Raw genomic sequence first — 121,896 nt, forward strand, 5'->3', positions numbered from 1 at the left:
TAATTTAAAAAGTGTGTATAGTGTATAGTATATAGAGTATAGTGTGAATTACTTTTTTTTATTTTTATTCTTCTTATTTATATGTGTGTGCATATAAGGTTGCAGGTACAAAATACATTTCACTGTGCATTGTACTGTGTATAACTGTGCATGTGACAAATAAACACTATCTTATCTTATCTTATCTAATTTGGCCATTTTGCTCGTGAATGCAAAAGATTCAGAGGAGTTAGAGGCCAACCAAGCGGATCCAGAGGCCCGGCAAACCCTTTCACGGGACCGGAACTAGGATTTTAGGGATGCCCAGAGAATCCGAGTGGGAGGTGTCAGCTGGTGGCATCAGGACCAGAGAAAGATCCAACAGTAAAGGTGGAAGTGAATAATCACCCATTGGAGATGATGACGGATGGTGGAGCAGCTTTCACCTGTGTGCGACCTGAAGATGCTACACATCTCCCCATGTCAGGACAATATGTAAGGACAATCGAATTTAAGGGAGTAAAGTAGTTGGTTCCTCCTACTAAACCAATCGAGCTCTGCTATAAAAACCTGAAGATCACGTTGCCCATATTGGTATCAGAACATACACCTGTGGCATTGCACGCTCAAGTATTTCAAAGATGCTGTTAAATCAAACTCAGAAGAATGGTTGAGTTGCCAACAGTCAGTTTCAACTCTCTTCAAGCTGAATAATCTTGGGACCACAAGGAGCAGCTATAAAGATAGAGGAAAGTGAATTTTTGCAGAAAGAATTCAACATTGAGAAAAGTGTGCCACATGTAACTTTGTTGGTGTCTTAGTATTATAAGCAGAAGGACCTAGGAGAAGTGATGAAAAAAGTGGAAGGAGCTATTTTTGCTCCACTCAAAGAGAATCATGCCATCTGGATGAGTGAGGATCAACGATTTATCAAAATCATGATTTCTACTCGAGGAAAAGGACAGCCACAGGCTGCATGAATGACTCATGAATCAACTTGTAGTGTCAAAGTGGACTCAAATTTCCTGAAAGAGGAGATGCTACGACAAGTTCCAGAATGTTTGTGGTTTCAACACAGTACTGATATTGGACTGGAGAAGTCAGCTCAACCAGTGAAGGTGGAACTCAGACCAGGGGTCAGACCCCCCTGGAAGGATCAATATTCATCGAAAGAAGAGGCAATCTGAAGAATCAAGCCACAAATTGAAGGACTCTTGGAAGCGGAGAATTGTTGGCTATTCGTCAGTATGGATTGAAGATTATGCCAGTTTAACAGGACCTTTGAGAGCCACGATCAAAGACACGGGAAATGCTCAACTTCATTGTAATCTTTCTTGGACGCAAGATGGCATTTTGGCCTTTGAAACAATTAAACAGAGGCTGCAAGAAGCCCCAGTGTTGGCACTTCCAGACTATTCTAAGAACCTTTTTTGTTGTATGTGTCTGCCTCTACTGGTGGTAAGTATGCGTGTGGAGTTCTTTGTCAGCCAACTGGAACAGGAACAAATTCCCAACCTATTTCTTACTATTCTATCGCTTATTCAGAAGTGGAAATGGGACGACCACTATGCTATAGAGTCCTAGTGGGGTTTCATGGATGTATGACAAAGCATCACTGGTCACGATGGGGTTATTGAGTGACAATTCTTACTCATCATAGTCTCAGAAACTTGCTGAATTATGGCAAATATACATTGACTATGTCCATACTTAGAGACTATCATAGGCTCTTGGAGCAGGAAGTTGTCACCTTAGTGAGGTGCGTCACAGCTAACCTAGCCAAAAAACTTGCCAAAACCAAAAGACGGTGAACCACATGACTGTGTGCGAGAGGCTGAGAGATACTCCAGACTTAGGTCAGATTTGCATGTCCTGCTGTTGCGTGAGGCAGATCTGGAGTGTTGTTAATCGTGTGAATGACAAACTGAGCTCTGGTTATGCATTAGTAAAAGTGCAGTTTCTTGCTAAATTTCTGTCCAGAGAAGTGATAAGCAGATGGGGATTTTAAGATTGGATATTTTCAGACAATGGAAAAGAGTTTGTGGATAAGACTGTGAGATTGGTCTTGGAAAAAACTGGGACTTAAATAGCGCCTTGGTGATGTTTATCATCTACAGAGCCAAGGAATTTGTGAAAAATGAATGGGGTTTTGAAAAATTGTGTTGTTCAGATTTGTCAGCATGCGGAGAACTGACTTGGATGTTGATAATGGATGTGGTGAGAGAAGGAGTGGTGGAGCAATACTCACCTTGATGTGTAATCCTATTAGATCTTTTACATTTAGTCTTATTATAATTTTCATATCTGTTTTTATTATTAGTTTTCACTTAATTGATCGTTACTAACCATTCTTAATTTTTCTTTGTTTGTTTGTTTGTTTGTTTATGTCTTATATAATGATGTGATGTTTCCAAGGGGGGAAATGAGAAAAGTAAGATAATTTGGAAATGCAAAAATAGGAAATTTCACATTTATCTAAAAAGGAAATAATTAACATTTGATCTTTTCAATTTTATTTGTTGCTTTTACAAAAGGTACTGTTCAGTGTTTCTTGTCTCTTTCAGAAAAGGTGTTTAGGAACCCGCTGAGATGAGGGGTTCAACACAGTATGGACACCACATGAAGGAGCCAACGTTGCTGGAGAACTACAGTTGATATTCTTATGTTTGGCTGAATTTACATGATAATAAAATATTGCTTCATTTTTGTGCACTACAGTAACACAATAGTTGGACTTAACCTGTGACAGCTTTTCATGTATGCATAACATTTTTGGTTAAATCAATTTAAGAATGATGTCTTTGTCATTTGGTAAGTACATTGGGACCTCAGATGTTTTTTCTTGTACTTGATTCTAGGGAAATTAAGGAATTAGGCAGGGAAAGGTCCATAGAGAAGTCCGATGGGTCGACCAGCTGATCTAATGGACACTTTTTTGATTTTGTTTATTGAGGCTTTCTTGTGTATTTGCTAAATGGTCACATGACAATCATTAATACTCCCTTTTTCTTTTTGAGTTCCTCTGGGGTGCCAAAGGTGATCACTGTGGGCAGCAGGATCGTGGGAGAATTTCTCCAGCCTTGATTAAGTAGGGGTTTTTGCTCCCACACCTGTTCTTTGTCTTTCGAGACTTAGTTTGAAGTCTCGAAGGGGGGAAATATGTGGTGTCTGTACTGCTATGTTAAACCCTATATATGCATATATGGTCTCTTTCCTTTAGGCCTTTATTGATTTGCGCAAAAGGGTAACTTGAGATGAACATAAAGGTTTGGCCTCAGTAGAAAGGAATGCAGAGAGGACCCCTTGTGGCCTCTCTGGCCTTCCATATAAGGAATTGACCATATGTCCAGCTATAGGTTAGGGGTTGAAGCTGTTCCTTGTAGCCATATATGGAAAGTTAGGAATGTGGGGGGTTTCACCAACCCTATATAATCTTTGTGTTCCCTTTGTTGAGGTGTGCAGAAGATCTTTGGCTTTCTTTCACCCAGATGTCTCGAGCGTCTGTTTTGATATTGTCTTTTTGTAATAAACTCTATGTTATTCATTGAGACTGTGTCGGCGAAGGATTTCTTCAAACACAACATTATGGCATCACGATCAAGAAACAACAAACTTAATCTGACAAACAGTTACAGTCAAGTTTATTTATATAGCACATTTAACACAACAACAGTTGACCAAAGTGCTGTACATAAATTTAGAATTTAGAATAAATTCAGGACAAAATCACTGAATATAAATTTAGAATCAAGAATCAATTAAGAACCAGAGCATCTGTTTACAAACATCCAGGAGATAAGTGGCAGTCCAAGGCCGCCAGGGAGCCAAATTCCTGATTCTATGACTTGTTTGGGTACAGACTGTACTGATTAATTTGTTGACAGCCTTCAGTCTTTCTGGTACCTCTCAGTGGCGAGAAAAAAAATCCAATCCAGTCATCCGGACCCCTGTTATTCAGTCCTCTGCCGTGCAGAAACAGGTAACTCTCCAAGATCTAATCCCTCCAATCAGCTCCAGGTATACTGAGTCTGAGTTTGAGTCTGTACCTTTCTGCATAACCCATCATAAGCAGCTTTACTAAGGCCAGACAGTTGCCCAGAATTGCTTCCTGAATTGTAACGACAAGCCAGGTATCTCCAGGTCCAATTCAGAGAAATCCCAGTGTCAATAAGCCGAATATGTGTGTGTCCTCCATCGACAGTACGGCCAGGCACGTCATCTTCCACACCACACAGGAATGACGTAGCCAGTGGGAAATGTCAATTGGATAAGAGGGAATAGGGTTCTCCTTTCCCCAAACTCCTCATGGTGAAAATTTGATCAAAATAATGGTGTTGAGAGACCAGCTGATCAGATCCATAATTATAAATTCTAGTTCAGAAGCTGTGTGAAGAGAGGCTCTAAAGCAGCAAAGCAGGATAAAAAAAGGACGGGCTGGGGAGAGAAGAAAAGTGCATTCGTCTCTGCTGAAAGCTGAAGAAAGAAACAAAAAAAGCATAAAACTTTTGCAGATTTCCAGGTTCTTCATGACTCCACCTACATGGGGAAGATGAGGAAGCCGCTGAAGGTGCTGAGGCCACTCTTGTCACTGATGCTTTGGTTTGGCCAGAGGACGACCCAGACTCGGTCGCCCTCATTCAGCACCAGCGTCATACCGTTGGCATTCGAACTGATGCGGCCCACTGTGTTGTAGATGGCAAACATATTCTCGCCGTTCTTCAGCACTGCTGCATTTAAGGATCCCGACTTTCCGATGCTCCCAGTAAAGCGAATATTGTAGAGTCCGTTTGTGGGTTTGGTGAAGACGCCTGCAGATGAAACACGGGGACAAACAGTCTGTTATTAAATGCAGGAAACTAGTTCAGAGCTCAGATCAGTCTTGATTCTTCCTGCCCCAAAATACCATAAAACTACAAGAAAATTCATCAAATAAATTCTAAGGTGAGAACTGTGAGAAGAACTTCAGGCATCATCTCAGGAGAAAGATAAAGACTTCCTTCATGTTCAGAGACCCCCCCTCCCTGGACCTGACCAGGTGAGTCTTACCTGTGTCTGGGTCGTATGCATTGCCAATGTTTGTCTTCACCTCCCTGAACACCAGTGGGCTCACATTTTTAAACGGTCCCTGATGGGTCCACTGTGAGGTGCTGGTGAGCGAAGCAGAGAAGGCCACCTGAGATCTACCTGCAGGAACACAGACAGGTGTTCAGGTAATGAGAATAATGCTAGTTCCTCTTAACTAAACTCTGACTGGCCCAGAGAAGCTGAGAGAAGACACTGGGTGGGTCTGAAGTGCTCCCTGTGTGATGTAATCAAGCACAAACAGAGGGGTGTCCGTTACCCTGGAAACTGTATGAATGGGCTTTACTCAGACTAAGATTTAAACCTGACTGAACCGTCCTCAGGTTACTTTGTGTTTGATCAGACGTTTTATGCTGGCACACTGAGATACGTTGTATCAGTGAAGGTGTTTAGAGCACAGTGACCTCTGTCCTCACTCAGGACTGTCAGGTCATCAGAGAGCGAGAACACCGATGACCGTCAGAAGCAGCTGGACTCTGAAGACCAGCTCCCTCTCAGACATCAGTCTGCCCAACCAGGATGAAGCTGCACTCCACACAGGAGATGAGCCGGGACCGCTAACCTCGCTGAAAGGACTGTGACCCAAGAGGACTCACAGCACCCTGAGGACCTTTGAGTTAGGAGGAGGAGGATCACACAGACGGTCTTGATTTAATCTTTAGTAGTGTAATATAAAATTGTTTAAAGCTAAAACCTCCTGAAGCCAACACAGAGTGCACCAAAGCCTGCAGTTCCTCGGCTGTCCAGCAGAGGCGCCACAGTGGGTCAGTCCCCACAAACATGTTTACAGCTGTGTGACGGGCAGGTTAAGGCAGGAACTGACTTAACAGCTTTTATTTGCTGGAAACAGGAGACGGAGCTGGACGGGGCCAGCAGAACAAGATACAAGACTTACTGGAGGAGTAACAGAGACGGGAGAGCACACAGCAGCAGGAACTGACAACAACAGCACAACGAGGACTGCAGGAAACTCAGCGCTTAAATACACCACAGGATAACAAGAGGAACAGGAACAGGTGGGGACACAGCTGGGAATAATTAATCAAGACAAGACAAAACTCAATGACACAGGAACAGGAAGTGAGTAACAGGTAAACAAACAGATGTATCACAAACACAGGAAACAAAGGACCAGGACACAGAGGGATAAACTGGACACAGGGATGCCACAATGACCAAAAGCACAAAGGGAAGCAGGAACTAAAACCAAGAACATAGGAAATCATGCATTCCTCCCTCTTATGAGCACTGGGTGAGGAGGTTCAAGCTGGAAAAACTAAGATTTTCACTTAAAGGCTGTACCAGCAAATTTATGAAGACTTTAGTAAGCACCATCATTCTGCTCCCTGATACAGAGGCAAGCTGGGCTTTTTTATTGGTTTTTGTTGTTGTTGTTATTTTGTTAGTTGTGTTGTGTTTTTTTGTAATGTGTGTGGATGTATGGATGTGCAAGTTCATATAGCGTTCCTATGTATAGTTACAGAGACTGGATCTCTGCTAGATGTCAATCCTGTGTTTGGACCTAGAGTGGGGAGTGTTCAGGGTGGGGGTGGGAGTGGGGGGGGTTAGGGAGAAACTAGCTTACATTTTCTTCTTGTTTTTCCTCTTTGTGACAACTGCTTTTTCAGTGTTCTACTGATTAATACCGTATGTAGCAGTGGTGCAGTGGGTAGGCGCTCGCCTTGCAGCCGGAGGGTTGCCAGTTCGAGCCCCTGTCCCTGTGTTGCGTTGTGTCCTTGGTTAAGACACTTAAACCACACTGCCTAACAGTAGCGCCGGTCTCTGGCTGCATGACCGCAGATGCTCGTCTCTGGATGAGTGATCTGGAACGATCATTTCGTTGTGTGCACAATGACAATGAGTTGAATCTAACATCTAATGTCAAGCTGTTAAAATTCAATAAAGAAAGTTGAAATAAAACCAAGAACATGCTTCATAAACTGAAACAAAGAATCAAACTGAAAGCACACTCAGAAACACAGAGCTCAAACCACTTTGGTCCCTGTGGATAATTTCCTCTTCAGAACAGCTATACGGGGAGGATGTTTCTATAACTCACCTGTTTCCATTATTAGGGGCGTGGCCTCTCTGACTGACAGGTGGATGGTAACACGGGCTGAGGTCATTGGATACATTAGGTGTGTAGACATGTTTTTACCCTGCACACACAATAACAGCTCGTGAAGATTTACTGTTGGATTCAAAACCACATCGAAGCTGATGTGGAGAAAAGAGTGCAGTGAGTGAAAAAACCTCCATAACTGAGGTATTACAGAGAGTAAGTGATGACATGAACAAGTCTTTGCGATGATTGCAGCACATAAACCTGAGCTATGATCACGTCTGCATATGAAACATCTCTAATTCCTTTGTTTTTTCATTCTGTGAGCCGGTATTAACTGTCATGGAAAATGAAACTGTGATCAAGATTAGGATTTAATGTGCCTGTTTTGAAGACAGCCTGACCATCTGTACCTTTGCTCTGAGGCAGAACCACGTTTGTTCTCAGAGGACATTCAGGTGAGAAGACACTGATGAGTCCTGGGTGTGTGTGAACGGTGTGTGTGTGAAAGGTGTGCACACAGATGTGTTTCTGAATGAGTTCAACATTTTTACATTAGCGCTAACACAGAAACAAACTGCTGCAGTGAGAAGCTGAACTCTGAAATTTTTTTTTTTTTTTTTTTTTGCCTGTCATGTCTGGCAGATCTTGCAAACAGAACTGTGATCTGAATGCATTGTTGTGCCAAACATATTTGCTATTTCAAGATGAGCTCTATAGGTTCTCTATAGGCTCCTCTTGTTACTGTGTAATCCTTTATTTTATTTGAATTATTTTTAACATGCTATTTATCAAATTGTGCCAGAAATGACAGGCTTAAGAAATAGAAAAGAGAAGAGAAAGAAAAGAGAAAGGGAAAGAGGAAGAAGAAGAAAGGGGAAAAAAAAGGAGAGAAAATAGAAAAAAGAAACAGGAAAGAGTGCAAGTAAGTAAACCAAATAGTTAGCCACTTGTTAAACTTAAGATATTGACAATATCTGCAAAATTAAAGATTGTGTGGGGAAAAAAAATAAATAAATAAATAAAAATAAAAGAAGAATAGTTATACAAACCAACCATTTTGTGTCATTATGTGGGTGTATGTGTTTGTGTCATGAAATGTACTTACCAATGAAGGCATAAAGCCGCAGCCCCGCCCATCAGAACCCAGAGGCAGGCAAAGAGAATCCCAGGAAGCCCAGGCCACCAGCAGCCCATCAAGACCTGCGAAGACCCGCGGCCACTCATTCCAAAGACAACCGTACACCCCTCCCAGCAGACGGAGGACGGAGGTCTCAGATGGAGTCCCAGCAGCCAAGGAGCAAGGGCACCAGAGCATCCGAGGCAACGAGAAGCCAGCCCCCCCCCAGCGGCCAGCCCCCCGCACGGTCGGCAGCAGGGCCCCAGGGCCCCCGGCACCCGAGGGCCGCCCGAGCCCCCACAGGGCCCCCCCCCCACGCCGAAGAAGCCAACGCAGCCCCGCGCCGCAGCCCCCAGGGGAGCAGGTCACCACCCACATCAGAACATCCGGCCCCACCCAGGAACCAGGAGGTACCCACACCCCAGGGGGGCAGGGGGGGAGAGGCAACCAGCAAGGAGCGGTCAGGAGGCAAGCCACCGGCCCAGACCCAGGTCCAGCCAAACATACAACCACACGCACACCGGCAAGCACACCCATGTACACATTTATGCACAAACACACTCTCACACACACATATAAACATAGATACACCATATTCACTCGCCCACCCATACTCACGAAGACTGTGACAAATACAAAGACACACATTCATCCATAGCTACCCACTCTCTGAAGATGGGAGCGGAAACCACCCCAGGGCCAACAGTGACCCCAAGATGCCGCCAGCCCGGTCCCCAAGGAAGATAAGATAAGATAAGATAGTGTTTATTTGTCACATGCACAGTTATACACAGTACAATGCACAGTGAAATGTATTTTGTACCTGCAACCAAATATACACACACATATAAATAAGAAGAATAAAAATAAAAAAAAGTAATTCACACTATACACTATATTCTATATACTATACACTATACACACTTTTATAAATTATAATATTTACATTGTGCAATAATGGTCCAGTTAGGGCTCAGAGTTGAGCAGACGGATGGCTTGTGGGTAAAAACCACCCGACCCCGACCCCGGGCGAGGCATAAGAAATCGGGGTGTGAGATGGCCCACCCCCCCTCCCCCCGCCCAACTTATAAGTGTATGTGTTTATGTTGTGAATGAATGAAGTGTATAGGGTGCAGTTAAAATTGAGGGGGCAGTTGTGCCACAAGCACCAACTGCTGGACGTCAGTGCTCGCCCACACTGCCCCCCCAAAAACCCTCCATGTCTAAAATGCAAATAAAATTTGGGGACAGACAGAAATGAGGATCTGAATGGGGCCACCTCAGCGGCCGCCCCTCATCAACCTCTGTGTAACATGCCTGCCCCAAAGGTCCTATATGTATCGTGTAGTATGTGTGCATGTGTTGTGAATTATAATGTCTATAGTGCAATAAAAAGGAGATGCAAGTGGCCGCGTGACTCTGCACGCAGCCTCTCAACCCTACACCCTACGTGTGTGTGTGTGTGGGGGGGTGGGGGGGGGTGGGGGTGGGGGGTGGGGGGTAAGACCAGGAAGGTGGAAAAAAAAAAAAAAAAAAAACCCCACCCAACCTGGAAGAAGAGAGCCAGCAGTCCACTGGCTCAGTAGGCACCCCGACCTCCCACACCCCAGCACAGGGCAGGGAGGGGTGAGCCCGGGGCCATGGTGACAGCATCCCAGAGCACTGCAGCACCTGAGACTGGTGCCACCGCCCCCATCATAGAGGGCAGCCCACTCTCACTAGACGCCCATTCACTCAACAATAGACACAAACAAGCGACAGGACATGCTGGCCTGAGTTGGAAATACGGTGCCCCGTCCCCACCAACCACCCCACCGCCGTCCCCACCCCCCACCCCACCCCCCGGCAGCGCAGGCACCCCAGGGCCCCAAAAGCGCAGACCGGACGTCCCAACGCAGGTTAGGTCAACCCACCCCACCCGGTGGCGCGCCTGGGACAGCAGAGACCCCCCAGCGCCAGGGGGGACCCACCGGGAGCCGGCACGGCCCCAGGCCCGGGGCCCCAGGGCCCAGCCCCCAAGCCACCCAGGGAAGACCAGCCAACCGACCGGGGGCCGGCACCCATCACCCCAAACACCCCGGACCACAAACCAGGACCGCAAGGCAGCACCATCCAAGCCCCCACCACCATCAACCAGAACAGGCACACAGACATCACCAGAAGGTCGCCCCAGGACTCCAGTCTCAGGAGGCTACCAGCTACACAGGCCCCCAGAGCTCCCACCCGACCGCCTACAAAGCACCTCAGGGGCAGAACCAACAGCCAACCACCCCCACTAAGTAATGGAGCTGATCAGTGGGAACCAAAGAGAGTCAAATTCCTCCAATTGATCGTTAGATGAAGCAGACATTCTCTCTAAACTAACATAATCTATTAATAAATTTCTGTACTGAGTAATACATAGTTTATTTTTTGACTTCCAATTCATAAGGATAGTTTTCTTAGCGATGCACAAGGCGGTGAGAACTATGTGTGACATATTTGACTCCATCACTAATTCACTGATGTCACCTAAGATGCATAGTCTGGGGGAAGTTGGGACGCGACAGCTAAACCATGTGGATAGGTCTTTACATATCCTTTGCCAAAATCTCTGAACAGGTACACAAGACCACAGAGCATGTAGATAATTCTCCTCTGAATTGCTTGTACAGTGGGTGCATATGTTTGAATGTGTAAGGCCCATTTGGAACATCCTTTGTCCAGTATAGTGTGTTCTATGGAGAATTTTATATTGTAAAAGTTGTACTTGGGGTCTTTAAGTCATTTTGAAGATATTTAAACATATTTCTGTCCATAAATTTTGATCTAGGTTAACAGAAAGATCACGCTCCCATTTTGCAATTGGGAGGGAAACTGAATCATCAGTTTTCAGTAATAATTTATACAATTTTGATAACAATTTTGGGGTATAGAGGTTAAGAAATTCTGTTACCCATGTAGGTATTTCTAGATTCAACTGATTAAGGTTAAATCTTCCCTGTAAAATGGACTTAAGTTGTTGATATTCCAGAAATCTACCATTGCCAATTCTATATTTTGACATAAGTTCTTGGAATGTAATAAGGTTTCCATCTTGGATAATATGTTCTAAAGTATTTACACTCTTATCACGCCATAACGGAAAATTCAGCATTTTCTTTTTCTGACAAATATCTGGATTGTTCCAAATCGGTGTTAGCTTACAGGGGATAAGTGAAGATTTAGTTATTTTCAAAAATTCCCACCAAGCTGTCAGAGAAGTATTTATACTAAGGCTTTTATAGCAGTTATGATGTTTAATACTAGGGCTAATGAAAGGTAGATTCGAGATTTTTATTTTTCCACAAAACTCCTGTTCTAGATCCAGCCATGGGTTGTCTAATGAATTGGATTTGATCCACTTTGAAATATACTGCAACCTATTGCTTAAGAAATAGTAATAAAAGTTTGGTAATTCCAGACCTCCACTGTGTTTTGGCTTTTGTAAAGTTTTTAAGCTTATTCTTGATGGTTTGTTTTTCCATAAAAATTTTGAGATGTTTGAATCTAGTGACTTGAACCAAGGAATAGAAGGTTTATTAGGGATCAGTGAAAATAGATAATTAATTTTTGGTAAGACCATCATTTTAATGGCAGCAACTCTCCCCATGAGTGATATAGGTAAACTATTCCAACGTGTGAGATCATCCTCTATTGTTTTTAATAAGGGGATATGATTTAATCTTACCAAGTCTGAGAGCCTGGCGGAAAAATTTATGCCTAAATATCTAATATTTCCTGACTTTAGTGGGGCCCTTGGGGTTCTATGGAAATTACAATTCAGAGGCAAAACTGTTGATTTACTCCAATTGATAGAGTAATCGGATATAGATGAGAACTTATCTATCAGTGTGATAGTCTTCAAGAGAGAAGCTTGTGAATTCCCCAGGAAAAGTAATACATCATCAGCATAAAGGCTAATTTTATGGTTCATATTTTCAGTTTGAATCCCTTTAATATTTGCATTTTGACGGATTGCTGCCGCTAGTGGCTCAATGAAAATTACAAAAAGAGAGGGAGAGAGTGGGCAGCCCTGCCTAGTGCCCCTCTGCAGACTGAAGCTTTGGGAAATGAGATCATTTGTCCTAACACGTGCATTTGGGGAGCTGTGTAGTGTTCTGATCCAGTTTATAAAGGATGAACCGAATCCAAATTTTTGTAGAACTGCTAGTAAGAATTTCCAATTTACCCGATCAAATGCCTTCTCTGCATCTAAAGACACGATTGTCGTCTCTAATTTGTTAATAGAACAATAGTCTATTATATTTATCAGTCGACGTGTATTATTGGCTGAGTGCCGACCCTTGATAAAACCTGTTTGATCTGGATGTACAATAAATGGAGTAATACTTTCTAATCTTTTGGCAAGGGCTTTGCAAATTATTTTAAGATCTACATTAATGAGAGAGATTGGCCTGTAGCTGGATGGGAGTGTGGGGTCTTTGCCTGGTTTAAGAAGCAGGCTAATGTTAGCAGAGTTTAGGGTTGGAGATAAGATGTGATCACTCTGAATCTGAGTTACCATTCTGAAAAAAATGGGAGCTAGCTCTGACCAAAATTCTTTATAAAACTCGGCTGGAAAACCGTCTGGACCTGGGGCTTTATTATTTGGGAGATGCTGTACTGCTTCACTAAGTTCAGATAATGAAAGAGGTAAATCCAGAGCTGCAGCTTGATCGTCATCTAGTTTTGGTAGAATTATATTGTTAAGAAATTCTTCCATTTCAGTATCAGATGGGTTAATCTGTGGTGAATATAAAGCTTCATAAAAGTCTTTAAAAGAGTTATTTATTTGTTGTGGGTCATGAGTAATGTTACCAGTTGAATCTTTAATAGAATAAATAGCTGTTTTTTCTTTATTTAGTTTTAATTGGTTGGCCAGGAATTTTCCAGATTTGTTTCCATGCTCAAAGTTTTCCAAACGCAGCCTCTGCAACATGAATTGTGTCCTTTTATCAGTTATTTCATTTAACTCCAGTTTCAGTTTCCTCAGGTTGTTAATTATATGTTCTTGTGGTGAAGCGGCATAGGCAGTTTCTAAAGATTTAATTTTCTGTTCTAATTCTAACACAAGTGTTTTTTCTTTATTTTTCATATGCGAGCAGTAAGATATTATTTTGCCCCGCATTACTGCCTTTCCTGCTTCCCAAAGAACACATGGTGACATTTCCGGAAGATCATTATTTTCTAAATATGCTGACCACTCCTTTTTGAAATAATTAATGAAATCTTGTTCTTTAAGTAATGATGTATTAAATCTCCAGTTCCTGGTTGGTGGTGTAACTTTTTTCTGTGTCAGAGAGAGAGACACCGGTGCATGATCGCTGATCGTGATAGGATGAATCTGTGTGTCTGTAATGTCCATCATCATGGAGCTGCTAACTAGAAAGTAGTCTATGCGGGAGTGGGAGTGATATACTGGTGAGAAAAAACTATAATCCCTCAGAGTGGGGTGATGTGAACGCCAAGCATCACAAAGACCAAAATCCTTCATGTACTGTTTAAGAATGTCTGCAGACTGCCAGTTCCTCTGACTCACTGCTGTACTGAGCCTGTCAATATCTGCATTAAGTACCAGGTTGAAGTCTCCTCCTATTACTAGTGTAGTGTCAGAGTGATCAGATAGTGAGGTGAAGAAAGTATGAAAGAAGGAGGGGTCATCAACATTTGGTCCATATATGCTAGCAATACATAAATCTGTATTCTGAATAGATAAATTAAGTATTATAAATCTACCTTCAGGGTCTATTGTAGTGTTGCTAATGTTAAAGTTTATCTTCCTGTTAATCAGTATAGCTACACCTCTTTGTTTGGAGTTGTAGCAGGCTGAGTAAGTGTGAGGGAACTGTGGAGAGGAGAGAGTGTGCACAGATGTTTTGGACATGTGTGTCTCCTGTAAAAGAACAACATCTGCTTTTAAGTCTTTTAACTGATTAAAAATTTTTAGTCTTTTTTCCCTCGAACCAGCTCCGTGTACATTCCATGAGACAAATCTGAGTGTGCTCATATTTAAACTAACTGATGGACTGTTGTGTGCTCACTAAAGATGTGTGTGTATATGCGCTGTATGTTGGTGGGTGTGGCGTGCTAATTGCAGAAATAAAAAAGACGTGAAAAAAGTGACCTGAGTGACATAAGACTGAAATAAGAAGAGGAGGAAAAAAGAGGAGGAGAAGAAGAAGAAACATCTTTTAAACAAAACAAACAAGTGATCACGGCACTATGCTCATTAATCGGCGTTATTGGTACTATTTAGACAGTTGAATATACATTTAGAGAACTGCAGAGAAAGTAGAAAAACAAAAACAAAAAAAACAAAAAAAAACTCAGAAAAGAGCGTTAATGTGGACACAGATCACCTGAACGATCAGTAGAGCCATGGCGTGGTGTTTTTGTCGCGGTAAAGCTGTCCGTTTACATACAGTTTGTCCACGGCGATGACAGCCCGGGAGCCTCCCTGCATGAACTTCTTCCGGATGGGGAACAGGACCTTGCGTCGCTCCAAAATCTCCTTTGGAAACTGGTCGTTGACGCTGAAGTCCGTCCCTCTCAGCTCCCGGCCGCGGCTCTTCACCAGCTCTTTTTGTTTAAAGTGTTCGAATTTGGCCACGATCGGTCTGGGTCTGCGTGCTCCGGGTCGCTTTCCTCCCAGGTGGTGGACTCTATGGAAGGCGATGGTCTTCACGGTGTCATCCGGGAGCTTCAGGTGAGTTTGGATAAACTCCTTCACTGTAGCCTCCGGGTCCTCCTCTGCCTTTTCCGGAATACCTGAAAACACAAGATTTTCTCTCATGCTGCGGGCATGAAGCTCGATAATCGATTCTTTAATTTTCTTATTTTCAGCTGAGAGCCGGGTCGTTTCCTCGGTGAGGGAATTCACCGACTCTCTGAGGACAGCGTTTTCAGCAGCCAGTGTTTCCACCTGATGCTGGCTGAACTCGACTGACTCCCGCGGGGCCTGAAACTCCTTGTGGAGGATTTCAACCAGGGCCAAGCGGGCGTCAAAGCTTGACAGCTTGTTGTCAATGGACTCCAGAATGCCCACAATATTAGTGGTGGGTGGCAATACCACCTCTAGGGAATCTTCGGGGCGGCTTCTTTTCGTGGACGGAGTTCCCTTGCTGGTGGAGGGAGTCGACGTCTTGTTGGGTTTCCCCATAACGACTCGCTCAAAACACCCGTCGATGTAACGCAACAGACTGTCCAGGTCCTCTTCACAGTCCTCCAGATTGCTGCAAAAAATTTAAGTTAGGCTGAAAAAACTATCTAGATTTGTTAGTTTTAAGCCTGTCTACTTTATAAATTGGCGGAAAAAAAGCTAATCACTCAAATGTTTGCAAATGGAATCACGCCGCCATTGGCGATTCTGCCGAGATTCACAAAGTCTCGCGTGACTACAGCATAGCCTCCCGTGACTCAACAGCAAGCTGAAATTTAAAATCTGACTCTTTTCTGCTGACCTGATCTAAGGTCATCAGTGAGGACACTGACCTCTGCACGCAGCGAGGCTTCTGTTTGAACAGCATGGAGGCTGCCAGACTCTGATCCTCACAAACATTACCCATGAGTCAAAGCTGATTCTCCCAACTACTTATATGTTCTTATGTGACCTTTGGCCCCTGCAGTGGACCAGGCTGATCATTTGTCCATAACAATATAGTTTTGGGTTGTAAGAGTGAACTATGAGCTCCTTCTGTCTCACTGCTCCTCACGAGGAACATCAGCTTCATTCTGAGGCTGTTTTTGTCTCTAAGAGCTGCCAGAGAACAGAAAGGACAAGAAAGGTCACAGTGGACCCAAAACCATGACCTCTGTCTTCTCAAGAGAATCTGCTAAGAGTTCATTACAAAAGCAACCTCCTCAAAGACCTGTGCACCCCCCCCCCCCTTCAAACTGACTGTGTTCCTGGCTGAGTGTAGTCAGTGAGGCCATCCCGTCTCCTCAGATGTTCAGCATGAAGCAAATGTGAGCAATCAGAAAGGTTTCTCTAACTAGTTAGAGTTCACAGAAAGACCTGTTTAAGTTTGCACATGGTAACAATGTCACATGTTAAACTCTTTTATTGGCAGTTTGTGAACAGATTGCACCGTAACTTAAAAAGTGAAACCTTCCCGGCTCGTTGCCTCTAACAGCCCGATGACTGATTTCTGTGCAATGACTGTTGTGTGTAATGTCAGTACTGATTTATTCAGCAGTAAATTGTGTAATTGCAACAAGCAGAGATGTGCAACTACACATCTTCTGTTTGAAACAGGCAGTTTTATAATATCAATTATGGAATAAATACGTATTAAATAAGTATTTCTTCTCTTTTTAACCCATTCTTTTCTCCCTTTAAGACAGCCTTCCTCTGATTTGCTGCCCCTTGCAAACAAAAGACTTGAACAGTAGGTGGGTGGGGCTTCGGTATGGCTGAGATGACCATATAAGGACTTCATCTCTCTAGGATATCATCCTGATCCAGAAGCAGACAAAGGTGGGGATCGATGGCTGACTGTTCCACTGAGGTGGGCTTGAACTAGGACGGTGTCTGGAAGATTATCACTGAACATCTGGGTCCCAACGATCCCCGTGCTCCATCTGCCGATGGAGTCACTCCAGTTTATTGGAGGTCTTCCAGTCCTGGGGTCGTCTTTCCTGACCTCACGTCCCTCTGTGAACCTCTGGTACCACTCAAAAACATGTGAGTGTGACATCATCTCATCTCCACACACTTGCTGCAGCATTCCCAGTGCTTCTGATGGAAACTTCAGGTTGGCTTGTTCCTCTGCTCATTGCTGAACTTAAACAGAGTGCATCCAGTCAATGACTACGGAGAGCTGAGTTGGTGGCACATCCCGCCAACCCCTCTCCCACTCACAGCTAACACAGCACACTCAGCCCTGGAGCTTTTCTGGCACCAGTTCAGAGTGGTGGAAGTGTAGCCTGGACTGGAGCTGATTCACAGTGGAGCATGAACATCTACCACAGGAGCAGGAGCTACACAACAGGCATGAAGGAGAAGAAGGTCCACTTTAAACAAACTCTGAACAATACAGAAATTTACATTTTTACTTGCATGTGACATTTTGTGATTTACAGTTTGTAATAATTTCAGATCACATGTACGTTCTCACTGAAAATGTTTATTCTCAGTGTTTTCTTCCACATGCATGTATTTCATGTTTCATTTACAACAAAAACTTGCAGCAGAGGTTAAAAGTGCTTCTTTTAAAAACCTTTGCACACAAGGTGGCAGCACCGTGACAGAAAGTGTTTACTCCAAGATTTCACCACATGCAGCTCGGTCTGCTGTACTTTTACCCTTTGTTTTATGTGGCTCACAATCCATGGAGGACGATGATGTGATCATAACAGATGTTCATTCTTACTGTTACCCTGATGTTCTGTACAAAGATGCAAGAAAACAACAGGTGCAAAACAGATCTGACTCTAAACAATGTGCAACATCACACCACACAGAGCCCCATGTCATGTCCCAGGTCATGTCCTCATTGGGAGGTGGGGAGGTGCCGAGCAGAGGCCCCGTCACTTGGTTACCCACAGAAGGCTAACTCTGCTGGTTATGTTTGCTAATCTCCCCTCTCTGGAAAATAAACCAGAGGAGCTGCACGCTCTGAAATCTGCAGCTCTACACTGGACCACTGCTACAGTAACGTCAGGAAGGCAGACACTGCTGAACCCAAACCCCATTTTGGTAAATCTGACCACATGACAATCCTGCTAAAACACACCCACACCAAACAGCTAAAGGCGAGCCCAGTCTCAGTTAGAACTGCTAACACCTGGACTGAAAGTACACTGGCAAACCTGCAGATCTGCTCACACATTACAGACATGGACTGTCAGCAACTACATCAACTGCTGCACTTCTAGTTGTATCCCCACCAGAACGGTTTGTGTCTTTCCAAACTAAAAGCACTGCTTTAATACAGATGCATGAAAATTAGACAAAGGTGTGAGACTTTCAAGTAAGGGGATGGAGCAGCATTCAAGTGGGCCCGATATAAGCTGCTCGGGTCCATCAGAGCAGCAAAAAAGGTCACATTCCCAAAAACTGGAAATCCTCCACCTGCAAAACAACACACACGGTATTTGAAAAGGAATCCAATCTGTCACAAACCACAAGAAGAGCACAGACAGCACTGAGATCAGAGATGCAGTCCTACCAGGCTGCCTAAACAGTTTCTATGCAAGATTCCTCTGGCGCGCCTGCTGTTAGGGGCAACAATGACACACCCCCAAACAGGAATGGTTTTAGAGGAGGACACTCATAGTTTTCCCTCCTCATCTTTTCTGACTGTTTCTCACTAGTTCTGCACTTGCCCAGGGTCAGTGTCACTACTCGCAGCATGAGGCATACCTGGACCCCACAGAGGCTACAAATGGACTAGCCTGCCACATCATTTTCTTTTTTTTTTAAAAGCCTGTCATGTCTGACACACTGTAAGACATTTCAAGTCAGTTAAACTTGCAAATGAAAGTCCACCTGCTGCCTTAAAAATTGCATGTTAACTGAACTAGCAGTTTATCATTGTTTCAACTCAGAAATGAAAGTTCAAAAAGTTGATTGTACTACACTGTTGTTGTTGTCTTAATGTAGTTCTTTAAGTTGTCAAAGGTAATTTAACTTTTTATCACTTGCTGTCTCAACTTGATACTTTGAGTTAAATCAAAAAATCATTACACATTATCGGTGCAAAAAAACTATTTATCAGTTGTTGTTTCAACTTAATATTCTAAGTCAAAACAATAAAATATCAAACATCATCAATATAATAACTTTCTTTAGCTAGTTGAACAAACACACATTTCTGCATGATTGTAACTCACTGTTTTGAGTTCAAATAACTTATATGAAATTCAACATTCCATTTCAAGTTAAAAGAATTTAAATTTCAAATTTGTTTCAACTTACATGATACATGACAGAACACACTGAATGCTTGCATTTATCCAAAATATCCAAATTTTATTAATAAAAACATCTTTATAAATTTTAACACCATGCTTTCACAACCAGATAGCAAACCACATGGGAGGGGGATGGAGAAAGTGGGGTTGTAGCAAGAGAAGATGGGGTCGTGGGGAGGAGAGACAGAGTGACTGAGTGGAGGAAGAAGGTTGCAGACACGGAGAAGGTGAGGTAGAGTTGTAGGCAGGTTCATAAAACTTTATGAACAAAGAACAAAAATGCTCAACATTGTAAACAATCAAAAAAACATTGGTGTTATTTAAACACAAGTTAAATTTTTACACACGATATCTAAGCATTTTATTTCTTAGTCCATGGACTCTTGCAGAGCATTGGTCTGGTTTAATGTTCATGATGACCTTCTGCAGGAGCTCAAAGGAGTACCTCATATTTTGTGGGTACTCAAGGTTAAGGCAGTAGATGGTGCCCAGTAACATGGTAAAGCCAGTGGGCACATCTCTGATGTCATCTAGGATGATCTTTTCCTCTGCTACCACAGCCACATTGAAGACCTATAAAGGGAATGCATCCTGCAGAGGGCTTTCATGTCCGATCAGCAGTCCGACTTCCATCCCGCTCATTATCACGTCGAGGGTTTCACCATGAGCCTAAAGACATAAAGACATATACATCTTTACTTCTCCAAGTTAAAAACATCACTGACATATTAATAAATAAAGGCTATATATGTCTTTCAAGTGAGTGAGTGTGTCAGTCAGTGAGTGTTGTAAATAATGGAACTGAAAGGCTATGTATCAACCACTAATAAATAAAATGATTCCTGCAAATATAATAAAACGTGTATTAAACTTGACTGAAAAAACTCAGGGACATGAAACTAATACTGTGTTGTAGAGTGGGGTGATGGCAAAACTACTTGGGAGACCACCATAATGATCCAGAATTCAAAGTCAGACAAGATTCCTCAGCAAGGATATTTAGACTCTTCTTGATGTAAATGCTTGCTGATGCTAACTTTTAATCACATTAGCTATTAAATAGATCACGATTTCATTACGACATTAGAAAAGAGTATGATAGCATGACTGACTAGTGGGCTACATTTTTTTTCTATTGATCACGTGTTACACAATAGCTATAAGTTATCTAAGTCAATTTGCATGTCCCCGAGTTTTAACCATGTGCGTATGGAAAAGTAGTACAGAATATGTAAATATAGGGTCTTACATTACACTTCCTGATTATGTTGGAGGAATCGTCTGAAAAGTAGCACAGGAGACCAAGAAGGGCAGCTGTTCTTTGGTTTTGGTTTACGTCCTGCCAAAACAGGTAAAGGTACATGAATGTAATACAAAAACAGGAACAATAATCTTAGTACATATTTGTAGAAAATGTTTTTTATACAGTTGTTAGGGATTATTTTTAACTCAGTGAATAAAGGACAAATGTTTAAAGGTAAACTTCAGTAAATTAAATAATTAACAGTGGATCAACCAAATAATAAGCAATTAAATAATACATTAGACAGAGATCAACAGATCAGAAAGTTCTAGACTAACTTCTCTCTTTCAATGCACCTTATCTCAAGGTCCGGCCACCGAACGTACAAATAAAACATCACCCATGTCACCATGTTCTGTCATTAATCTGGACAAGATTTCTCTGTACTGATTAAATTAGAACATCAGGAAGAAGATGTGCCCATGACTGAGAGGAATCTGGGTCATGAAAAACCAGCCAGAACAAGACTGAATGACGAAGGTCAACTCATAGCACCCAGAGATGGTTTATGCTTAGATAACAACATGTATAAAAATGTTTTGGTTAGACAGGAACACGGGCTCAGAGAGAGAGTGAGTGCACACTCTTACTCTGGGTTCCCGCATGGCCATGTGTATATGTGTATATTTTCTGATTCTTTAATACATTAAATGTTTTACTTTTTTAACTATAGTGTTTCAGGTGTCTTCCTTCACAAAAAAACTGTTTACCTGACACAGTACATACCTCCTTTTGAAGGCAATCCAAAATGCTGCTCAGGACCAACCTCCTGCCCGATGCAGCAGCTGTTTTGTAAAGTTGTAGAAGACTGGGCATGAAGGCATCACGTCCACCCAAAAAGGATTCCAGCAGGTCTTTGGTGACAATTCTCCAGAACTCTGCAATTAGCTGAAGTAGATGGGTAACAAAATAGCACAGAAAAGGGCATGAGTGAGGGAAAATATAAGCAGCATAGAACTGTGGGGACAGAAACTCAAAGAAATAAGTTATTGCAACAAAGAGTACATGTTTTCTGATTAATGAACACTAAAGTCACAAAATATAAGATTTTTATGCCATATTCAGTTGGCAAAGGATTACCTGTCACTCACTAAACAATGCAGGCCATCTGTCCTTGACAACAAAGATGAGAGGTTCATCACTGATTATTTCTTGTCTCTGCTGTACAAATGTTGCAGTCATCAATTCATCCAGGACCTGTAAATCTGGATCTTTCTTCTGCACTTTTAGAGCCATGGTCTTGTGATCCTTCTCTGCTTTGACTGCAGTTTGTCCCTCAGGTGGCTGTGGCAAATAGTGGATCTCTCCCTTTTTTGACTTCTTGAGTGGTTTGCCATTTCTTTTTCCTCTTTTTCTTTTATTTACCAGAACTTCTGGGCATCCAGCTGCCATCATCCTCTGATAATTGCTCATCTTGAATACAAGCTGAACTTCCAGAAATACCATCCTTGACCAGAACCTGGCTCCCTCACGCAAGGGTGCTTGACCACCAGCGCTTTCTATGTTGTCTCTAGTAGGATAGGGAGTGATTTTGGCGATGCAATCAGCCAGTCTGTCCAGTATTACACTCTTTGAGACAACCATCGCAGCTCCATCATTGGCACAGGCATCATTTGCTACCCTCAGCTGATACTCAACATCATGAGAGAAATGTGGAATAATAAATGGTTCAGACCCTTCTGTTGGATCTGCACTACTTGGGGGACCGGGGCTTGCAGTATCTAATGTTGAGTCAGAATGTGGTTCAGATAACATGAAGAGGACTTTCAGTGTTGTTCGTTCAGTTGGTAGATCCTTGATATCAGTCAAACTGCAGAGCTCATTCCCAAAGTCTGGATCTTCAAACTATAAAAGAAAGCTCCCTCGGAGTCCCAGAGTGTTACGCAGTACTGTACATATCTCATCAACTGATGAGGGAACATCTTATTTCCTGAGGTGAGACAATGACTTGGAGAAGCATCATTGATGAGGCAGCAGTAACTGAAACACAGAGAAAAAAACAAGAAAACACTTCACATAATAGTAAAAACTCAATCTAAAATACGTTATAGTCAAAACAGTACAGGCTAGATAAAATGACTTCTATTGCGCACACATTTCACTACCACCAACACATCACAACAGATCACTATCCCCTGAATTGCCCCCCCAACACACATCTTTCTTCTCCATTCCTCTCGAGCCCTTGACCACTCCTGCTCATTGTTGCTTCACCACATTTGATCTACCCCACCCCCGAGATTTCCAAGCTCCAAAGATTGAGTGTGTCTTTACATTTTAGACAACCTGCCCAATCAACAATTACCTTAATGTAACATGAACGTCCTTGGAGTGATGAGCAGCTTTCCTTCAACAGGGTATGCAGCAAGTGGGGTGTAGTCATTCAGATCATCAGGGTCAACAACCACAGTTGCTGCAGGGTCTCTTCTGGTGAGCTGGTAACACCTTAGATGCTCCAGGAAGGTCACTGCGAATAGTTCCAAAATGAATGATATGCAGCCATCCACTACACATATCTCCAATACTCTCCCAAAATCTGGCAGTCCACATGTCTGTCCAACTGAGAGCACCATTCCTTTAGAATACTTTGTCCCCTTTACATAAGCAGTGGAGGTGAGTGAAACAGAGTCCAGACCTTTAAACTTGTTCCATAGAGCCTCTCTGATGGCAGCATCTAAGATGCCGACAGACACATCTGATACTCGCCCAGTTTCAATGCTTGATTTGAAAATAGTTGGCATCTCCAAATAATATGACAACATAAGTTGATGTCTTGTGGCCAAAGTGTGCAGAATATTTTTGAAGTTGCCAGTGTTGTGAACCACTCTTTTAAAGAACGAATGTTTTGCCTCAAATCGTATTGTCCAGAATTCAATCAATGGTCCAAATTTTTTGATAAGAACAGGATAATGTTCAAGATAATGATGTTTGGGGCGTAATTTAGTATCAGGAAATACTTCTAAAAGTAACTGTCTGTGATCAGAGATTTTGGCTTGTAGGTAGCACAAGGTTTCTGTTGTGAATGAGGGGCTTGATAGCAGCTCCACAATGTCTTTCAGTTCAAGGACCACAGACCAAGTCTTTTCACTCTCTGGAACATGGTGGCCAATCAACAGTGGAAGAAATCTCAGAGGAGCCCAGTTTTCGTTCCTTTTTTTACAAAGTTTGTTTGTATTGTCTGAGGTCTGTTAGTTTTGTCAGAAAACTGAAAAGGAAATGATGCTAACTTGTCATTAAGTTCATTCAATGTGAAATACTTTTTTGCAATCAAATCTGAAAGACATATGCATAGTTCCACAGGTACAATTCCCTCTAATATATCGTGCAAAAAATCAGGTGGAAACCCTTTTGTAGGATGAAAGTGGGCAAGTCTCCTTAAAGGACAGTCTCTCTTCAAGCCATCAACACATGAGGTATCAGTTGTGTTTAGTACATTAACGGCTTCATCAAACTGTTCAGGAGTTCTTAAAGTAAATGCCCCACTTCTGACATCATGTTGCTGAATATCTTTAAGGCTAGCCAAACAAAATCTGCAAAATTTCTCAACATTGAAAGACTCTTGGTATCCTGCAAGGGAGTGTGCACCCAAGTTGTCTGCTGACACATACAAAACAGTACCTTTGATACGAGACCCAAATCTTTTCACAAATACACCTGTATTCTCTAAATGCTGAAGATCTCTAATCAGAGGCTCCAAAACTTTGCTGTAACCATATTGTTTTATATGTTCAGTTTTGCACAATGCAGCTAAATAAATTGATGACAATGTTGATCTAAGTCTTATGGGCAAGTTGACTATCACCCAATATATACCACAGACTTTATGGATTTTTTTAGAAGTCCCCAGAGGATTACAAATTTCAAAATCATCAATGTATAATCCGAGAGCTATGCCTAATTCTTCATTGAGAATTTTGTTTTCTTTAAAGTGTTCACCATCTTGAAATGAACTGTAACAACCTTCCTGTTCACTGGATCTCTGTAATCTTTCAAGAATCTCACTTCTTTCTAACAACTTACTTAACAAATCTAAAACAGGAACATACACAAATGAATGTTTTTTTTCTTGTGCATTTAGCACATACTCAACTGGTTCAACAACTGTAAAGTTCTTTCTGTAAAATGATTGCCTTTTTCACTCTGTGCCTAAAGACCCTGCCCTTGAAAGAAATTTCAGTGGGTTCAAAGACTGAATTTCATCAGACAATGATGTTACAACAGAGGCATCAGCAGCACAGTTATTTTCCTCCAAAACGTTCTCTATAATCTTCTTAATATTTTTATAAGCAAAGTCTCCAATGTCAAATAACTCATCAATTACTTCCTGTACTGCAGAATTAGAAACATGCAGAATTGCTTGCATACGGAGAAATAAAGATGCCAACTGATGTTTAATTGCCTCTCCACTGTCAAAATCAGATTCAACCTCAGGTACTGAACCATATGAAGGTGATGCCTCAGTATCAGAAATAAATTCATCTTCTAGCACTGCATTTGTATGTGTATGGTGTACAAAAAGCTCTGGTCTTAAACTATTTAGGGTGGAAAACCTGTGACAGCGACTTCTATGAGCAGTAAATGTTGACAGTACACTGGATTTGAAAAAGCAATCTGCAAATGGACATTTAACTGTTTCCTTGTTCCTCAAATGAGACTTGAGTTGCAGTATTCTTCCTTGCCCATTGGAGGAGAACGCACAAAACTTACATTTCCACTTCATGAACTGGAAATCCTTGTTCACTTCTGTAAACAAAAATAATTTGCATGTTAAAAAAAATGAAACCAAAATATATATATTTTTTATATTTAGTTCATAAATTCTTAAATTGTTTAATCCTTCAAAATATGACAATGGTTGCACTTTGTGATTTTGCAAAAAAAATATGCCAAATATTACCCTTTTCCAGTTTCTACATTCTGACCAGTTTTCATTTTATGTAACATGCTACAAAAAACAGTTTACTATTAGCAACAAAAAATAACTAGACATTTGACATCTAATTTCTAAAAACACTTATTGTGTTAAGATTACCTAAAACTTATGCAGTACATTGCAAAAACCCTGCAAGAATTATAAACTTTATGTTCAAATATTGACTTTTGATTTTGTTCTTAAATATTGCGCTTGACTACATTTTCATCCGATGTTAAAATAAAAAGCACTTAGGACTGAAGACAGTGTTAGATAATTAAATGTCAGATGTCCACTAAACATGTTAGCCACAAAACTATAATTCTCTTTAAAAATGACTTTCGTTTTAACATAATTCACTATGCAAAACATACCGAACAGGCATCGAGAGCTACCATCTCTTGAGGAATTTGGTTACATTTTACTCCTGTCATACATTAAACATATTATTTTAACATGACAAAGGCAACATTTGCTCTGCTATCTGCTGCAAGTGCCCCGCTTTCACACAAAAGTCCAGCAAACATTCCCCACACAGATGCACGGGCGCACACACGAGGGGCCAAAGGAGAAATTGCGAGGGAAGAAAATTTTACTCAGAATGGAGTTTTTAAGTCCTACTGCATGAGCTGTACTAAAACAAATTGTAACCAGCATAAAATCAGATATCAAACTACATTACCAAGTGTTCCTAGTTTATTGGTCAATACAAAATGTTAGCAAAGCATGAGCACCGTGCCCTATTTCTGATAAATAAAGTCGTTTGATATTGAACATTCACAGTAAGCTAATGCCTTGTATGCCCTTGACTGTTAGCTAATTAGCTAGCTCATGCTTCGGTGAAGGTACTGAGTAAGAAAACATGAAAACAACGTATATTGCGGTCACGTTAAAACACTACACCAGTTATCTAACATGTTGTTTTTTGTTTGTTTGTTTTTTTCTTTTTAAAAATCCTGATCGAATAAGATTAAATCTGTCCAGCAAAGCAGAGGGTGGGGGGTCAGCTGATAACCAAAGCTTCAAATGTATTTTTCCCGGGTACTAAAAAACACAGTCTATATAGTTACTCTTTGCACTGACGATTAATAGAAGAGTAGTTAATTTAAGTTTATTAAACTTACCTGGCACTGACACTGCATGGAAAAAAATCACAAAGACACTGGTCCCCTTTGCGGTACAAACAAGTGCTGTATTGCTCCGCCTACTGCAACAGGCCGTTGTCAGCGAAATAGTCTCCTTCCGCTGGTGGAAGTAGTCCTTTACAATGTACCTTAAAATGTGTATATTTTGGATGGAATTCGATATATGACTTATCTGTAGTGTATAAATTATTATTTCCATTCTTCCATATTGCCTTGGTTTGAAGAAGACAGTTTCATTCAAAAGTCACTGCAAATAAATTTTTTCTGTAGCTACAATCCCACATTCCCGCCTTTTACCCCTATCCTTGTTTCATATTGATGACTTACAAATCCAAGTTAAATCAAATCTGACAAATTCCCAAAGAGTCAACACAATGAATAACTTTAAGTTTTACTTTCCCGCCTTTTATCCTCTCCTTTTTTTTTTCAACTTCTGACTTACAGACTCAAGTTCAATCAACACATACAAATCGGACAAATTTCTCAAATAGTCAACACAATGGATAGCTGTAAGTTTTACTTTCTAAAACTCATAATGTAGAGTTCAAAATTTAAAAATTGTCAGAGCTCTTTGTGTTAAAGAAATGTAGTAAGTAGATTTAACTAAATGAGGCTGCTATGTTTTACAGTGCAGTGTTTGCAAGCAGAATTGTGATCTAAATGCACTGTTGTGCCAAACATATTTATTCTTTCAAGATAAGCTCTATAGAGTCTCTATAAGCTTTTCTTGTTAATGTTTGTGGGGGGTTTTTGTTTTGTTTTGTTTGTTTGTTTTTTATTTTATTTATTTATTTGTGTACACATACATTTAATTCCATTTGACAGGCTGAGGAAAAAAAAAAAAGGAGAAAGAAAGAAAGAAAGAAAAAAAAGGAGAGAGAAAAGGGAGAAGACAGAAAAAGAGGACAGAGCACGACTAAACTAACCAAAACAATTCAAATGCTGCAACTACAAAAAAACAGAAAAAAGACAACATACCAAAACAGAACAAGCAATACCTGGAAAAATAACTGTGAAAAAGGCACAACAAAATGAAGCATGTCGACACCCACGCCAGAACATCCAGCCCGGCTCAGGAACCCCAAGGCACCCACACCCCGGGGAAGCGGGGGACGCAGGAGCGACCAACGAGAAGCAGCCGGGAGGCAAGGCACAAGAAGGCCCAGATTCAGGTCCAGCCATGCACACATGTACGCACACACACTCACCCACATATGCTCATGCGCACACACACCCACCCTCATATGCTCATGCGCATACACACCCACACATCATTTTCAAGACTCAAGACTCAAGAAGAATTTATTGTCATTATACGTCAAGACATGGAATGAAATTACGTTCCAGAACACCCATCCAAGAAATACAACCAACAAAACAAAGAGGGAAGACAGGTGTCTGAGGTCATGCAGCCTTTAAGCCTTTATGCAGTGCTACCTTTACCTGGTATAGATTGACCTGGAGAAATATGATTACCAGCCTCAAGGCCGGCTAGGGAGCCGAATTCCTGATAATGCAGATGTTGTTTTGGAACAGTTTCACTGGGGAACCCATTCAGTAAATTCAATGGTCCAAACTGCAGTTACCGTCTTTGCTATGCAGAACCGAACTTTATCTCCAGATCTTATCCCTTTCGCCTGCGAGCACGTTCACAGCTGGACTACGCATCCAGTTTGCATCTCAGGTGCAACAGGCTCTGAGTCTGAGTCTGAACGGTTCTGCATAGCCCATCCATCTGGTTCTGCTGACTCGGCAGACGCCGAACTGCTGCCCAGATTTTCTTAATTTCCTGGTAAATCAGGTATTCTCCAAGCCCAGACAGAAGAGATCCTGTTACCAAGTAGCCGAATATGTATACGTCTTCCATGTCCTTGACCCACAGCGCTGAGAGACACAGAGGTCTACACATGCCCCACAAATCCAGGACGTGTCCAACCGGGTCTGGTCCACTAGGACATGCGGGCTCCCCTTTCCCCGATCTCATTGGAGAAAATACGATCCATGGTGTTTAGGGCCCAGTTTGCCAGATCCATGTTGTTTCTTATTCGATCGATGTGTAAGAGAGGCACTTTCAGCAAAGCAGGCTAGAAGGGGAGGGCAGGAGAGGGCAGGAGAGAGAAAGATATATATATATATATATATATATATATATATATATATATATATATATACACTCTACTATACTTTTTTTTTAACAGTCCTCTTTAGATAAAGTTTATTTTCCTGAAACAGGTTGACTGATTTTAGTTTTTGTTGGAGCTGAAGTGTCACGTGGGAGGATTTGGTATCCTGACAGTAACCTCTGAAACACCAACCAAAAATCTGCACTTTGATCACTCTGTAATCCACCAGCTGTCAGTCTGATTCTCAGAGAGCAGCAGGATTTAATCGGCTGCACACAGAAGCTTCAGGCACTCCCATCCTCTTTTGTGTCCCTCCAGCTGTTTCCTTGCTCATGTCAGCAAATAAATCATACAATGGAATTTTGGAAAATAGAAGTTTTTCCTGAAGTGCTCCGTGTTTCCCCTCATCTCCAGGTTCTGATTTGATCATTCCTGAAGCTGACTGATCAACTGGAGTGTTGCACAGGGACGTATCCGATCAGCAGGTCGGGCCATCAGCGTACTGAGGTTTCTGACTGATTCCAGCTCACCTCTTTGTAATCCCTTCAGAGGAGGATTGACACTGAAAAGCTCTCCCTTTGTTTTAAAGGCCTTCATGTTGCTGGATGAAACAAAAGTTATATAATGAGGGGCATATTCATGTGGGAAACCAAGATTAACATCAGCATTCATAATTATGTAGCTGAAAGCCTTCCTCACCTGAAAACGGAGAAGTGACCACACCTGTAAGCCCAAGAGAGAATTCATGATCAAAGGTCCTGTGTGTCTTCTTCCAAATATGATTCAGAACAAAAGGACATTTCTATCATTCCCTACAATTCTTTTGTTGTTGCTTTGGCGGTAAAGACGGTGTGAAGACCTTGATTTACAAAAGATGAAAATCTACAACATCTGGACTGATACATGGGGGGTTCGCAGCGACCCCTGTGCCGTGCTTCAGGGCATGAATGTTCTGACTTTTCTGGACTCGCCCCATGCTTGAAGCACTGCTGTATGCGGTGGAGCTGTCACTCTGCACGGAGCTGAGCTGCAGGTTTGAAGATGGACTGTCCCCAAAAGACCCAAAACATAAAGAAATAGCAGCTACTGGCCTCCCTGAAAGTGTAAACATACTGCTGGACCACTGAGTCAATAAACATGCAAAGAGTTTAAAATATTAACACGTGCTCTTATTAATCTGTGGACACAAAGATGAGCAGTATTAAAGTCATGAAAAACAATTCAAACTAGAGAGAAAAAAATAACAGCAGCAGTGTGAATCTGTTAAATAACAGCATACTAAACTCTCTTTAGGAAATCCAAATATTTGTCACCCAGCAAATTTTCTCATTTTTAGAGTGTATGAGCAGCACCCTGTAGACACAAACAGGACAAACTACAGGAAGAGAAGAAATTTGTTTTTGTGGCTGAAGCAACCCTCAGACCAGTGAATTCACCTATCAGAATAAAACTCTACATAAAACTGCAGAGCTTCCATTTTTTTGGTTTCTTCTTCGTGTGTTTTGTTTGAAATGATTTTTAAATCTATGCAGATTTTTAATGCTGCAGTTTGTTCGAATCACTGACACAGAGGTTTTCCAGCTGCTGAACCTCAACAGGTCCTTCAATGTCATTGCTACAAGAACAAGACAACACTGCATCTCCATAAATGAGCATGATAGATAGATAGATAGATAGATAGATAGATAGATAGATAGATAGATAGATAGATAGATAGATAGATAGATAGATAGATAGATAGATAGATAGATAGATAGATAGATAGATAGATAATTTATTGATCCCACAAGGGAAATTATATTACAGCAGCAAGAAAAATAGTACAGTCTACAATAATTAACAACTGAGAGTAAAAGTGCCACAGGCAGAGTGCAAACATATACATATACAACAGTGAATGGCTTCCTGTTCTGCCTTCGTGCAGCTGAAGAACCCGGCAGCACATGCTGCACCTCAGGTTAAATGACCAACACTCTCTCTGTGGCAGCTTTTCTCTCCTCAGTTTCCTGAGGTAACAGAGGCACTGCTTGGCTTTTCTGAAGGCCAGGGTTGTGTTGGAGTCCCAGGACAGTTGCTCTGTCACCATTTGCCCCAAGAATTTGAAGCTGGTAATGCTCCATTAATGTAGAGCGAGGGGTGGCTGCACCAACCCAACCTCTGGAAATGTCACAGACTGCTGTGGCAGGCAGAGTTGGACCCCAAAATGCAGACTCCGGAGACAGACTTTAAATATTTTCAGACGGTCAGCTTTAATAAGAAGCTTTACCTGGAGTATCCCTCCTCAGAGAAGCATTGGGATGCTGTGGAAAACGAAAATACAGACATGATTTTCTCATCTTGTAAAGATTTACATAAACTAGTTTAAAGAAAACATGTTGATCTGTAAATATTACAGACCATCACCCACTGAAACATCACATGCACTGCTGGAAAAAGATTTTTAAAAATTGTTCAAACACTTCTGAAAAAACAAAAACAATTTGAAACATTTTCTCAAGTTTATTTCCTGTGAACACACGTTAAATGATTACTAATAACTAGGGATGGCACGATACCACTTTTTTATGTCCGATACTGATACCGATATTTTACATTTGGAAATCGGCCGATACCGATATAAATCCGATACTTAAACTTGATCCAGGCATTTAAAAACATTAAAAAAAAATTTTTTTAAAAAGAAGTCAACAGTCTCTCACACAACAAAATCAAAGTCTTTTAGTTGTCCCACATACAAGACTAAGGACCAGGGCAGGCAGAGCTTTTTAGGCAGTGGCACCAAAGCTCTGGAACTGTTTACCACTCCAGCTCCATTTAGCTGACTCTGTGGCATCATTTAAAAAATAGTTGAAAACTTTTCTGTTCAACCAGGCTTTCTGGTTTCTGACTTTATTTTTATTCTTTTTCTTTTAATATGTAATGTTATTATGTTTTTAACATAGTGTTTTCTGGGGGTGGGGGGGTGATATTGTGTTTTAATTATTGTACAGCTTCTTTCTGTCTGTGAAAAACACTATATAAATAAACTTTACTTACTTACAACAATAACTATCACCTGAATCCTGTTGCTTCTGTGTGAGAAGGTGATGCTTATGGCATGTTGCAAATTTCATTAGGGCTGCAACTATCGGTTATTTTAGCAATTGTGTATTCTATTTATATTGATTACCCAAGTAACTGGATAAGAAATACTTTTTTCATATTAACAGTGCATCTGCATATTTTAACTTCCGTACTGCAGTTTTTCCCTGTGTGAAACAAACAGGGTGGATGGAGCAGCTACAAAGTTCTCTTTTCTTCACTTACTGATCAGGTGGTTGATGAAGGACCTCCAGCTGTTTCCCAGTAAAGGTTTAATGGAGGTTACAGGGATGAAAAGGCTTCTTTTGGACACTAGAAAAACATTTCCTTCTGCCCCATCTGAGCTCGCCGGCTCCGTCTCTTTGCTTGTGCAGACAGACTGCACGTAAATCAGCTGCAGGTCTATATTTAGTCACTAATCAGGGATTCAAGTATCAAAAATATTTTGACGGGGAAGGGGTTCTTCCGGTACCGGACGCTCACTAGTGCTAATAGAGTAGTTGTAAAACAGCTAACTGATCATCTGCAGAGGAACGGTTTATTTGAAGAGTTTCAGTCAGGTTTCAGAATTCATCACAGTACAGAAACAGCATTAGTGAAGGTTACAAATGATCTTCTTAGAGCCTCTGACAGTGGACTCATCTCTGTTCTTGTCCTGTTGGACCTCAGTGCAGCTTTGATACTGTTGACCATAACATTTTATTACAGAGATCAGAGCATACTATAGGTATTAAAGATACTGCACTGCAGTGGTTTGAATCATATTTATCTCATAGACTCCAATTTGTTCATGTAAATGGGGAGTCTTCTTCACACACTAAGGTTAATTATGGAGTTCCACAGGGTTCTGTGCTAGGACCAATTCTATTTACATTATACATGCTTCCCTTAGGCAGTATTATTAGAAAGCACTGCATCAATTTTCATTGTTATGCAGATGATACTCAGCTTTACCTATCAATGAAGCCAGATGACACACATCAATTAGTTAAACTGCAGGAATGTCTTAAAGACATTAAGGCCTGGATGACCTCTAATTTCCTGCTTCTAAATTCAGATAAAACTGAAATTCTTGTTCTCGGCCCCACAAATCTTAGAAACATGGTGTCTAACCAGATACTTACTCTGGATGGCATTACTTTGGCCTCCAGTAACACTGTGAGAAATCTTGGAGTCATTTTTGACCAGGATATGTCCTTCAATGCACATATTAAACAAATATGTAGGACTGATTTTTTTGCATGTGCGCAATATTTCTAAAATTAGAAACATCCTTTCTCAGAGTGATGCTGAAAAGCTCATTCATGCATTTATTACTTCTGGGCTGGACTATTGTAATTCATTATTATCAGGCTGTCCTAAAAGCTCCCTGAAAAGCCTTCAGCTGATCCAAAATGCTGCAGCTAGAGTACTGACAGGGACTAGAAAGAGAGAGCAGATTTCTCCCATTTTGGCTTCTCTTCATTGGCTCCCTGTTAAATCTAGAATAGAATTTAAAATCCTTCTCCTCACATACAAGGTCTTGAATAATCAGGCACCATCTTATCTCAAAGACCTCATAGTACCATATCACCCCAACAGAGCACTTCGCTCTCAGACTGCTGGCTTACTTGTGGTTCCTCGGCTACTTAAGAGTAGAATGGGAGGCAGAGCCTTCAGCTTTCAGGCGCCTCTTCTGTGGAACCAGCTCCCAGCTTGGATTCGAGAGACAGACACCCTCTCTATTTTTAAGATTAGGCTTAAAACTTTCCTTTATGATAAAGCTTATAGTTAGGGCTGGATCAGGTGACCCTGAACCATCCCTTAGTTATGCTGCTATAGGCCTAGTCTGCTGGGGGGTTCACATAATGCACTGTTTCTCATTCACCTTATTTACTTTGTTTATACTCCACTCTGCATTTAATCATTAATTGATATTAATCTCTGGCTCTCTTCCACAGCATGTCTTTCTCTCCCCTCAGCCCAACCGGTCGCGGCAGATGACCCCCCCTCCCTGAGCCTGGTTCTGCTGGAGGTTTCTTCCTGTTAAAGGGAGTTTTTCCTTCCCACTGTCACCAAGTGCTGCTCATAGGGGGTCGTTTTGACTGTTGGGTTTTCTCTGTATTACTGTAGGGTCTTTACCCACAATACAAAGCGCCTTGAGGCGACTGTGTGTTGTGATTTGGCACTATATAAATAGAATAGAATAGAATAGAATTGAATTGAATTGAATTGAATTGAATTGAATTGAATTGAATTGAATTGAATTGAAGCGCTCGCTAGCAGTATGTCCGGGAGCTGAAGTACAGAAAAAAATAACAGCTGATTCTCAGCACCGCGAGCACAACACACAAACAAGGCAGAGAGCGGTGGAGGCGGAAAAACATGTCAGCGATGATCGCTCAGTGTCAAAGGGAATCCGTTGCAGTGACAGAGGATCTGAGGGGGTTGTTTGCTGATCCACTCCATTCCAGTAGGTGGTGGTAATGTAGCTCTAAGCTGGTTTGGTCAACCGCAAACCCACAAGAAGAAGACGACGGAGCCCTGTAATGCAGCTAATGTGAGCGAAACGTTATTTAATGTATCGGATTACATTTTTTATTTCTTTCCGATATCTGATCCAGTAATTTAGGCCAGTATTGGACCGATACCGATACTGAATATCGGATCGGCGCATCCCTACTAATAACCTGGATAAACTGATGTGTGATTGAGCGTCCACACCATGCTCTGACCTGAAGTCAGGCTGTGGTATTTTGGTAAATGCAGATGTTTCCTGCAAACAGGAAGCAGTAAACAGGAATTTCAGGTCATTAACTGAGGCATGAAAACATGTGGCCTCTCCTCTGTCCTGTCAGACAGGAAGTGTTTCTCCACATCAGATCCCAGGAGCTCGGGGGAGATCTGACTGCATCATATATGAACAGCTGATCTTTAGGACCCTGTGATATACAATATACTACACAGCTACTGGTTGACAAGCATCATTTTATTCAGGTAATGTACAAAATGATATATTTGTGCCATGGCAGCGTGCCCACACTCGGAGTGCTCCACTTCTTTTATTGATTGTGTTTCACCTACAGTATGTTACACTCACAGTGATACAGCAGCACTGGACTCCTCAACATCAGTCAGGGAAAGCCATGGACCTCCAACGAGGAATTAAAGGTCAGAAATGAGGCCTACAGATCAGGTGATGCAGCGGCGTACGGTGTATCCAAGGCGGCTCTGCAGAGGCCTCACATCTGCAAAATAAAATGCAAACAGCAGGTTGAACATCACATTTGGAGGGGATTAAGAGCTCTCCCTTTGTGTTTCAACACATCCACCACCATCCCACAGCCAAAGAGGTCTGCAGTTATATTATTATAGGCTGGTGGTTCTCACCTCCATACCTGAGAGAAGAAGCTGGTCATGAAACACATCAGGAGCTTTATAGCAGCTTCTCTTCACTGCCTGCAGTTTGCTTGTAGGAGAACAGCACTGAAGCACCTGGATCATATACAGATGAAGCATAACATTATGACCACTGACTGGTGAGGAGAATAACATCATTATCTCTTCATCATGGCACCTGTTAGCAGGTGGGATACATTAGGGAGGAAAAGAGCTTTATGTGCTCAGGAAAAATGGGCGAGCGTGAGGATTTGAGCGAGGCCAAATCGTGATGGCTAGGAGACAGAGCATCTCCAAAACTGCAGCTCTTGTGGGGTGTGGTAGACAGGTGGCCTGGTCTGATGAATCACTTTTTCTTTTACATCACATGGATGGCCGGTCGCGTGTGCATCACTTACATGAGGAACACCCGGCACCGGGATGCACTCTGGGAAGAAGGCGAGCCGACAGAAGCAGTGTGATGCTTTGGACAAGGCTCTGCTGGGAAACCTTGGATCCTGCCATCCATGTGGATGTTACTTTGACACGTACCACCTAACTCAGCATTGTTGCAGACCATGTGCACCCTTTCATGGAAGCAGTATTCCCTGATGGCCGTGGCCTCTTTCAGCAGGATAATGCTCGCTGCCACAAAGCAAACATGGTTCAGGAACCATTGAGGAGCACAACAAGAAGTTTAAGGCGTTGACTTGGCCTCCAAAGTCCCCAGATCTCAGTCCAATCGAGCATCTGTGGGATGTACTGCACAAACCAGTCAGATCCATGGAGGCCCCACCTCACAGCTTCCAGGACTTTAAGGATCTGGTGGTAATGTCTTGGTGCAGATACCACAGCACAGGTTCAGGGGGGTCCATGCTCCGATGGGTCAGGTCATAATGTTATGCCTGATCAGTGGATCCACATACTTTTTATTGACTGTGTAACACCTTAGTCGTTACAGGGTTTGGACCAGATGACAGGTTCGGCTATGGAGAGTAGAGTTAGTGTCACCACAATTAAGGACCACAGACCAAGAGAATAAATTTAAATTAGCCGGCAAGATTTATTTACACACAACAAAAACCATAAAAGACTTTGACAACAGAAAACACAACAGCATACACCTTCCTGGTGTATAATCCCTCTTTTTGTTATCTTAACCAAAAGAAATAACTTCAACTTAGGGTTATTTGTTCAGTTCCCTTTGGTTTGTCTGTTTGAGTTAACTCAGTAGTCACTAAACCTAGTTTAGTTCTCTAGCTTCAAAATCTATTTATCTATTTTATTATTTTTTTTTCCAAAATTAATACAAAATTAGGCTCTGTATTCAGATTCGGCAGACTCAATGTTATGTTAGGTTTAACCAACAAAATAGTTTGCAATCTCAATAATATCACAGCAGTACCACACAGGGTCATTCAATATTAAAATAAAAATATTGAACCAAAAGACAACTCAAAATAATCCAGCAAAAGGCTGAACAAGGTGCGATGCACATGAGAGTCTCTTTTCTTTTGTCCTGCTGTTGATCCCTCTATTGTCTGTGTTCTGCGCTAGTCTTGAATCCACTGCTGTTAGCAGTCAAGGATAAATCCTACCAGTTCGGATGAAAACGGTCAACACTCCGCAGACAGCATGTTGCTCCACATGCACAGATCAGCAAATTCACAGTTCATCAGGTCCGGTGGCTCGCCATCTCGTTTCACCGCGTATGAAGTCCCACTTCAGTACTAGCTCAACTTTTCTCCACTCCAACTTAAATGGCCTAATGTAAGCAACATAAAATATCAATAAATAAACAAAATAAAGCGTTGGCTGCTTAAGACATTAGCCAAGAGTCAGCGTTTTGCTTAATAGATGCTGATTAAGCTGCACACCTGCCAAAATGGCGGAGCGGAGATAAGTGGAAACACAACACTTGCACTTCAATTTCACACATGGGCATCATAATATCAAGTTTTAAAACACAAAAAACATAAATCTGACATCTTAGCTTATACTGTTTCCCAAATAATACATTCAACGTAACAAAATTCTCAAAAGAAATAAAATACATTTTTACGAACTCACCAAGTCCCATTCAGCAATGTACACACGTCTGAAGGGCAGGATAAAGTGGAAAAACAAAACAATTTCTCAAAAAATTAAAGATATTCTTTTAGATAAGTTTCCTTTGTTTAATAACGGCAGCTCGACGTCTGTGTGTCTGCAGCGATCTTGGTCAGAACCGAAAAGAATCCGGTTGGCTACTACCAGTCACATGGGCCACGCTGGGACACTTTCAGAATAAAAGCTTGCCTATTTAAAATTTCAACCATACATATTTTTAACCAACCAATAATCATCCATGGATTGAATGTTTGTTTTTAATATTTTTAAACCAGTTTTTTTCCAGATGAAATAATAAACAAAAATAAATTTTAATCAGGTTTTTACCTCATGCACACTGTCACCTGGGTTACACCCTCCCCTCTAAAATCTATGCAAGTCCCTTTGCATAGTGCATATGTTCAGACTATTTAAGGTGCTTCAATGGAATTAGTTATCGCTTCACTTAAGCTTTGAAATAAAGACTCAACTATGCTAATAAGAGGGTTTCCCAACTCAGGGTAAGTTAAGAGTTTTGGCTTTGTTCTTTCTCGAGAAGACCTTCTGACAGTTGGTTGTGTATCAGGGTCATGCTCTTCTGTGTTATTATCCACGGGTTCGTTCTCCTTCATTTGGTTCTGAGTTGCTTCCTCTGCTTCAGGTGCAGTTTCCACTTCACCAGTGTCTGTTTCCATTTCTTTTTCCATTCCAGGTACAGGTAAGTTTTTGAGATTCAGTGGCATATCCGGTTCGGAATCAGATCCAATAATTTGCTCATTACATCCATCTGGAGCAATTTCAGGAACTGTCACAGGTTCTGAGACTGTTGCATTATCAAAGGTTGGTTGCTCAACAGTAGAATCTGAATGATTACTGGGAGAAAGGACCACTTCGTATTCCTTTATGGACTTTGAAACTTCCAGAGGAGCAACTGGAGGATAATACAATAGGTAGTTATCCTCGTCGTCCAGGTTGTAATCCAGGTCTTGTTCGTCAGGATCAGTTATAGGGTGCTGACGTGTACTTGGCCGGCTTGGCTTTTCTTGCTCTGAGGAGACATTCACAGGAACGGTGGGTAAAAACCCACATGGCAACAAAAGGTCTCTGTGAAGAGTTCTTGTGGGACCAGCCTGATGCTCAGGCTTGACAGTGTATACAGGTAAGTTGCCCTTTTGACTCAAGACAACATGTACCACAGGTTCCCACTTATCAGCCAACTTGTGTTTGCCTCTAAGCCGGACATTCCTCACAAGTACACGATCACCAATATCAAGGACAGATTCAGTGACATATTTGTCATAACGGGCCTTGTTCCTTTCAGCAACTTTCGCAGCATTTTTGGTAGCTATTTGGTAGCTCTCCTGAAGATGGGATCTGAGTGCTTTGACATACTGCGAGTGGGATTGTTGCTGACGACGATTTAAAGGAACATTGAAGACAAGGTCAATTGGCAGCCTAGGTTGTCTTCCAAACATTAACTCATAGGGTGTAAACCCAGTGCTTTCATGTTTGGTGCAGTTATAGGCGTGCACAAGTGGCTTAACAAAGTCACGCCAGTGTCTCTTGTCTTCGTCTTTGAGTGTTCCAAGCATGTTGAGTAATGTTCTATTAAACCGTTCAACCGGGTTTCCTCTAGGATGATAAGGTGTCGTTCTGACCTTTTGGATACCAGCAAGGTCACAAAGGTCTTGAATAAGCTTTGACTGAAAGTCTGCTCCTTGATCACTGTGCAACTTTTCGGGAAATCCATAGTGAACAATGAAGTTTTCCCACAAAGCTTTGGCTACAGTTTTAGCCTTCTGGTTGGGAGTAGGAGTTGCTACAGCGTATTTAGTGAAGAAATCAGTAATGACGAGAACATCTTTGGTGTTGCTCCGGTCTGGTTCAATAGTCAGAAAGTCAATACAGACTAGTTCAAGAGGTCTGGTGACTTGGATGTTTACCAGAGGCGCTGCCTTCTCTGGCAGTGCCTTTCTGAAAACACATCGACTACAGGTTTTGATCTTTTGCTCAACATCTGCGGCCATTCTTGGCCAGAAAAATCTGGATCGCACTAGGTCGAGAGTGCGGTCTATACCAAGATGACCCATGTCATCATGGAGACTTTTTAAAACCATGAGTCTGAGGCTCTCAGGTAAGACCAGTTGACACTGAGACTCTTCACCAACTTGCCTCTTTCTGTAGAGAATCCCAGTCTGCAACTTAAGCTTTTTTAGCTCTCGCAGAAGGATGGAAAGTTGTGGGATCTCCTTTCGCACAGCAGGGGGTGATGTTTCACCTGTTTCAAGCTGGCGAATGATTTCATTGATCGCAGGGTCATCCATTTGATGTTTTTTTAACTCTTCTACTGAAATGCATGGAATGACTGGATTACTGTCACACTGATCAAAACCATCAGGAATGGCATTAGCTGACATGGACAGGGAAGTTACAAGTGGACACGTAAATGCATGGTCATTTGTGTCCGAGGAATGGAGAATTAGGTGTTTTTCACAAATTGCATTGACAGCATTTTGAGAAACATGAGTGAACAGATCAGTACCAGGTAAGTGGTGCTGAAGGAACTGACTGATTCGCTCTTGTTCTTTCTGGGAAACAATGTCATTTACTGGTTCTGGGTGGGGACGGCGGGATAGCCCGTCCGCATCTATGTTTTGTTTCCCTGCTCTGTACTTGAGCTGGAAATCAAAAGAGGACAGAGCAGACAACCAACGATAACTGGTTGCATCCAGCTTAGCTGTGGTCAAGATATAAGTTAAAGGGTTGCTGTCAGTAACCACAGTGAAAGCATTTCCATACAGGTAGTCACAAAACTTTTCAGTTACAGCCCACTTTAGGGCTAAAAACTCGAGCTTGTGAGCTGGATAATGGCTTTCACTCTTTGACAGTCCCCGGCTTGCATATGCGATTACACGCACCTCTCCTCCCTGCTCTTGATAAAGAGCAGCCCCTAACCCTGTTGTGCTTGCATCTGTGTGTAGCAGATAAGGCAACTTGGGGTTGGCAAACCCTAACACAGGAGCTGTAGTGAGTTTGTCAATTATGGTCTCAAATGCCTGTTGGCAACTTTCTGTCCATCTTTCTCCAAAAGGGGCCTTTGGCTGAAAGTACTGGACATCTGGTGTTTTAGGACTATTACCCTTCCTCAGTGGTGGGTATCCGGCAGTGAGATTGGTCAGGGGTTTCACAATTTTGGAATAGTCTTTGATAAATCGTCTGTAATACCCAGCGAAACCTAAGAAGGAACGGAGCTCTTTGAGGTTTCTGGGACTTGGCCATGTTTTCAGGGCTGCGACTTTTTCAGGGTCTGTTTCAACACCCTGTTGGGAGACAATGTGTCCCAAGTACCGTACTGATGTCTGGAAGAACTTGCACTTTTCCAGAGACAGTTTCAGCCCATATTCTTTAAGGCGATTGAGGACATGAAGAAGGCGTGTTTCATGCTCCTCAAGGGTTTCGGAGAAAACTATAAGGTCGTCCAGAAATACTAGGACTTCCTTAAGGTTTATGTCCCCCATACATTTCTCCATCAGCCTTTGAAAAGTGCTGGGAGCGTTCGTTATGCCTTGGGGCATCCTATTGAACTCCCAAAACCCCATGGGGCATACAAAGGCTGTCTTGTGCTTGTCTGCCTCGTCCACCTCAATTTGGTAGTACCCACTTTTGAGGTCAAGGACCGAGAACCACTTCGATCCAGTGAGGGCTGAGAATGCCTCTTCCAAGTTGGGAATGGCATAGGCATCTTTGATGGTGTGCAGATTTAGCTTTCGATAATCGACGCAGAGTCTTACATCTCCATTCTTCTTCCTCACCACCACTATTGGCGAAGAAAATGGTGAATCAGACTCGCGGATTATTCCTGCCTCACTCAGTTCTTGCAAATGTTTTCGAACAGCATCAAGGTCCTGAGGTCGTACTGGACGGGACCTGTGTTTGAAAGGCGTTTCATCACTCAGTTTTATTTGATGTTTTACCTTGTTTGTACAACCAAAGTCTGTATCATGTTGTGCAAAAACTTCAGGCATAGTACTGAGTTTTTGTACAATCCGCTCTTTCCATTTAGCTGGAACTGGAGAATCAGCGAAGTTGAGATTTAGCACTGTGGATTCTTTTGATTTGGGTGGCTGCGTGGATTTTAGTATTTGGCTGGTTGTCACTATCTCCTGCATAGCATGGATTTCAGCGATGACACTCTTTGCAGGAATAATAATGTCATGTTTGCTCTCATTTCGCACAACAACTGGAAGCTTTTGTGAGGGCCTTTCAGGAAAGGTGAGTAAACAATTGGTGACTAGAATGCCACCAGGCAAAGAGGATGTGGAGGGTGGCTCAACAACAACCCACTTGTCTGGGGTTTTGGTGTTAACATGGATTGACCCCTCCAACACTCGGCTCTGGCCTGCAGGTATAACTTCTGGCTCTTTTCCAGATAGTCTAACAAGTCCGAGACTACTGTTTTCCTTCTGCTTGTGTCTCTGTTGCAACACGCTTAACACCACTCTGTAGCCGTAAGGTAGTGCATGGAGATCTGCACCGGTCAAGAAGAAATGCTCATAGAGAAGGTCAAGAGTGTTGGTACCAATCAAAAGAGAGGACTGGGCATTAGAACGTGTGTCTGGGACAACTAATGCAAAGGTGGACACGGTCATTTCAGAACCAAAACAGCTCTGTGGGAAGGTAATCTCGACCTCAATGAAACCTGAGTAAGGAACATTTTGACCGTTTGCAGCTTCAACTTCCAGCAGCTCATTTATTGGATGAATTTCCAGGTGAGAGAGATTGTTTTCATAGAATGAGTGTGACACGGTAGTCACCTGAGATCCTGTATCAAGAAGACAACTGCTAACCTGACCATCAATTTGGACTTGAGCAGTATACTTAGCTCCAACTAAGCCTTTAGGTAGTTTAACAGTGGTTGATTTGTTGTGCAGTCTCTTTTTTCTGAATGACTGTTTCAGAGAGGGACTGGTCTCATTAACAGCACCCATCTGTCCCGCAATGAGGGCTGTTTTTAGTTTAAAGAATGGGATGAGTTTTGATTGTTCTGTTTATCCCAAAGTAACTGTTTGTCTTTTAATTGTTTCCTTTTATCAGCAACCAAGGATGGGTTTGGGTCATTTGAGCATGCAGAGGCAATATGCCCATCTTCACCACAGTGGAAACAATACCACGGCTTTGGTCTGTTCCTTGTGGCTTGAAGTGTAGTGGAGATTGGCTCAGGCATTTTGGGTCTAGGCTTTGTCTTAGCATTAGCTTGTGGTGTGCTGGGCTTCTTTTTGGGAGAACCTGGTGGCTTAAGTCTAGCAAGATGGCTCTGAAGCTCAGTGATCTGTGCCTTCAAATCTGCGACCACATTGCTTGGAGGAGCTGTGGGTTGGTCCGCTTTCTGTGCTCTTAATCTTGTCAATTGAGTTTGCAGCTCAGTTATTTGTGTTCGCATTTCAGTGATTTGATGTTGCAAAATGGGCTCCGATGTATCAGTGGCTGCTGCAAGGGCGTGGGAAGACACTTTTGGTCTTGTAGCAGCAAAGTGTTTTTTCATTCGGCTTTCTTTTGCAACATGTTTATCTTCCTCCACTCTCAACTGTAGCAACAACTCTGCAAATGGAGGAGGGTTATCTTTTTGTCGCTCGAGCTGAAGGTCTGCTAACAATGCGTTATCCCAACACCCACGACAAAACTGCCGTAGTAGGTGTCGGTCTGCCTCGCTAGCTGAAACACCACCTCTGTTCAAAGCTTTGGAGAGAGCTGTATGTAATCGATGGAGGTAATGTGATGGCTTTTCACCTGCATCCTGCAGTGTGTTAAGAAATTTAGCAAAAAGCTCATCGCCATCTTCCACTGTACCAAATGCTGAATTGAGCAGCTCAAGGTAAGCTGAAGGCAAAGCTTGAGGGCCTAAATGTTTAACTATATTGGCTGCAGGAGGTACAAGACTGTCTGAAATTTTCCGTGAGCACTGCAAGTCAGACAGATCAGGATCTTGCTGCATAAGCTCAACACTGTGGCGCCATGTGTCAAAGTCAACCTCGTGACTAGGGCAAGGTAACCTGCCTGAAAAGGGTCTCAGGCGAAAGGATGCACTCGCCTGTGAGACTGGAGATTCACTCCGAACTATGTGCTCCACAATAACCTTTTGAACCTCTGGGTGGGTTATAAGGGTTTTTGGAACATTGCATGGCAGATCAGGTTGTGTTGGCTTGCCTGAATCAGATTCAGTTACATTTAAGTTGGTTTCATTCACCTTAACTGGGTCACTTGGAAGAGCTTGTGATTGTTGGGTGACTGTGGCTGTAGGTCTACTTTGTGTTTCTTGCATAGGAAATGCAGTTTCAGCTGTTTCTGGATCACCAGCAACTGACTGACTGCATTCAGACAGATGCTCATGCAAAACATCCTCAAAAGGCTTGCCACTTAATTTGGCGATTTTCTGTAGTTCACTAATCAAGCTGTGGGTGGCGCTGGTTGTAACAGCTGACACATATTCCGTTGACAGGGCTCTGATGTAAGGGACTCCAGTAGGTCTCTCAAATTTGTAGGGCAGCAAGGGTTCAAGCGCTATCAAGGCAGTTCCACTCTCATACTCCACAATGGCATTTTTGGGGTAGGGAGAGTGGAGATCATCAACTTTAATGGTTCTCGAGATGCGCCCATACTTGTTCAGGAAGTCAGATAACTCTTCATCAAAGTCTGCATCAGTGAAGCCCCCAATGATAACTGAGTTAGGGATTTTAATGTTTTCTTTATCAACAATGTCCATTTTTGCCGGTCTTGGCCTATTTTGAGGTCTGGGTCAAAAATAAGGTTTTATGGTTCTATTTACAGTGTGGTTAAGGTTTTATTACTACTCTCCTGGCTGGCTCGCCACTTTTGTACTGTAACACCTTAGTCGTTACAGGGTTTGGACCAGATGACAGGTTCGGCTATGGAGAGTAGAGTTAGTGTCACCACAATTAAGGACCACAGACCAAGAGAATAAATTTAAATTAGCCGGCAAGATTTATTTACACACAACAAAAACCATAAAAGACTTTGACAACAGAAAACACAACAGCATACACCTTCCTGGTGTATAATCCCTCTTTTTGTTATCTTAACCAAAAGAAATAACTTCAACTTAGGGTTATTTGTTCAGTTCCCTTTGGTTTGTCTGTTTGAGTTAACTCAGTAGTCACTAAACCTAGTTTAGTTCTCTAGCTTCAAAATCTATTTATCTATTTTATTATTTTTTTTTCCAAAATTAATACAAAATTAGGCTCTGTATTCAGATTCGGCAGACTCAATGTTATGTTAGGTTTAACCAACAAAATAGTTTGCAATCTCAATAATATCACAGCAGTACCACACAGGGTCATTCAATATTAAAATAAAAATATTGAACCAAAAGACAACTCAAAATAATCCAGCAAAAGGCTGAACAAGGTGCGATGCACATGAGAGTCTCTTTTCTTTTGTCCTGCTGTTGATCCCTCTATTGTCTGTGTTCTGCGCTAGTCTTGAATCCACTGCTGTTAGCAGTCAAGGATAAATCCTACCAGTTCGGATGAAAACGGTCAACACTCCGCAGACAGCATGTTGCTCCACATGCACAGATCAGCAAATTCACAGTTCATCAGGTCCGGTGGCTCGCCATCTCGTTTCACCGCGTATGAAGTCCCACTTCAGTACTAGCTCAACTTTTCTCCACTCCAACTTAAATGGCCTAATGTAAGCAACATAAAATATCAATAAATAAACAAAATAAAGCGTTGGCTGCTTAAGACATTAGCCAAGAGTCAGCGTTTTGCTTAATAGATGCTGATTAAGCTGCACACCTGCCAAAATGGCGGAGCGGAGATAAGTGGAAACACAACACTTGCACTTCAATTTCACACATGGGCATCATAATATCAAGTTTTAAAACACAAAAAACATAAATCTGACATCTTAGCTTATACTGTTTCCCAAATAATACATTCAACGTAACAAAATTCTCAAAAGAAATAAAATACATTTTTACGAACTCACCAAGTCCCATTCAGCAATGTACACACGTCTGAAGGGCAGGATAAAGTGGAAAAACAAAACAATTTCTCAAAAAATTAAAGATATTCTTTTAGATAAGTTTCCTTTGTTTAATAACGGCAGCTCGACGTCTGTGTGTCTGCAGCGATCTTGGTCAGAACCGAAAAGAATCCGGTTGGCTACTACCAGTCACATGGGCCACGCTGGGACACTTTCAGAATAAAAGCTTGCCTATTTAAAATTTCAACCATACATATTTTTAACCAACCAATAATCATCCATGGATTGAATGTTTGTTTTTAATATTTTTAAACCAGTTTTTTTCCAGATGAAATAATAAACAAAAATAAATTTTAATCAGGTTTTTACCTCATGCACACTGTCACCTGGGTTACAACTGCAGTTCTGTTTAGAGTACAATCCTACCAGGCAAGCTCATCTCCAAACCCCAGTAATTAAACCTCGGTGTAACTGGGTGTAACTCTTAAGCTCTGACCACCAGTACCGTTCTCCACAGGGTTCTGTGCTGAGTCCACACACAGCTGCTCTACCAGACAAACCATATCTCCAAGTTCACGGTGCTTGGCCTCGTCTCCAACACTGATGAGTCTGCTTACAGGAAGGAAGTGAATAAACTGACAGTCTGGTGCTCTGACCACAACCTCTGCCTGAACATCAGTAAAACATGTTTGCGTTTGTGGATTTCCTGTCATGGTCCTGGGCTGTGGGCCCAGCATTTTGTGTTTGAGTTCCTTTTTGGTTCTGTTATCATAGTTAGTTATTGTTTACATATTGATTTCTGGTTCCCCAGTGCCTGTGTGGTTATCCTGTTTGTGTTATTTCCTGCTTTATTTTGGTAGTATCTGGTTTCTTGTGCAGTGTGTTCAGTTTTGCTTCCCCCAGTCTCGTTAGTATGATTCTTGTTCTCTCCTGCTGTCTCTGGTTGTCCCTCGTCAGTCCCTGTGTATATATTGTCTGCATTTCCCTCTGTCCTCTGACATCATTGTTTCCTGCTGTGTGCATTTCCGTCCATGAAGTGAGTTTCTGTTTTCCATGTTTTGGTGGCAATAAAGTGAGAGGTTTTCGTGTTAAACTGCTGACCTTGGATTGCTTCCGATTTATTGCTGTTATTTAAATTGTGACCAGCAGGGGGCAGTGTTTAACCAGCGGTCATGTTGAAATGTTTCCAAGGGTTGCTGTACTTTGTAGCCCCGCCCCCTTTCCCTGCCCTCTCATCATCTTTTTCATAAACATTCATGCGTAGACGCCGCACTGAGCGCTGAATGATACGTCAACGTCGCCGCCATATTGGATGTGGCAATCATAAACACAGTGATGACGTCACTCTGGAGCTGCGTGGAGTTGTTGAACCGTTTGACAGTCGAAACTGAATCACATGGGCTTACCTTTCACAGGTGAGACTGAACAATTATTTTTTATTGTATTTTGTCATTACAACATTTTGAATACAGAATTTGCAGGCGTTGTATATAGAATAGAATAGAATAGAATAGAATAGAATAGAATTTATTAATCCTTTTGGAAGGATTCAGTCAGAGAAATTAAAGCACAACAGTTGTCAGAAGTAATCAAGCAAATTAATAAATAACAAAATGGGATCACATTTTTGAAAACAAAATGATTTTTTGTGCAGTTTCCCAGTGTATATTAGTGCGTATTTGAATGTGTGAATGAACCCATTAACTTGAATAACTTGTAGAAAGGTACGTTATGGAGATCAGTCCATTCACTTGTATTAGTTCACAGCGTAGCTTTGCCTCCTCCAATATGGCGGACACACAGTTACGTAACATCAACGGGCCAACCCAGTCAGCGAGGTGTCTACGTACATATGTCAATGTGTGCATGTCCTACAGTGAGAGGAAAAGGTTTAAGGAGCTCAGAACAGTGCACAGAGCTGAGCTCTGCCATCACGGACACGTGCTCAGTGCACGCACTGTGGTATCATCTCCACACAGCTGCACCTGGAAACCAGCCAGGAATATGGTAAATGGACTAGTTCTTATATAGCGCTTTTCTACTCAGTCAGAGCACTCAAAGCGCTTACACAACATGTTTACATTCACCCATGCACTCACATTCATACAAGCACTTCCATGTTTATACTAAGCTAAGTGCTTTTAATTAACTAGCATTCACACACATTCATACTCCAACAGGATGGTCGGAGAGCAACTTGGGGTTAAGTATCTTGCCCAAGGATACATTGGCATGTAGCCTGGAGTAGCCAGGAATCGAACCGCTGACCTTCCAATCAGTAGGTGACCTGCTCTACCTACTGAGCTACTGTCTGCATTGCAAACTGTTAAGAAGAGTGAGCCTCTTCAAAAGTGAAACTGTAACTTAAACACCTAAAATAATGTGTTTATTAAAGTCAGATTTTATCCCCTTCATTAGGTAACGTCAGCACCACGTGATCACCTGCAGACTGTCTGTGCGACCTGACTGCAAAGAGCTGCAACCAATGAAATGCTTCTGCGCTGAATAAAGCTTCTGTTTCACTGTCATCTGTGTGTCTCTCATTTGAATACTCACATTGCATCCTGTGAACGTTTGTGTGTATTAGAACCAGCTGTCAGTGGAGTCTGTATTTTTCAGGCCAGCCTTTTGGCGCCCCCTCCTGGTTGGGGCAGGTTTCTGAGGAAATGCTCCTTTTTATTTAGGGTGAAGTGGCTCTTAAAGAGCCTGTGATGAAGAGGGAGACGTTCCCCATGTAATGTCATTTATGATCGATGAAAAGTGGAATACTCATTAAATTAATTTTAATTACCTTTAGTCATTGCTACAAGAACAACAGGACAACACATCAGCTCCACAGATTACCACAATTAAGACTAAATAATAAATGAATGAAAGAGTTAAAACACTGAACATAACATCTAGCAGTTCAGGTTATGTGATGTAATGGCAGGGGAAGTTTCAGGACTGCCTGTGGGTAAAAACTGTCCTCTGAAGGGTGGCTGGCCTCTCCCTGAGGAGCGCAGTCATTCAGGGTGGGCTCAAAGTAGAGCCTCTGCTCCTCCACATCGAAAGCAGCCAGTTGAGGTGTTCTGGTCACGTCCCAGCAGGAGGCCCCGGGGCAGACCCAGGACACACTTTCTCCAGGTTGTCTTTAGCACCCGTCAGTCTGCCTCAGGTTTCAGTGACCGTCTTCTTTGAGACTACAATTCCCAGCTTAGCTGAACACGCACTGATGCTCTCTGCAGCTTTCACCGTGGACCAATCCCTGACAGGCATGTGGCTAAAATGAACAGACATCAGGAATTTATTCTTACAGATTCACTGAGCTTTGAACAGAATTCAAAAACATGAATGAGAACAAAGAGGTGGAGCTGCTGGAGGACACGGACTCGTCCTGCAGGGAGTTCAGCCCAGACTGACGGCTGTTTCTGACACTGGCACGCCTCAGGAGTCCTGCACGGCATCATGGGAAAAAAGCATGCTGATACTTTGGTCACATGATGCCGAAAGAGCCATTAATGACACACACATACACACCTACCTTCACATCTGCAGAGATCCACCTGCACAAACTCCATCAGACGTCTGAACCCTGAGCCGGTCTGAGCCTTTATGATGAAAACAGGCTGTGACAGGAAGGCATGAAATATCTGCAAAATGAGTTTTACTGAAAAACAGTACAAGGAACCATTCTGCTGTTTCTATCCAAGCTTCCACACAGGTTCCAGAGCTTCACCTGCTTCCTTTACAGGTGAGCAGCTCTGGGCCTTCAGCTCCATCTGCAGTTTACTCTGGAGCCTCTGTTCATCAGGCCGAGCTGTGGCAGAGACGCTGCACTCTGTCTTTTACCCTGTCTGTGCACGACATAGAAATCTAAAAGCAACCAATCACAGAGCAGAGAAAACTTCATAACGTGGACCCGTCACTGGGCTTTGAGCTTCGCCCTGCATCTGAGAGCTCTCCTGTCTGAATGAAGGTTTCTTCGTCTCAGTCTTCCTACCCTCCATCAGCCCCTCCTGCAGCTCCCCCATGTGGACACACCCTGAACCACAGGCTGGAATGAGATTCACATGAACCCTTCCTGAGTTTTTAGTAACGGTTTCCATAAAGTGTGACCAGGACATTTTGACTGTACAGGAATATTACAGACTCTCCTCTGAGATGATATTTTACTCCTAACACAGATAAAAAGAAAAAAAGTCTTGATTTGATATTTTCAGATTCAAAGTTGATGTGGAGACTAAGTGTGCCGGGGCCTCATAGTTACTGAGAAGCTCAATAATCTGATTAAAGATTATTGTAGTGTTTAGAAACACAGGACTGTATCGTGCACTCACCTTCAGTCATGTTAGAATAATAAAAACAAATATTTATGAGATGCAGTTTGATGTGTCCCAGCTGGAAGTGGTCACTTGACTCAGGACGGTCTTCGTGGCCTCGATGTGGGTGCATCAACTTCCTGTCCTGTCTGTATTTATTCCAATTAAATGTTTCATTTTTCAAAATAAACACCTCACACTAGACCTTTAATCTGAAACACACACAGGAAGTGCTGCATTTGTTTTAACAACATAAAATCCTACACAATAAGACCCATCATGCTGATCAGAGAAGGAAGAACAGGCCAGTTATTGCCAGCAGCTGAGGTGAGCAGAGGTCAAAGGTCAGCTGAAACTCAGCAGTCATGACTGAAACATTGATGTGAAGCAGTCAGTGTTGAGCCAACGTTTAGAAAAACATCTGAATGCAGTTTGTTTGATTTAAAGTCAGTCGGCATCAGTCTCAGCTCCATGCTCTGGCTCAGCGTGGCGGCCCCCGGGGGCCCCGCTCAGCTGCAGAGCGCGGGGGCCGGCGTGCAACCTTCCTTTTCTGCAGCTGATGATCAGCAAACATCACAGTTACTGATGATGTGTCCATCTGTCAGAAGAACCTCCTGGATGAGGAGCTGAGGAGCCAGACCCAAGATACACTGCAGGACACAGCTCAGGGTTTGGGAGCTCAGACTGGATCAATGGTCTGATTAGTTATTGATCAATCATCGACACACCTGTTCTCATCAAATACTGACCTTCATCCACTGACAGAAGGCCTGCTCAGGATTTACCATCATTCACAAACCAATAATTGATTTCTTAAAGCTCTGTTTACTTTTAACCAAAGGAGCAGCAGGGTTAGGGTTAGAATAACTGATTATAAACTGATGCTGAGCAGAGCCTTCGTCCTCTGCAGGATGGAGAAACAGAGCCTTCAGTCCACAAACAGAAGTTCACTTGGTTTATTAAGAGCTTAACAAAGTTCTGTGTTCACAAACCAGAAAAAACTGAACAACAACAAACAGCTGGACATCGTTAAGGTGACTCGTTAGCTTTAAAAGGACATTCATTTACACGTAGGGTCACCGGGATGGACCCGCTGCCTCGTCAGGTCCGCCTGGACCCGGTCCTGTCTGAGCTGGATCACTGCAGTCCAGTCCAGTCAGGATTAAACTGGTGAAGTGGCTCCTAAACTAGTGAAACCTTTTAAAGGGGGATAGGTCCCTGATTTTGGTCCGTACTGGACTCACTGGACCAGCTGTTAGTGCCGATCAGGGCTAAAGTTCGATTAGTTTGATTACAGCTGAGGTTTGTGGTGCAGACGTGTTTGGTTCTCCTTCAGTCACATGATGTAAAACACTCACCGTGAGTCAACGAGAAAACAAGACGACGTGATTGTCCGAGCAGCCGCAGAAACATTTCATCGAGCTCGTTCCGCTTGGTTCGGATAGTTTGAGTTGGCCGAGTGTCATTTGAACCAGTTTCTAATGATTGGTTGGTTCTGATCTGGTTCTGATGGCGCCGCGATGGCGAGCGAACACTTTGAGAGACTCGTAAGGCATCAGAAGAAGTCGAAAAGTAACAGAAACTACCAGTCGAGTCGACGGCTCCTAGTGTTTAGTTGTTGAGCGTTTTCGTGGCCTGAGGGGGGGGTTGTGACTTCCTGTGTCGGCCCGCCCCCCCCATCACGCATTGCTGTGAGTTTGACAGGAAGGACGAAGTGTTACAGTAAAGGCACCAATCAGAGCGTGTGGGACAGAGCGAGGAAGCAGGCTTCACTGCGACACGAGCGCCTTCACAGACTTTAGTATTGTGGGAAACATCGAAGCGTGAGGCACCGCAAACAGGAAGTTGTCTCCACAGAGAAACCCCTCTGCTGTGAGCCACAGGGGGCGCCATTCCAGCAGACACACCAGTTTGTATTTCCTCTGAGGCTCACACTGCGAGCAGCACTAGCGCCAACCAGGCATGGACGGAGTTTCATTGTGTGCGTCAGTGTCGGTGTCGGTGTAATGACTCGTTTTTAAGTCAGCGCTCGGTGTAGGAGGACGGTTTTAGGTGACGATAACGTAAACGGAGGTGTAAGTATGCTAAACTTCAAGCCTGCCGATTCGTGGAGATCGGCGACTCCAGTTGACTGATTGGACGGAAACTTTGGCGTTAAGAGTTCACAGCTGGTTGGGATTTTTTTAGACTCATGTTTTGCTAATTTAGTGGCTGCCTCCTTCAGACCTGTAAGGGGTGGTGTTAGAGGGTGGGGCCTCCTCCTATTAGCGTGAAAATGCCCAGCCCGTTAAATCACAGCGCCTAGGCAAGCAGCTGCTCTGTGGCCTGCTGATTGGTTATCACAGCAGTCAGTGAATATTAGAAATGGACATTTTACAGATGTTCAGCTGAAAAATGATTTGTGAACGCAGCGCCATCAGCTGACAGAGCGGAGAATGACTGCAGATATCAGCTGATGTACAGTTTGGCCCACTCTTTAAGAACCGGGAGCAGCTGCAGCCTGATGCGCAGCAGCCAGTTTAAGGGGCGTAACATCTTAAAAATAGAAGCTCTGCTGCTCAGAAGCACTGAAGAGTCCACAAAAAGTCCTTAAATAATTTAACATTCAGATTCGGCTCCACGGACAGATTTCGGTTCTCGTAGTCTCGGTTTGTGTTCTGGTAGACGTGATGTGAAGGTTTGGGTTGGACAGTTTGGACAGCGCTCACTTTGTTTCTACGAGTTAATTTAAGCTCACCCAGTTTAAATATTCTACACATGACGGAGAGCTCAGACTGAGCGGTAACAGCAGCAGCTTTACTAACGAGAGTCACTCTTACCGGTGACCTGACGCGCCCCGCCCATTAATGTAACTACACCTGATCAGCGTTTAATGCAAGGTCAGGTTTGACTTTCACCTCGTGGTTAAATAAAGATCACATAAAAAAGGAACCAGAACGCTCCTGAAATCTCGCTCTTGCAGACTAATCAAATTTAGCTGTTGGTTAAATTTTGATGTATTCTTCCTCAGCTGACGCGCAGACACTGGAACCAAGTTTTGGCCTCAGGATAAAATGAATTTGTGTTCACTTCGACTAAACAGCTCTCATTGGTCTGTCCATCATAAAACAAACGCACCCCTTTCCTTCGCAGCTGCCGTTTTCGTGTCTCTGTCAAAGCTCCGCCTCATTTCCTGCTGAGTTCAGCTCCACACTGAACATTTTTTATTTTTACGACAGCTTCCTGTCGCTCACCCCGTGGACTCACCATGGACGCAGGCTGGGAGAGGTCCATAAATAGGCTCTTTTAAAAAGAGCCTGTGGGAGGAGCCTGTATGCCCCGCCCACTTTCTGTTTACTTTTGATTTGATTTAAAGTTTAAGAAAATCCTGTAAATGTGTGTTTTACTCATGGCTTTACTTAGGATGTTTATGAATAACGACTGGTACATGACGCGCTTCAGACTGTTTGTCACTGGTTAATTACCTGTTATTGATTTAAAAGTAACATGAGATTCTCTCTCCTCAGGTATCTACTAACCAACCAGCTTCCTGTTTGTTTATTTGCACAAGTTCTACTGACCTGGAGTGTTAGTTACTCCCATCTGTAGACGGGAGTAACTAAAGCGTGGGCTCGCTGCTCGCAGTGTGACCGCCCTTTTAGGTTATGCATATGGTATCAAAGTGCAGATTCAGTCTTTTTGGTGTTCAAGTGCATTCTTTGTTCTCACATTTATGGCTTCTTAGTAACAGACTCGTGAATGCAGCGGGCGCCGCGCCGTTATAGTCTCTTGGTGTGTTTGGAGTTATAGTGGCTCCTCATGTCTTTGCGCAGGCGAAACTTCTCGCCGCACACGCCGCAGATGTACAGGTGGACATCCATGTGCTTCTCCAGCTGCTCCCCGCCAGGGAAAATCTGGAAACACACCTGGCAGATGGTTTCCCCGGCCGACAGGTGGGAGATCATGTGGCGCACATGGTCGTGCTTGAGGAAGGTTCCCTGGTCGCACACGGGGCACACGTAGCGCGCCATGCCTTTGTGCATGTCGGTGTGGAGGCGGAGCTGGCGCTCCCGTAGGAACTGCTTCCCGCAGGTCTGGCAGGTGAACTGCTTCTCCTTGGTGTGGACGGTGTAGTGCTCCCGCAGGTGGCAGCGCTGGTAGAAGCCTTTGCCGCAGATGCTGCAGAAGTGTTTACGGCGGTGGTCGGGTTCGGCGCCCTCCTCCAGCATCACGGGCCGGAACAGCTCCTGGTCGTGGCAGGACAGAGCGTGCTCCAGCGCCAGGCTCTCATTCTGGAATAGCAGGCCACAGTGTGGGCAGGCCTCCAGCAGCCCCTCCTCCATCCCCTGTGGCTCCTCCAGCAGGGACGCCTCGTCCTCGCCGTGGGAGTCCGACTCGGCGCCGTGGGACTCTCCGCAGCGCTCTGCGTGCTCCTGCAGCTGCCGCCCTTTGATCAACACCTGGCCGCATCTCCCACAGGCACATATGTGCCCCATGTGGTTGGACAGGTAGTGGGCCGACTTGTCCTCCTCCAGTAACAAAGCACCACACAGCTCACAGGGGGCGCCACTGGTGTCCTGCTTCTCATCTTTGATCTTCCGGAGCTTTGCAGGGACTCCGGACTCATCGCCTTCAAAAGGCTCACTGCTGTTTTCCAAACCGGAGACACCAGGCTCTGGCTCGCGGTCTGACGGCGTCTTCTCCCTCAGCGCAGCATCACTGAAGCGTGCGTTACAGTCTCTGGCGGTGTGCTCTCCAACCCGGACCACCTCGATCTCCGGGAACATGCTCTCTTCCGGTTCAGTTTTGATGCTCCTGGTGGACCCGGGCTCGCTGTCTGTACCAGCTGTGATCAACCGGGTGGTCTTGACCTCGGGCCAGTCGTCCTCACCTTTACAGACAACCCTGTGCTCCTCCACACTCTCAGAGGCGGAGCTCTCGGCTTTGCTCGAGTCGTTGTCGCCCTCTGTGTTGCCTCTGGGTGGATGGAAGGCTTTGCGGTTGGTGCAGGTCAGGATGTGCTCGATTAAAAGCTTCTCGCAGCTGAACACAAAGCCGCAGTCATCGCAGGTGTAGGTGCGGCCAAACCTGGGGCGGTCCTTTAGAGTTGAGCTCCTGCCGCTCGACCTCTTCCTCAGGTCACACGGCTGCTCGCCTGCACCGTCTGAAACCGCTGCTCCCACAATCAGAGGAGTAGTCACCACCTCCTCCACCGCCGCCGCTGGCCTGCTGACAGTGGCGGGAACAGTCGGACGCCCCGTACTGCTGGTAACAGCTTTTGGTAGGCGCTCTCCCTCAGGTGGGGGAGGCCTCTGCTGCTCATACATGCGGACTCCGAACATCATCTTCCCGCTGGCGGGCCCAGTGGAGGAGCTGGATGAGGAGGAGGAGGCTGAGGAGGACGGCGTGAGGTTGGAGCTCCTGATGTCCCTGAGGTCCTCAAGCGAGTCGGGGATGTAGTACATCTGCAGGTATGCCATGGACGCCTTCAGCTCCTCAAACTCATAGCTGCCCACAACGATGCGCCCAAGATACATGAGCTGCAGTATGAGGTCGAAGCACTCGGCGCTGATCTGCATGTTGCTCAGGTCCAGGCGGCCCGCCCCCTGCTGATCCCGGATAAACATCATCCTGAAGTAGGAGCTGCAGGCCGCCAGCACAGCCTTGTGCGCTCGGAAGTAGATGTCACCGATGGCGATAAGACAGTCGCACAGGAAGCCCCACTCGCGCTGGTTGTTGAGCTGCTGGAGGACGTGATCGCTGTGGCTCGGCCTCGCCATTGCCCTGTGGACAACAGAAGAAGACACAGTCAGAGTCTGTGAGGCGCTGAGGTTTGTCTGTGGTCAACTTTCATAACGTGTGAGCCGGCGCTCAGTGAGGCAGGACACTCAGGCCTGATATGACTCATCAGCAAGTCTGACTTCAATTTGACTTTACACAAAAAGAGCACTGAGTTCACATGCCGAGTCTGCTCAGTAAAATCAGGTCTGCTTCTGGGCCGCCATGCTCTGACTGCAGCTTCTCAAACAATCACAAAGCTCCTCCATCGGCTGCTGCAGCTCAGTTTCCAGTCTCACTCATCACGCTGTGAAACTGAGCTGCAGCGATGAATCAGTGCATTTCCTGCAGGGGAAAAAGCTGCTCAGATTTAATGCAGTGTGAACTGATAACAGCACACACACTCAGAGTCACTGCTGCATGTGCTGCCGACAGGACGGCAGGTTCATTCCTCTCACCTTTCTAAACTCTCTGTGGGGAGGACGCTCCACTCTGTCGCAAGCAGTTCTCACAGGAAGTGACCTCGTGTAAGACTTGTGTCACACATGTTTTTGTGCTGAAGCAGAAATAAATGCTTATTGCACATAAGAGTCAAGCCTGACCGCCTCACAATCAGCTGACATTCATTATACAACAGCTTTTATAGATCAAATTAAGCAATTTTTCATGATGAATATTTGCAGAGTTACAGCCTCCAAGTACACGGGGTTAAAAAGCTTCAACTTTTACCAAATATACAGATGCAGACTCTGCAGATGTGGGCCACATCTGGGCCAAACAGTCTCTGCAGGTCTGAGGACAAACAGCTTCTCAAACTGTCTGTGTTAGTAACATCTACAGAGCTGCCAGATGTGGGCCAGAGGAAAACCAGCATCTCTAAAGCAGCTACCAAAACATGATCAGCTGAGATCAAGCTCCAGTCCTCCGGCCCCAACCAAGCTTATTAAAAACTCTGCTCAGACCCGTACCTTCACCATCCCGCCTCGCCGCCACGTCTCACTGAAACTGAAACCAAGGTGTCACTTCCTGTGTCAAAAAGCCGTGTAATCAGAGCGAGACATTTCCTCCTGTAACCTGTTACTTGAGCTGAACTCTGATTCACATCCTGAGCTGATGGGATTCAGTCAGCACTTAGTTTTTTTAACACTGTGTTGTGTTAAATTTGTGCTCATTTTTCTCCTGTGTCACTGTGTGAACTGAGCTCCTGTTTTGTGGTATTAATTCAGATATTTGTATTGGGTTTATTGAGCCTTCCAGGCTGTGACTCAGGAATGTTTACCCCCCATAAAAAGACTGAAATGAGCGTTAAAATTAGACGTACCGATGATTTACCTGCTGTGATCACAGGTGAAGGTGTCCTGTACAGACAACAGGGGGCTGGAGCTTTTTCAGTCCCAGCCCCTAAACTGTGGAACGAGCTGCCCCCTCATGTTAGGCCCACCTCCACTCTGCATGTTTTAAAAGCTGCTGTATTATCATTTGTATTTTTGTGAGTTCTTGGATATATTTATTAATGTGTTTGCATGCATTTATTTTATTGTGTTACCCTTTGTGTAATGTCCAGCACTTTGGTCAACCTTGTTGTTTCCATGTGCTTTATAAATAAGTTTGGATTGGACTACACCTCTGATCTACAGACCATCTTTAATTCAGCACCAGCTGACTGTCGGTCACGTGTTTCTGCGTTTAATCTACACCGTCACCTGACGTGCTCTGACGAATGCAGTTACACATCGCCACAGCCCTCGATGACTGCAATTGGTCGGTTCAGTACAGCTGTTTCCAGCTGCTTCTTGTTCTGCTGCCATTTTTCAAATGGACTGGAAGACAAAGTCTCCACTGCTGACTTGTGTGCTGGAGGGGAAGCTGCAGAGACACCAGCACAGGTGTAAATAGGCACCACGTAGATCCAAGGATCACACTTCACGGTGCCGCAGAAAACAACATGTGAATCGGCGGTACTCTGAATGTGGACGGGGTCCGCCTCCCAGACGATCCGGTCTTTAGGAATCAGATTTTATTCTGTTGTGACAGTCCTGCTGATTTAGTGCCTAAAGCAGAGCTACTTCAACAACCCTGACACAACACAGCACACTCTGCAAAATACACAAGACATCTTCCCCTGCAGAAGGTGGAGGCAACAAACACCTCCAAACGAGTCCCCGAGTGGTCCTGCAGCACCGCTACCTGCGACAGTGCAGCTGCTGCAGTTACTTCTGTTAATGTTGAAGTATTCAGCAGATATACTTTTACTTCGTATTACAGCAGAAACACCACCGAGGCTTCATTTAGGCTGCATCACTGCTGCTGGCGGCTCTTTCAGAGACTCGTGCGGGATGGAAACGCCCGGCGTGGTGCCGGCGTCGCTGCACTCACCGATTCAGGGTATTTTCCTCTCTCATCAAACACGTCGCTGTCACACCTGAACTGCAACAGACTGTTTAAATAAGCCAAACCTAAACCAAGATTCAGTGATTTTAAACTCTGACATTTATTTCCCCAGCACATTTGTTGTGTGCAGTTATTTATGAGTCAGTACTATGATCACAGTCAAAAATGAATTATTGATTCGTTATCAGAACCAGTCCTGGATTTATTACGATCAGCTGGTTGTTGTCTGTGACTCTAAACTGCTGCCAGCAGCAAAGTTTCAGAGCTCACGGATCAGCCAATAAATGAAAATTATCTGCACATATCTGATGTACCTGTCCCCGTGCTTCTACCACCTGCAGAGTACCTGAGCAAAAAGGTCAGAGGTCAGAAACCTGTACATTTCTGCTAATTAATAATCAACAACCGTAATGAACAATCGGGGGTCAGTGGATGAAAAAACGTCTGTCTCTGATCCAGACTCCGCTGTAACCCCCACCACCACCCTGCTTACTGGAAGCCCCCGCCCGCGCCCGCAGGAACGCGGGGTGGACTGTCAGTCACCGGCAGACGGACCCCAAGGGAGCCGCCGACCTGTGAGCGAAGCCGGGAAGAGGCCGGAGGGTGAGGCCGGAGGTGGAGGCCGAACGCACCGCCGAGCTAAAATGGAGATTACAGCTCGGCGGGGGTTAGCTGCGCCAAGCTAACCCCTACTAGCGTGGTCCACGCCGGAAATTCCTGCGACGGTTCCTCCACAATAAAAACACGAAGCACGACGAGGGCTCAGAGCGCCCACCCGCGGAGCGCCGGCACGTCGCGGCGGGTTTCAGGGACCCTCCGGCATTCACTGAGGAGCCTTCAGTGAGCCCGGAGCGCCGCCACACGCTGACAAACTCCACTTTATTTGTTAAGACTTATATTTTGTAAACGGTTCCAGGATGCGGTGCGTGTAACGGCGGGTGTTGACTGCGTGCTCGCTCTCCCGCAAACAGCCCCGCCGCCCCCGCACTGCCACCCGCATTCAGCCAGCACCAGCAGGCCGCGGGCATTTTCGCTCACCGTCCGCCGCCCTGGCGGCCCCGAGGCCGGGCAAGGAGCCGTCCACTCACCGTGCGTCCCGGAGGCCGGCGGAGGGGCTGCTGATGTGGGTGTTCCGGGCTCCGAAGGGTCCTCCGCGGACGTTTTACTGTGGAGACGAAGGCGCAGCCTCTTCTTCTTCTCCCGCAGGATGAAAGCACTTCCGCACAGCCGCCGCCGCGTCAAGTCGCGCGCAGCGAGGAAGCCCAAATAAGGAGCTTCCGGTCAGGCGGAGCTCCTTCAAAGTAAAATGAAATGTAGCGGTCTATTTTTTTTTAGTTCTCTTTGTGTGACCCGATTCATCGTGTATATAGTTTTTCTATTCTATTCTAGTTTAGTTCATTTGTTTTTACTCATCCTTTTCATTTTTCTCTGTACTGAGCTGCTGTAATGCACAAATTTCCCCGTCGTGGGATGATTAAAGTTTTGTCTTATCTTACATTCACTAGCACTCTTAAACATGCGTGCGCGCACACACATACACACACACACACACACACACACACACACACACACACACACACACACACACACACACACACACACACACACACACACACACACGAACAAACACCAAATCTGCCTCATCCAGGAGATGCAGTTGTTTTAGAAGATTCTCAGCCTCCTAGTGATGGAGGACAGAGTAAAGGCTGTTTGATTTAGGCACAGATACCTTATTGTATCTGACATTACTGCACTTGTGATTATTTCTTTCTGCCTTTAAGAAAATGTTTCCTTTAAAAAGTCAGATTTTAAAACATCACAGGAACACAATAAAGGCTTTAGTTCTTTGGCAGCTGTTGTTTGCAGTAAACTATTAAAAAACTGCAGTTTCTAGAAACCAGCGAGCAGTTCATTTTAAAAGAGTTGTTTTTTTCTCTTTTGAAAATTTATTATTGTTCATTAATAAAAGCTATTTATCTGGATAATCAACAGAATACTCCCTTAATAAAACAATCGCGATTTTTTGACTTAAATCATAGTAAACAGATATTTCTTCCTTGGAGAGACCCTTCACAGTCAAATAAATGTTTTCATTAAAGTTACAACAAAAGGCTATAACGCTAGTCTTATTGTGAAAATAACAACCGGAAAGAGCTGTGTGTTTTCTCTCTAACTTCTCGGGGTTACTTGAGGCCGCCACCCGGATGCAGCCGGAGAGCAGCCAGCAGGAGGAGGGCTCAGAGTCGACTGCAGACTGGAAGAAGCGTTGACGCCTCTCTGATCTACTTTAACAGCTGCTGTGATCAATACTAATGATCAGCTGTGCAGAGAGAAGCTTAATAAAAACATATTTCACACAGATTTGAAGTTACCATCAGTCACCTGACTGATGTACAGAGGCCCAGAGGTGTGTGTGTGTGTGTGTGTGTGTGTGAGAGAGAGAGATGCTGTTGAGAACATCTTGGACCTCGTCCTCCTTTCTGCTCCACCATCATGAAGCTGTGTGCAGGAGAGGCTGTCCTGGAGTCCAGGGTGCTGCTTTCTGCCTGTTTTAGGTGTGTTTGCTGCACAGAGTGAAGGATTCTGGGTATGGAGATTGCACAGATTTTTATTACTCAGAGCGAGGCTGTGTGAGCCGCAGTGATGCTGATGTTCAGCTGCGTTTCTCCTTCAAACCCACAGACTGAACTGACGGGAACATTTTCTGCAGCTCGGAGCTAATCAGAGCTGCTGCTCTCCTGATCAGGAATAATCTGGGACCCTCATCCTCCGATGTTCATATCAGTTTATGTAACTTTGTGGTTGTCTTCTCCTCTGTTAAACAGCAAATCGTGTTTCTTCTGAGAAATATGACGATCTGTGGTATTTAAACAGGAGTCGGAGGTGGTTCAGTTTTCTCTCAGTAACTCTGCCATGGATCACCTGCAGGTGATTCCAAACGCTGTCGTGAGGCTGTTTACGACCAGTCAGATGGTCTCATATCACCCCATTGCTAATCCCTTTGGTGGCTCCTCGTAGCCTTCAGGATCCGGTTTACAGCGCTCATGCTGGCCTGCAGGGCAGAGCTCGGGGAGGCTCCCTGTGAGGTCAGTGTGGACACAAATACCTGGGAGTGCACATGGACAATAAACTGGATTGGGCTAAGAACACTGATGCTCTTTCCAGGAAGGGCCAAAGTCGTCTCTATTTTTTCAGGGCCCTGAGGTCCTTCAACATCTGCCGGGCTGTGCTCAGGATCTTCTATGAGTCTGTGGCGGCGAGTGCCATCCTCTCTGCTGTTGCATGCTGGGGCAGCAGGCTGAGGGTGGCTGACACCAACAGACCCCACAAATTGATCCACAAAATCAGTGATGTTGTGGGAGTGGACCTGGAGTTGCTGATGACAGTGTGGGAGAGGAGGATGCTGTCTGAGCTGCAGGCCATTATGGACCATGGCTCCCACCCACTCTGCGACACAGTGATGAGACACAGCAGCACATTCAGGGCAGCAAAATGCACCTCAGAGCACCACAGGAGGTCATTCTGTGTCCATCAAACTCTATAACTCCTCCCTTAATAGGTGACACTGTGGTTCAACAGTGTGATTTATTGTACATACGTGTAGATATACAGTATGTTCCAAATTTAGATTTATTATCACAGCCACTGCCTTAACTGTAGTCATAAGAATTTACATGAATACACTCAAATTTATGTCTTTGGTTTTTATATTTTTGTATGTTTTTAGTTTTAATTTATTTAAATTATTAGAGTGTTTTTATTCTATTCAGGTGAACACAGACTGATGGAGGCTTGAAAATTCCTGTTGTGAAAACGAGAGCAAACAACGTCACAGAGTTTTTAACACGACCAGAATGAAAGGTTCCTGTGAGCCTGGTCCCCGGTGTCCTGCGAGGAGCTGGATGGAAGTGTGTTTCTAATGTGTGTGGAGCACTCAGCAGACTGTCCTGGAGATCAGAGCTCAGGCCTGCAGACTGGACTTTCTACAGGCTCCATCACTGCACCTTCTCATCTGCAGAGCGGTCCTTCAGGGCCCCCACCACCCCCACCATGTGTTTCTGTTCGGCACCTCTGGGATTCCTTACAGATGTTTGTGTGTGCGTGTGTGTGCTCACACTGGTTGTTCTTCAGTTGACTTTTACCTGCTAAAAATTGACAAAAAAAGGTTAAGTTTATCTTTAAATGCGAGCTTTTATTTTCGTCCCCTTTCTGTAGCAAACAGATGAAATTCTTTATTGATTATTGACTTAATGGGTCTGACAGTCGGGCACGTGACCGCCCCCTTTGACCCGTCCTCTCGCGAGAGGTGACGCGACTCTTCGCGAGATCCTCTGCAGCAACAAATCGGCTCAGGATCTTGGAGACAATTTGCTCGTTTCTGCGGTAAGACGCTCATTAACGACGCGCGTGCCCGGCGCGCGCGAACACGGGGCGTGTGCCGGGGCGTTGGGAGCGTGCATACGCGCCTGTGTGTGCGTGCGTGTATGTGTGGAGGTGATGATGAGGACGTGCGTGTGGTGAATGAGACGGAGGATGGAGGAGGATGCAGCACGGTGGCGGGCGAGACGCGACGTGCACGCGCGGAGCTGGTGGTGTGGCTGGGTCGCGCGGGTGTCCGGTTTCCGGTGTGTTCGGGTCAGTTTGATGTGAACACCCCGCCCCTCCTTGTGTGAGTGTGTGTGTGTGAGTGTGTGTGTGTGTTAGGTTCAGTCTCATGTGCAAGTGACCTTCGCTGAGGTCAGGGGTGACGTGCCCAGGTGAACCTGACTTCATGTGACATCACAGGGTTAAAGGACACCTTCAGTTTTTCAGGTGCAAATGTCAAACATGCCACTGTGTGTGTGTGTGCGTGTGTGAAAGACACTGAGCTCAGATGGTGATCATTTAAGTCTTTTATGAGACAGAAAGCAGCATGAATAGCGCCCCCTGTAGGAGACGCAGTTCCTCTGGTGTTCACCAGAGGATCCAGCAGTGTGTGGTGGAGTCAGAGAAGAGTGAGCGCCATCAGGCTGCTTTGGCCTCAGGCATTTATCCCTCTTTTCCACCAGTACCTACTCAGATTGGTTCGATTTCAGTTGTTTTCCATCACAATTGAGGGCCACCTCAGCAAGGCGGCTGTGAGGTCATATGTATGCGACACAAACGGTAGCTCCGTCTAGCTTCCTCTGGAGTCTTGCATTAGCCACTGAGCTCAAAAACTCAGTGCTGCTCAGTGTGGAGCATTTTTCTGGTTTGTTTGTTATGAAGGAGGCTTTCTCGTGACTCATCTAGTGACATCACTGTCTGGCCAATCAGTGGCATGCGTTCTGTTGATGTCACATTTTCGGGTCGACCCAGCTCTCTTGGAACCGCGGCTGAGTAGGTGCTAAAAAAGCACCTGGTACCAGGTACTGCCACCTAATGGAAAATCCTAAAAACTGAGCCAAGCCAAGTAGATATCAGTGGAAAAGTGGTTCTGGTGATCATCACAGCAGATCATCTGCCTCCATCTCACCCTATCCCTCCTCTGCACACGTCCAAGCCATCTCAGCCTCTTCTGTCTTGCTTCTACTGACTTTCATTCCTCTTCTCTCCAGAGCATCCCTCCACCTCTCCAGGCTCTCCTCCACCTGCTCCTTACTCTCACTGTAGATCACAGTGTTGTCTGCAAACATCATCACCCACAGAGACTCCTGCTGACCTCATCTGTCAGCCTGTCCATCACCACTGCAGAAGGAGGGGGCTCAGAGCAGATCCCTGATGCAACCCCCACCACACACCCCACCCCTGTGTCTCTGTCCTCATCTGTCCTCGTGTAAGCGCTTTGAGTGCTCATACTGAGTAGAAAAGCGCTATATAAGAACTAGTCCATTTACCATTTACCATCTGTGTCCTGCTCCACCCTCACAGACTTCTCTGCCCTCCTGACTTCCTCGTGCAGGACCACAGTTCCTCTCTCAGCAGCCTATCATCTGCTTTCTCTGGATCCACAAAGAGTCAGTGCAGCTCCTTCTGACCTTCTCCATACTTCTGCATCGACACTCTCAAAGCACACATCACCCAGCTGCCTGAGCCTCTCACACACTGAGTGAAGGTGGTTAAATTTATGAGTGTGTACTGTGATGATGAATCCAATAGACCATTAGAAAAGTCCAGATTGAGGTACCGGCCTGAACCTTACCGGTATCGAGCCGTTGAACCTTGTTGCGTTTGTGTGTTTCAGACGGGGTCATGGAGGTGTCGTCGCACAGCCTCTTCCTGCTGCAGCAGCTCAACGTGCAGAGGGAGTTTGGCTTCCTGTGCGACTGCACCGTCGCCATCGGAAACGTCTACTTCAAAGCTCACCGCGCCGTGCTGGCCGCCTTCTCCAACTACTTCAAGATGATCTTCATCCATCAGTCCAGGTGAGGGCTGAGAGTAAGCTCTGTAGCTGAGGATCAGGTCAGATACATGCTGTGCTCGCTGTCATGTTACTGTAGAAGTAAATGTTATCTGTCTGTAGGGCCTTTAGAGGACCTACTGATGGATAAAATCTGTACTGCTTCACTTTATACACAAAGCAGTATCAGGATCATGATATTATTTGGACAGCTGGCCAATATTGCCTCTCAGGTATGATTTTAACAGAGATGAGCATAGACAGATGCACGTCCAGCAGGGGGCGACTCCTCGGGCCCTGGAGTCCCTCATCCCGATCCCTAACCCTAACCTGATGAGGGTCATACGGAATCGAACGTTCGTCCAGGAGGATTATCCAGAGTGTGCTGAGCATATGTTCCTCAGTCAGAGGAACGTCTGTCGCAGCACAGCCTGCTGTTAGCCAGCCAGCTTTGCTGCGTGAATCTGCAGAGCATTCACTTGTAATCTGAAACTGTGATGCTGTAACCAGATCAGCCTCGGGAGCTTGGATGAGTTTAGCAGACCGTATCTGCCCAAGTCAGGATTTTACTACACAAGCTTGGTCTGTTTCAGGAGAAAGATGGGTCAGGGTCGGATTTGATCTCCAAAAACTAATTGAATGTTAGAGTGTTAACTACACACCTGCATCAGCTACGAACGGAAACACGATGAGTGAATGTCCTCACAGGAGGACGGGACTCCAGCCCCCGCTCGCCTTCAGCTTCCACTGCAAGATGTCTGCAGGGCCAGGTGGGGACGAACAGACACCGTTCACAGGGCGAGCACCTTATGAGCTTTAATTAGATCTTTGGATCATTCTTTTCTTTGTAGGTGACGATTGGTCACCACTGGACTTTCCAGGCTCTGGTTGCGTAGGTCCGTCGGAGGTATCTGTTGCTCCCATTGGTACTCTCATCAAAGTTTAGGAAAGTTTAACTCTGGACCCGCCCACATTACATTACTAGCAGCTAATTGACCTCACCATTTGATGGTCTCTGGTCACTGCCAGGAATCTCTGAGTAATCGTATCTCGAGCTGAGCCAAACAGTGAGTAACTTTGAGGAAAGGATGCGTTTGATTTATAGTGCACCAAAAAACAAGAGCACTGTACTGAGAATGAAATCTAGTGTTTTATCCAAATTATTTTGCTTTATAATGGTTAGATGCCAAAATCATAAGTGGAATTAAAATCTGATCAATCACCCCTTAAAATCAGTTTGAGACTAGAATAAAGGAGCAGCACCCCTGTGATCCCGATTCTGAAGGTTTGGTTGTTGTTGGTCATGCTGACCTCGTGTCTGTGTGTGTCCTCAGCGAGTGTATAAAGATCCAGCCCACGGACATCCAGCCAGACGTCTTCAGCTACCTGCTGCACATCATGTACACCGGCATGTGTCCCAAACAGCCGGTGGACCAGAGCCGGCTCCAGGAGGGCATCAAGTTCCTTCACGCCTACCAGCTGTGCCGCAAAACTGGCGAGGGGGCCACTGAAACTGCCAACAACGTGGTCCGCATGTCCAACCTCTACGGCATCCAGATCTCCTCCCAGCTGGCCAACAAGGAGGGGCCCGGTGTCCCCAAGACCACCACGGTGTCACGTGGGGCTGAGGACGGGCGGTCCTCAGGGCGAGGGGGGCGGTCTCACTCCCAGCTGTCGCTCGCTGTTGGACTGGAGGGGGTCTCTTCGGACCATCAGGCCTCTGCGCTACGCAACGTCTGCTCTGTGGCATCTGGAGACGATTCGGACATCTCAACAACTCGTGTCAAGCAGGAGCGGTTGGAGGAGGAGGAGGATGGCGAGGGCGAGGAAGGTCCGGGGGCGGGGTCTCCAGTTCAGGACAGCAGTCCCAGTCAGGGCCTCCTGTTCAAAGATCGGCCCCTGGTCCTACTTTGTCCTCGCTGTGGAGAGCGCTGCTCCTCCCCCGAGGGCCTGCGGGAGCACCTGTTCAGCCACGCCCTTGACCCCGCCCGTCTCATGGAGGGGCTGTCGCAGGGTGGTGAGTTGGACGCTGGCTTGGAGGAGGGCCCTCCAGGGGCTCAGGAGCAGCTGGATGCAGGATGTTTGGAGGAGGCACTCAGGCAGAGCCAAGCGCTAGCCAACCAACTGGCCGCTGAGCTGAGGAGGAGCCGAGGGGGTGGCGGGAGCGGAGGAGGGGGCAGCAGCCCCGCCCCCTCCATCCTGCACTCACGCAAACGTAAGATCGCCTGTGCCGTCTGCAGCCTGCGCTTCTCCCACAAGAGCCAGTTGCAGGAGCACATGTACACCCACACGGGCAAGCCGTCCCGCTACCATCGCTACAACCGCCTCTGCAGCCAGCTCTTCCAGGCCTCTGCCAACTTCTGCGAGGGGGCCGCCGAGCCTGGGGGAGCCTCAGTGGGCACCCCCGCAGTGCTCTCTGAGGAGCCCAACAGGGACACTCAGGACAATGGCAGCTCCTGCTACTCCCTGGACTCAGAGATCTCCCAGGAGAGCGTGGATGGAGTGCCGGTCGAGTGATGCCATCGGGAATGAGAGCTGTGACTGGACGAAATGGGACACCCTGAGGGTGGTGTTCTGTCTGAAGGGTCCGTACCTGTGTGTGGGGGTGTGTGTGAGTGTGTTTAAACTGGTCATGTGATCATGACGCTATGAGGTCACCAGCTGATAGGTCGGACTGTTTGATGAGTTTCAGCCCAGAAACCTCAGAAGAATCTGACTGATTGATTGATTGACTGATCAGGAACTCTGTTATGTACCATCAGTTGAAGTGTTTGCTGGTTTTTCTCTGGACTGCTGGAGATGCTATTGGACAATTCATTGATTAATCAGCAGAATAATCAGCAGTTATTGATCAGTCCTAACCTCTGACTAATGTCACTTCCTGTCAGTCATTTCACTGCTTTGTGTTTCCTTCTCTGAAAATGAAGCAGCAGAGACTCTAAACCTGGAAGCAGCCGACAGTGAAGTCCGTCTGAGACTGAGAGGAAGAGGAGGTGCACGCTGTGATGTCAGAACCATCATGGAGGTCGGGTGTGTGTCAGTCTGATGGCGTGAAGCAGAGCTCAGAGCATCATGACAGTCTGCAGCTGCATTCTCCACAAACCACGTTTCTGTTTCTGAACTACGAAAAGCTCAGAGATACGATTTCTGTCATTTGGTGGTTGTGTCAGTCTTTTGTATGAAGTGTGATCTAAAAGTTATGAGACGAGGTCTAAAAAATCCTGGTCTTAAATCTGGCAGATCTCACGTTCAGGATCATCTTCTCCTGCAGCGCTGGATGTGTTTCTGGATCTCTCAGTTCTCCTCCGGCCGTCCACGTTGTTCTTTGTGTTTTAGATTTTTGTTATTGATTGACTTTTTTCTTTCCCTTCACCTTGCTGGGTAGGTTTAGACACTAAAAACTGCTCAGTTAGGTTTAAGATTAAAACACCTAACAGTAAACCTGCTTGGAAGTGACCGATCGTTTGGGGCACCTTGTCCATAATGGGCGTGTTATAGTTTCCTTAAGCGAGTGTGTTTGGGTCTGACTGACGTAAAGTTCATCGTCAGACCTTCCTGCCCTCTTAGTGACTTCAGCCAAGTATAACAGGAGCATGTGTCTGCAGCTGAAACACAATACTCCCCGCCTGCATGAGCCTAAATGCCAGCAGCTCAGATAAAACAGCAGCGAGTGACATCTTCATTTTTAGGTGTTGTGCGAACATTGTGTTGGTGTGAAGTGCTGTCAGTGTGACTGGCAGATAAATTCACAGTACAAAACCCCATGAATGACGACACATCAACTTATTTATTCAAGCTTTATTTTCTGTGCACACCTGGTCAAGAAAGTTCATCATGACGGGGTTACAAACAAGCAGGAAACACAGGACAGAGTGCAGATTAGAGGAGCTGTTGTTCTGCAGGTACAGATTCCTTTGTAGGAGCATTAAACATTCAGCTTGAGTCTCTGAAGGTTTTTCCAGTGCTGCTGTACTGAGCTCTGAGTGTCCTGAAGTTTAGACAGCGTGTAAATAAAAATCTAGCAATGCAGTGAAAGCTCACGCTCCAAACAGCCAACAGGATGAGGAAGAGGAGTTACAGCAGCTGCAGAAACCTGCTGTCAGAACTGACCCGAAGCCACAGGGTTCTCTGCCTTTTCTCCGAGCTCTCTTCGTCTCTGTGGAACAGACCAGACTGATCACAAACTGCCACAAGCTCGCCCGACATTTCTGTCAGCTGGTGAGGAGAGCCCTCAGACTGTGGGAGAACCTTAGGTTTGATATTTTTAGTTCAGGTCTTTGCGCAGACTCTGTAATCCTGCTGAGCGCTCTGAGACCTCTGCAGAACCTCAGACTTGGTGTGAACGCAGGCCACCTTCAGCACACTCAGCTCTGATCACCACAGTGAAGCAGAGGCTGACGGTAGCTCTGTGGGCAGGTCTGAGGTCTCAGCACGCTCAGTGTCAGCGCTCAGGCTTCCAAGGAGATCTCACAGCAGCAGCCTGGAAGCTGGCCGCCCGGCAGGAGGACCTTTCACGTGGGATCAGCCAGATTTAAGTGACATCAGGTTTCTCATGGACCTGCTTCCTGAAGCTTCTTCATGCCTGTAAACTCAGTGAACACTTCTCTGCTCTGTGCTAAAGTCAAGTCAAGTCAAGTCAAGTTTATTTATAAAGCACATTTAAAACAACGACGTTGACCAAAGTGCTGTACAAGATCTGTAACCCCAAGGACTATACTAAATAAAAATAAAAATATATAAATAAATAAATAAATAAAGACTCGGTTCAGATACAAAGGTCAGGGTCAAAGGTCAAAGTAAGACCTTCGCGAAGGCTGAAGAGCTGCCACAGCTTCAGGCTGAAAACACAGTGGAGTTACCTGCAGAGACAGCGACGGTCTCTGGACGCTGGCTCCAGCTGTTACCTTTCTAGCTTGATTTTTGGGGTTCTAACTCAGTCTGAACCTTCACCTTCAGCACTCTGCTGCCAAAAGAGAAGATCTGAATGTTCTGGACTCATCCTGTCTCTGACTTTTCTTGATTTTCTGTTAAATACACGAGGTCACAGAGTGAGATGTTTAATTTCCTATAACAAGGTAAAAGTCGTCCCGGTGAGAAAAAGCTCCAACTGCTGTGACTGCTCATCTTAAAGCATCAGGAGGTGTTGCCCCTCAGCAGGCTTCCAGAAGCCTTCCAGTCAGAATAAAGTAAGAGCTAAAACACAAACAGAGGGGCTGCACCTAGGCCTGCTGTCAGGTACAGAAGGATTATTATCAACTGTGTTTCATACAAAGCTGCTCTCTTAGAGTCCACAAATAAAAACATGGAGTTGAAGGGATGACTTGCAGGTCTTTATCCTCCATGGAAGGAATCCTGATCATGTCCTCCCAGCAGGAAGGAGCGTTCAACTTGAGTCTGCAATGTTAAAGTCAAACTTCTCCACATGTGCTGGTAGGACCTCTGGAGGGCACTCTTACACTGAGTCAGGACTCCTCCTTCAAACAAAGACGCAAAGAGTCCAGGTGATGGAACTGGTTTCCAGCAGACGGTTTCTCCGTGGGCAAAGAGCAGTTTCTGGTTTAACTTCTGGTTTTCTCTTTTAGATCAGAAACAAAGAAAGGCACAAAAATAAAGACAGGAAGTACAGCTGGGAAAAGTGTCAATCAGTGAGTTTTGACCCTCAGCGGGTCCCAGCGGACCTCCACAGGGGCACACTTTTATTTTAAATTTTAAAGAAAGTTTTAAAAATATTCAATCTTTTGTATATTTATTGTAAAACTCTGGAAAAAATCTTTAAACAGTCTAAAAAAATAAAAGCCAACAAGCACAGTTTTATTTTGAAAGAGTTACTGAGTTTGAAATATTTGTTGGAATTACCCTGTTAAATTGTACATTTTATTTTGAAGGAGTTCCAGTCTGTTGCAGTTTAATCCTTTTATTTTGAAGAGGTTACCATCTGTTGACATTTTGTTTTGAAGGAGCCAGTTTCAGTTGCAATTTAAAATGTCATGTTGAAGGGATTACCGTTTGTTTCATTTTAAAACCTTTATTTTAAAAGAGTTACATCTGTTGCATCTTAAAATCTTTATTTTGAAGGAGTTACAGTTGGTTTCATTTTAAACCGTTTATTTTGAAGGAGTCTTAACAGGATGATATTGGTGGAAATTGGCAGAATGTTCCTTTAAATTCCAACCTTGGTCTCTGCTGTTCCTTTCAGTTGTCACATGGCCAGTACTCATTGATAATGAGGTGTTATTGATTATTGATTGGTGAATGTGTGACTGTTGTGCCGTCGTCTTCTGTCTGTGTTTGCTGTAAAAATACCAAACAAACAGGAAGTTCAGTGTTGACATGTTTTTGTACGTGAACGCGTCTGTTTTTTCATGGATAGATCAATGAAGTTTTGTAAATAAATGTTTTTTTCCACCAGTCAGGCTGCAGCTCCGCTGTTGTTTCCTAACCTGATCAATTAAGTAATAACTGTGTAAAATCAATCAAATACTTTAATGGGAAAAAAACAGTCAGAACACTCATATTGATTATTAATTAGATTATTGATTAACAAACTAACCAAAGCTACCAATGTGTATTTTTGACATCAGTGGTTTATCACAGAGACGATTATTGATAAATTACCTGTGGATTGATGAATTGATTGTTCATCAGTCTGCAGAAGAGCATTTTTGTCCTCTGACAGCTCCTGACCTGCAGGTGTCAGCAGAGAACCAAGCAGCCAGGTGTGCACAGAGGCATTCTGGGAAACTGAGGCCTGATGGCAAAATGCATATTGAGTTGAACTGAAAATAAAACATCCAGAGAAGATTTTATCAAACATTTTGCTTAACAAATCAAAAGCCAGCAGTCTGAGAGCGAAGTGCTCTGTTGGGGTGATATGGTACTATGAGGTCTTTGAGATAAGATGGGGCCTGATTATTCAAGACCTTGTAGGTGAGGAGAAGGATTTTAAATTCTATTCTAGATTTAACAGGGAGCCAATGAAGAGAAGCCAATATGGGAGAAATATGCTCTCTCTTTCTAGTCCCTGTCAGTACTCTAGCTGCAGCATTTTGGATCAGCTGAAGGCTTTTCAGGGAGCTTTTAGGACAGCCTGATAATAATGAATTACAATAGTCCAGCCTAGAAGTAATAAATGCATCAATTAGCTTTTCAGCATCACTCTGAGAAAGGATGTTTCTAATTTTAGAAATATTGCGCACATGCAAAAAAATCAGTCCTACATATTTGTTTAATATGTGCATTGAAGGACATATCCTGGTCAAAAATGACTCCAAGATTTCTCACAGTGTTACTGGAGGCCAAAGTAATGCCATCCAGAGTAAGTATCTGGTTACACACCATGTTTCTAAGATTTGTGGGGCCGAGAACAAGAATTTCAGTTTTATCTGAATTTAGAAGCAGGAAATTAGAGGTCATCCAGGCCTTAATATCTTTAAGACATTCCTGCAGTTTAACTAATTGATGTGTGTCATCTGGCTTCATTGATAGATAAGGCTGAGTATCACGATGATAATGATGATGATGATACTTTATTGATCCCACAATGGGGAAATTCCAGTTAACAGAAAACCCATCCAAGAAGACAAACAGAACAAACATGGGGAGATAGGTGAACTGTGGCCATGCTGCCCCCCTTCTGGAGGCGCTGCCATTAAAAGACAGAAACTATAGTGAAAACATATAGGGATGAGTGAGGAAAAAAATCATCTCATACTTTGTATACATACACACATACACAGTATGTGTGATAGTGCAGAAACATATAGCATGGGAGCACTAGGGTGGGGAGGGATGGACAGGGGAGCCAGTGGAGGTGGGGGGTGGAGGGGTGGGGGGTGGGCTGACTCAAACTCCCTCCTCAGCTAACAGTTCTGATAAGATGTAGAGTTCATCAGCGGCTAGGTCAGGGAGATCAGTCCAACACAGGTCAGAAGAAGACAGGACAGCGGGGGGGGTAGAGCATCTGTTTACAAACATCCCAGAGACAATTTGATAAACAGCAGTCCAAAAAATGCAGTTCATCCGAATCTTCCTGGTTCGTTCCTTCGCCCTGCAAAAACAGATACATACATCTCCAAGATCTCCCAGATATACAGAGTCTGAGTTTGAGTCTGTACCCTTCCCGCGTTCCCATCATAAGCAACCTTACCAAGGCCAGACAGCTGCCTAGACTTCCTTAATTGCAACGACAAGCCAGGTATCTCCAGGTCCAATTCAGAGAAACCCCAGTGTCAATAAGCCAAACGTGTGTGTCCTCCATTGACAATACGGCCAGGCACGTCATCTTCCACACCACACAGGAATCCATAACGTAGCCAGCTGGAATGTCAATTAATAAGAGGGAATAGGGTTCTCATTCCCCCAATCTCCTCATGGTGAAAATTTGATCAACACAATGGCGTTGAGAGACCAGCTGACCAGATCCATAATTATAAATTCCAGTTCAGAAGCTGTGTGAAGAGAGGCTCTAAAGCAGCAAAGCAGGGGAGAAAGGAAGGGCTGGGAGAGAAGAAAAGTGCGACCGTCTCCGCTGAGAGCTGAAGAGAAAAAAAAAATCTGCATAACAATGAAAACTGATGCAATGCTTTCTAATAATACTGCCTGAGGGAAGCATGTATAATGTAAATTGGTCCTAGCACAGAACCCTGTGGAACTCCATAATTAACCTTAGTGTGTGAAGAAGACTCCTCATTTACATGAACAAATTGGAGTCTATTAGATAAATATGATTCAAACAAAATCAAAATGATTTATAGTTTTAATTATCTTCAGACATATGAGCAAAGAAAAAGCTGTATAGACAAGCTGCCCATCACAGATAACAAAATCCTCCCAAAATCTTGTAACGTCCCTCTGCAGCCACCTGTTTAAAACTGACTCACAATTCTCAGTGTTTCCACTGATATTTCTGTTTTCTGTTAATAACTTATCCTTGCAAATTACAATCCAAAGATCTTTCACTTCCTTTTTAATCTGTATATTACACCTCACATTATCACATTATTTTATGCCCAGTGCTTTGGACATGTGGTCAGTCACTTGAACCAGGGGCCTGGTTCTCATTTTCCAAAAACAGGGTGGTGTCATCTACCAGCTGACTTATTATTATCTGTTTACCATCACATTTAGCCCTTCACTGTGACTGTTTTTAATCAGAATAGACAACAGCTCTGCAGCCATGATGAACAACTGTGGTGAGGTACTGCATCCTTGCTGCGCTCTAATTTTGAGCAGGTGTCGTGTCCTAGCAAAGCAGAGCTATTATATAACACTAATACATTTATCCCCACTGAGGAATCCAGGTAATTAAACCGTGCTTCATACTCAGTATCACTTCTTTCTTCTCTATGGATTCTTAAATGACAAGGTTCTTAAATTCTTCCAGAAGAGCTGATAAAAACTATGTTCTTGGCACTGAGCATCTTATCAGCATCATCTGCAGAATAATCTGAGGAGCAAATTTCTTCTTTTTTTCTTTCTTTGCATCAGTGTGATTAAACATCTGTGCTGTCTGCATTTCTGCACATGACTAAAATATGATGGCTTTTTCTCACCAGCATCCATTTGGGTCTCAACCTTCTGAAAGCTGTGCTGGGCTTTCTCAAGATAAACTCATGTGAGTTAGACTGTACCTCTATCACTTAATTTTCCTCCTGCATCTTTAGTTTTCCTTTACAGCAGCACTGAGTGATGTCCCGGAATAAATTCCTTTCATATTCCCATTTATTCCTGTTCAGTTCCAGGAATTTTTTTTACCAACAGCTGAGTCCTTGCCTTCAATATCTCTAATGATCTCATTTTAATGCATTCATTCTTCACTCCTGTCCAAACATCAGTTAAATTATAATCACTAAAAAAGTTCTCCTTCCTGAGTGAGGAGGCCCTCGGTGCAGCCTCCGGCCTCCTCTGTGGGTCCCTTCCTGCTCTCACTCTCTCCTTTCCTTTGGTCAGCCCCTCATTTCGCCTCTCCAGACATTCTGTGTAGATTTCCACGTCCTCAGTGTTGATCCGCTGAACAGCTTTCATGAACCCGGCTAGCACAGAGTTAGCTTGTTTACCTGCACACTCGGGTCAGCTAGCTGCTCTTGTTTCCACAGTTTGAGTTTAGAGCTGCCTTTGGTGTGGTTGTTTGGAGACACCATCACCTTCTTCCACCTCTGCTGCTTTCACTTTCTTTGCTGCGGGTGTCTTACTCGGTGTGGATGGCGCTGACCCGCTCATCATTACCTCTGTGATGTAGTCGTGCTCAGTTTGGTGGCTGCTGCCTCTCTACTCACCATATGTTTGTTGTGTTTAGCAGGTGTGATTGCCTTTGTGCCACTTATGTCAACTTCAACAAGCTCCTCAACCCACCATCATGCACCACCCACAACCTGGATCAAGGTTCCCAACAGCTTCCTGTCAGTCTCACCTGTTGGGCGATCTGATTGGTCAGCGTGCTGTTGCTTAGGGACAGATGGATGTATTTTTGCCCTCCATTGCCATAGAAACAAAAGCTGCTGAGCTTCTCCTTCACATGTTTAAAAATAGGCTCAGAGGACAGAGAGCCTGCAGCAGATCAATAACTGATCACTGATCAATGATTCAGCTTTTTAAGGGACAGTCCCACAGAGATTTTATTGGCTGCAGTCACAGAAACAAGCAAACAGAACTCATCAGGTCCAGTTTATTCATCTCCAGACTCTGTAAATTTAGATTACCATCCAAGTAAATCTGAAAACACGCGAGGCTGAGAGCAGTGAAATATTACGAGGAAGTGAGACCCAGAGGAAAACCCAGCATCTGTGTATTCTAAATAAAGACCTTTCTTTGGTTGAAGCTGTTTTCTGCTGCTCAACTTCGGGGGTGCAGCATGCTGGGAGAAACTCAACCACCGAGTACACACGATCTGAACACCCTGAAAGACTTCACACAGACACACAACTCAGTCCATGAGCCCCTCAATCCCTCTGGATATCAGCCTGGATATCACGGGGGTGGCTGTGGCTCGGTTGATAGAACGAAAAAAAAATGACCTATTTGATTTAATAAAAACGGGAAAAATGAGGAACATCCACCTTCTTGGAGCATGCTGATTGGCTGTGTCTCCCTTCATGTGAACACTGCAGCCAATCAGTGTAACCCAAACTGGCACGTCGTAAATGTTCTCGTCTGTATTCACAGAGGAACGCTGGGACGCTGACAGATTCTTGAAATGTTTTGGTGGGCGGTGGATGGTAATCTAAGGCTACGTTCACACTGCAGCCTGAAGTGACCCAATTCAGATTTTTTGTGAAATCTGATTTTTTTGGCGTGGTCGTTCACATTTCCAAATATGCCACTTAGATGCGATCTGTGTGTGAACTGCAAATGAACCTAAAAGGGTCCCGCATGCGCAGTAGAGGACGTATTAATGTCACACGTAGAGAGCGTGCTCAGTGTTTGTGGAAGTAAGTTTGTTTTTCTTCCTGCTTCCGCGTAGCAGGACGCAGAGTAGTGATGTTTGTCGAGTATCAATGACGTGCAGGTCGGATGAATGTGACCTGGCCGTACAGGCACAGGTCGCATTTGAGAAGATCAGACCTGTGTTGATGAAAAGATCGGATACAGGTCGCATAAGGGCAAAAAAATGGATCTGGGTCACTTCAGGCTGCAGTGTGAACATAGCCTCTGATTTCATTCCCAAGGCCTCAGGTCAGAGTTCACCTGTGGCTGCGTCACATATCGACCTCAAACATCATATCAGCGCTCATTAATCGATGAGAAAAGAGATCAAAGTAAAGAAACAGTGACCTCCATTCAGTTCAGATTGAGCATCGCCTCTTCCTGCTTCCAGTTCATCAGAGTTAAAGCCTTCATAGACATTTTAAATGGATTCATATTCAACTGGTGTCCAGCAGAGGCAGCACTGAGTCAGTCCCCATAGACTCCCATGTTAAATCTTCCAGCAGGAATAAATATGTTTACAGCTGATAGAGAAACTGCTTTGGTCTCTGTGGATAATCTCCCCCTTCATTCCAGCTGGGGAGGATGTCTCTATGACTCAGCAGTTTTAAAGGTTGCATTATTAGGGGCGTGGCCTCTTTGACTGACAGGTGGATGGTGACACGTGGCTGTAGCACACTGAGCTGTATGAGTGTGTGCTCTCTGTGAGGACTCTGCTCTGATTGGACCCTCTGATGACACAAACCTGATTACAGGACAGAAACGCCATTTCCTGCCGCTCTCCCCCAGGGGACATCGCTGCCCCCCCCCTCCCCACCCACCCACCACCACTTTATTGAAAAAGAAATCTGTGTAAAACAGAAAACGCCAATCAGTGTGGTTGCTATGGAAACTGGGGAGGTGCAGCAGCAGTGGCAGCGGAGGAGAGAGATGAGCTCGCTGTTTCCTGAAGACTCCGAGAGAAACAGATCCGATCAACAGGAAGCAGGCAGGTGAGGATGTATCTATTAATCTCTGATCCTGTTGACATCATCACTGCATATCTGATGACGTCGTCACCCAGTGAGCAGGTAGTTTTATTATCTGAGAGGAGGAAGTTTGTTTTTAAGGCAGCAGGTTATCCAGCACTGATCAGCTGATTTAAACTTCCTGTCACTGTGAGGCTGAGGTTAGACACTGACAGGAAGTGTTTGGATCAGACTGTGAGGAGGAGGTCCCTGAGTTTCACTGAATGACCTGAAGCAGAAGGAAGCTGATGGCGAGCTCCTCAGAGGTGGATGTCAGCCAAAGTATCCCAGAGAGCTGCAGGCCTCCTTTCATTCTCCGTGGTGCTCCGTGCCATTGAGAATGAAATTATGAAGATGTGAGCGGTCAGAGTACTTGAACACAGACCGTCTCAGAGTTTATTTCCAAACCGAGTTAAGCTGACAGCCGTGAACAGCCTGCTGATGAAAACAGCCAGATGCTTAAAGAAGGACCAGTTAAATGTTCTGACTTACCTGCCTTTAGGTGTTCAGCTGATATTTGTTCCCTAATTACAGCTAAACCGTCACCGCTCGCTCTCCTCCCACAGCACCTTTCTTTCTGAGGTTTGAAGAGCTTCATTTTGACCTGCACACCTGTAGCCCACAGACTCAGGTGTGCGGATGCGTCTTTCTCTGTCGTCCCGGCAGCACAGCGTCTCACAGCTTTGCTGCTGGAAGTCCAGCTTTCTCCCTGATCAGTTACTCATTTTCAGGATCAAATGCTTAGTTTTCTAAAATATTGATTATGTAATAAAGTTGAGGATTTCAGACGTTTGAGTCGGATTGATGTGGTGATATTTTGTTAATGCCCTGGTTTCTGTCTGAGAGACTGCCAGGGAAACAGCGTCTGTGTGTTTCCTGTTGAGCTCTGATTAAATCTGCGTGTAATGAAATGATGACAAGTTTTATCCTGAGAGCAGAAAACATTTCAGTTTAATAACCTGCTGCTCATGAATCAGCTTCTCTGTCTGCAGGTTTCATCAAAGGCCTCCAGGAAGCCCAGAAAACATTTAGCTTTCCAAACCATGGCGACAGCAGGTGGAGAGGACACTCGGCGAGTGGAGAGGAAGCTGCCGCTGGGAGCCAGCACCGGGAGCGAGGGCGAGGACCCACCTGAGAATGGGGACAACAAAGAGGAGATGGAAAATAAAACCACAGCGACATGTTCGGCCGCTGCAGCACAAAGAGAAGCCAAGCTGAAAGAAGACAGCAGTGTGGAGGGAGAGGCTCCACCCACAGGAAACTGCAGGGGGCGCTGCAGAAACAGGAGGAGATGCAGGTGGTGGAGGAGGTTCTTCTCAGAGCTTGTTTGTATCAGAAGGCAAACAAAGAAATTTGAGAAAAGCTCAGAGAAGCACCAAAATGACGGCTCAGTTCAACCAGAGGGGGCGCTGCAGGAGAATGAAGAAATGTCAGAGAAGAAGATGTTTAACAAGAGGGCGTGGCCGAAGTTCAGAAAGTCCAGGACGTCCTCTGATGAGCAGAGGGAGGAGGAGCGAAGTGATGGCAGTGATCATCTGCTGAACATCCAGAAAAAACTGCGCAGGTTCCTCATCAGAAAGAAGCGCCCGCAGGAAGACACGATGGTGGTCTCAGAGGCTCAGACAGATGCTGTGCAGGCGGTGCAGGTGGTGGAGATGGCCGTTGAGCCAGTGCAGGATGGAGCTGCAACAGAAAGTCTACTAAAACCAACAGCAGGAGAAATGAAGGAGGAAATGATAGAAGCTGAACCAGAAACAGCCCACAAGGTCGATGACATCACCGCAGGTGCTCCACCACTCGAAATCAAAGTCGAAGTCGAGGTCGTTTCTCCAGAGAAAGTCGAGGTTTTCTGTGACTCTGATGGAGCGGGCCCGGACTGCCATAATGAGCTCCTCATTTCATCTGAGGTTTTAGTAGAGGAGACGGCATTCCAGACCTCCTCTGAGAACCTTCAGGCGCCAGTGAACGGCCCCTCCATTCGAATTGAGCTCTGTCCTCAGGAGGAAGAGGAGGAGGAAGAGGAGTGTTGGGAGGCCAGCTCTTCCTCAGCGAACCACCTCCTTCTCCTCCACCTCCTCGGCTTTGACCACAGTGAGCGGCGACTGCTTCAGATGGCTCGCTCACTGGTCCGAGCTGCCGTGAACGCCGCTGTGGATCAGCTGACCAGAGAACAGCAGAGCATCTCCAGCTGTGTCCAGAGAGATCACGCCTGAAGACCAGGTTCTCAGATCCTGACCCAGCAAGCTGCAGACCTTATTCACAGCACACACCCTGGCTGCTTCTGTTTCTGATATGCTGAGCCGACCTCTCTGCTCTGATTAAGGTCTGCGCAGATATTTACTGCTGGAGGAGACCAAACCTGGACCTAAAAGAGGACGCCAAAACAGCTGGATGATCATTCAGAGCCAGAGGTTTCTCTCAGCAGGAAAATGATCAGCTGATCAAGGTTAAAAAGTTGACTCTGCCTGAGAGTCACCACTCAGGGTAAAAACAAGTTCACAGGTTAATGAGTTGTTGATGAGCGGCTGCAGATTCTCCTCATGAGTTATTATTGATAATAATTGATCTTTTCTGAGTCAGCAATGTTAACAGCCCTTTCTTTCCAGCTGCTGGAGTTTCTTGTTGGATTGTTGCAGCTTTAATGTGTTCAGTGAATAGTTCAGTCAGCAGTGATGAGTTTTTAATAAATATGACCTTCCTCCTCTCAGGCATTCGCTCCTTTTCCTCACACCAGTTTTAGTAATGATTTAATAAAAAATATTTCATGTTTGTGCATATATATATATATATATATATATATATATATATATATATATATATATATATATATATATATATATATATATATATATATATATATATATATATATATATATATATATATATCCAAGAAAAAAAATTATGGCTGTTTTTGAGACTGAAACCAGCTGCTTTAATGAGGCCTTCATCACAAAGGGCAGACAGGTGAGTGTGAAGAAGAGGAGAAGAAGATTTTATTTAAAGGTCAGAGCAGCTGGAAGTGATGTGTCAAAAACTAAAGCCCACGGAGCAATGAGCTGAACTCAGATTTATTTGAACTGATTTTCAGCAGCGTCTGAAGTTTTACGGCTGCTCGTCAGACGCTTCTTTCATGAGCACAGAGTAAAACTATAACCACCGTTAACTGAAAATGAGGCTCTCGCTGAAATTTGGCATTATTCTCTCTATATCAAAGATAGATAGAGCTTCATAAACCTGCATTCTCTCTCACGGCCTCCTCTGGAGATTCTGGACGCATCAGTCAGATTAGGGGACAGGTGTTCCTCAGCTACAGACATCTTTTATGTCCAGTTATTTATTTAATTTGTTCGTTTTTTGTTCTTCAGGTTTTTGAAAATAAACACACAAAGATAAACGAGTTTGAATGCTTAACTTTGTTTAAAGTTCAATATAGTACAATTAAACTTCAGATCTACAGATTATTTACACGATGAAACCTCAGACATGTATTTTAATAATTAATATTAATGATGCGTTCGGCCAATAGGCAATTCATCGATCCCTCTGAGATATCTGATTAGTTTGTGTTGACTTCAGTCGGCAGCGGAAAGCAACTTGTCTGTTTCCGTAACAACAACCCCGAGGTTGAGCTGCAGATGAGTTCAAAGGTCACAGCCTGAACACAACATGAACACGTGACCTGTTGCATTTGAGAACATTTATGTAAAGCTCGAGCATGTCAAAGGTTCAGTTTTTCACAATAAAAGTCCCACTGTGTGTCTGTTTTCCGTAATTGAATCCAGACTGAAGAGACGGGAATCAGCAGGAAACTCCAGGGTTCACATCTGTTTCAGACCCAAAGCCGAGGTGATGCTGTGTCCTGTGACACGAGGGTGATGAGGTTCATAGGGAGCAAAGTTACTTTGATTGTGTTGTTTGGTTTATATGAGTCACTGTTACTGACAGATGTTTTATATGAGATGGTAAAAGATTTTTATTAAAATGAAAGAGAAGGAAGAAAATAAATTCTGAGCAAAGAGCGGAGCATTGGCAGCTTCAGCGAGCACAGCGTGTCCTGCTGCTGTTACGTGAAGAAGCAAACAGAGGAGGTCAGAAACCAGAATTAAGACTAAAGCAAAGATGAGTTCAGCCTCTGAAACAGGAAGTGTTCCTGTTTTAATTTTGAAGACATCATCTCTGCAATGGCACTGTCCACCTGCCTGACAAAAAAACAGACAAAACACACAAAAACTGTCAGAGTTATAGCAACCTGAAAAGCGTTGTTCCAGCAGATCCCCATGTTTAATCATTTATATCTCCTTCAGTTACACCCAGGATACTCCGGTACTCACCAGGGTTCACTTCTAAAGAAAAAACTGAACCCTGGTTTAAAATATGAAAGTCTGAGCTCAGCTTTACCCGTCAGTGTCGATGTTTTATCTCCTCGACTTCAGGAGGAAACGCTGAGCGCTCTGCACCGTGTTCTGAAGCAAAGAAAAACCACGAGGAGAACCGATTAACCATCTGACCTGCCAACACTCCCGTTTTTCCGGCTTTCTCACAATTTTAAGGCCATCTCCTGGCTGCCTCCAGTTTTACTGTTTTATGTTTTTTCTTTATTTTCAATAACTGGAATTTGAATAATTGCGTATGTAAGTTTTATGTGTTTGTGTGTACACAATTTATCAGATTGTCTATGAAACACACACACTACATGCAGTTTCAGATGAGATCCAGATCAGCTGATATGCAGATGATGTACTACTGTACCTACAAAATCTGTCATGTTTTTTTTATTGTTTACACTCCACAGATAGACATGCACACACAACACATTAAACACCACAAAAAGTAATGAAAGTTGTGTTTGGTGATTTCTTTGTTGTTTCTTTGTTGCTTCTTGGCAGTAAATCTTATACCATTGTAAACAGGATTTACAATGGTATAAAGCCTGTTTACAGTGCCAAACCTGTGAGGAAAATGCATTCATGGGCTGAGCAGCAGAGTTGAGTATGTGGGCTGTGGCCCTGAAAAACTTCTCTGTCAAACAGCAGATTCTGATACTGACTCTGTTTGGTGTTTATTGGATTGGATGATTGAAGTGTGAAGAAAGAAGACATAGTAGCAATATAACAGTTTATCCATGCAGGAGCAGGAGCAGTGTGTGGTTCTTCCACATGCTGCAGAAGCAGGAGCCTCAGCAGCATGTGGAAGAACCACACACAGCCACAGCAGCCTGGCCCGTCCTCCTCATGCTGGTCACCAGCTCGGTCACACACTGCTGTGGAATGGCATCACATTCTTCAACCAGCATCTGTCATCAGTCTGCCAGTGTGGTTGTGTTGGTCACTCTGGCACCAACAGCTGATCCCACAGTGTTCAGTGGGTTGAGGTCAGGACTGCAGGCAGGCCATCCCATCCTCTCCACTTCCAAATCCTGGAGCTAATCACCGAAAAACCCGCTCTGTGGGGCATGTTGCTTATAAATGTGGCTCCATTTAAGAGACATAAACAAGCTTTCCAAAAGTCTGAGATTTACTAAGAGAAGCATCGTTACAACAAAGAAATAAACACAAAAAATCTTTGAGATTTGAAACCCTCTCAGCCTGTCCACTTTATTTTACCTGGTTCTGATAAACCTCTGAGCCCTTCACCTGTTAGAACACAGTGTTCTGATTGGGCGACTGCCATGAATGTCAGTCTGAGAGAACAGAGCTTTTATGGAGAAGAAACGACGTTCCAGTTTGAACCTGTTTAAGTTTTTATCTTTTGTGGAAATAAAATTTATTTTAAAAACATCTGAGTTTTTAATTTCATTTAAATTTCTTTTGAATCTCATAAATATCAAATCCTCTAAACTAAAACAGTAAAATTAGATAAATTCAAAAAATTAAAATCACCTCCATGAGCATGGCCACCGTCATCGGCCCCACCCCTCCGGGAACAGGTGTGATGTATCCTGCTCTCTGACTGGCTGAGGCGTAGTGAACGTCTCCAACCACCCGCTTACCACTGGCCTTCGTCTCATCTGTTGCAGGGGTCAAAGGTCACAGTGAATTATTTTAAAAAGTTTCAGTCTAAGAGCTGAATTTGATTATTGTTTATGTTTTTTATTTTTGACTGCAGGAAGTCGCAGGTTGTTTTAGGGCAGCCCACACTCCCAAGACTGTTTCCATGGGAAAGCCCTGCTGGCCGGGGCTTTGTGTTGATTTGTTAAAGTAAATGAAGAACAACAGCTGCTGCTCTCTCAAACATCATCATCATCTCTGTAAGCCGCTGGTTATTTAGCTGCTTGGAACTGAGGTGGCAGTCAATACTGGTCCACACACAGGAACCAGGAAGTCAGAGAGGTTACTTAGGGGGCGCTCTTTAAAGGACAGTGCAGTATGGAAAGGTGCCTCTCGTACCAGGGACATGGTTGATTCCACAGTCAATGACCACCGCGCCCTCCTTCACCCACTCTCCTCTCACCATCTCTGCTCTGCCAGCCCCCACCACCAGGATATCAGCCCGGCCCACCTGCACACAGGAAATGCATCTTCACTTACAGGAAATATCTGCTTGTTTTGATGTCAGCTGCAGATGCTGGAGATTATGGGAGCAATATTATTAGTATTATTATCCACAGCATGTCTTTTTTTCTCTCCCCTCAGCCCAGCTGGTCACAGCAGATGACCCCCCCTCCCTGAGCCTGGTTCTGATGGAGGTTTCTTCCTGTTAAAGGGAGTTTTTCCTTCCCACTGTCACCAAGTGCTGCTCATAGGGGGTCGTTATGACTGTTGGGTTTTCTCTGTATTATTGTAGGGTCTTTATCTACAATACAAAGCGCCTTGAGGTGACTGTTTGTTGTGATTTGGTGCTATACAAATAAAATTGAATTGAATTGAGGTTTAGTGAGCTCAGCCTGGATTCCTTCAGGAGCTGCTTGGTTTTCATATACTGGAGGATGCAGCACAGCTGGTTCAACTTATCTATGATTTTAAATATGATTCTGTTTGGAATTTTAGCTTTCAGTGTGCTTGAGATCGTTTGAGTTCAGTTTTTACTCATTTCTTTGATTATTTCTCTTGTTTAATAATTAGTGTATGTTGGGTTTTGAGCATAATTGAAGAAGTTCAGAAGAAGTTTTACAGTAAAGACTCAGAGACTTAGAGTCAGGCACACATCCTGTCTCAGTGCCTCCTCTGAAACTGTCTCCATTTCCTGTGTGCTTGTGAGTTCTTTTGTTTGCTGGCCTGTTGGATCCTGTTCTCAGGATTTTAATAACTGCTAGGAACTGCCAGTCCTCATGAACCTGAACAACGAACATTTCAACACACACTGTGAGACCTTCATAAAGTCCTGAAGTGTTCAGTGAAACAAATGTTTTTGCTTTAATTTGAAATCCTTCTGCTGAAGAAGATAGAATCAACCTGTGGCTGGCTGTCATCACCTGCTCAGGTAGGTCAGGTGTCTTTGAGTGGCAGGTGGTCACAGTGGCATGGTTCCATAGCAGCAAGTCGTGCATCGGAGCACCGACGATTTTACTGCGACCGATCACCACCGCGTGCTTCCCCACCACGGACACGCCTGCAAAGGAACAGGAAGTAATGGGTGAAAGGTGTTTAATGGAACACACAGTGATGATGTTTATGTGTCAGATGAATATGTTACTGGACATTATCCCATTTTTATCCTGACAAAGCGTAGATAATAATCACTGCTCATTTATCACACACCAAACTGTGTATCTCCTGCTGCAAATCATTAAACCTTTAAACAGAACAGTGGTTTTGACAGAGGCAGCGGGGACCCTGAAGAGGCTTGCGACAAAGAAGACGGGACCCGTCTGATGGCTTGTCTGAAGGCCAGCGATGTAATAGATGGGCGACACTGGACCCTCAGACTCAGGCTCACGCCCAGGTGGCGTGGGGACCTCAGGCTGTGACTCGGGTGGAGAGGGGGTGTGGTGAATGTGTGTGTGTGCAGATTACAGTGTAGTGTCCAGAGGGGTACCCATGATCTTTCAGCTGCCTTCACTATGCGCCGCAGTCTTCTGTTCAAAGGCTGTGCAGCTTCTGAACCACGCAGTGATGCAGCTGATTAGGATGCCCCTGTAAACAGCGTCCACAGTGGGTGCTGGAGCTCTCGCTCTCCTCAGTTTGTGGAGGAAGTAGAGGTTTTGCTGCACTTTCTTGGTCAGAGTTGGGGGTCTAGGAGAGATCATCTGAGATATACACACCCAGAAATTTGATGCTACTCACCCTTGGTGGTTGAAGGGGGTGCTGGGTGTAAGATCTTCTGAAATTGATGATTATTTCCTCGGCTTTTGTCACATTTAGGGAGAGGTTGTTGTCTCTATACCATGTGGGCAGTTTGCTCACCTCACTCCTGTAGTGTACTCATCATTGTCGTTGATGAGACCCACCACTCTTCTGCAAACTTAACGAAGGGGTTGGTGTTGTGGCTGGGAGTGCAGTCATGAGTCAGCAGAGTGAAAAGCAGGGGCTGAGCACACATCCCTGAGGAACCCCTGTGCTCGGTGAGATGGTGATTGAAGTGTTTCTGCCAGCTCTGACTGCCTGCCGAGGCCCAGACGGTCCAGTTTATGAGGCGCTGAGGGGTGATGGTGTTCAATGCCGAGCATTCGTCGGCACAGACCCCGTCTCTAATCAGCCAGCTTATGAACTGAACTCTGGCTTATTTTGATCTGGCTCAGAAACACAGAAACTCAAGAATACAAAACACACTCTCTTTGTTACTGGCCAGCCTGGAAATCGGTAACTCAAACTGTTTATTGTAGCCAGCAGACTCACACCAAAGCTTCAGGTTCAAACAAAGGGATTGACTGTAAAGTACTCAGAGACGGCTGATGTGGGTTGAAAAACAGTCTCAGGCTGTGATGAAGAGCACCGATGACTTCGTTTGCAGGAGGCAGCTGAAGAGATGGAGGTTGCATCTTTTGGCGGGCCAGGCGGTGTCGAGGCGGAAGGGCATCTTTGCCTCGGGGAGGTGATTCGGCGACGGGTGCAATGTCTCTTCTTAGCAGCTGAAGATGAAGGATCAGGGGCCCGCTCCTCATCATTTGACCACTGGCTTGCCAAAAAGGAAGCAGGGCCAGGCGAGTAACAGGCAGATCATGGGAGTGTGGAATCAGACACAGGTGAGCCAAGTGCATTTTGATCCAGGGAAAGAAACCATCCTTTAAAATGTTGAATGTGAGAGTGTAAAGTGTAAAGAACAGGCCTTCAATAGCAGAGGTAGCCACTCATCACGCCCTCACAGCAGTAGTCTCTAAAAGCCTCTGAACAAGCTTCAAGCTTTAACAACTCCACCTTTTTTCCTCTAAATATGCTGCTACATCTGCTGGGCCCATTATGGTCAGCGTGTTCTATCACGGTTTGTAGATAATGCAGAGCGTGTGGACAGTGATGAGTGAGGACCCTGAATGCAGACAACAGCCAGACGTGGCAGCTAGGAAACACACTGGGAGTGAGGAAAACAGGCACACAGCTGCTGTAAATACACAGAAAGAGGAGACACCTGGGGGCACAGCTGAACTAAAACCAAGCACCAGAAACAAAGGTCAAGACACACAACAACAAACACACAAGTTTGGCAACACAAGATACAAGGAACACGGAGGGAAACAAACCAAGCTGGAAACTCAAGGACTAGAACAGAGGTCACCAATAGGCAGACCTTGGTCCTGATCCGGACCGAAATGATGTCTCATGCGGACCAGAACCTAATACTGAAACAGAAATGACCACTTAATTAAAATCTTGAGCACTTTCTGGTTTACCGGCGCAGCTTTTACAGTCGTTATGGTAGTGGTGAAGTGTCCAGGGAAACCCACTGACCAATTACATACGAGTTCGGCTATACCACGTGATACCACCAAGCTGGTTCCTGCCAGCCGTAAACTTTGTAACAAACGGGGTTATTACAGTCAACGAAAATTAATGAAATAATGAAAACTGAAACTGGAAAAAACATTTTTGTTAACTGAAATAAATAAAAACTATAATTAAAAGCAAAAAAACATTTCTGGAGAAATCTAACTACAGGTCAGGTCCACGCAGCCCACAATATTGTGATTAACCTGTTCAGTGCTTGTGCGTTTCCGGCTACTTTTCACTGCAGTGTCTGAATTTATCAGTGAGAGAATGACAATCAGGAATAATAATCAAAGCATCAATACAAGGACTCACAAATGTCAGCAAATTCCTGGAGGGAGACTGCTGGAACTATTGGGATGGATGTGAGGGAATGAAGAAAGTGAAAAAACAGGGACAAATATGTTTGCAGCCAAAAAACTGAGCACAAAGAGCGAGGACCAAAAAAGTCCCAACTGGCACCGCATATAAAACACCAGCACGACCACAAGGTAATTAACACACACAATCCAGCTACACAAGCATGAATGAGGACATGAGGTCGGCCACTTCCGTAGGTTGTACAGAGGCCGCAAAGACCCTGCAAGACTAATTAGAGCATCTAACCAAGCTAGCTCCAAAACAGAAGCAGCTTCAGGAGGTGAGAACATCAGGATGCAGCTGGATTTGACCTTTGACTCCTTCAAAAAGTTTGTTTTTGTCCAACATTCGCTCCGTTCTGATGTCACGTAAAAGTGTGTATCCACGTAAAAGTGTGTACCCACGTAAAAGTGTGTATAGTGTATAGTATATAGAGAATAGTGTATAGTGTGAATTACTTTTTTAGGGCCCGAGCACGAACTGTGCGAAGGCCCTATTGTAATTGCTTCGTTTATTATTATTATTATTATTTTTTTTATTATTATTCAGGCAAATGAATTGGCTTTTTGGGGGCTTTATCATATTCAAAAACTCATGAAACTTTGCACATGCGTCACACCTGGTGAAAATTTAAGTATTTTAATGGGCTCGGGCAAGGGCGCGCCCAAATGGCTCGCTAGCGCCCCCTAAACTGGAGCCCCACCGCTGTGTTTCACGTACATGAATGAAACTTCATACACATGTATATCATGTCCAGGCGCACAAAAAATCCTCTTGGAGCCATGCCCTAAACCCAACAGGAAGTCCGCCATTTTGAATTAATTATGCAAATTTGGCGATTTGCAGCCCTCACACTTTTTCTAATAACTCAGAGGTTTTAGACGTTATCATCTTCATATTTGGTTTGTCTAACCTACACCCCCAGGGGAATCTAAATCTCGAAAATGGTGAGTTTTTGCCAAGGGGGAGGGGTCCTTATGCCCCTTTGAACTTTGATCATTCGCCATGAAATTTTGATTGCCTCTCATTCATACCTACATGATCCAATGTGCATCAAACTTCTCCAGTAGGATGAGGGTGCCCCCCTGAACACATACATATGACAATATTTAATATCAGTCGCAGCGCCACCTAGTGGGAACAGGAAATGTCATATTTTACACTTGGAGGTCCAGCTCCAAGGTGGTTTAGCAGAACCATCTCAAATTTCACCTGGAAAGCCTTAAGAAGTTGGACTTACTGTGTTTTCAAAACTGTGAGTTTTTGACAAAAGGGCGTGACCCTTATGGGACGGCAAAGTTCGATGATTCGCCATGAACACAAAAATGGCTGTAACTCAAAGCCAACTTGCCCAATCTGGCTCAAACTTCAGTGGTGTGATAAGCATGCTGCCCTGAACACACTCATATGCATAAAGTCCATAAACGTTAGAGCGCCGCCTAGTGGCAGCTCGGAATATCTTAAAATAGCAAGTTTTTTGAGTAGCCCCGGAGCTACGTTTTATCTACATGTATGAAAATGTACATGCTCATGTAACATCCTAAGACGTACAAAAAAGTCTCTTGGACCCATACCCTAAACCCTACAGGAAGTCGGCCATCTTCAATTGAAGGTGTCAATTTTTGCGATTTCCACGCCTGCTATTTGAACGAACTTGTCCTAGGGCATTTCACCCAGTGACACCAAATTGGCTCCAGATCATCTACACAAGTAGCCCATCAAAAGTTATTCAGGGTTTTGTAGAATATTGAACGGTGTTGCCATGGCAACCCTCTGAATTTGGACTTTTTTCAATTTCAAATTCACAGAGATTCTAAACATCAGCCCCTGGGCTGTGCTTTCTCTATGTACCTGAAAATGTGCCTGCTGATGTAAGATGCTAACGTCTACAAAAAACTCTCTTGGACCGATAGCCCAAACCCAACAGGAAGTCAGCCACGTTTACTTTAAAGTGTCATTTTTGCAGCATTTTTCGCCTTTTTCAGGCCTTTTTGCCTCAACTCCTCCTAGGGCATTTGACCCAGTGAGACCAAAATGGCTCCAGATCATCCACACAAGTAGCCCATCAAAAGATATTCATGGTTTTGTAGAATATTGAACGGTGTTGCCGTAGCAACCCTCTGAATTTGGACTTTTTTTCCATTTCAGGCCCAGATAGGTTCTAAACATCAGCCCCAGGGCAGTGCTTGGTCTGTGTACCTGAAATCGTGCATGCTGAAGTAACATCCTAACACGTACAAAAAAGTCTCTTGGACCGATAGCCGAAATCCAACAGGAAGCCTGACATGTTCTAATTAAGGTGTCATTTTTGCAGCATTTTTCACATTTTTCAGGCCTGCTATTTGAATCATCTTCTACTACAGCTTTTCAACCAGTCACACCAAAATGGCTCCAGATCATCTACACAAGTAGCCCATCAAAAGATATTCATGGTTTGTAGAATATTGAACGGTGTTGCCGTAGCAACCCTCTAAATGTGGGATTTTACTCATATACCACAGTGCACCAAATTGTTACATCTCTGACATACATTGTCCGATCTGCCTCAAACTTCACAGGCTTAATGGGAGGGTAAGGGAGACTGGACACACCCCTCTATCAGCTTTGTTTCACACTCATAACGCCACCTAGTGGCAACAGGAAATCAGTAGGACACTGATACTCATCATCCTATGGTCATTACAGTTTCATTGATGGCTGCAGGCATTACATAAAGCATTGTGACATATTAATTAGTGGGCACTCACCGACGCCACCTAGTGGAAGCGGGAGACGATCGACGCGAAGTACGGCTAGCCTGCTGAGCTGTCAGCAGCCGGGTGAGCCAGCTACTCTCTCGTCTGCGAGAACCTCCGAGCGCGGTTCGGCTGGAGCGTGCCACGGGTCGACGCGCGCCGGGTGCGAGGGCCCGCTCATCGCCGCTTGCGGCTTTAATTATTTTTATTCTTCTTCTTATTTATATGTGTGTGTATATATGGTTGCAGGTACAAAATACATTTCACTGTGCATTGTACTGTGTATAACTGTGCATGTGACGAATAAACACTATCTTAATCTCTTAAATCATACACCACGTGTTCTGCACTGACGCTGAAGTTTGTTGTAGAGTTTATTCAGTTTTGAGTTCATGTTTTTTTCTTTATGTTTCTCCCTGTTGATGTTCATGTGTGTTTTACACACATGAAACACACAATGCTGCTATTCTGTGAACTCTTTTTCCTTTTCCTCCAGGAGGCAGGCAGCATGGAGTTCCTCCTGCCTCTAGGGTGGGACTGGCGGTCAGGGCTGTCACACCTGTTTCTTGTTTAGTGGCCATCAGCGCAGTATTTAAGGCTCAGCCTGATTCCTCAGTCTTCACCAGAGTGTCTGTGATTGTGGGGTAGGAACTCCAGGCCTTCTTGTGGATTTTGCGCCTCTGCTCATACCTCTGTGTTTGCCTTGCACCTATGCTACTAGGTTCAACTCTGATTGCATTTGGCAGTGTTTTTGGATATTCCCACCCACCTTTACCTTCTGGATCTACCTCATCACTACCCTTTGCCTGCCTGCCTTCCTGGACAACCTCAAGGCTTCCACAGCAACTCTATATCTCTTCCACGGATTTCACAAGACCGGCTAACAAGTAAGATCCTCTGCATCATCCTGGAATTGCCTGTGAACCACTAACTTCTTTCTGGCAAACAAGAACTTATCGGAGTACCTGGCAAGGTGATCAGAGCGTGTGCCCACCAGCTCACCCTGATTCTCACCAGGATTTTCAACCGCTCCCTGGCCCAAGCAGTCATCCCCCCCTGCCTAAAAACAGCCACAATCATCCCCGTGCCCAAAAGGTCATCTGTCACCAGCCTAAATGATTACCGCCCTGTGGCCCTCACACCGGTAATCATGAAGTGCTTTGAGAGGCTGGTTCTCCAGCACATCAAAGACCACCTGCCCCCCACTTTCGACACCCATCAGTTTGCATATCGTGCAAACAGATCCACAGAGGACGCCATCGCTGTAGCTCTCCACTCTGTGTTGAGCCACTTGGAGCAGCAGCAGAGCTACGCTCGCATGCTCTTTGTGGATTACAGCTCAGCGTTCAACACAATCATCCCGGACATTCTCACCACCAAACTGCACACCCTGGGCCTCCCCCCTCTCACATGTTCCTGGATCAAGGACTTCTTAACCAACCGGCCCCAGACTGTGAGACTTGGCCCCCATCTCTCCTCCACCCGCACACTGAGCACTGGCTCCCCACAGGGCTGTGTGCTGAGCCCCCTCCTGTACTGCCTCTACACCCATGACTGCAGTCCGGCCCACAATAACAACCTCATCGTCAAATTTGCTGACGACACCACAGTGGTCGGACTCATCTCAAAGGGAGATGAGGCAGCTTACAGAGAGGAGGTCCTGAAGTTGACAGCCTGGTGTTCAGAGAACAACCTGGTACTGAACACCATGAAAACCAAAGAGATCATCATCGACTTCAGGAAGCACAGGACTGACCCAGCTCCCCTCTACATCAACGGCGAGCGTGTGGAGAGGGTCCACACCTTCAGGTTTCTTGGTGTCCTCATCTCTGCTGATCTCTCTTGGTCAGATAACATCACAGCTGTTATCAAGAAGGCTCAGCAGCGACTTCACTTCCTGAGGGTCCTCAGGAAGAACAACTTAAGATAAGATAAGAGATAAGATAAGATAAGATAGTGTTTATTTGTCACATGCACAGTTATACACAGTACAATGCACAGTGAAATGTATTTTGTACCTGCAACCATATATACACACACATATAAATAAGAATAAAAATTAAAAAAAAGTAATTCACACTATACACTATACTCTATATACTTTACACTATACACACTTTTTAAATTATGATATTTACACTGTGCAATAATGGTCCAGTTAGGGCTCAGAGTTGAGCAGACGGATGGCTTGTGGGTAAAAACTCTTCTTCAACCTTTCAGTCTTAGCCCTCAGGCAGCGGTAACGCCGGCCTGATGGGAGCAGGGAGAAGAGAGAGTGTCCGGGGTGGCTGGGCTGTTTTAGGATCTTCATGGCCCTCAGCCTGCACTGCTTGGTGTAAATGTCCTGCAGGTTGGGGAGGGTGGTTCTGATGGTCCGTTCAGCTGAACGAACCACCCTTTTTAGGGCCATGAAGTCCTGCTTGGTGCAGTTTCCCATCCAGGTGGTGATGCTCCCACGCATGATGCTCTCGATGGTGCAGGTGTAAAAGTTCCTGAGCACCTTGAGTGGGAGCTTGAAGTCTCTCAGCCGCCTGAGGAGGTAGAGACGCTGTCTGGCCTTCTTCACAGTGATGTTTATGTGATGAGTCCAGGACAGGTCCTGTGAGATGGTCACTCCCAGGTATTTGAAGGTGTCCACTCTTTCCACCTCAGCACCACTGATGACAAGTGGATGGTAGTCCCTCTGCTGCTTCCTGCTGAAGTCCACGATCAGTTCCTTCGTTTTGCTGACGTTGAGCAGGAGGTGGTTCTCCTGGCACCAGTTCTCCAGGCGGGAGACCTCTCTCCTGTAGGCTGTCTCCTCATTGTGAGAGATTAGTCCCACAACAGCAGTGTCGTCAGCAAACTTGATGATGACGTTGGACTCTGACGTGGCCTCGCAGTCATGGGTGTACAGTGAGTACAGCAGAGGGCTGAGCACACAGCCTTGGGGGGATCCAGTGTTGAGGGTGAGGGAGGATGAGGTGAGGTGACCCACTCGTACCACCTGTGGTCTGCTGGTCAGGAAGCTGTGAACCCACCTGCACAGGGATGGGCCCAGGCCCAGGTCCAGCAGCTTAGAGACCAGCCTGGAGGGAACTATGGTGTTGAATGCTGAGCTGTAATCTACAAACAGCACTCTCACATAGTTCCCCTTACCAGTGTCTATGTGTGAAAGGGTCTTGTGGAGGAGGAAGGATATGGCGTCATCTGTGGATCTGTCTGGCCGGTATGCAAACTGTAGTGGGTCAAGGGTGGTGGGCAGTGAGGAGGTGATGAATGTCTTGATGAGTCTCTCAAAACACTTCATCACCACAGAGGTGAGTGCTATGGGCCTGAAGTCATTGGGGCTGCTGGGGTGTGGTTTCTTTGGGACAGGGACTATGATGGACTTTTTAAAGCAGGTGGGAATCACACACAGTTTCAGTGAGAGGTTGAATATCACTGTAAACACAGGTGCCAGCTGGTCAGCGCAGGTCTTAAGGACACGTCCGCTAATACCGTCTGGTCCAGCCGCTTTCCTGGTGTTTACACGTCTAAACGCCCTCCTCACGTCGCGCTCCATCACAGTGAGTGTCTCCGCCCCTCCGGCCGGGAGCGCAGCGGGCTGTCGGCTTCCCGACTCAAAGCGCGCAAAGAAGATGTTGAGTTCATCAGCCAGAGAAGCGTCGGAGTGGACTCAAACCTGCTGCTGACCTTCTACCGCTCATCCATTGAGAGCCTGCTGATGTACTGTATCACAGTATGGTACGGCAGCTGCACTGAGGCAGACAGGGTCAGGCTTCAGAGGGTAGTCAAGACAGCACAAAGAATCGTTGGCTGTCCTCTCCCCTCCCTGATGGACATCTACACCTCCCGCTGCATCAGCAGAGCCAGGAACATCATCAAGGACAGCTCACACCCTGGCTTTGACCTGTTTGACCTGCTGCCCTCTGGCAGGCGCTACAGGTGCATCAAAGCCAGAACAAACAGACTCAAGAACAGTTTTCTTCACCAGAGCAATCACCACCCTGAACTCACACACTCACCCACTGTAACTGTGCAGCACCCACATCTCTGTGCAATATCTATTATTCATACTGAACAATATCTATCACTCCTATATTGTGTAATATCCAGTATTCATTCACTAGTGCAATATTCATTCACCAAGTGCAATATTCATCATCTTCATTATTATATGTATACACGCATTTACTTTCTTACATTGTATAGATGCACCAATGTAGGTATGTATGTATATATTTTTATACATTCTATTTTTTGTATATTTTACACATTGTTTATTTTCTGTATATCTCTTGATCATATTGATTATACTAGATTATAATATTTTTATAATATTTTTATTTTCATTTTAGAGAGTTTGATTTTCTGTTACATGGCACTGAACAGGAGTGGCCCTCCAATCTCATTGTACATCCTGTATAATGACAATAAAGGCATTCTATTCTATTCTATTCTATTCTATCCTTCTCTCTATTCAGAGAGGAGTCCTCTCTCACCTGAGTGTTCCCTCCATGCTTGTTTCCAGTGAAAGAATGCCCTACCAGAATCTCCCCTGGGATTTTCCTCACCTGGCATTGTCACTTTATTTTCTGACGTTGTAAATAAATATTGCACAGTTACCTCCTGCTGTCTTGTCCTAGATTCAATTCAATTTTATTTATATAGCGCCAAATCACAACAAACTGTCGCCTCAAGGCGCTTTGTATTGTGGGTAAAGACCCTACAATAATACAGAGAAAACCCAACAGTCAAAACGACCCCCTATGAGCAGCACTTGGTGACAGTGGAAAGGAAAAACTCCCTTTAACAGGAAGAAACCTCCATCAGAACCAAGCTCAGGGAGGGGGGGTCATCTGCTGAGGGGGGACAGGACAAAAGACATGCTGTGGAAGAGAGCCAGAGATTAATATCAATTAATGATTAAATGCAGAGTGGAGTATAAACAAAGTAAAAAAGGTGAATGAAAAGAAACAGTGCATTATGTGAACCCCCCAGCAGACTAGGCCTATAGCAGCATAACTAAGGGAGGGTTCAGGGTCACCTGATCCAGCCCTAACTATAAGCTTGATCATAAAGGAAAGTTTTAAGCCTAATCTTAAAAATAGAGAGGGTGTCTGTCTCCTGAATCCAAGCTGGAAGCTGGTTCCACAGAAGAGGCGCCTGAAAGCTGAAGGCTCTGCCTCCCATTCTACTCTTAAGTATCCTAGGAACCACAAGTAAGCCAGCAGTCTGAGAGAGAAGTGCTCTGTTGAGGTGATATGGTACTATGAGGTCTTTGAGATAAGATGGTGCCTGATTATTCAAGACCTTGTATGTGAGGAGAAGGATTTTAAATTCTATTCTAGATTTAACAGGGAGCCAATGAAGAGAAGCCAATATGGGAGAAATCTGCTCTCTCTTTCTAGTCCCTGTCAGTACTCTAGCTGCAGCATTTTGGATCAGCTGAAGGCTTTTCAGGGAGCTTTTAGGACAGCCTGATAATAATGAATTACAATAGTCCAGCCTAGAAGTAATAAATGCATGAATTAGCTTTTCAGCATCACTCTGAGAAAGGATGTTTCTAATTTTAGAAATATTGCGCAAATGCAAAAAAGCGGTCCTACATATTTGTTTAATATGTGCATTGAAGGACATATCCTGGTCAAAAATGACTCCAAGATTTCTCACAGTGTTACTGGAGGTCAAAGTAATGCCATCCAGAGTAAGTATCTGGTTAGACACCATGTTTCTAAGATTTGTGGGGCCGAGAATAAGAATTTCAGTTTTATCTGAATTTAGAAGCAGGAAATTAGAGGTCATCCAGGCCTTAATGTCTTTAAGACATTCCTGCAGTTTAACTAATTGATGTGTGTCATCTGGCTTCATTGATAGATAAAGCTGAGTATCATCTGCATAACAATGAAAATTGATGCAGTGCTTTCTAATAATACTGCCTAAGGGAAGCATGTATAATGTAAATAAAATTGGTCCTAGCACAGAACCCTGTGGAACTCCATAATTAACCTTAGTGTGTGAAGAAGACTCCCCATTTACATGAACAAATTGGAGTCTATTAGATAAATATGATTCAAACCACTGCAGTGCAGTACCTTTAATACCTATAGTATGCTCTAATCTCTGTAATAAAATGTTATGGTCAACAGTATCAAAGCTGCACTGAGGTCCAACAGGACAAGCACAGAGATGAGTCCACTGTCAGAGGCTGTAAGAAGATCATTGGTAACCTTCACTAATGCTGTTTCTGTACTGTGATGAATTCTGAAACCTGACTGAAACTCTTCAAATAAACCGTTCCTCTGCAGATGATCAGTTAGCTGTTTTACAACTACTCTTTCAAGAATCTTTGAGAGAAAAGGAAGGTTGGAGATTGGCCTATAATTAGCTAAGACAGCTGGGTCAGTGATGGCTTTTTAAGCAGAGGTTTAATTACAGCCACCTTGAAGGTCTGTGGTACATAGCCAACTAATAAAGACTGATTGATCATTTTTAAGATTGAAGCATCAATAATTGGAAAGACTTCTTTGAACAGTCTAGTAGGAATGGGATCTAACAAACATGTTGCTGGTTTGGAGGAAGTAACTATTGAAGTTAACTCTGAAAGATCAACTGGAGCAAAAGAGTCAAAACAAATACCAGCAGTGCTGAAAACAGCCGAACATGAAGAATAATCTTTGAGATGGTTATGAATCATTTTTTCTCTAATGTCTAAGATTTTATTTGTAAAGAAATCCATGAAGTCACTACTAGTTAAAGTGAAAGGAATACTCGGCTCTACAGAGCTCTGACTCTTTGTCAGCCTGGCTACAGTGCTGAAAAGAAACCTGGGGTTGTTCTTATTTTCTTCAATTAATGATGAGTAGTAAGATGTCCTAGCTTTACGGAGGGCTTTTTTATAGAGCAACAAACTCTTTTTCCAGGCTAAATGAGCATCTTTCTAATTTAGTGAGACGCCATTCCCTCTCCAGCTTTCGGGTTATCTGCTTTAAGCTGTGCGTTTGTGAATTATACCACGGAGTCAGGCACTTCTGATTTGAAGCTTTCCTTTTCAGAGGAGCCACAGTATCCAAAGTTATACGCAGTGAGGATGTAAAACTATTGACGAGATAATCGACCTCACTGGGAGCAGAGTTTAGGTAGCTGCTCTGTACTGTGTTGGCACTGAAGAGCATAACAATGAAGGAATTAGATCCTTAAACTTAGTTACAGCACTTTCAGAAAGACTTCTACTGTAATAAAACTTATTCCCCACTGCTGTGTAATCCATTAAAGTAAATGTAAATGTTACTAAGAAATGATCAGACAGGAGGGGGCTTTCAGGGAATACTGTTAGGTCTTCAGTTTCTATGCCATATGTTAGGACAAGATCTAGAGTATGATTAAAGTGGTGGGTGGGCTCCTTTACATTTTGAGAGAAGCCAATTGAATCTAACAATAGATTAAATGCAGTGTTGAGGCTGTCATTCTCAGCATCTACATGGATGTTAAAATCACCCACTATTATTATTTTATCTGAACTGAGCACTAAATCAGATAAAAAGTCTGAGAAATCAGACAGAAACTCTGAGTAAGGACCAGGTGGACGATAGATAATAACAAATAAAACAGGTTTTTGATTTTCCCAATTAGGATGGACAAGACTAAGAGTCAGGCTTTCAAAAGAATGAAAACTTTGTCTGGGTCTTTGATTAATTAATAAGCTGGAATTGAAGATTGCAGCTACTCCTCCTCCTCGACCTGTGCTTCGAGCATTCTGACAGTTACTGTGACTCGGGGGTGTTGATTCATTTAAACTAACATATTCATCCTGCTGTAACCAGGTTTCTGTAAGGCAGAATAAATCAATACGTTGATCAATTATTAAATCATTTACTAATAGGGACTTGGAAGAGAGACCTAATGTTTAATAATCCACATTTAATTGTTTTATTTTTTGGTGCAGTTGATGAAGCTGTATTATTTATTGTTTTTGAATTTTTATGCTTAAATAGTTTTTTGCTGATTTTAGCTTTGGTTTTTGGTGGTCTGGGAGCAGGCACCGACTCTATGGGGATGGGGTTTTGGGGGGATGGCAGGAGGAGAGAAGCTGCAGAGAGGCGTGTAAGACTGCAACTCTGCTTCCTGGTCTCAACCCTGGGTAGTCAGGTTTTAGGAGGGTTAATAAATTTGCATTTGCATGAGGTGGTCGATGCAGATTGCATTTGGGTCCTCCCTTTGCCCTCGGCTTTTAGCCGTGATATAAACATAACTAAACCATCCAGGGAAAGGAGCCTCAACTCAAGGAATACAAAACTCAAAACACCACAACACAAATACAAAAGGCTTCATGAGTCTGCTGCTACCTGTCTGCCTGATGAGCTCCATGCAGCCACTGGGAGTGCAGGGGATGAAGCAGCTGCTGAGATCTCCTCGAGACAGTTTCCCTGCATTAATGCAGCTCAGCCTACGCACACACACACACAGACACACACGCAGAATTAGTGATGAGTGCTCGGTGACAAACAAGACGTGATGCACTCACTGACCCGTCCACATCTTTCTGTGGGGACACAGCGTTGGTGACGAGATCGGTGTCGATGTGGTTGACAGAGTCCAGCGGCAGCTGGACGATCAGACCGTGCACGGATGGGTTCTCGTTGACAGACATGATGCTCTGCAGAACCTGCAGGAGGACAGGAAACAGGAAGCCGTCAGACCTTCAATCAGGGCCGGGTGATGATGATGGAGAGCATCGGTGTCTGACCTCCTCCTGCGTTGTTGTGTTCGGCAGTCGGATGTGTTTGGCTTCTATTCCGATCTGCAGGAAACAAAGAGCAGCTGCATTGATCAGCAGTTAATGATCAGCTCTGAATCAGCTCACAGTTTGTGGTGTGTGTGTGTGTGTGTGTGTGTGTGTGTGTGTGTGTGTGTGTGTGTGTGTGTGTGTGTGTGTGTGTGCGTGCGTGTATGTATGTGATTCTCACCTCGGCTGCAGCCCTCAGTTTGGTGCTGATGTACAGGTTAGAGTCATCTCTGTCTCCTGCCTGAAACACACACACACACACACACACACACACACACACACCTTGAATGTGGGTGGCGTCCTGTTATTGTAACATATACACAAAAAACTGAACTTTTACATCTATGCTCTTATTTTGAAAGGTTTCAGCTGCCTCTGTGATGGAGTGGAAATCAAACAGTGGCACGACCACTGTCACCCTGCGGTTAGTGAAGCTTTGGGGCATCTTTGTTCGCGGCAGCAGAAGTGACCGTGTTGGATGAGGCTGCAGCTGTAATCTGAGTACAGTTACACTCAGAGCAGTTTTACTGGGTTGGTGTTTACTTGTGTCTGTTCAGTGTGAGTGAGCAGCTCACAGGATGCAGACAGTCTGAGTGTGTTACTCACACTGAAACTCACACATTTCCAACCTGAAAGTGAACATGAGGTAAAAGTTTTTAATCTGACTGCAGTTTTCCAAACTCTCTTGCTCCATAAAGATCCATCCAGCAGATTAATCAGGTATTCCAGACATGCTCCTCCCCTCTGACATCTTCCATGGTCTCCTGCAGCATCCTGAGCTGCTGTCTTACAGAGATCCATCATATCTACAGTGAGTCCACCTCCAAGGTGAGGAGGAGCCCAGGAGGCATCCTGATCATCCAGATACACTTTAACATGAAGGAGCTCCAAGCTCAGCACATCTCCATGATGAAGCATACAGGTAGGAGCGGGAATACTTCACCTGGAAGAGGAAACCCAGGGCTCCTCGTGGACCTGGACTGGGAGGGAGCTCTGTGCTCAGCTGCTGGTTTGTGTGGTTTCAGCAGTGATGGATCCACAGATCAGCACATCTCTCTGACATTATAAACCTGTGACATCATCATAATGAGACAAAAATGCAGCACAGTTCCTGCGTTTGGAGGCAGGTGTTCTACTTTCTTTGTCCTTGTCTAATTTTTTATCAGCACAGGTGCAAACACATAGCCATGCACTCAGTCGGGGGTGTTTTTAATATTGTGTCCAGTCCATTTATAACTAATGAAAAACCCCTCTCTGTGCTCAGCATGTGTCACCAACAGGGGGCGCTGCCAGTCAGGTTAAGCTTAACGAGGCCTGTGTGAGCAGGTGAGCCGGAAGGCTCTCTGATCTGAGCGGTCTGAGAAGAGGAGCAGCTGCGCACTCTAAAAAGCCCAACTTCATATTTGTTACTCTGACTTATTTTTAAAAGCTGAGAATAAATACACTTTAAAAAGTTGAGCCAACTGAAAATTTTAAGTTTCTCTCTAAGTAGTGCAACCTACTTAAAGTTTTAGGTTGAACAAACTTCAGATAGTGATTTGGGGATCTGCTGTAGTAACAAACATGGGCATGCGTCATGCTGTGCACTACTGCGCATGTGCATTTGACACCACCTTAGGGAAGCAGTATGACCTGTACGTTACTTCAAGGACAAACAAACCAGGGAAGGCTTTATGTTATTTGTCCTTCTAGTTTTTTTATGTTATGTTAAGCTAAGGGTTTTAGTCAGTGGTTGATCGCCTGGCGCTGCATTTCGGCTGAGAATTTCAGCTGATAGCGATCGTTTTCGATCGCTATCTTTACAGGAATGGCAGTTTGGTAAAGTGATCGACCACAAATCCCGCCTTTTTCAAGTTCGCATTTATGTAACATGTTTTGTGTGGTGAAAGTAATTTGCACATATATAATGTCTGCTTTAAAGCTAATACTTTCAGTACAAGGGTACAACTTTAGTCTAGCAGGGTTGGTCTGTTTTGGTTAGCCAGCTAGTTAGCATGTTGCTACACTTTTCTCCACCATAGTTCACATTAGTGGTGGTGAACCTTGGATTCAGTGATGTAACAGGTTACTTTGCAGGTAATGAAAAAACATAAAGCAACAGTCTGTTTTGTACATCATGCACCTATGTTTTTAATTCCATAATGATTAACCCAAAAGTAATGCGCAGTGTTTGTTTTTGTTTTTTTGCATAGGTGGAGTGGGTTGCATTGAGGTAATTCTTCAATTTTGTGTCTTACGTTAAAAACACGTTCATGCCTTACCTTAGTTAAGGTAAAAACCTTGAGTTGTGTGTGATAATCACTGAAATCTGCTTTTAAATTCTATTTTTGGCAAGTTAGTTTCATTACAGGTCCTACTACTTATTCATACTTTGCATTAGGGCTGCAATGATTCCTCGAGTAACTCGAATATTTCGACTATAAAAAAATCCTCAACACAAATTTGTTGCTTCAATGCTTGGTTCAAACTCTGCAGCTCAGGCGTCTCTGTAAGCAGAGCGTTTCACCCACATTAGCAGCATTAAAGTTCTCTGTTGAGATTTCCATCATTTGGAAAGAACAACCTTTTAACACGAGTGGATCATCGCTGACACGTTTTCCCACATCTGCACTGCTCTCTGCTATGTGTGTTGTGCTGGCTGTGATGTGAATTTCAGCTGTTATTTTTTTCTTTACTTCAGCTGTTACCTCCCAGAACAGGGATATGCATTTTACATAAACACATATAATACTTTGTACATGTGTTAACACTGCTGTGTCTTTCCTGCATCTCTGCTGCCACACTGTTACAGCCAGTTCTGTCTTAATACTTTTAGTTTTAGTTTAGTTAATGCCCCTTAATGGCAGGTAGTTTTGTGAGAGCATCAGAAAAAATGTATCTTCATGTCTGTGCCATTCAGAAAAAGCTCAGACATTAAAACTATGGTGAAAGTTGTTAGTCTTTTTGATGGAACAATGTCAATATCACATCAGCTTTCTTTGTCATGAACTTTTGATGGGAAGGTGAAAAACAGGTGATACTGAATAAATTTCTAGGTGATTCACTGCAAGACAGGAGACGAGACACCAATTTGTCTTACGTTGTTACTCTGAATGCTCTAATCTGTTAACAGGTTCCCGAATGAAACCCAGCATGTTCTACTTCTGCCAAGCCAATGCAGCTAGCTGAACCAAGCATTAGATTTTTTAAAATTACTCACATTATTAGTACTTGTACTTTTTTTTTTGTCCTCCTTGCTTCATATGATTTGGATGCGGTGCAAAGAGTGCAAGTTTCCCCACCCCAGTCAAGATGTGCTCTTAAAGCATTACAGAGAAAATTCTGCTCACTTCTGTGCCTGTATACAGACTGCATTTGCACTTTCAGGACAACTGGTGTGTTAAAATCCCACATTTTAAGAGTCTATAAACAGACTGGTAAACAAGTCACATTTTTTTTGATAATTGTCTGAATTTAAAGACCTGTGTGGCAGCAAAGTACATAGCATAATTTTTGATTCAGTTTGAGGACCCTGATTTTGGAAATGAACTTTGTAATTTAACAGGCATTCAAAGCTTCCTCAAGAAAGAGCTGTACTGAGGATTCTGCAGAAATCATCAGGTCAGCCTGAAGAAACAGCTTCTAAGTCTTCAATCTCTTCTATCTCAGTATATCTTCATCTCCATCCACCAGCACAAACCAAGGTTCATCAGCACAACTTATGCAGTGTGAGAATGCACAGCAGTGGCCATCAAGTCATGAAGAAGTGGCCAGGGTTGTTTTTTGAAGAACAGGCTGGTATTTATGAATTTGTTAACTACATATTTTGTTAGATTAGCTGCAATCTTCAATTCCAGCTTATTAATTAATCAAAGACCCAGACAAAGTTTTCATTCTTTTGAAAGCCTGACTCTTAGTCTTGTCCATCCTAATTGGGAAAATCAAAAACCTGTTTTATTTGTTATTATCTGTCGTCCACCTGGTCCTTACTCAGAGTTTCTGTCTGATTTCTCAGACTTTTTATCTGATTTAGTGCTCAGTTCAGATAAAATCATTATAGTGGGTGATTTTAACATCCATGTAGATGCTGAGAATGACAGCCTCAACACTGCATTTAATCTATTGTTAGATTCAATTGGCTTCTCTCAAAATGTAAAGGAGCCCACCCACCACTTTAATCATACTCTGGATCTTGTCCTGAGATATGGCATAGAAACTGAAGACTTAACAGTATTCCCTGAAAGCCCCCTCCTGTCTGATCATTTCTTAGTAACATTTACATTTACTTTAATGGATTACACAGCAGTGGGGAATAAGTTTAATTACAGTAGAAGTCTTTCTGAAAGTGCTGTAACTAAGTTTAAGGATCTAATTCCTTCATTGTTATGCTCTTCAGTGCCATGTGCCAACACAGTGCAGAGCAGCTACCTAAACTCTGCTCCCAGTGAGGTCGATTATCTCGTCAATAGTTTTACATCCTCACTGCGTATAACTTTGGATACTGTGGCTCCTCTGAAAAGGAAAGCTTCAAATCAGAAGTGCCTGACTCCGTGGTATAATTCACAAACGCACAGCTTAAAGCAGATAACCCGAAAGCTGGAGAGGGAATGGCGTCTCACTAAATTAGAAGATGCTCATTTAGCCTGGAAAAAGAGTTTGTTGCTCTATAAAAAAGCCCTCCGTAAAGCTAGGACATCTTACTACTCATCATTAATTGAAGAAAATAAGAACAACCCCAGGTTTGTTTTCAGCACTGTAGCCAGGCTGACAAAGAGTCAGAGCTCTGTAGTATTCCTTTCACTTTAACTAGTAGTGACTTCATGGATTTCTTTACAAATAAAATTTTAGACATTAGAGAAAAAATTATTCATAACCATCTCAAAGATTATTCTTCATGTTCGGCTGCTTTCAGCACTGCTGGTATTTGTTTTGACTCTTTTGCTCCAGTTGATCTTTCAGAGTTAACTTCAATAGTTACTTCCTCCAAACCAGCAACATGTTTGTTAGATCCCATTCCTACTAGACTGTTCAAAGAAGTCTTTCCAATTATTGATGCTTCAATCTTAAAAATGATCAATCAGTCTTTATTAGTTGGCTATGTACCACAGACCTTCAAGGTGGCTGTAATTAAACCTCTACTTAAAAAGCCATCACTGACCCAGCTGTCTTAGCTAATTATAGGCCAATCTCCAACCTTCCTTTTCTCTCAAAGATTCTTGAAAGAGTAGTTGTAAAACAGCTAACTGATCATCTGCAGAGGAACGGTTTATTTGAAGAGTTTCAGTCAGGTTTCAGAATTCATCACAGTACAGAAACAGCATTAGTGAAGGTTACAAATGATCTTCTTACAGCCTCTGACAGTGGACTCATCTCTGTTCTTGTCCTGTTGGACCTCAGTGCAGCTTTTGATACTGTTGACCAGAACATTTTATTACAGAGATTAGAGCTTGCTATAGGTATTAAAGGTACTGCACTGCAGTGGTTTGAATCATATTTATCTCATAGACTCCAATTTGTTCATGTTAATGGGGAGTCTTCTTCAGACAGTAAGGTTAATTATGGAGTTCCACAGGGTTCTGTGCTAGGACCAATTTTATTTAAATTATACATGCTTCCCTTAGGCAGTATTATTAGAAAGCACTGCATCAATTTTCATTGTTATGCAGATGATACTCAGCTTTACCTATCAATGAAGCCAGATGACACACATCAATTAGTTAAACTGCAGGAATGTCTTAAAGACATTAAGGCCTGGATGACCTCTAATTTCCTGCTTCTAAATTCAGATAAAACTGAAATTCTTGTTCTCGGCCCCACAAATCTTAGAAACATGGTGTCAAACCAGATACTTACTCTGGATGGCATTACTTTGGCCTCCAGTAACACTGTGAGAAATCTTGGAGTCATTTTTGACCAGGATATGTCCTTCAATGCACATATTAAACAAATATGTAGGACCGCTTTTTTGCATTTGCGCAATATTTCTAAAATTAGAAACATCCTTTCTCAGAGTGATGCTGAAAAGCTCATTCATGCATTTATTACTTCTAGGCTGGATTATTGTAATTCATTATTATCAGGCTGTCCTAAAAGCTTTCTGAAAAGCCTTCAGCTGATCCAAAATGCTGCAGCTAGAGTACTGACAGGGACTAGAAAGAGAGAGCAGATTTCTCCCATATTGGCTTCTCTTCATTGGCTCCCTGTTAAATCTAGAATAGAATTTAAAATCCTTCTCCTCACCTACAAGGTCTTGAATAATCAGGCACCATCTTATCTCAAAGACCTCATAGTACCATATCACCCCAATAGAGCACTTCGCTCTCAGACTGCTGGCTTACTTGTGGTTCCTAGGATACTTAAGAGTAGAATGGGAGGCAGAGCCTTCAGCTTTCAGGCACCTCTTCTGTGGAACCAGCTCCCAGCTTGGATTCAGGAGACAGACACCCTCTCTATTTTTAAGATTAGGCTTAAAACTTTCCTTTATGATAAAGCTTATAGTTAGGGCTGGATCAGGTGACCCTGAACCCTCCCTTAGTTATGCTGCTATAGGCCTAGTCTGCTGGGGGGTTCACATAATGCACTGTTTCTCATTCACCTTATTTACTTTGTTTATACTCCACTCTGCATTTAATCATTAATTGATATTAATCTCTGGATCTCTTCCACAGCATGTCTTTCTCTCCCCTCAGCCCAACCGGTCGCGGCAGATGACTGCCCCTCCCTGAGCCTGGTTCTGCTGCAGGTTTCTTCCTGTTAAAGGGAGTTTTTCCTTTCCACTGTCACCAAGTGCTGCTCATAGGGGGTCGTTTTGACTGTTGGGTTTTCTCTGTATTATTGTAGGGTCTTTACCCACAATACAAAGCGCCTTGAGGCGACAGTTTGTTGTGATTTGGCGCTATATAAATAAAATTGAATTGAATTGAATTAAATGTGAGGCTTGAATCAATTCTTCATATTCTTTTTGCCACAGCATTGAGCATGAATCACCTCTTTTACATATTTGCAGAGTTCTTCAGAATGACTTGAGCAGAACTGAAGAAGACTTTCCTGTCATCACTGGATGCACACTCATCACAGCTTATCAGGCTATACTGATCACGCTGTGGAACACTCGGAAAGGACATCAGGATCCTTCTAGACAAATTTGATCAACAGGTAATCGTTAAGTAGGGGATAAATGTGGTATAGCCGGGGTCCTCTAATAGATTAGATGTGCAACTACAGACTTATATGGGAGAGACTAGGATAGTGGATTCTAACAGATTTTCTTTAGTGACCAACTTTTGCATTAAGTTATAAAGTAATTTGAAAAGTTTCAGTTATTATTATTTTTTTTACCTCATTGCTTGATTAAAGTACAGCTGATTTATCTAGTGCTGATCCTGCACTTGAGATGTATTATAATTTTTTTATCTACCTTTTATTACTACTACATAGTGTCTTACCTTTTCATATGCTATGAAAGAAGTTACTTTTTTTCCTATTCACTTTATATAGCAGAACCTTAGTGAATGATGCTGGATTGGATGGCTAAAAAATTGATTATAAGGATGTGTACTGACCCTGTGCTGTCTACCATTTTAATGTTTGTTATTAATAGAACTTATAGAGATGGTAATTTTGTTTTACAGAAAATGCTTTCAAATTTTGATATTAAAAAGTCTCTGTTTGAAAACTTCTTTGCTGTCTTTTGATTTCTACAAGATTTTCTACAAGACTGCACAGTTTTTAGTTGGTTAAAAAGGAGGCAACACTGCAAAATATTTTTGAGTATACTCAACTAACGGACAGTTAAGCTAAACTAACTAAACATTTTAAGTTCAAAGTAAGAATCTCTCAACTAAGAATATGCACTGCTGTCACTACATGTTTTCAATTTAAATGAAGTTTCCAGTTTGGTCAAATGTAGTAATTTAAATATATTTGACTTAAGTACATGAGTAGCTCTGAATAGCAATCTTAAGTTTGAAAAACACAAGATAACACAATGACTGAACTTCCCAACTCAAGTTGACACAATTCATTAGCCCTTAGTTGAGTAAACTCAAAAAAGTTTTGCAGCTGGTTGCTTTACTTTTTTAAGTTGACTCAACTTTTCTTTTTTTACAGTGTGCTGAGACCGGCTCAGCTCCGCTGGCCTTAACGAACCGGCAGGTGAAGACAGGTGTGATCAGCCCCTTGTGTTTGCTTTCATTCAGTTCTGTTACTTTCACCTAAGTTTTAGTCTGAGTGATGATGGGCTGGTATTTGTCAGTTTAAGGGAACAGTGCCAACATAAGCAGCAAGAACTCTCCTATTATTATTATTATTATTATTATTATTATTATTATGAATCTTCGCCACATTCTCTCACCTGCAGGACCACCAGACTGGGTCTGAACCCTGAAAACTGGCTTGCCATCTTCTCCACCTCCTTCTTCAGTCTCTCTCTCACCATCCTGCACACACAGATGCAAGGTCAGGGTCAAAGGTCAAACGGTTAAGAGCAGGTGACCTGTGGTGTTTGGTTCCGGTTCAAGTCCCCCCTCCCCTGTTTGGGTGCTCCAACATGATAGTAAAGAAGCGTGTTTGACAGGAAACGGCTCTGAGCACCTGAAACGTGTTCAGTGTGACCTTCGCCTCACTTCAGCCGGCGGCTGAGGAGCCTGTGAGTGACTCAGAGTGGGCTCAGCACTCAGTTTTGTGATGGTTTGTGTGATGGTGCTGTGAACCCCCACCTGTGTCACCCATTTGTTTTTTTGGCATAGTGGCTTTATTGGCAGTTATTGAGTGACAGGAAATGGGAGAAAGACACAGAGGAAGACACGAGGACAAATTGACAACAAGCCGGGACTCGAGCTCGTGCCACCCTCACTGCAAAGCGGCATATGCATGTGGCTGCCTGCTCCACCCGTAGCTGCCCGGGTGCCCCACTGCGTCGCCCTTTGAGAGCTTCTACAGTTCTGCAGGACTCTGATTGCTCTGATCAGCCGTCTCGAAGCTCTCAGATATGGATTGTCAGTTTTTCTGTGTTTGTTCAGCAGGAACTGATTGCAGCACACTTGGACAGAAGACACTTCCAGGCTTACATGAGTTTATAATAGTTCCACTTTACTTGTTGTTTGCGCTGCAAATACAGAAACACAAGCTTCAGTTCAGTGGGGGGGGTTAAAGTATATTCATGTGTCCAGTCATACTCTGGGTCCCACATGATGATACGTGTGCTTCCTGGTTTGGTTTGTGGTTGCCTGGGTGATCTCAGACTTACTTGGAGGTTTTGTTCCCAGAGATGATCGTTGCTATGGAGCGCCAGCTTCCTTGGCAACCAGTGGCCCCGAGACGGAGCGAGTGGGCGGCCCAGGACAACATGACTGAAAGAGAGAGAGAGAGAGAGCATCAGCTGCCTGAACCAGGTTAGGAAAGATAAACTATTATCTCCTTATGTTACAATATGGACTGAAACACCTGGAACATCTGGAAACATCTGGGACACAGACACCAACGCTGATGGATCAATACTTTAAAATGAGCTTCATTATTTTCTGCTGTGAGCTCAGATTCTATTTTTCATTCATCAGATCAGCCTGAGAAGTACAAGTGGAACAGGATGATGGATGGATGATGGATAGTAGGAACAGGAAATGTCATGTTTTACACTTTGAGGTCCAGCTCCAAGGTGGTTGAGCAGAACCATCTCAAATTTCCTCTGGAAAGCTTTAAGGAGTTGGTCTTACTTTGTTTTCAAAACTGCGAGTTTTCGCCGAAGGGCGTGACCCTGGCAGCATCTCACATTATGATGTTTCGTCATGAAGAAAAAAATTGCTGTAACTCAGAGCTACATTGCCCAGTCTGCACCAAACCTCCGTGGTTTGATAAGAAATCAGGAATAAAGACAGTTTGCCATGCAGCCTCAGTTCAGTCTGCAACACCCCAAAGAATTTCTATGAGCCGCAGACAGCATCGGCTCCTATTATCAGCAAACCTTCCCCCAGTCTTTGTAGCATCGAGGGTAAGCTTTGCCCTGTCACACCATGGTGAAGAAGTGGCCCGTGCTCTTCCTCTCTATCAGGATCACTAAAATGTCTGTTAGGAAAAGTGCAGTAGCTGATGTGTGGAGATGAAACCGAACCCTGAGGAAGCCTGTGCTCGTTCAGCTCGTCTCAACCTCTGACCTGCTGAGAAAATCAGTGATCCAGAAAAGTGAAGTTCTGTCTGCAGTTTCTGTTAAATCAGGCTGAAAGCCGTCCACAAATACAGCTGTCTCTGTGGGTTTTCCAGGTGAGGGTGTAGCACATGCAACAAAAGAGCATCACCTCCCACCCCCTGAGGGTTGGTAGGTTAATTGCAGGGGTCTGTAAGATGAAGCCATAAAGAATGATCCAGTGTGTCCTCTGGTACAGGAAGTAATACTGTAAAGGAAGTTCTGATGATTCAGAGAATTCAACCAGCTCTGAGACTGCAGGAGGTTGGAGACCTTCTCCAGACTCTTTGAAGTCTTCTATCCTGTGACTGAGAAGCCTTTTAGTTGGAGTCTGCTGGTTTGTGCTGAGCAAACAAAGCTCAAACCGGACGTGACCCAACAGACAATCATCAGCTGACAGCACGACAGCTCATCAAGGCCAATACACACATAAAACACAACCCGGCTGGGACAGGAAATGTGCAAAATCAAAGGCAAAGAGACACAAAATGACACACAACAGATGACTCAGATGGACACAAAGCAACCAGGCCTGGTTCAGGTGCAGGGAGCCCCAGGGTGGAGCCATTTCCTCCCAGTTACTGCAGTGTACGTTATTCCCACAAGCTGGGACTCTGTTTCACTCCACATGCACAAATCCTTCCCTTCCTCCTCTCTGTGTGTTTCCAAACTTTCATGAAGCATGAAAGTTTGTATGTGTGAATCAGAGGAAGTGTCCACAGCTTTAAAGGTTTCCTTCAGGTTCTCAAACAGCTTTGTTTCAAACCTCCACATCAGCATGGAACTGGTTTCCTGAACTTGTCCCTACTTGATGCCTCACAGAGGAGTTACAAAGCTCTGCTCCTATAAATAAACCAGGTCACGTGTTAATGATTAAAAGCGCTCTGCAGAGAAGAATCAAACTGCAGCTGCACCCAGCACAGACTACTCTGCAGATTCACCACGTTCACCAGCAGCTGGAAGCTTTCCATGATTTCTGAGTACTGGAAACTTCAGGAAAGCTACTGAAAGTTGCACAAAGTCAAGCTGAAGAAGCAAAAAGAAGGCCTGAAAGATACAAAGAGCCACAGCTTCTTACCTGAAGGGACAAACAGCTGCAGCAGATGTTTCCGTCTATGTGGGTGCTTCTGTCATGTATGGAAGCCGAGCAGTGACAAAAATACTGCAACGTAATGACCATGAACCTGAAGAGGAAGAAGAGGCAGCCGCAGCTATTCACACACTTCATGGAGAGTTAATTATTGACCTCACAGGTGACTGACCAGACTGAGCTGGGCAAAAGTTTGTGGACAGCTGGAAACTGTCAGCTCTGTGTCCAGGAATACGTTTTATATATATATATATATATATATATATATATATATATATATATATATATGTGTGTGTGTGTGTGTGTGTGTTAATGAAACTATACACATATGCATGTTAGATTTCAGGTGTGTCTGTATACTGTGTGTTTTGTGCATTTTGTCTGTTAAATACACTAAAAATAAGTAGTTTTGACACTAATGGGCTTCCATACATGTAAACTGGGTGTGTGTGTTTGTCAGAGCTGTTCCTGCTCAGAACTGACTCAAACCAGGAGAACCAGACTGATACTGGGATAGGGGGTCAAAGGTGAAACTGCAGGAAGCTGGAGGACCAATCAGATTCCAGGTGATAGTGGAGGAGCAGGAGGAGGGACTTAGTTTTTCTTCACATAGAGCCAATCCACTGGATTTTCCTGAATTCTTCTGAGACGCAGGGTGGCTCTAAGGACACAGTGTTCTAGTGCATCCTGGGAAATGTAGGCTACAGTAAAAGTGAAGAAAGCCTCACTGGAGCTGCAGAGAGGCTCGGCATCAGATTCTGGTTTTAGGGCCAAAGAGCCACAATGTTTAAGTAGAAAATGTAATTAGGGAAACAGGAAAACATGTAAATACACAAACAGCCTGTTTCCCTCTAAAAGCACCACCTCCATCACTGCAGGAGAATGCAGAGGCACCGTGGAGGTGCCTCTTCAGGAGCTCCGCACCGCCCTCGGGTCAGAGACGCTGCCGGGCTTCATCATCCACCCACTTCCCCCACCCTAAGATTACATTACCTTATTTTTCTTTTATTTATTTATTTTTTTAATGTTTTATCTGTGTATAATTGTCTTAATTAAAAACAGTCTCTGGAGCTTGAAAAATGTAATTTTTAATTGTAATTTTATTGTAATTTAAAAATTAATTAATGTAATTTAATTCATTAAAAACATGTATTTTTTCATAATTTGGGATATTTTGGGGACTTGTCAGAGGGCTGGAACGGATTAAATCTATTTCCGTTATTTCAAATGGGGAAAATTTGTTTGAGATACAAGCTGCTCTACTTACGAGCTCAGCTCTGCACTCTAAAAAGTGTGACTGGGCTAAATTAATATTTACAAAATAAATATTAGTAGTTTTTTCATAAAAAAATGACTGTGTGTAGTTTGGTATATTATTATGTTGATTTAATGATCTTTTAATTATTTATTAATTGAATTTTACTTAGTATTCAAAAAATACTTTCAGCTCAAAATTATTGAGTAGAATTTAATTACATTTTATCAGTAAGTTCAACAACGTCAAATAATTAGTAAATTCTACCCAATGGGAACTCTTTGCTTTTAACTGCCGTACACTTCCGCCCCAGCCAGAAACTGCTCCACACGACCGTTGGTTGAAGTGTGTTACTGCCCGTGGAATGCAATTTTATTCAAGGTAAGAGGCTTCAAAAGTAACACTTTAAGTCTATGTTGTTCAACCAGTTGGATATTGTATTACTTTACCGTGAGTAACCTCACAAGTTTACTGGCAGTATGTTCTATTTAGTCCAGTTTATCGTAATTCAGAGTCGTAGCTTCCATGCCTCCCCACCTCAACAAGCTAGCTAAAAAGTGAGCGCGAAGGCACACAAGAAATGTCCTCAATCCCTATTTATTCCGTGTTATCAAACTCTTGATGATTGGTTGTGCTGAAATTTTATCACACTAACGCCGTTAACGTGAGAGGTTAGTAACTAGGCTCCTAATACTGAGTCGGGCGAATTGTGCGCATTATAATAAACCGCGCAGACTCTGCTGTTCGCGGTCATTTGAGATATAGAGATCATAGTCGAATTATCTACTTTTCCCCCAGCAAATTCCCACACTTTGTGTCAGTTTGGAGAAGGAGAGTGGGCCCAGGGCGCCCTAATTGGGCACTTGGTGCCTTTCTACTCCACCAGGGCACCTAGCTCACACACCTGTTAGTGTGGGAAAGTTGCATGGCGGACAGTCGCAAGGACGCACAGACAGCTTGGTATCAGCTCGGTGCTGCATAAAGCATGCTTCAGGTGTTTTGAATAACAAATATTTACAGGTTCATCATTTGTCTTATAGATCCAGGATGAGTTTCACCAAATTACAACAGTGCATCTGGAATCAAAGTTCATGTCCAGGCTGGAAGAATACTCTCCTAGGCTTCTGAACCTTTTCCACTCAAAGGGTGGGGCCATCGGATTAAGGTTGTGGACTGTCCTACTGAAGGTAACCATAAGTTTGGCCATATAATGTTTTATTTATGTTTGCATCAAATCTTTAAGAGAAAATGTTAGCCTGTGGTGTCTATAAAATGTTAAATAAGTGGATACTTTTGTAATTCCAGCAGTTTGTATGCACTTAATAGTAACCAAATTAGACATTGTTCATCACACCTTTTCAAAAATGTGACCATTTAATTGGTTCATGCAAAATATTTTCATCTTTACGTACAGAAATTAAATAGTGTGCCCTATATACACTATATTGCCAAAAGTATTGGGTGATACCACAAAATCAATGATTTTAAGTGATAAACATGACATTTGAAATGTATTGGTTTTATGGAAGGACTGGTTACCTTCTGGAGTGATTGCTGGTCTGCTGAAACCTAAGTTTAGACAGTAAGTGATTCAAAAGACTTGCTGCTTTGGCACTGCATTATTAACAATGGTTTCTCTAAATCTAAGTGTCCTGTTAAAAACTGAACTATGATCTTCAGTAATATTAATTTGTCATTTTAGGCTCCTAGCAATCCTACTGTCAGCTTGACGTGAGACCTTGTCATCCAGTGTTTGATGTTGTACTTTGGGGAATCTGCAGTTCCGCTCTTTACAGAGTATTGTGTAAGTTAAAATGCATATATCCTTCTATCTCTGTTTTTTGACCATCATCTTTAGCTTTACAGTCTAAAATATATATTTTTTCCTATTGTAGGATGCAGATGAAGACCATGTGGCACAGAACCTTTCTGGACAAGCAATGAAGATCTACAGCATCAAAACTGATCCGTCAGAGGATAAAGAGGACATTGGTATTGCGATAGATGGAACAAAGGTCCTAGCTAACCTGGGCAACTTTCTAAGGGCTCGTGCCATGCTCAAGGTTGTGACTTATGCATTGACTCTTGTGTACCCCAAGGAGGTCAGGTACACTTTTGAAGCCTTTCAGAAACTCTTCCTCGAGCTGGATGGGTCAAAGCTTTCCCCAAAAGTACACAACCTCAAGAGCAAGTTACTGGCTACTTGAGGGCACAGAATTTTGTGCTGCATGTAAGTCTTCAGGACTTGTTCAGAAAAACAAATGTTATTGACATTGATTTGAAGGATATGATGTAATGCTTTTGACAATGACAAATGTTTTGAAAATGCAGAGCTTCTTGATTTGACTATGAGGACTTTGCCACCAGCTTAGGATCTATGGATATCAGTGACAGAATACAGTCCACTTTCACTTTAAACCACCTCACAGTTCCAATATGAAGATGGACAAAATTGTTTGACCTTCATCTGTTTTGTGCAACTCTTAATTTGTAAGCACTTGCTGTACAGATCTGACACTAAGAAGTCAACCTGTGCAATTGTTCTGCCTCAAATACAGGGTGTCTTTGTTTGCCTACAGAAATACTTTATCACTCTGGTTGTGGGCCTCAAAGTTCTTGCCACTCTTGAAAACCATTTGAAAACAAATCTTTTTTTCTGATGTAGTGTTTTTTGTTCACTGTCACATGTCTGAGTTTCAGTGTTGCATTTCGTAAAAAAGTCAGTTCTTCATACTTATTGAGGGGCTTGCTTTTGTGACTCTGCTGTGTACACCAGGGATACATAATTTTAATTTTAATTTTAATTTTAATAGAGGAATTTTGAATTGGCACAAATAACTTATTCACTTTGTACTTTTAAATTTTACACAAACATGGTTTAAGAAAATGATAAAAATGTGTATGTTAGCAAAATTACTTAAATAAATGTATACTTGCTGGTTTTGTATATTAAGTGATAATTTCTTAACTGACTTTCAATTAATTCTTGCAAAAAAGAAGGTATGATATTAAGTAGATTCAACAGAGAGATGTAAATAGATTTTAAGACGCGGTACTAGTTCAAAGAGAATTTGAACAATTAAGTAAACATAACCAACAGTTGCAGTTAAAATGTGCTGAATTAAGTGACACTGATACAAGTTATAAGTTTATGAAACTTGATTTATTTATTCAATTTAAATAAATCTTATTCAGAATTTTAGAAATATAGCATCAATTTTACCCAGCAAAATTAATAAATATGAATTAATTTAATTCAGATAATTAGTAAATATAAATTAATTCAACCTAATAAATTAGTAAATCCAAATCATTTTTTACAGATATTTGGTATATCTAAATTAAATTCTTTTAGATATTTAGTAAATATTTATCAGTTTTTGCAATAAAATTGGTTTGGATTTACTCAAAATTTGTGAAACTATTAGGAAATCCAACATATTTTAACTGATGATTTCATTATTTCCTATTTAATGGTTTTACTTAAATTTACTTAATTAAATCAATAGTTTTTACTTAAAGTTGGAGCTCTTAAAATCTACTCAATTATATTAAGTGTCACTTTGTTGCCATAATTTTTTTAAGTAGATGGTGGTCAAACTTTTCTGAGTGTGGAATGAATTAAACTCATATCTCGAGGTACCACTGTATATGACTGTACAAGTTCTCCTACATAGAAAGATGAGATAGGTCTGTAATTCCCATCATAGGTACACTTCAACTATGAGAGGCTAAATGTGAAAAAAATCCAGGAAATCACATTTTACGATTTTTAAACAATTTATTTGTAAATCAGACTAAATACTTTTTTCGCCAGAATGTTGGCAACAGGTACTGTGGACAGATGAGTCCAAGTTTGAAGTTTTTGGTACACGTAGACAACGATTTGTGCACAGGAGGGTGGGGGAGCGGTTCCATGACCAATGCCTGCAGCCCACTGTTAAGCATGGGGGGTGGTTCAGTGAAGGTGTGGGAGTGCATCTCTGCACATGGCCCCGGGGACATTGTAAGGATTGATGGGGTTTGCTGAGAAGTACCGCCAGATCCTGATTCACCATGCAATACCATCCGGTAGGCACCTCATCAGAGAAGGATTTATACTGCAGCAGGACAACTTCCCAAAACACACAGCAACGATAGCCCAAAAGTTTGGAAATAGGAGGCTGGCACCCTGGAGCTGATGCCATGGACCCTTCAGAGCCCGGACCTGAACATCATTGAATCGATCTGGCACCACATGAAACTCGAGAAGGACACGAGGAGGCCGACATAGAGAGAGGCATTGTGGGCCACACAGGAGAATACCGAGCAACCTGATCACCAGATTCGTACCAAGATGACTACATGCAACAATTAAAGCAAAAGATGGTCACACCAAATAGTGAATGTCATTTCTGCTTAAAATTGTGTTAAGAAATAGTCAAAGCTTCCATATTGTGTGTTCATTGTGTGTAGCATAGATAGGGGGTTAGACTAGCCCAGAGAGGATCACTCCAGCCTGGGTTTTATTTGACTGCCCCCCACCCTTTTTAAAAGAAAAGGAAGATCATGGTAGTACCCCTGGTACTCCTGATCTGGGGCTGGGAAAGATTCATCTGACAGTCCGTGGCCAGAGACAGAACGTCAGGCTCGACCTCCACTACCAGTCCGTGACTGCCACCTCCAACCACGCACCAGGATGCTCGGCCATCATCTAGGGGTGCCGCAGTGCTCCCAGGAGACAGACAGTCACCAACCGCACCCTGTAAGGCAGCCTCCAGGACACAATGAGACCATCCAATAGGCCATGGCTGGAGACAGTGCCTCAGGTTCAGCCACGGCTCCAGTCCATGGCTGCCACCTCCAGCCGCATGCCAGGATGCCCAGCTGTCATCTAGGGCCACCGCAGTGCTCCCAAGAGACAGGCGATCACCCACCGCGCCCTGTAAGGTAGCCTCCAGGACACACCGAGACCATCCAACAGGCCGTGGCGGGAGAAAAAGCCTCAGGCTTGGCCACCGCTCCGGTCTGTGGATGCCACCTCCAACCGTGCACTGCGCCATGTAAAATACAGCTTCTGGGATGCACCAACACCATCTTTTTAAAAGCCCACCTGCAGACCATGCATTAGCGGCATGGAGGGGGCATGATTCACCAAGCGACCAATAGGAATGCATCTATCAGTCAATCACAGCTCGCAGCCACTCTCCCCCTGCCGTAGCAGCGGAGAGCGTAGTCAGACAGATGGAGCAGCTGCACACAAGTTATCGGACTTTGGACAAAATCGGACTAAAGCTGGCCTGTGTGCGTTCATGGGACTAGTAAGTTCACCTTGTGAGCATTGTGCTTGTTGTTTTGTTCCACATAGATTTTAGCCATGTTTGATAAAAGTTATTACTGTTAGTGTATAAGTGGCTCTGTTGTTGTTATAGAAGTGAGTGTGCTAGCCTTCCTTCACCAGTTATGTTGTGGTTATGTTGAGCTAATATGTGTCGAACAAAGTTAGCGTGTAATGTTTATACCTGTTGCTGCCTACAGCTGCTCTGTGTTAAACCGTATGTCAGCGCGGAGTGGAGTGAATTATTCTGTCCAGTAGAGGGCACTGTTGGCCCTAAAATGAGAGATTTTTCCCTTGTTGATTCTTCTGTGCTGTTTCACCTTACTTGTCCTTACTGTTATATGATAATTTGTTTCGAATGACTGTGATGCATTCTGAATAGATATTTATTGGTTAAAGTGATATGTTAATGTTACCGTTCTATACCCATTTCAGAAACCACATTTCTACTGGTCAGCCTGAGTGTGTGCATATTGTATGGCAGCGGAAAATAAAGTTCTCACCTGATGTGACATCGTCTCATGTCTCTGACCGGACTACATTACAAGGGGATCACATTTTTACCACGAGCGAGAGATAGTGGGTTAGTGTGTCCACTATAACACCATCCAACAGGCTGTGGCTGGAAAAAAGTCTCAGGTTTGGCCACCGCTTCAGTACTTGGCTGCCACTGTATCTTAATATAGCATTAAAGTTAGAAATAACCTTTACTAAGATTGTTGGAGGTGGAGTTTTGGCTCACCCGCAAAAAACGAGGCCCACTATAATGAGTGGCAAGTGTGTTTCTTCAGGGATCCTCCCAGAAGACAAACTCATCTAAACTCTCAGGAGGGGCTAGATGAGTGACAGTTCTTCAGGGACCCTCCCCGAAGAAGGGTTACTCATCTCTGGAGCATGGAATGGACACACACACTGTGCCCGAGAAAAGGTGCGCACTGGCCAGGTTAGCATCTCCACAGCATCCCCTGGAGCTCCTCGAGGGAAGAGGGGGACTCTCTACACACTCTGTCCAGGGAAGGCGGAATCTGACCTGGCTAGTGTCACCAAAGTATCTCCTGGAACTCCACCAGGGAAGAGGGGAACTCTCCACACACCCTGCTGAGGAAAGGGGCACCCTGACCTTGTTAGCATCTCCACAGCATCCCCTGGAGCTCCTCCAGGGAAGAAGGGGGTCTAGCCACACACCCTGCATGGTAAAGGGGCACCCTGACCCAGCCAGTATCTCCACAGCATCTCCTGGCGCTCCTCCAGGGAAGGGGGGGTTCTCCACAAACACACACACGCACGCTCAACTTCAAACCTTAACCCTCCAGCCAGTCCCAGGGCCCCAAACCCCACCCTGGAACCTTTACCTCCAGCACGGCCCAGAACCCACACTGACTAAGCAAATCCTCAGCAACAGAAACTTTGTACCCCTGGTACACTAGACAAACTCCATGCCATTTTTCCCAGGCAGTTTTCGTGCCCCTGGCATCCTGGTTGGGACTTAGCCTCTAACCGCTGTGCAACCCCTCATGCCCCTGTTGTGCTAAGCTGCCTTCGTGCCCCTGGTACTGTGGATGGAACTTTGCCACTTTTGACCCTGACCCAGGTTGTTTACAAGTTATTTAGCACCAGGTTCGCCACAAACATTAGTGCACGATTGGAGCGGAGCGACCATCATTCGGCCTCCCCCAGTCCAGTCACAAGCGGCTCTCTTTCACTAGGATGGAACGTCCCCTTCCCGGCTATCCAAGACCAACTGAAGATCCACAGCAATATGGCATCACTACATCTAGGCAGGATTCTGATTTAGAATTATTCAGTCATAATCCCACAGATGGTAGCTTCACACCATTGGCTCCTCAGCCAAGCACATACACGAAATGTTTGAACCTGCAGTTCCTCTCGTACTGAGCAGGATTACTGTTGCAACAACACATCATCAGTAGGGTAAAACTCACCTGTCTCACAATGGTCTAAACCCAGCTCATGTTCCCTATTAGTGGGTGAACAATCCAACGCTCGGTGAATTCTGCTATACAATGATAGGAAGAACTGTCATCGAAGAATCAAAAAGTGACGTCGCTAACAACGCTTGGCCGCCACAAGCCAGTTATCCATGTGGTAACTCTTTTGACACCTCCTGCTTAAAACCCAAAAAGCCAGAAGGATCGTGAGGCCCTGCTTTCACAGTCTGTATTCATACTGAAAATCAAAATCAAGTGAGCTTTTGCCCTTATGCTCCATTAGAGGGTTCTGTCCTCCCTGAGCTCACCTTAGGACACCTGCGTTACAGGTGTACAGGTGGAGTGGCAGGGGTACCGCCCCAGTCAAACTCCCCACCTGCCACTGTCCCCGGAGCAGGTCATGCCTGGGGATTTGCAGGGGGGATAGGGCGGTTATGACCCCCCCAATAATCTGGTCCAATCTCTATACCCCCCCCCCCCAATAAAATCACATCATTTCGATTTGCAAAAAAAACATCATTTAACAACCCCCCACCCCCCACAAAACTGGTCCCCCAGCTGCCATGTGAACCCAGCCCTGCTTCACACCCCAGCCCGACCAATCCAGCCCTTAGGGCCAATCCTTATCCTGAAGTTACCAATCTGACTTGCCCACTTCCCTGAGCTGCCTTTTTCTAATATGCCAGAGGCTGTTCACCTTGGAGACCTGGTGTGAATATGGGTACAGACTGACGTGAGATTTACACCTTCTCCCCTGGATTTTCAAAGGCCAGCGAGAGATCACCGGACGGTGCAGAACCCATGTCCTTTTATAGGGCATGGACCCCTATCTTGAGGCAAACCCATTCCAGGGCACCCTGCTATTCACAAAGAAAAGAGAAGTGTCCCCAGGTCCCCCGCCAGCATCTACAGGTTCGTTTGCATTACTGCACTGGGCACCTCATGGCACCTATCTCCACCGCCAGCTTCGGGAATTTGAACCCGAATCCCTTTCAATCGGCTTCCGAAGGGCGTTTGCTCATCCTTTAGGACTGACTTCCCCATGTTCAAGTGCTGTTCACATGGAACCCTTCTCCACTTCGGCCTTCAAAATTCTAGTTTGAATATTTGCTACTACCACCAAGATCTGCACCCGTGGAGGCTCCTCCCAGGCTCGTGCCCTAGGCTTCTGTGTTCCCCGCGGTGGCACTCCTACTCATTGCTGCGTAGCCCTTGTGGCTCCTGTGGCTGGCGATGGCCAGGTATGGGCCCGACGCTCCAACGCCTTCCAGGATTACAGGCCAGTGGCACTGACTTCCCACATAATGAAGACCATGGAGAGGCTCGTCCTGGATCAGCTCCGGCCCATGGTCCAGTCATTTCTGGACCCCCTCCAGTTCGCCTACCAGCCCCGCCTGGGAGTTGAGGACGCCATTATCTACCTGATAAACCGAGTCTATGCTCACCTGGATAAGCCGGCCAGCACTGTGAGGGTCATGTTCTTTGACTTCTCAAGTGCATTCAACACCATTCAGCCTGCTCTTCTGGGTGATAAGTTGACAGCAATGCAGGTAGATGCCCCCCCCTTGTGTCCTGGATTGTTGACTACCTGACTGGCAGACCACAGTATGTACGCCTGCAGCACTGTGTGTCTGACAGAGTAGTTAGCAACACTGGAGCCCCACAAGGGACTGTCCTCTCTCCCTTCCTCTTCACCCTCTACACCACAGACTTCAGCTACTGCTCAGAGACCTGCCATCTTCAGAAGTTTTCTGATGACTCTGCAATAGTTGGATGTATCAGCAGGGGTGATGAGGATGAGTACAGGAGGACAGTGAAGGACTTTGTCACATGGTGCAAGCGGAACCATCTAGAGCTCAACGTGACAAAGACAAAGGAACTGGTGGTGGACTTGAGGAAAGACAAGGCACCGGTGGCCCCTATGTCCATCGGGGGGGTCAGTGTGGACACCGTAGAGGACTACAAATATCTGGGAGTACACATTGACAACAAACTGGACTGGGCTAAGAACACTGATGCCCTATACAGGAAGGGCCAAAGTCGTCTCTATTTTCTGAGACGCCTGAGGTCCTTCAACATCTGCCGGACTATGCTCAGGATCTTCTATGAGTCTGTGGTGGCGAGTGCCATCCTCTATGCTGTTGCATGCTGGGGCAGCAGACTGAGGGCAGCAGACGCCAACAGACTCAATAAACTGATCAACAAAGCCAGTGATGTGGTGGGAGTGGAGCTGGATTCGCTTATGGCAGTGTCGGAGAGGAGGATGCTGTCTAAGCTGCAGGCCATTATGAACAATGGCTCCCACCCACTCTACAACACAGTGATGGGACACAGGAGCACATTCAGTGCAAGACTCATCCCACCAAAATGCACCACAGAGTGCCACAGGAGGTCATTTCTACCTGTGGCCATCAGGCTCTATAACTCCTCCCTTAATAGGTGACATTGTGGTTCATCAGTGTCATTCATTTATCAGTATTCAATTGTACATAAAATTGTTTAAATTTCCACATACATTGTACATACACTATATACATTGTACATACACTTATACATTGTACAAAAAGGACTGTGCATATATATATATATAATGACACCTATTTAAAATTTTTTTTTTTTTTTTTTTTGCACTCACAAGTTTCATATGTGTATAGATTTAGATGTGTTTATAGTCAAATTATCTCTTTAGTCTTTATATTTTTATGCCTTAGTGTATGTTATTGTGTTTTTGGTTTACTCGTCTAAATGAAACGGTTGCAGCTGTAACAACAGAAATTTCCCTCTGGGATCAATAAAGTATTCTGATTCTGATTCTGATTCTGATGATTCAGGGCTAGTTGATTTGGCTGTGGGCCCGTCCCCGCCCTGAGGCGGCGTGATGCAGTTGAGACACATTGAGGACAGTCCTCCCCGGTCGACAGTCACCTCTGGCCAAACCACTGGAACAACCACCCCTCGCGGGGCGGAGAGCTTCGAGGGTGACATAGACACAGCGAGCAACATGGTCCATGGCCCCAGCAAGTGCCGAATTCTAGGGTAGGGGGCGCTGTAAAGCTCATGGCAGGGGCCGCGAGCCACCTTCACCCCTGAACCCTTCCTGGCTGAACCAGAGCAGGCCGCGATGCACCACCATTGAGGAAATGCGCCCGACGGGGTGTCTCCAGGCCCGCTGAGTTGAATCCCCTGGGCAGACTGCACAGACCCCACCCATACCTCTTAATGGTTTCACCCACGTTGAACTCTCTCTTCAAAGTTCTTTTCAGCTTTCCCTTATTGTACTTTGGTAATTATTGGACTCATGCCAGTATTTAGCCTTAGATGGAGTTCACCACCCACTTTGGGCTGCATTCCCAAACAACCCGACTCCGAGAAGACGAAACCCTGGCACGACGGGCACCACCACTGGCCTTGCACCGTCTGTGGGATGGGGCCTCGATCAGAAGCACTTGGGCCCCTGGTTGGCACTGGGCATAAGCAGTCTTCCAACCGCCACATTTCCCACTCCCGAGATTCGGCACTCTTCCGTCTTCACTCGTCGCTACTGGGGGAATCCTTGTTAGTTTCTTTTCCTCCGCTTAGTAATATGCTTAAATTCAGCCGGTGGTCTCGTCTGATCTGAGGTCATATTTGAGAGTGTCGTTCATGGCTCATCCGTGGGGGGGGGGTCCTCCCTCCCGGCGAGACTCACATTCACTGCTTGCACCCAGTGGGGGCTGGGAGGCCTCAGCGAAACCCACACAACCAGTGGCAACCTTCAAATGCAGCCCCACTGGGGCAAGCCCCACACCACCGAGGTCCCTTGGTGCATGCGTAGCACGGTCAGCACGGAGATGAGCTTACATCCACCAGCAGCCGTGTCCGCATATATGGGATCGATGGAGGGGTGCCCCACCCTGACGACCACAACCAAAGGGAAGTGTTGTCGGGAGCAGAGGGGTGAGAGCTCATGGGAGACAGGGTGCGGCCAACCCAACCACACAT

At 44.2% G+C, this 121,896-nt stretch overlaps 5 protein-coding genes and 2 long non-coding RNA genes across 11 annotated transcripts; 2 read left to right on the top strand and 5 right to left on the bottom strand.

The window, feature by feature from the left end:
- Positions 1-4,515: 4,515 nt before the first annotated feature.
- On the bottom strand, positions 4,516-5,843 carry LOC115774029 (complement C1q tumor necrosis factor-related protein 3-like). The gene is made up of 3 exons (XM_030721037.1): positions 5,756-5,843; positions 5,026-5,163; positions 4,516-4,787 (listed from the first exon to the last, which is right to left on the bottom strand). Exons 1-3 carry the CDS (start codon positions 5,841-5,843, stop codon positions 4,516-4,518), a joined length of 498 nt encoding a protein of 165 aa, XP_030576897.1.
- Positions 5,844-19,756: 13,913 nt separating this feature from the next.
- LOC115774210 (uncharacterized) lies at positions 19,757-21,245 on the bottom strand. The gene is made up of 3 exons (XR_004019175.1): positions 21,208-21,245; positions 20,428-20,517; positions 19,757-19,847 (listed from the first exon to the last, which is right to left on the bottom strand). It is a non-coding gene; the product is annotated as an uncharacterized LOC115774210 (long non-coding RNA).
- A 19,917-nt stretch (positions 21,246-41,162) lies between these two features.
- Positions 41,163-45,527, bottom strand: LOC115774194 (zinc finger CCHC domain-containing protein 18-like). Of its 2 annotated transcripts, none has more exons than XM_030721348.1 (2): positions 45,195-45,527; positions 41,163-44,879 (listed from the first exon to the last, which is right to left on the bottom strand). In XM_030721348.1, the coding sequence occupies exon 2, from the start codon at positions 43,945-43,947 to the stop codon at positions 42,199-42,201; it is 1,749 nt and encodes a 582-aa protein (XP_030577208.1). In that variant the 5' UTR covers positions 43,948-44,879; positions 45,195-45,527; the 3' UTR covers positions 41,163-42,198. The 2 variants fall into 2 exon arrangements, with proteins under 2 accessions (XP_030577208.1, XP_030577207.1); XM_030721347.1 differs by having other exon boundaries at positions 41,163-44,889.
- A 4,889-nt stretch (positions 45,528-50,416) lies between these two features.
- Positions 50,417-58,863, bottom strand: zbtb1 (zinc finger and BTB domain containing 1). Of its 2 annotated transcripts, none has more exons than XM_030721340.1 (2): positions 58,729-58,863; positions 50,417-55,255 (listed from the first exon to the last, which is right to left on the bottom strand). In XM_030721340.1, exon 2 carries the CDS (start codon positions 55,249-55,251, stop codon positions 53,251-53,253), a length of 2,001 nt encoding a protein of 666 aa, XP_030577200.1. In that variant the 5' UTR covers positions 55,252-55,255; positions 58,729-58,863; the 3' UTR covers positions 50,417-53,250. The 2 variants fall into 2 exon arrangements, with proteins under 2 accessions (XP_030577200.1, XP_030577201.1); XM_030721341.1 differs by lacking the exon at positions 58,729-58,863 and adding an exon at positions 58,134-58,238.
- A 3,126-nt stretch (positions 58,864-61,989) lies between these two features.
- Positions 61,990-70,406, top strand: zbtb25 (zinc finger and BTB domain containing 25). 2 transcript variants are annotated; one of them, XM_030721355.1, is made up of 3 exons: positions 61,990-62,023; positions 63,843-64,023; positions 65,333-70,406. In XM_030721355.1, the coding sequence occupies exons 2-3, from the start codon at positions 63,851-63,853 to the stop codon at positions 66,513-66,515; spliced, it is 1,356 nt and encodes a 451-aa protein (XP_030577215.1). In that variant the 5' UTR covers positions 61,990-62,023; positions 63,843-63,850; the 3' UTR covers positions 66,516-70,406. The 2 variants fall into 2 exon arrangements, with proteins under 2 accessions (XP_030577215.1, XP_030577213.1); XM_030721353.1 differs by lacking the exon at positions 61,990-62,023 and adding an exon at positions 63,610-63,713.
- A 9,430-nt stretch (positions 70,407-79,836) lies between these two features.
- LOC115774202 (C-1-tetrahydrofolate synthase, cytoplasmic-like) lies at positions 79,837-109,519 on the bottom strand. Of its 2 annotated transcripts, none has more exons than XM_030721360.1 (12): positions 109,383-109,519; positions 107,372-107,474; positions 106,478-106,562; positions 98,327-98,386; positions 98,107-98,160; positions 97,889-98,025; positions 97,706-97,806; positions 83,838-83,974; positions 82,813-82,924; positions 82,306-82,433; positions 80,825-80,889; positions 79,837-80,621 (listed from the first exon to the last, which is right to left on the bottom strand). In XM_030721360.1, exons 2-11 carry the CDS (start codon positions 107,470-107,472, stop codon positions 80,842-80,844), a joined length of 963 nt encoding a protein of 320 aa, XP_030577220.1. In that variant the 5' UTR covers positions 107,473-107,474; positions 109,383-109,519; the 3' UTR covers positions 79,837-80,621; positions 80,825-80,841. The 2 variants fall into 2 exon arrangements, with proteins under 2 accessions (XP_030577220.1, XP_030577219.1); XM_030721359.1 differs by having other exon boundaries at positions 79,838-80,625.
- A 2,236-nt stretch (positions 109,520-111,755) lies between these two features.
- Positions 111,756-113,428, top strand: LOC115774212 (uncharacterized). The gene is made up of 3 exons (XR_004019177.1): positions 111,756-111,836; positions 112,352-112,453; positions 112,545-113,428. It is a non-coding gene; the product is annotated as an uncharacterized LOC115774212 (long non-coding RNA).
- The last annotated feature ends 8,468 nt before the right edge of the window (positions 113,429-121,896 follow it).

This window comes from Archocentrus centrarchus, chromosome 24, assembly GCF_007364275.1.
Source record: "Archocentrus centrarchus isolate MPI-CPG fArcCen1 chromosome 24, fArcCen1, whole genome shotgun sequence".
Lineage (NCBI taxonomy): Eukaryota > Metazoa > Chordata > Actinopteri > Cichliformes > Cichlidae > Archocentrus > Archocentrus centrarchus.

Bases quoted from the DNA above. Each gene is read 5' to 3' on its own strand.
- LOC115774029 (XM_030721037.1), bottom strand. From the start codon at position 5,843: ATGTTTGTGGGGACTGACCCACTGTGGCGCCTCTGCTGGACAGCCGAG. The intron at 5,164-5,755 runs GTTTTAGCTTTA...GTGTTCCTGCAG, and splicing joins CTCTGTGTTGGCTTCAGGAG to GTAGATCTCAGGTGGCCTTC. The intron at 4,788-5,025 runs GTAAGACTCACC...TTTCATCTGCAG, and splicing joins TGCATACGACCCAGACACAG to GCGTCTTCACCAAACCCACA.
- LOC115774194 (XM_030721348.1), bottom strand. From the start codon at position 43,947: ATGGACATTGTTGATAAAGAAAACATTAAAATCCCTAACTCAGTTATC.
- zbtb1 (XM_030721340.1), bottom strand. From the start codon at position 55,251: ATGGCGAGGCCGAGCCACAGCGATCACGTCCTCCAGCAGCTCAACAAC.
- zbtb25 (XM_030721355.1), top strand. From the start codon at position 63,851: ATGGAGGTGTCGTCGCACAGCCTCTTCCTGCTGCAGCAGCTCAACGTG. The intron at 64,024-65,332 runs GTGAGGGCTGAG...GTGTGTCCTCAG, and splicing joins ATCTTCATCCATCAGTCCAG to CGAGTGTATAAAGATCCAGC.
- LOC115774202 (XM_030721360.1), bottom strand. From the start codon at position 107,472: ATGTTGTCCTGGGCCGCCCACTCGCTCCGTCTCGGGGCCACTGGTTGC. The intron at 106,563-107,371 runs GTAAGTCTGAGA...CTGTGTGTGCAG, and splicing joins TCTGGGAACAAAACCTCCAA to GATGGTGAGAGAGAGACTGA. The intron at 98,026-98,106 runs GTCAGACACCGA...GTCCTCCTGCAG, and splicing joins ACACAACAACGCAGGAGGAG to GTTCTGCAGAGCATCATGTC.